This window comes from Eublepharis macularius, chromosome 2, assembly GCF_028583425.1.
Source record: "Eublepharis macularius isolate TG4126 chromosome 2, MPM_Emac_v1.0, whole genome shotgun sequence".
In the NCBI taxonomy this organism is placed as follows: domain Eukaryota; kingdom Metazoa; phylum Chordata; class Lepidosauria; order Squamata; family Eublepharidae; genus Eublepharis; species Eublepharis macularius.
The window spans coordinates 8096234-8240412 of NC_072791.1; the positions used below are offsets into that span (position 1 = coordinate 8096234).

The 144179-nt window shown below is 47.4% G+C and overlaps 2 protein-coding genes across 2 annotated transcripts; one reads left to right on the plus strand and one right to left on the minus strand.

The window, feature by feature from the left end:
* Positions 1 to 6078: 6078 nt before the first annotated feature.
* Positions 6079 to 21873, plus strand: RTRAF (RNA transcription, translation and transport factor). Its single transcript, XM_054971077.1, has 8 exons — positions 6079 to 6241; positions 8787 to 8914; positions 10706 to 10805; positions 12948 to 13034; positions 13135 to 13223; positions 16178 to 16246; positions 19326 to 19374; positions 21529 to 21873. Exons 1-8 carry the CDS (start codon positions 6181 to 6183, stop codon positions 21681 to 21683), a joined length of 738 nt encoding a protein of 245 aa, XP_054827052.1. The 5' UTR covers positions 6079 to 6180; the 3' UTR covers positions 21684 to 21873.
* An 836-nt stretch (positions 21874 to 22709) lies between these two features.
* On the minus strand, positions 22710 to 96224 carry NID2 (nidogen 2). Its single transcript, XM_054971929.1, has 21 exons — positions 95871 to 96224; positions 93594 to 93899; positions 82969 to 83195; positions 76942 to 77678; positions 68155 to 68304; positions 64996 to 65241; positions 63362 to 63562; positions 62358 to 62588; positions 58566 to 58709; positions 56505 to 56633; positions 46879 to 47016; positions 43749 to 43868; positions 41270 to 41500; positions 37195 to 37416; positions 35381 to 35550; positions 31827 to 31956; positions 30690 to 30861; positions 29270 to 29427; positions 26926 to 27049; positions 25972 to 26084; positions 22710 to 23073 (listed from the first exon to the last, which is right to left on the minus strand). Exons 1-21 carry the CDS (start codon positions 96222 to 96224, stop codon positions 23063 to 23065), a joined length of 4314 nt encoding a protein of 1437 aa, XP_054827904.1. The 3' UTR covers positions 22710 to 23062.
* Positions 96225 to 144179: the final 47955 nt, after the last annotated feature.

A 144179-nucleotide genomic window follows, 5' to 3' on the forward strand; every position in this document is an offset into this window, starting at 1 on the left:
ATAATAATCTGTCTTGCAATGAAATGGCTTGTGCTATAAAGAATCGCAAAGCTTTCCCTTCTGCAAAGCCCTCTGCAGGACAACTTGCGAAAACTCAACTGCAACAACTGCTGGCGAGAGCATCCAAAGATTGTTTCTTTGACCATTTCGATTGATATTCCCTGTTTTTCCAGTTAAGATTTCCTTTCCCCCCCCCCACCTTTATTAACTAACCAAAACAAATTATACAAAACATACACAACTGTAATACATATAATGTCAAAAAAACTTAAAAGGTTAAAATTAAAAACTTAATTATAGGGTAACGGGAAATAACTGAATTTTAAGTTCGATTAATTCAGAAACATGTCATAATCCTTCCTATTCGGGATATTATTATTACACTTGAGATATTCTATCACCATATTCCACCCCTCTTCATGACTAGCTTTTCACATATTTATGACATTTTCCTCAAAAAAATAATTATTTGTTATTCTACACATTACATACATCTCCCCCAAATTAAGATTTCCAAAGCAGCTAACGGCGCCTTTTCAAATGGAACACAGTAGTATTGTCTATGGCCCTTATCTCTTCAGCAAAGCATCTATATGAACCATTTCCTTACAGCACAGCCCTCTTGTGTAGAAAAGCTGTCCTGAATTCAGTTTTGCATAGTTTGCAGAAAGCCAAGCACTCAGGGACTCTTTCCTGACCTCTTCAGGCAGGCCGTTTCATAAGGTGGAGGCTGCCTCGGAGAATGCGCGATTGCTTGCTTTTTGTTTCACCATTTTTCAGCTTTGTGTCAGATTTCTGCTTGTTCTCAAATTCTTGCACTCTGAGCCTTGTCTTGTTTATTTATTTATTATTACATTTCTAGATCGCCCTCCCCGTCGGACGGGCTCAGGGCGGTGTAACAACATACAATTTATAACATACAGTTTAAAACAATAAAAACATTATAAATAAACTTTTAACAATATTATCCATGTGCAATAAAATTTCTCAGACGGCGGATATGTGTCACACTTTATGAGCTCTGGCATGGGTGGCAGACGGTCTTCAGTGGTATGGCCGGCAAGAGGACAGGGTGTTATATTTGCCATGACTGGAGCTCTGGCAACCACTCGTGCAGCTGCATTCTGAACCAGCTGCAGTTTCCGGATCAAGCCCAAGGGAAGCCCCGCGTAGAGCGAGTTACAGTAGTCTAATCTGGAGGTGGCCTGGATCACTGTCATAAGGTTATGGGTCGACAAGTAAGGGACAAGTTGCTGAGCCTGGATCAAACAACCACTGCGACCTGTGATGCCATAGACAGGGAAGCATCCAGGACCACCCCCAGGCTCCTAACTCTCGACACCCAGGTAAGCGGTGCTCCATCGAGAACAGGGAGCTGGAGTCCCGTACCCATGGACCCCAGACCCACATGCAGGACCTCTGTCTTCATGGGATTCAATCTCAGCTGGCTCTGCTTCAACCACCCAGTCACAGCTTCGAAGGCTGAAATGTCCTGGCCATTGATCGTATTGACTTGCACTGTGGACAGGGCCGGATCTACGGGGGGGCAGGGGGGGTAGTCTGCCCCCGGCGCCGCCAGGGAGAGGGTGCCGGGAGCAGCTCCCAGCTGCTGGAGTGCGCAGGCGGCAGTACGGGCAGCCTCGCAACCCCCACACTGCCTTTTGCCTGCCCTGCAGGGCAGGGGGTGCGTGGCAAGCCGGCCACTCCCTGTCCTGTGGGCCAGGCGAAAGCAGCGCGGGGGGCTGCGAGGCCGCCCGCGCCATTCGCCTGCAGGGAGGCGAATGGGGCGGGCGGCTTCTCAGCCCCACACGCTGCCTCCGTCCGCCCTGCGTGATGACTTCACCAAAGTGACGTCATCACGCAGTGCGGGGAGCGCGCGCGAGGCAGTAAGCCGAGGGTTGCCCCGGGCGTGGGCAACCCTGGATCCGGCACTGACTGTGGAATCCACCTTGAGTCTCAGAGAGAAAGGCAGACTATAAATTATGTAAATAAGTAAATCAATCAACTAATATGGGAGTTCAGGGAATGGAGTAAAGGAACCCATTGGGCCAGACGAGATGCAAAACCCTTCATAAAAAGCCAAGTTTTAGTGCCCTTCTTAAAACAGGCAGCAATCAAGAGGATTTCCCCTTGGTGGGCATCCTATAATCATGCACGTGCCACTACCAAGAAGACCCTGTCATTCATCCCAAACTGCCATGCTGTGAAATGGCGCAGAGGTGCACAGTGGAGTGCGAATGTTGAAGGGAGAGACCAGGTAAGTGTGTATGGAATAGCTAGTCCTTCAGGTATCACGCTGATGTAACTTAGTGTTTATTTCCTCTATACTGGTGTTTCCCAACCTATGTGTTGGGACCCAAAAGTGGATCATGAAACGTGTGAAACTGGGCCACTGGCTAGACCTCCATAATGGCTGCCCCTGTCTTTTGCACTGCTCTCTTTCACTCCTTTCTTGCTACCAATCTCTTCACTGTCCCCAAGCATACCTCCTTTAACTTCCGCTCTGGCTGGGTGAAGGGAGGGATAAGAATGGAGAATTCGGAATTAGAACAGGCACTTTTACAAGAGGATAAAAAGGAAATCTCTAAGGTATATAAAGTGCTGCTGAAATGGTATACTGAAGATGAAACAGTTAAAGTGCAAATGGTGAAGTGGGCTATAAACTTTAATAAGGAAATAACAATGGAGGCGTGGGAATACTTGTGGAAGAATACAGTGAAGATCACGACATGCACCAATATTAAAGAGAATGTCTACAAAATGATTTATCGTTGGTATATGACACCAAAGAAAATTGCGCTAGGGAATTTGAACACGTCTAATAAATGCTGGAAATGTAAAAAGCATGAGGGATCTTTGTATCATATGTGGTGGACTTGTGAGGTAGCTAGGCAGTACTGGGGGGAAATAATAAGAGTAATAAGCGAGATTTTACAATTTCAAATTAATAAGAACCCAGAACTCCTGCTACTGAACTTGGGAATGGAGGATATTCCAGCACAATATAGGACATTGCTATTTTACATGACAGCAGCGGCTAGACTTTTGTACGCGCAAAAGTGGAAAGTGCAAGAAGTGCCAACTATTGAGGACTGGATATATAAATTGCTGTACATGGCGGAAATGGACAAAATGACAAGGAAACTGAGAGACCTTGATCCAGGACAGTTCAACACGGATTGGGAGAAGCTGAAACAATATTTAGTGAAGAAATGGGAGGTGGGAGGAGAACTGTGGCAGTTTGAAAATTACTGAAATACAATAAAAGCAGAGGGAGGTGACTTTACCGGGGGGTGGAGAGGTAAATGAGAATTTCTAAGCAACTATCTTATTAGACTATTATATATAGCATTAAGTATTATAGGTGTTATTACAAGAATTATAATGATAGAAATTAACTAATTATAAGGACAGAAACTAATTAATTTCATTTCTGGCAATAATTGTATAATGGAGATAATTTTATAATTGCAATGAAGGAATTTAAGTAAGGTGGGAAAATATATATTAATGTATAGATCATGTATTAAATTGATTGAATTGGTTTGGAGGTATATATGGGTCAAATTGGTTGACTATTTTTTGGTGGATAGTTGCATAATGAAAGAATAATATAATTATATAATTAAAACAGTATGAAGATAAGATATGTAGAAAAAGTAATATAGAGAGTATAAGTTAAATTGGTTGACTTATATTGAATCTACTGTTTATAGAAGTATCTAAAATTATGCTAAATGAGGGATAAATTGTTTGTCCCATATTGAAGATGAGATTATAAAATAGAGTATAGAGTACCAAAATTAGCTAAATGATTATTATCAAAAGAAAATATGCCAAGAATGTATTATTTAGTTATGTATTATTTAGTTGTTAAAGTAAGTAGGAAGACAGAAGGAGCACTGTGTTATATAGATAAGCTTAGAAGAAAGTGAAAGTTTACGTTTGACAGATAGAATAAATTTAAAATGAGTAGGGGAAAAGGGACAAGGGGTTGGAAAACTGTTGGAAGTCAACAAAAGGGGGGGAAAGGGAGGGGGTTAGAATTGGAAAATTAAAGGAAACTGATTGTAATGTACAATTTAATGACATCTAATCCAATAAAAAAATTTAAAAAAATAAAAAGCCAAGTTTTAGTGCCCTTCTTAAAACAGGCAGCAATCAAGAGGATTTCCCCTTGGTGGGCATCCTATAATCATGCATGTGCCACTACCAAGAAGACCCTGTCATTCATCCCAAACTGCCATGCTGTGAAATGGCGCAGAGGTGCACTGTGGAGTGCGAATGTTGAAGGGAGAGACCAGGTAAGTGTGTATGGAATAGCTAGTCCTTCAGGTATCACGCTGATGTAACTTAGTGTTTATTTCCTCTATACTGGTGTTTCCCAACCTATGTGTTGGGACCCAAAAGTGGATCATGAAACGTGTGAAACTGGGCCACTGGCTAGACCTCCATAATGGCTGCCCCTGTCTTTTGCACTGCTCTCTTTCACTCCTTTCTTGCTACCAATCTCTTCACTGTCCCCAAGCATACCTCCTTTAACTTCCGCTCTGGCTGGGTGGGCAGAGGAGGTGGAGGAGATGACAGAGGTCCCCGGTCTCAGGAAGTTGACCTCAGGAGTTTCATGAATTCTCCACTCTGAAGAAGATAATACTCTTTTGTTCTAATCATGTCTCCCTCTAGGGCTGCCAGCTCCAGGTTGGGAAATTCCTGGAGATTTGGGGGGGTGGAGCTTGGAGACGGTGGGGTTTGGGGAGGGGAGGGACCACAACAGGGTAGAATGCCATACCATCCACCTTTGGAAGCAGCCATTTTCTCCTGGGGAACTGATCCCTGTGGCCTGGAGATCAGTACTAATTCCGGGAGCTCTCCAGACACCACCTGGAGACTGTCAGCCCTATCTCTCCCTATCTGTGACAGGTTTTATGGATGGACTTGATTGCTATAATGAAGACCTCTCAATTTCCCTACTCGGTCAGTCAAGTGTGGTTTAATCTTTCCTCTTAGCACAAGGCAAGCACCCTGCTAAGCCACTCTGAAGGTGGTTAAAGGTGATATAAAGCTCAGTGTTAAGCAGGTTCGAGCAAACAGCTGGTTGGTATCAACCCTCCCATACTGTGGTTCTTAACTAGGTGATAAAGAACCATGTCTGCTTTCTAAATTTAGATGCATGCAAACTAGGGGTGCTTTCATAGATTGCAGCAACGCCCCTTGCCGTGTACTGAGGCTGAAATCTAGCATTGATATTTCTGCTTTGTAGAGAAAAATCACTGCTGTGCTGTGTGAAGAATGCAACCAATTGTGCCATCTCAGCAAGCATGATGCGACATTTGACTACACATGATAGGTATACACGTTTTCCTGTTCAGAACAGTATGTCTGTAGGAAAATCATCATGTGTTAAAAAGCAACTTCAGCGCTTAATTTGAGGCAAGGCCTTGACCTTCAGTTTGGAAACCAAGATCTGACCCTGGAAACGGTCTCTCATTGCTCACTGGCATTTTCTTCACTGCCTATGCATGCTGGTTGCTAAAGAAATAAGTAAAATGTGTCCTGACAACCTTTAGGGTTGCCAGCTCCAGGTTAGGAAATTCCTGGAGATTTGGGGTTTGGAGTCCACAGAGGGCAAAGACCTCAGCGGGGGTATAACGCCCTCCAAACCTGTCATTTTCTCCCAGGGGAACTGAGCTCTGTAGACTGGAGATCAGTTGTGATTCCGGGAGAACTCCAGGCCCCACCGGGAAGTTGGTTACTAAACAGCGGGCTGCACACTTCCACCGCTCCTGCCCCACACATGGCGGATTCCACCAACTCCCATAGAGAACCGGAAGTTACTAGAGAACCATGAAGACCGTATCCCCTCGACTCATCTCCACGAAGCCCCGCCTTTTCAGGTCTTTATTCGCGAGGTGGACTGTCAGTTAACTGCATCGCTGATTTCACCCTCCTATAGCCAAAAGGCCACGCCCCTTCGTTCCTACTGGCTCCACCGCCGACCGCCCATCCAGCTCCTGATTGGCTCTTTGTGGCCGACGCGATGATGGGAGGGCGGGGCTTCTTTAGCTTCCCGGCCACCGTCGCTGGTGCGCAGGCGCGCTCTGCCAGTCTCCTCCGAGGCGAGAGGCTGACAGAAGCGCGTCGGAGTCGCTGCCGAGCGGGGTCTCGCCGAGACGCGGCGCCATGTTCCGGCGGAAGCTGTCGGCGCTGGACTACCACAACCCGGCCGGGTTCAACTGCCGAGGTGAGCGGAGGCGACGAGGCCACGCGGGCACGGATCCTGCCCCTCCCCCTGCCCCGAGCGTAGCTGCTCTCGCTGGCGCGCATGCGCCGCCGTTGGCCCCGCCCACCGCGGTCTCCGCTCCGTTCGACGCCCCCTCCCCAGATTGCCACGCGCGAATTCTGAGCCACGCCCCTTCATTCATTCTCTCTTGCCCCCCAAAATTGCTCCAAAGGAAGCCCGCGAGGTCCTTTTGCTGGTCGCGCCCGCAGTGCGTTTTTTGTGCGCTTTTTATTGCAGTATGCTATTGTGTGTGTTATTTCTAAGTAATAGACTATACAACCTAAATGAGATGCAGGACATCAAATAACGCATGGAAGCGTCTTTTGGCTACTAATTTTGGCGTGGGAAGCGCCAGTCGTGGCTGGTCCCATCCACCACATTGTGGTCTTTTCTCCTCCCCACCTCCACAGAATCTCTGGCCCAGCATGGAAGGTCGAGCAGGGAAACTGCGATTCTGAATTAAAACTGGAAGCCGACGGCTATCTGTTAATCTGCCATCGCTGCCTCTCTAGTAGGCTTGCCAGTCTCCAGGTGAAGCCTGGAGTTCTCTAGCAGTTACATCATTGATCACAAAGATCATTTTCCCAGGAGGAAATGGCACCTTCAGATGTCTTTGCGTTCCTGCTGAGCTCTCTTCGCTCTCCAAGCTCTGCCCTCTGCTAAGCTCCTCCCCCAAATCTCCAGGAATTTCCCTTTCTGGAGTTGGCAACCCTGCTCTGTTTTTGTTCCCAGGCTTCATTCGAACCAGGACTGGGCAGTGATAGCTGGGTCTGTAGGTGGCTCGTTTGGGTCCACAGTAGATTTGGCTGCAATTTTGCATCGCAGCGGTAATTGCGGTTGAGTCATAGAACAATCTGGTGAGGTGCAGTGTTGGAGCTGGGCAGAAGCTCCATAAACTGGGGTGAGACTTCCCGCATCCCAAACTTAAAACAGCATGATTCTGCTTGTATTTACTTGGAAATAAGCTGAGTTCAGTGGGACATTTCTGAGCACCTGTGTGTCGATTGCAGCCTTAATCCACTGCAACAGCTTCCTGTAGATCTCATTGATTGGGACCACATGGCGGGTGGAGTTCTGGGCACAATTGTAAGGCCATAAAATGGCGATCATGATGGGAAACAGTGGTTGGAAGGAGGTGATAGAAAAGATTTACAGGAGGACTATGGTTGGTGGGGGAGATGTTAAGCAACTGTTTGCTTCTCTTCTTTGTCTCATCCCCTAGCAGAGACATGAGACTTCCAGTAAACCATAGCACTTCCAGTCAGATATGCCTTTGTAGCAGACATGCTGTTAGAGGAAACAAGTCTTTTGTTTGCCTAAGAGAAGACGTTCTTTGCATCTTTATTGTAGCATAAGCTTTCGAGAACCACAGCTCTCTTCGTCAGATGCATACCCTCCATGCATCTGACGAAGAGAGCTGTGGTTCTCGAAAGTTTATGCTACAATAAAGTTGGTTCATCTTAAAGGTGCTGCCGTTCTCCTTATTGTTTTGCAACTATAGGCTAATACGGCTAACTCCTCTGGATTTATGTTCTGTTGATACTGCTGCTAAACTATGGCCGCTTCTTTTGATGGAAGGAAAGAGAATTAGCTTTATATTATTTATTTGGGACATATATATGCTGTCTACCCATCAACCTCCTTGAGGCTGCTAACAATAAAAATAATGCAACGCTAAACATAAAACAAGATAATAATACTCTTAGTATTTTGTATCTGACAAAGAGAGCTGTGGTTCTCGAAAGCTTATGCTACAATAAAGTTGGTTAGTCTTAAAGGTGCTACTGGACTCTTTACAATTTTGCGACTACAGACTAACATGGCTAACTCCTCTGGATCTCTGCTCTTTGCATAGCATTGAACAGGAAATCCTGAAGTATCTTTTTAAAAAATTAACAGGCATTACTGCAACTTACAAGAATCACTAGTACGAAATGTGGTGCTGCCTGCTAGTTTAGGTAGCTTTAAAGGGTGATTCTATAGATATGGAAGGAAACAATGCCCACCACCCCATAAGAGGCCAGAATTATCTAGGCGACCTCACTTGGTAGCAAAATGCTGATCTAAACGGATTTTGGTCTGATATAGCAGGGCTTCTCTTACATTCTTAAATGAAGTGCCCAAAACATTGTCCCAAAGCAGTGTTCTGTTAGTTTCTCAGCCCTTGACACTGCTACAATTTATTATTTCTTTGGTGGGGAAACGGGTGGTGGTAGTGGTGAGAATTGTAATTGGCTGGCATCTTTGCTCTGGGGAGTACTGCTTGCAGCTAATGATGGTGGTGCTTTTTGGAGGAAAAAAATGGTATACTCTTGCACAAATGAGGCTTAAGGCGCTTGGTCACATCCCTCACTATGGGTTCTGGTTCTTCCAAGGGTCGCTGTTTCTTGTCAGCCAGGCAGCAATGGATCTGACCTCCTGGATTGAGGGTCTTGGACTTGACAGCCCATTGCTCCAATCTGGCATTCATTTTCTTGGGGTAACTGCAATTTATTGATCTTCACAGATGAAACTGAATTTCGAAACTTTATTGTATGGCTGGAAGACCAGAAGATCCGACACTACAAAATAGAAGACAGAGGAAATTTAAGGAACATCCACAACGCTGCAGAATGGACAAACTCCTTCGAAAAGGTAGTATAGCCAGAAACCTTGACTATGATTTTGTGTCACAACTCCAGATTGGTGGATGTCAAATGAAAGGATGTTGCAGGCTTGGTGAAGATATAGGAAAAGGCAGTTGAAATTTAATCAGGCACAACTTTTCTATAGACAATGTCTAAAGAGATCCGGGTTTATTGATTAGTTTGCAAGGGGGTGTGTGGTGCTTGCGTGTGCATGCACAAAGATGTGGGAGGATTATAAAATTATGACAGAGTGGGAGGAGAGTGGCTGGGGGAAATGTCAGTTTGCTTACGATACTAGGACAGTTCTGGCCAAACAAGGTGGTTCTTCAGATAATGCATAATTAACTTGTGGAATTCACTTGACACAAAATAAATTGAGAGTGACTAGCTTAGGTAGTTTCAAAAATGGAGTATTCTGATTCGTGGAGGATAGGTCCACCAACGTGTGTATGTTACGTAGCTAAGAATGGAGTTTTCCACATTCTGTAGGAATTCTATGACCCTTATTCATAGATCCTGAGGACAGAGAAGGAATGGCTGTCCCTGTCTCGTGTTACGTTTGTACTTCCTGGACCGACCACTGTATGGATGTAGATCTAGCAAAAAAAAGGTGTTAAGCTGGCAAAATGTTCTTTCTAAACTCTTGGGTGTTGAGGACCCCTTCGTACTGGAGGAGTGCAGGCTTCACCCCCAGCCATCATGTTTGAAAGGCTGGAGTTAGTGGTGTAGGAAAATATAGCAGAGTTTGTGCAAAGATTGCGCATTGGAAGTAATGAGAATAGACTCACCGTCCAGTGTAGCTCTGTAAAATTACTTTAGTAAAGGATAAAAATAGGGTTACATTTGGAGAAAATAATAAATTGCTAAGCTGACTACATCTTGCTAGAAAAGTAATTTAGAGAAGACTAGAAGACAAAGTGAACAAAGAGCAATAAAACTTCAGTCCATAGCATCAATTAATTGCCCCAATAAACAAACTGCCCAGTAGAAGACCCTAATCATTATGCTTAGTGACTCCCCTTTCTATGGAGGGAATCTTATTCGAAGCTCTAATGGTTACATTCAAAGTAAGTTTACTAATTAAGTAGGAACACAAACAGTTGAACTCTTTCATGAGTGAAATGAAAACACTTGTTAAATCCCAACAACTGGAGCTTTTCAAGGAGGTCTTTCCCAACCTGATTTCCCCCTTCCTTCTTGGCCAAGCCATGTGGTTGGCCCCACCTGTGCACTCCAGGCCAGTGTATGAAAGCAAGTTTGAGTCTTTCCCCAAAAGAGTAAGGAGTTAATTCAAACACTAACGGACCTTCAGTTTGCTCCCTACTTTCTTCTGGAGATAAAAAACTGAACAAAAACGCTCTGCTCCTTTGCATTCTCTATTGCGTTGGCTGTCTTCAGACCCTCTTCTGTATGTAGCACGTATTGAAGTCTTTAAGGAATGATAAATATTGGGTGTGCTTCGGCATGAAATCACTGAAATGCATTAAATTGTCTGTGGCATTTCCTTCCTGGTGTTTTTTGCATCTACTGCCTTCTTCGTCAAATGCCAGTTCTTGGTAAAACCAGTTCTTCCCATGATAAAAAGAAGAAAATCTGCAACTTGTTAATTTTGTATTAGCTACAATAGATGTTTGTTTATCATTCTGACGAAGAGAACTGTGATTCTCGAAAGCTTATGCTACAGTAAAGCTGGTTAGTCTTAAAGGTGCTACTGGACTCTTTTCTATTTTGCTACTACAGACTAACACGGCTAACTCCTCTGGATCTATTGTTTACCATTAATGTTGTTTTTTCACAGTACCTTAAAGATGTGAATTGCCCCTTCTCTGTACAAGAGCGACAAGAAACCATTGATTGGCTGCTGGGATTGGCGGTGAGGCTGGAGTATGGGGACAATGGTATGTTTTTTGTTTTTCCTAACCTCGAATCTGAAAAGAGGCAAGAGGAATTTGTGTGAATGATTTTCTTTAATCACAAGCAGGAATTGGCCTTTTTCAAACCCGAGGCAGAGAAAAACCAAGAACTGCATTAATGAGTACAGTTACTGCCAGTTCGCGGCTTTCATTTGTATGGTGCTTAAAACATTAGAGAAACTAGTCAAGAGGCCTGTGGCACCCTGAAGACTAACAGGTCCTGTTCAGAGTTACCCTCTCTGCTTGCATGGGATTGCCCTGTATGACTGCGCTGGAATGAGCTTTCAGATGCATGAATACTGAAGCTATTGGATGGTCGTAATATATCTTGAGAAGCCAGGAGGGTTTATGCAACGCAAGCGCGAATGATGGAGCGTGCCCTGAAAGCATAGAGAGCAAACACGATTTGGACCCTGTGTAGTTCATAAAATGCCCTTGCAAGGCACCAGCAGGCCTGCCCTGCTTAAGCAGACCCTCTTTTTGAAGGGCACAGTAAATCAGCATATGTTCTGGTTTTGCTACAAGCAGATAAACAGAGCTGCTTAATCTGGAATTACGTGCATAAGAGGGTTGCGTTTGGCTGCGGTGATGGAAGAAAGTTTTAGACTTCTAGCTCTAGAACTTCATGGTGGCTGGGAAAACAAAAAGCCTGGGACTGTAATACAGAGCTTTCCAGATTGTTGAAGGCTGAGATCTTAGGCAGGGAGCTCAAGCAGCCCGTTACTTGCGTGCTCCATCCAGCACCTCCTCCTTTGCTCAAAGAAGAGGCAGACATTCCACAAAGCCCTGCATCTTGGAAACTGGCTTTCTGTCGAAGCTGCTACTCTCCCCTGCAGTTGCTTTTCTTCTCTCTAGGGTTGAGTTCTGGGCACGTGATTGCTGGATCAAGGGGAAAAGCAACTTGGGGCAAGAGGTTTTAGGGGAAAGTGTGAAATGGGGAGGGGTTAAGCATCTTCCCCTATTAGCTGCTTCTGCGCTTCAGGTTGCTGTCTTTCCCTGGCTCTCTGCAACTGTTTCGCAGAGAGAGATACCGCTCCGAGCTCCAGGGAAGAAGAGCAAGATAAAAATGTAATAACGCCAGTGTAATGATTTCAAGAAATGGGTGCATGCGTCTTTAAATGTTTGGTGAGATAGGTGAAGAGTGGGGGGGTGAAAGAGAGAGAAGAGTGAGTGATGTGATTGGGTGATGACAGAGTGGGCGGAGTGAAGGCGGTTTTCAGTTACTGAGGGAGAGGAAAAGGTTCAGTCAGGGCCAGAGAGGCGAGCTGTGGGCAGCCTGAGGGTGTCCATGTATTTGGGAGGGAAAGGCAACCTGAGGGGAAGCCTGAACTGAGTGTGTCTGGGAGACTATATATTCACTCTCTTTGAAGCAGGCAAACTGTGTGTGCGCCTGAGAGAGAAAGAATTGAGAGTGAAAAGAAAACAGGCTGGCTGTGTGCTGTCTGAGGAGGTCTCTGTGAGGGAAATATAGAGCCTAGAGAAAGAGGCTAACTGTGTGTGAAGCCTTACAAGGGATCTGTGTGGATGAGTTTGGATGAAGCAACTAGAAGAACTAAGAACTACTTTTATGAGACCAATACGCTTCTTAAAAAAATAAACTTTTGTTTTGTTATATCCCAGAGTTATCTCCCATTCCTATCCTCAGGGCCACATAGAACCACGAAGGAGCCTGACGCTCAAACACGTTACCAAAGGGAAAACTTAAATAAAAATATTGGAATTTAATATTCCTGGTGGCAGCAAACTACCCAGAGGGTGTAAGGGGGAGATTTAAAGCAAAATCCACCCTAAAGAAAGTGAAGATCATAACAGCCAGGAATATCCCGCCTTTGTTTTCTTGGAATTTAGATGGGTCAGCTGTACTTCTGTGGAAGTGTATTATTCCCCTCTCCCTCAGCAATCAAGACTGTGTTCTTTCACAAAAGAGAACATCAGCTGCCACGTAAACGGTGATCGACAAGAATCCTAAATGAAGCCTGTGGACAACTTTGACAGCTGCTGACATTCTGTGCACAAGCTGTTCCGGAACAGGATAATTGTTTAACGCCTGTTCCCTTTGGGCGTTCGTTGTTGGCGCTCTCCTTGGTTCTCAAACCCGTTGTAATTAGTGGATTTTTGCTTCAACAGCTGACAAGTATAAAGACGCCACACCCGATGGGGCAAAAAATGCCGATAACGCAGCCAAAAATGCAGAACCCCTGATAAACCTAGACGGTAAGTGGAGGCTCGGCCTTTTCTTGCTCGGAGAGGTGGCCCCTGGAATAAGCAAAGGAAGGGTTTGTTTTTGGAACCAACCAGTGTCTGTCTTTCGCAGTGAACAATCCCGACTTCAAAGCTGGCGTGATGGCTTTGGCAAACCTCCTTCAAATACAACGCCATGACGACTATCTGGTGATGCTCAAGGTTAGTTTAAGAACGGTGGGAGGTTGTTAGAAAACCCGTCCTGTATTAAGTTGTGGGTGTTTCTCTCCCCTTCTTTCCCTGAAAGTCCATAAATGTGCTAGATTTCTTTCATTTTAATTCAGGGACCGTGAAAGATTGGGGAGGAAGGAGAAGAGGACTGTTACTGTCCAGTCTCTGTTCTGGGTGAAAACAGTCTCTTTCCAAAATATCCTGCCTGTCCACCTTCAGAAACTTCTGCCTTCTCATACAAGGTTATTCCTCTTCTGAGCTGCATTTAACTCTTGAAAGGTGTTCCTATTTGAGCTCCCCTCCGTTTTTTTTTAAATATAAATTTTATTAAAACTAAAACGGTAAAACACAATTGTAAACTACAAAACTAAACACACAAAAGTTTACAAACATAAGTCAATGCTAGTAACAAACACAAATTTACAAACACGCAAGAAGTTAATACTAATAACAAACAAAATTCAGCTTATTACAGTATAAGGGATTATATCTGATCAAATACTGGGAGAGAGTACTTATAAAGTTTGTCATACATACTGTGGAACTTACGTATGTCTTATACGTTTGCATATATATGAAAACATTTTAGGCAAAGTAAAAGAGCTGTTACTTTCAAGGTATTCAAAAAAGGGAAACCGTTTCTCTATAAAGTTGGTTGTTCCAGGGAAGTGTTCTACTTAATATTTTTCCAATATAAAACGGTCCCAAATTTTGGTATGCCAGTTGTCAATCCTCTACCTGAGTGCCATGAATTATTGCTTGATTAGAAGAGCAATTTAGTAGAAGGAGCAGGCTTTGTGAAACGGTCCAGAAGGAAGGAGCACGAACTGAAACACGTTTACTTGGAAGTAGGCCGCACTTGTTTGAGTTCAGCCTGGTGCCGTACAGCAGCCTGCCGGTCATGGAAGCTCCCAACTTCTGCTTCAGCCAATGTTAGGATTGCTTTGGGAGGTCAGAACTGTCAGCATTTGTGTAATGGCTTGGAGGGAACGTCAGAGATTTTATTTATTTATTTATTTATTTATTTATTTATTTATTTATTTATTTATTTATTTATTTATTTATTTGATTTATGCCCCGCCCTCCCCACAAATGGGCCCAGGGCAGCTAACAACATGCATAAAACACAGTGAATTCATCACAAAACTATAAAATCAATAATAATCTTTTAAAAGTCATTAAAATAGTCCAGGAGCAGGCTATTTAGACAAATATTGGGAGTCCGTATACGGGCATAGCAGATGGCCGAGGGCAGCCCCAGAAAAAGTGGTGGTCTTTGATGGAAGAAGGGGGACACACGGTGGCTGGCACTCAGCTGAAGGCCCAGTGGAACATCTCCGTTTTACAGGCCCTGCGGAACTGTAACAGGTCCCGCAGGGACCAGATCTCCAGCGGGAGAGCGTTCCACCAGGCCGGGGCCAGGGCAGAAAAAGCCCTGGCCCTGGTCGAGGCCGGACAGATGTCCTTCGGGCCGGGGACCACCAGGAGTTGCTTGTCTGCAGAGCGCAACGCCCTGCATCTTGTGATGAAAACCCCCAGAGTAGCCTTGGAAACCACTTTCTACTGCGGTAGCAGTCTGTTTCCCTGCAGTGTTCCTTGCCGGCTTGCTTTCTGCGGAAGGAAAGTTGTCTGGCTTGCAACTCCAGGTCCAGAGTACAAAAACACGTGGAGGCCTCCCCACATCTGGCACCAAAAGTTTAACCGCCCACCTTTGTTACAACCCCAGACCTCGAAATGTGGCGGTGTTTGTGCAGGATATTTCAGTAAACAAAACATTCAGAGGATACGTCGATGCCTTGCGGGTGTGGAGGTTTAGGCCTTTTGGATTAGCCCTCCAGCCCAAGTCATTCCATCGGATATCCAGAGGCTATGCATGTTCTGGAGCAGATTTGTTGTCACAGGGTAGCCGGAAAAGGTTGTGCTTTAAATCAATTGGTACCTTGTCAGTTCAGCCTCCCCCCCCCCCCAATTTGCCTTTTCCAAGGAAGTAGGAACAAAAATCCATTTAGCCCGTCAGTCTGGCGCAGAAGCATCCAGTGCCGCCTCCTCTCCTGTCCTTGCCAGGGAAGCTAGCCTTTTACAGACATCATCCAAACCCTCATATCCAAACCACGTGGTACACAATTGCAAAATACGTCAAGACAAATGGCCAGAGGCCCTGAAGTACTTAAATCCCCAAGGTAGCAGGTCTGGGAAAGGATCGCCTAGAATGGAGAAGCCCCAGAGTGGTGGTTGGGTGTGGGTTTTTCCTGCCTCCCCCCCGCCCCAGTCACTCATTTCCTCAAAGAGATGCCAGGTGCCCATTTGTACGGGGGCCGGGGCAGGACATTCAGAGCAGAAAAGCAGCAAGCGGGGAACGCTTCGACACCATCACGGCTCCTGCCACTACTACTTGGGATCCCCTTTCCAAGAAGCTGCTTTTCTGCCTGCAGGATTTACAACCATACTTTTGGGTGTAACTTCTAGCAAGGTTACGAGAATCTTTGGCAGCTCAGTGCTGTAGGCTGGTTAGTCTTAAAACACTGATCTTGTTCCCAGTTTTGAGGGGCCAGCCAAAAAACATAAGTGTCCAGGAACAATCATTTAAAAAAAAAAACTTAAGAGGAGTAGTATATTAGCAAGGGCCAGTGAACTCATCTTCTTTTTGTGAGTATGTTGAAATAATGGATCGGGTGCCAGAAAGGCTGTGGTATAAAATGAAGTGGTACCTGCTCACGTTTGCTATGGCTTCTGATGTACCTCCCTCTCTTCCTTCTATCTATTGGCTTCCACTCTGGCAACATTTTGCGTATAGGCTCCTTGGGGCAGAGAACCTTTCTTTCTTTCGCTTACGATACTTGCTGTGAAGTGTCCTGTAGCTTGTGGTGGCGTAGAGAATAATTTGCCACTGTATGTTAAAAGTGACATTCTTCAAGGCTAAACCTGGGCCGCCTTTTCCTTCCCAGGCAATTCGCATTTTGGTTCAAGAGCGCCTGACGCAGGATGCTGTAGCGAAGGCAAGCCAGTCAAAAGAGGTAAGCCGCTGGACCACCTGTGGTTCATTCATCAGACGCTGGGCCTTTGCCGAGGGCTTCATTAAATATGCTTAAGATGTTTAAATCGAGTGATTGTAACTTGGACTCTCTTTGCATGGGTAAAACTGGGGAACCTTTGTTTCTTTTTAAAAACAAAAATAGAGCATTGATAGAACCCAGAGAAAAGATCATATTTCAGAAGAAACCACACCACCAATCAGTCGCTTAAATGAAAAGCTCCTCTTTTCAGAGTGGGAGCCTAACAGAGGTTCTTTAGTATCATATGTTTGGAGAAACTGTGAACTGGCCCACTCAGTGCAAGAGCTTCTCTGTTTGCTAGCCCTCCACAGCTTTCCTTCTCTAAAGGCTTAGACAGTCTTTGAAGCTTTTTCTGTAGCTGCAGAAAAAGACAGAAAAACTATCCAACGAAATGGCCGGTTCTGTCTTTGTATTGTATTTACTCCTCTCTTCCAAAGAAAGCTCAGAGTAGGTTGTAAAATAAATTTAAAATCGTTACAGTTTAATATGAACACAGTAAAGAAAGAAATTAAAATATCCTGTAAGAAGAGAAAAAAGATTCCGCCCCCCTCCAAAGACCGACTTCTGCCATTTACAAGTTTTACCACTCAATAAGCAAAATCTGTTTCCCTTCAGCCTTGAGTTGCTATAAGCAGAAGACCCTCAGGACAGAGCAGAGGCCCAAACCAGGCATTATGTCTGATGTTTGCTCAGCTTGCCAGGAACCAGTTTGGCTCAGGACTGTGGGGAGGGAGGAGGGAGGAATTGTGTCAGCTGTTCTCCCGACACAGTTTTCCATATTTGAAAAAGCTGGGCAATTTGGTTGCTGCAGGGCTCCATGTGCAGTATTCTGGAGAGCCCGTTTGGTGTAGTGGTTAAGAGCGGCAGGACTCTAATCTGGAGAGCCAGGTTTGGTTCCCCACTCCTCCACTTGAAGCCAGCCGGGCGACCTTGGGTCAGTCACAGCTCTCTCAGAGCTCTCTCAGCCCCACCCACCTCACAGGGTGATTGTCATGAGGATAATAACAACACACTTTGTAAACGTCTCTGAGTGGGTGTTAAGTTGCCTTGAAGGGCAGTATATAAATCAAATGTTGTTGTAATTCAGAACCTCGATTGGACTCGTGGCTAAACATAACACCTAGTTTGGAATTAAGCTTCAGAGGCCCCTTCCGACAGTGGTCTGGACTGCTCTGTAATTGAGGGACGGGGAGCAGCTACAGAAAAAGCTTTTGTTCTTGCACCAACCCATCCCCACGTCTCTGGATCTTGTTGAGAGCAGCTAGCGGCAGAGTGGAGGGTCGGCTGACAGGACGCATCCCAACTCCCTTCGAGGCAAACCAGTGCCCTAGAAGTTGCCCGATGCACGGCGGCTTGTGCTCAGAGACCCCGTGCTGGCTAATACCGTCTGCCAGGGTCCCTTGTAGCAGCTTGTGACTGTGCAAAAATAACTGGATGCCCTGGGAGGCCTGAAACCTCAGTTGTAACCTTCCCCTGGCAGACTGAAGCTTGATTTAAATGTGACGCTGGCTGAGTCAAAACCCCATCCCAGCGGGACTCGGGAACTGCAGATCATCTCCTTGGAGCTGGGCTGCTACTCGTGCCAAGCCGTCATGTGGCACTCTTTGCATGGGCAGCAAGTCACTTTGAACAAGCTGCTGTGCCAGTGCCAGGGGGCATGCTTCCCCCCCAGCCAGCATCTTTTTTTCCAATTGGGACTTGGAGCTTTAATTAGTAAGTGGGGTCAGCTTCCCAAGCTGTCTTGGGTTTGGGGTGGGACTGTACTTACAACATGCCCCTTGGAACAAGGAGTGTAATTTCTATTTATCAGCTCCTAATTTACCTCCCACCGACCTGTACCTTAAAAGCACCTATCCTGAAGCTTCAGGAATATGGCTGCTTGTTATGGAGAGGCGCTATACCTTGGTGACCAGATGTGCTTTGCACGCAGGCCCATTCCCAGGCAGTTCCAGTCGAACGGCTCACAGGTCACATGGCTATAACAGACCTCTTTCTGTGGCTTTTGTGAACTGCTGCACATCGGAGAAGGCGGCATTGGGCTGGGTGGACCAAAGGTCTGTCCCAGTATAAGGCCCTGTTACGACCTTTACTTTCCCTGGGGTAGATTTTTCTTCTAATCTTCCCCTTACACCCTCTGGGTAGTTGGCTGCCACCAGGAATATATTATTCCAAAATATTTTATTCAAATTTCCCCTTTGGTAACGTGTTTAAGCATCAGGCTCCTTCGTGGTTCTATGTGGCCCTGAGGATAGGAATGGGACATAGCAATGACAGCTACACTGGGATATAACAAAACAAAATAAATGTTTATTTTTCAAGAAGCGTATCGGTTTCATAAAAGTAGTTCTTAAAGTTACTTCCTTTAAACTCATTCACACAGATCTCTTGTAAGGCTTCACACACAGTTAGCCTCCTTCACTAGACTCAATAGTTCTCTCACAAATACTTCAAATATAGGCAGCACACAGCTGGCCTCTCTTTCCCTGACTGAGTGTCCTTTCACAAACATGCTCAGTTCAGGTTCCACACAGGTTATATTTCTGTCATAAATACTTCAGTATACTCAGGCAGCACACAGCTAGCCTGCCTTCCTCTGACTGAAACCTTTCTCCCTGCACTCTCAGTCTAAACTGCATTCACTCCGCCCACACTCAGTCATCAACCATTCACATCACTCACTCTTCCCTCTCTTTCACCCCCACTCTTCACCTAGCTCAAACCAAGCATTTAAAGACACAGGCACCCATTTACTTGGCATCATTACAGGCCGCTTCATATTTAGATGTTAAATCTGTTCATTGAAAGATGGATGATTTGGGAAGTCAAAGTGGGGAGGGGGGGGGGGGTCTTGCAGAGAATATGTTAATTGTCGCTGTTCAGAAAGTGCATTAATGTTCAAACTTGTTTTCTGCTGGAATTTACCAGGGCTTGATGTGGACAAACTTAATTCGGTTACTTAATATTAATTCAGTATGTAACAAGCACAGTTGTTTTACAATGATGTTTCCTTTGTTCTCTCTCCCTGCCTTTATTGTTTAAGGGTTTGCCTGTTACCTTAGACAAGCACATTCTTGGCTTTGACACAGGAGGTAAGATGGTCTTTTCATGTTACTGCCTCCAGGGCCGCTGTCTTCCACAGTAAACGGCCATTTGTTCTCCTTTGTCACGCACAGCCCCTGCACCCTTTCTCTTATGGTTATTTGACTGCTAAAGGAGCATGGTGCTTTCAGCCTGGTGGGGGAAAATCCACATTTCCTCCCATGCGGTGCTTGTTTTCCTATAGCATGTATCTAGTGCTCGAGTTGCTCATCATGAACTCCCCTTTTGCTTCTACCATGTGATGAATCTTCTTCATTTCTCCTTGAATTTGGAGGTGTGCACTCGCCCACTGCGCTGCTCCAGTGTTAATGTGCATAGCTGCTGCAGCAAAATGAAATCCCTGCAAGTGATCTTTTTCAGGGCTTTTTTTGGTTTTGTTTCTTCGGCGGATGTAGATTAACCTGCCAACTCCACAGGAGTTGTTTAGAGTTGGTATAGGCTAGCTTCTTCTACATCACTCTGTGCTCAATAGAGAAATGGTGGTTTCTAGCCCCAGGAAGACTGCACAAGATATCTTACACGGGAATGCTCAAGTGTAGGGAGAGAGGATGTTAGCCAGGAAGCGTAGTTTAAATGACAGAGCCAGCGGATACCACTTCTCAGAGCTAAGCTACAAGAGACAAGTTACACGAGGAGGAGCACATGAAGAGTGTCGCAATGTTAGCCGGGAAGCTGAGATTTAAGAGTGATCAGAAGGCTTCGGCAGTTTCCCCTTTCTACAGAGCTAGGGAGATCCGCTACTCAGAGGTTTTGTTAATTTCCTCTTCACCTCCAGAGGGCTCTGTCAGTTTCACCTCCCCTTCTAAGAGGCGAAGAGGAAATAAACCAGGGGAGCAGAGATCTCCCTGGCTCTGTAGAGAGGCGAAATTGACAAAGCCTTCCGATCTTTTTTTAAAACTCAGCTTCCCGGGCAACATTGCAACTCCCTTCACCTGCTTGTCCTCCTCTTGTAGCTTAGCTCTCAGAGGGTTTGTTTTCTGCTTCGCCTACTGGAAGGTGAAATTGACAGCCTTCCTGGAGGCGAAGATGAAATTAACAAACTTTCTGAGGAGCAGTCTCCACCAGCTCTGTCTTTTTAAACTACGGGTCCTGGCTAACCTGGCGTCTCCCTACACTTGAGCATCCCAGCGTAAGATGTCTCACATAGCGAGACTCTTAGCCAAGCAGGGTGGTAGGGTGCAACTCGGTTGTCACCCAAGTTCGTTTATATTACCAGAATAAAAAAATGAGTTTTGGTCTCCCCTCCCCCTCCCCCAATTCCACAAGGGGCTGGAGCACAGAGAAAGGCGTTTGAGAGATCAGTTGCAGGATCCATGGAAGGTCGGTAGCGCAGTTAAGGCACAAAACTGTAGATCATTTACTAAAGTCAGGATTGCAAGTGTTCCAGCTCTTCTGTCCGGTGGCGTTTGCTTAACGGGCGTTCTAAAGCTACGGGGTGGGGTCTGGGTGTGTGACAAGACACCTGAATGAGGGTGTTCACAAGCCTTCCTCTCTACACCAAGCCGAGCCTGTGCGGGTTTGTCTCCCTTGTAGCTCTGCATTGGCTTTGAGTGGGTTTCTTTGTCAGCCCAACCTCCGCAGGGGAAGCAGCCCCAGCGCAGCTACTGCTTTGCTATAATGGCAGTTCCTTGAATATGGCTTTAGGAGGGGCTTGGAAAGTTCCTCGTCAGTTTAGCCCCCCAGTCCATTTCCCTTGAAACAGCTGGTTGCCCAGACCCCACACATGAGAATCCTTGCAGTTGATGTCGGGAAACTTAAGACTGGAGCTGTATGCTTGTAACCTAGGAGTTGGTTGGCGGCAGACCGTATTCTTACTGCCCCCGGGACTCGGGTGTCGGGCTTCTTGTAGTCTGATTATGTTAACAGGACCCAGTGCTTTTCACCTAGGGAACAAAGACCTCCAGGCTCCCCCTCCTGTTATATTCCAGTAAGGATATCCTGCCCTCAAACCATTGCTTCACCCTCCCCTCCTTTCCTTTGCGGCCTTTAGCCCAGGCTGTGTAGCTGCTCCAGGAGATAAAGCTACTGCTGTGTAATCCCCTGAACCAAATTCTTAGGCTCTCCCCCCCCCCCCCCCCGATTCAAAGAGACTGCCAAACTAAACACGAGCCCTGCCTTTGTTCCTCTTTTTCGGATCCCGTCAGATGCCGTTCTCAACGAAGCTGCTCAGATCCTCCGCCTGCTGCATATAGAAGAACTCCGTGAGCTGCAGACGAAAATTAACGAAGCGATTGTAGCCGTTCAGGCAATTATTGCCGATCCAAAAACTGACCACAGACTGGGCAAAGTGGGGAGATGAACACCCCCTGAAGACTTCGGGCTCTCGTGTTCTTAGCACGCGGGTAGGGGGTAGGGGGCTCCTACAAACCCTTAGCATGCATTTCATAATGGATACCGCTCCTGCGTTTGGAAAGAAAATGGGGGACCTGCCAGAGATTCCACTAAATACCCGTTTTCTTTACATCAATAAAATCTTGGGTTTAAAGAGAGAGACAGAGCCTCTTATCCTTTTAGCTGGGGGATTGCCAAACACAGCAGTGACCCCCCCAGCTCTCCAATGGTTAGTGTGTGCAAAGGGCATGTTGCAGGCATACGAAGTCAGATATTCCAAGTTTTTTTATAAATATAAATTTTTGTAAAGCTAGCTTGTGATCTTCAGTCATAATCCTAAGTATCGTTTGCTTGGGGGAGTATCCGTGCCCCAGGAAAAGTGCCCGGGGAGAACACTGCTGTCCAAGACAAGGTGAATGTGGCCTAAAAAAATTAAAACCAAAAAAAGTTTATTTAATTTTTGGAGTATCCTAGAGAACATGAGCCAGTTACACTCAAGTATTTGCACACATGCGCGCATTCGAACGTGAGCCCCTCCCATTCTAGCATATTCTCATATAAATACTAAGAAAACAGGTCAAAAAGAGTCCAGTAGCACCTTTAAGACTAACCAATTTTATTTTATTGTAGCATAAGCTTTCGAGAATCAAGTTCTCTTCATCAGATGCCTGATCCGAACTGATGAAGAGAACTTGATTCTCGAAAGCTTATGCTACAATAAAATAAAATTGGTTAGTCTTAAAGGTGCTACTGGACTCTTTTTGATTTTGCTACTACAGACTAACACGGCTAACTCCTCTGGATCTAAGAAAACAGGTGTGGGGCAGAAGCACCAAACAGGAATTGCGGTGAGTTTTCCAAATGACACATGCCCAACCTGCCGATACGAAGTTTCCCCACAAGGTCCTGGGCCAGAAGTTTGCCATTGGAGCTAAAAGCACCCCCCCCCCACTCCCATTTTAAAATAAGTGTCTCTTGTGTTTTGCCACTAAAATAAACAATGGAGTAAGGATATGTTTATATGGTCTCTTTTTGAACAAAGTAACTCTCATTAGCAAAAGAGTATTACCAGCTCCATCGCTCCTAGCACCATTTCTTCTTCGCAATACATAAAAACATTTTTGTTTTGTAAAAAAAAAAAAATACAGTAGCAAAAATGTGAGGTATAACTTAAAAATAATGGGTAATTTTGCTCTAAATTAAACGGCTTAATTCCCTTCCGTGCGTGTCACTGGCTGCCCTGCTGTAGAGAGAGGGAACTTTTACATTATGTACAAGGTTAGCAAGGGCTGTGACTGTCCTTCCGCTGGTCACAAGGGGACGTTCTTCCCTCCACACGCCAGTAGCTTATTTCCTTCCTGCAATAAAGAAAGATTGGTATCATCTTAGATAATCGTTTCAGGTAGGTAGCCATGTTGTAAAGAATTTTTATTGGATGGGTCAATATATATAAATCACCATACATATGTATTGTCGAAGGCTTTCACGGCTGGGGAACGATGGTGGTTGTGGGTTTTCCGGGCTGTATCGCCGTGGTCTTGGCATTGTAGTTCCTGACGTTTCGCCAGCAGCTGTGGCTGGCATCTTCAGAGGTGTAGCACCAAAAGACAGAGATCTCTCAGTGTCACAGTGTGGAAAAGGATGACTCGGCCCAACCCCACCTTCCTGAGTAGATACAAATGACCTGCCAACATCTTTTCCACACTGTGACACTGCGAGATCTCTGTCTTTTGGTGCTACACCTCTGGAGATGCCAGCCACAGCTGCTGGCGAAACGTCAGGAACTACAATGCCAAGACCACGGCAACACAGCCCGGAAAACCCACAACGATCACCATACATACTTTCTAACAACCATCACATTATATTCCACCCATCCCCCCCTTTTCAGTTGACTTCCAACAGTTTTCCATTCCCTTCATTTATACTAAATCACTATCTCCTACTATATGAACTCAAAATATTTCTACATTATAATATATACTATATAATATAACATAACCTAACCTCTATTATAATATAACCATAATATACTCCTCTCTATCATATTCCAGATATATCTCTTAATATTTATTTCAGTATTACTATATTCTTAACATATACTATCATATTTCCATCACTAATTGCAAACCAGGAAAGATCTATTCTCCCCTTCTAGCAATTATCCGAAGACCACATTCTTCCTTTCATGTCCCACCAGGTGGGTCGCCATGTTGGTCTGCAGTAGAAGAACAAGATTCGGGTCCAGTAGCACCTTAAAAGACCAACTAGATGGGAGCTTTGAGTCTCGAAAGCTCAACTCTGCACCCAATTCTTGCTCATCTTAGAGGACACTCTGGTAACATGGGCCTTCCTGAGATGTTAATGCCCCCTCGCTGTCTCTGGCAGCTAACCAGGTCTTCCCAGCTTGCCCCACCCACTTCTGGCCGTCCCAGGTGCCACCATCTTGAGGGTTTGCTGCTTCCTGAGCTGCTCAAGGACCCTCCGTTGGGCTTGTGCCTCCCAGCTCTTTCCTAGGCAGAGATCTTTCAGATAGTGACTCCCTAGAGGAAGGGGAAGGCGGCTGTAGAGAAAAAAGCTGCACCATTGGTCAGCGGCACATCCATTCAACAAGTCCGTGGCTTCTGCGTTGTCGTATTTCATTTGCGAGCTCAGGATGCGTGCACACACAGCCGGGAGGGGCTGGCATTATTTATATAGCTTCCTTGGGGGACCGTGGTCCGATGAACTCAAGATGTTTTTATGGCCTGAGATGTGATCCTTCTCTAGTCGTGGGATGTATGCGCGTGTGCATGCGCGCAAAAGCATCTGCTGTTCTTGGGCCCTGCCCCATGAGCCTCATTGTTTGGGTTGCTGGAGGATTTGGGACTGTTTGAGGCTCAGAAAGAATGTGCAGCCCCCAGGTCCTGTTTCCACCAAACACCTCGTAGCAACTGGCCAAGTCGCTCTCCTTGTTGTCCCCCTCTTTTAATGAGGGTGGTAAGGGGCGCGTTCTTTACGGCAGTGCTCTGGAGAACTGACCGTCTTGTGAGGATCTGGCAAGCAGAGAGGTGGCCTCTCTGCCAGCCCTCTCACATGGGTAGAAGGAATAGGGAACGCATCCCTGTTGCTCAAAGAACTAGACTGGTGCGCCCACTTCAAGTAGTAACAGCAGGAGTGGCCAGGCAGGCAGGCAGGCCAACTGTTCCAAGCCAAGCCACGTATAACAGGGACTCCGTTTCAGAGACTGATCTCCTGCTCTTCCCCGATTTAGGTGTTCCAGGTGGGTTGGACAGTGGTCTTCAGCCCTGGTTTTGGGACCCTTGGGTGGGTCAGGGAGCTCCAACTGCCAGGTAGCAGCCCCCTTTTGCACACACTGCTCAGAAGAGCTACAGGTTGGTGACATCGTTCAGCAGTGGACTGAGTGACCCTTGGCTTGCTCCTCACAGTGATACACAGCCGTACGCTCATTTTGCCTTTCCCGAGCAGGACTCGGGCTGCTGCTCACAGCTCTTGCTGAGATCATATCTTCTTGTATGGCTGATGTCACATTCTCCCCTTGCCATGTGCTTGGAGCTGAGTGAAGGCCAGGGGCAGTAGCTCCTGAATTTGGAAAGGCTGAAGAGCAAAACCTCTAGAGTAGAACCCTTACAGGCACTACCCTGGTCCTCTTCCACTGATGACGGACATGGTTTTCTCCATCAATCAGGTCTAGCATCTGCATATCCTGAGGTGGGGCAGCTGCCGAGGTCCTGTGGGGCCCACAGCTGCTGCAACTCCCTGCCAACCTCCACTGCTGACCCGATTCCTCGTAACCCATCCTGCCACTCCCAGCACTACCACGGGAAGAGCATACAAGCCCTAGAGGTGTTAGCAAGCGAGCGATTGGATGGGGGGGGGGAGATCATGCAGGGGGGCAAGGAGGGTGCAAGCAGCTAGAGGAAGGAGAGGGGCAGTGTCTGACCAGTGCCCACCTAAACCTGGAACCAGTCCTGCCCTCAACAGTCATGGCAGGCAAAGAGCAAGCCCTTCTTTAAAACTCCCACCTCAAAATTGGCAAGCAGAACAGATAACATCTGGCGTAGACAAGCGGAGCTACTCTGGCCACCCATTTCTACCCCACAGATAGCTTCCACTGCCTCTTCAAACAGCTTCCCCGGCAACACCCTGAGAAGTGTAAATAATTTTGCAGCATCCCTGAGATGACAAAGGAGGAGGAACGTTCACAGGGACCAAAAGTGTTCATGAAAAGCACCCCCACACCCCTTGTTTTTTACCTCCCGGGCAGTATGGGTGGACTGCTGTTATCCCATAGAGGTGCGTCCGCTGTTCAGGAAGATATTCACCCGTAAAAGCACTGTTGTCTTTGTTCACAGCTATAACGCCATCCCTGTGTGGAAAACAAGTGCAAAGCTGTTTTATCTAGGATAACACCCCCTCCTTGGTGAACATTTTCCACCAGGTATACTGAAAACCGTGTAAGAATCAAGTCCAATCTTATTTTCTCCTGTTCAAAGATGTGTGTTGGAACAGAGGGAAACAGCCAGGGAAAATGGACAGCCTCTATTAGAACCGTCATCTTTTGCCCTCTTTCACCTAACAGGCAAAGCTCTTTATAGACAGTAGAAATTATTTTCAAGGGTGAGGCTTCAATTATATACTGAAGAGTTTTTCATGAGCGTCCCCCAGAGTTCCCCCAAATTTTGCTACTTTCCACTTCAGGCTCTTCGCTCCTCTCATGTGCCAGCCGAGACGGAGAGCATCCACGAGTAATGTGCAGCCTGGCTAAGACATGACATGTCTTGACTGGGTGCGGCAGGGCAGGGGTAGAAAGTCGGGGTTCTGCAGGATGCCGTGATAAATTACAGAGATGCCGCAGGCAAAAAAAGAGGCCAAGCAACTCTTTTCCAAGGGCATTTTACTATGTAACTACCTATGGGATAATTCACCGGATAACGGCATATACAAAGCGGTCACTGCATTCACAGTGAGCCAGTTCAAGGTTAGCCATGTTTGTCTGCAGTAGTGGAAAAGAGCAAGAGTCCAGTAGCACCTAGAAGACTACCAAAATTAGTGGCAGGGTATGAGCATTCGTGAGACGCTCTTTTCCGCTGCTACAGTGAGCCAGTGTTAGCCCAAACCTGCAGCCGCTTCAAGCTGGGCAAATGTCTCCTAAGAGAAATGTCTTTTCTCGTGTGCAATCAGGTCCCAGGGCTTTGGAGGGAACCCACCTTCTCCAATCCGTGTGGTAGAAGTGATTGGCATAGCCAACAAGGCTGAAGGGGTAGTTGAGGTTATCCTGAATGACGCGCCTTCCTGTTCCGTCGGGTAGGGCACACTCCAGTTTCTTGGTTCCTGTTCAAAGAAGAGAATTCATCAGGGAACAGACCCCATTTGCCCCTACTCTGGAGCTGGCACAGTCAAGAACAAGCCAGCTACAAATTTACAAGCTGCCTACAGACACGCCGTACTCAGCTTCAGCCCCTCCCCAACAAAACAGGCCCACCTCAGAGGGCTGTTGTAAAAGTTACAAGGTCAGGTATGTACAGTGCTATGAACACCAAAAATGCTATAGAAAATCCTAGTATTACTGTTATAACAACTCTGTGTATTCCAACCACTAGGTAATACTATTTGGCTTTGTTCATTTTTGGAGAGAAGTAACAAGCCCTATACAGTAGCAAAGCTTCCAGCCATCGGAAATCTTACTCGGCCACTTCTCTGACTTGAGTCACCAGTACCCCTGGTCTTTCAAACGTGAGAGCTAGAAACTTTGCTTCTTTTTACAGAAGTATATGTGGGGAAATACCTAACATTTTATAACTTTGCAAAAAAATGTATAGGCCACAGGGCAAGGCCAGTCGAATGGAGCATTTAATGAGCACGACACCTTGGTTCAAATCCGCACTAACCAGGTGTGACATTATCTTCATGTACAGAGACCTGTGTTATGCCTGTCTGAGCAAGCACATCTTCACATCATTTGCCCCATTTCCTCTCTGCTCTTACAGTCCTGTCAGTATATTTGTGTTCTCACATGTGTGACCTTTGCAGAATTTAATCTCACCAAGATTGCTGCTAAATGCATCAACCACCGGTTAGATTTCCACTGGATGATCTAAGTTTCTATCCACCCTGCTTACATTTCAGAAGGCGCACCACAGGGAGGAGCCATGGGCCAGTATTTTTCTATTTCAGCTCTTATGGAAGTGGGTAAGATAGACATTATCCATTTTGGTTTTGACATGGGGTAATGGATGTGCACAGGGCTTTTTTTCAGCGTGAACGCAGTGGAACGGAGTTCCGGCACCTCTTGAAAATGGTCACATGGCCGGTGGCCCCACCCCCTGATCTCCAGACAGAGGAGAGTTTAGATTGCCCTCCGCGCCACTAGAGCAGTGCGGAGGGCAATGGGGCGGGGCCACCAGCCATGTGACCATTTTCGTCCAGGGTGATTTAAACTGTAAAAAACTCCCCCTTGTTCCAGCTGACCCAAAGTGACGTCATTGTGCGGTCCTGAGTTCCACCGCAGAGTTCCACCACCTCTTTTCCCAGAACAAAAGCCCTGGATGTGCACATGTGAATATGAGAATGCATAGCTGTTTATTTGGAGGGTTCTACTAGATCAAGTCAAGCCTGAATTCTCTCTAGAAGCTAAAATGACAAAACTGAGCCTATCGTACTTTGGTCACATCATGAGAAGACAAGATTCTCTGGAAAAGCCAATAATGCTAGGAAACGTGGAAGGCAGTAGGAAAAGAGGAAGACCTAAAACGAGATGGTTTGGCTGAATAAAAGAAGCCACGTCCTCCAGTTTGCAAGCTCTGAGCAAGTCTGTTAATGATAGGATGTTTTGGAGGTCTCATGCATAGGGTCACAATAGGTCAGAGGCGACTTGACGGCACATAACACATACACATAAATGCTTAGGTTACAAAAAAATCAAACTTGGCAACGTACAATGCCATTCAGACACACCACCGAACATTATTTGGGAGGTGGTAAAGCGCATGCTTAAAGCTGCAAGGAATCCTGGGACAGTAACCAGTATCCATATGCCATGGTTGCAGAGAAGACACAGTAGCAAAGAAGTACAAGGATAACTGCTAATGTGGTTGGAACCACCTCTCTCTGACATGTGGCTCAAGGGAGTGTTAGCTAACATCTGGATAATGTCGCATCTAGTTGTATCTGAGGAGGACCTAAGCTTGAATCTTGGGTAGCCTTTATCCCTCAGCCTAACCAACCTCACAGAGTTGTTGTGAGAGAGAAGGTACAACCACACAAGCCCAGCTTGAACTCTGTGGGAAAAGGGTAAAATTAAAATGCAGGTAAATAATTAAAGGCTCTGCAACTATTCACTGTGGTCAAGAAGGGGTGAGAGTGCCTTCACTCTGTTAAAAAATTGGAAACTTAAAGCATTTGTTTATAAGTAAGGTTTCGAGTGACCTTCGTTTTGGTTCTAAATAATAAACAGAAGGCAACGAATACGGAGCTAGGGGTTTTCTTTAACACAATAGTATTTGATGTGTTTGTGTGCGCGCACACCATTCCTTTGCAACCAATCGATGTTACCTGCATCCGCCCAACAGATCAATTTGGAAAAGGGGTCAAAGGTTAAGCCGTTGGGCAGCCCGATGTCTTTGTTGATCAAAATCCGTCTGTGTTCTCCGGTCACAGTGGACGTCTCGATTTTGGGGGCTTCGCGATTCCAGTCCGTCCAGTAAAGATTGCTGCAGCAGGGCATCCAATCAGCAAAATGAAGGAAGACCAAAAAGTCATCGTAAAGCCTGGCTGTACCGCAAGGCAGTCGTACAGACAAGACAAAACTCAACCAGGGGCACAGCATCCGATTAGGGAACGCCCCGGATTGTATGAGGTTCCTCCAGGTCTCAGATCATTGAATGGAACCTTCCTTAGCTGAACCAGAGCTTGGCACACAGAAGGGTCTTTTCAAAGGTGGCACCCTTGTGAAAAGCCCCACAGAGATCCACCCCACTGACTTCCTTTTGGCCTTCAGAAAAAGAGAGAAAAGGTCTTGGTTTGAAGATTACATTTTTAACTTTCTGATGGGGTGTGTTCGTGCCTTTTTGGTGTAGTGGTTAAGAGCGGCAGGACTCTAATCTGGAGAGCCGGGTTTGATTCCCCACTCCTCCACTTGAAGCCAGCTGGGTGACCTTGGGTCAGTCACAGCTCTCTCAGAGCTCTCTCAGCCCACCCACCTCACAGGGTGTTTTGTTGTGGGGATAATAATGACATACTTTGTAAACCGCTCTGAGTGGGCATTAAGTTGTCCTGATAGACAGTATATAAATCAAACGTTACTATTATTGGGTTCCTCTGGCCTCACAGCCCGCCGGCATGAGAAATGCAATCTGCAACCCACTTTTGCGTCCCAGCCCGCATTTTGAGAGCCCCTTTTTTATTTTTGGAAATATTTTAGCTGCTGCTTCTTTGGAATCACATGAAGTGACTTAATTGACAAAATTCTTTGGCAAAACAGAGTATTCATACTCAAGATTACTTTTCTCCCCATCTTATAAGTAATAACAGAACTCAAGGTCAATGAAGCTGACCTGCTCTGAGTTCAGGCTGGACTAAAATAAATTTCTCGACATGAGACATAATTAACTTGTGAAGCCTGCCTTAGGCTACCTCTAGGCACTAACCAAGGCATAATCTAATGACCATCCCCAGTTCCCCCCTTACCTCCAACTCAGAATTCAGAGGTTTACTGCCTCTGAACTTAGCTATGATGGCTGTTTGCCAGGGGACTTCTCAATTTTTCTATTTTTTAAGCCATCGAGCTCATTACCTGCACAGCATGAGGCAGTGAAAACACGAAGATGCCCCCCAGAGAAGATGCTCTGCGGATGCAAACGGGCCGCTCCAGGGAAGAGAAGTCTCCAAAGTCAGGCCTAAACTGCAAAGGCCACAAACCCCCAAACAGCAAGCGCATCCTTTTCAGAAGCCAAAATCAGCTCCGACGGCTTACCCACGGATGGGGTCCACGGCAATGGCACGAGGGTTGACGAGGTCAGTGGCAAAGAGAACGCGGCGCTCCGAGCCATCCAGTCTGGCGCTCTCAATCTTGTCCAAGCCACTGTCCGTCCAAAACATGGTTCTTCGGAGGTGGTCAATAGTGAGGCCTTCTGGACTGATCAGCCCTGGGGAAGAAAACCAAAGCAAGAATCGTCACTGCAGGAAAGACACAGGCTGGTGATTCTTTGTGCGTCTTTAGATAGGCTGTTTTGGGTGCAGTCTGCTAACCGAAAAGACTCTAAACTCAAAGAAGAGTCGAGTAGCACCTTTAAGACTAGCCAACTTTATTGTAACAAGCTTTTGAGAGCCACGGATCTCTTTGTCAGATGCATCTGACGAAGAGAGCTGTGGCTCTCAAAAGCTTATGCTACAATAAAGTTGGTTAGTCTTAAAGGTGCTACTCGACTCTTTACTATTTTGCAACTACAGACTAACACGGCTAACTCCTCTGGATCTATGACCAAAGAAAAGAAAAGATACCATCTGATCTGTCACCATCCAGTGCTCTTCTTCCAGATTTTTTCATAGGAAAATCTGTACCTTGTTGGAAAATGGGATGGAGGAGAACAAGATCTTAAAACAGGACTTTTGCAGTCAAGGACAGCAAGCTGCTTTAGTTGGAGTCTAGGCAGGGACTCTTCCGGCCCAGCACGGCGTGCTCTCCAAGGCCACAGGCAGAAAGGTCTTTTCCAGCAATGCTTCGCAAGGTTTTGTTTTGATTTTATTTTTCGTAATGGAGATACCAAAGACTGAATCTACAACCTTCTATATGCAAAGTTTGTGCTGTACCAGTGAGATAACGTTGCCTTTGAGCAGGAAAGAATTCTCTGTGGGCCAAACTACAAGTGACGAATGACACAGCTTGGACACTTGTCAGCTTCCCTCAAGTTTTGGCGGGAAATGTAGGCAGCTTGGCGGAATGTTGGACAAGTGACAGTTGAAAAGTCCATTGGACAGCAGTCGGAGAGCCAAGCTGCAAGACCAGGACGCCTACATTTCCCATCAAAACTTGAGGGAAGCTGACAAGTGTCCAATCTGTGCCTTTTGTCACTTGTAGCTTGGCCCTCTGTCTTGCAATTCAGTTGCTCACCAGTGTTGATCACAGCTTCTGGCTCCGCTCCCTGCTCGAGGCTCGCCCGGCTGATTGTTCTCCCTGCGACGTCTGTCCAGTACAGCATTTTCTCCCTGCAGTCAAAGTCAATCCCCACCACAATCGAGCCCTAGAGAGAGACCCAGGCATTACCAAACACAGGCAGAGAAGAGCGTCTCATTTTGCTCCCTCTGACAAAGGACTCCCGAAGAAGTACAATGCCAAACACTGGATCATCTAACGCAGGGGTGGCCAAACTTGCTTAATGTCAGAGCCACATAGAATAAACATCAGATGTTTGAGAGCCGCAAGACATGATGCATTGAAGTGACTTCAGAGGAAGAGGTGGGTTTGGGGGAGTGTCCTGAAAGTGACATCACCGGAAGGGGTGGGGTTTTGGTGCACTATGCTGGAAGTGACATCACAAAAATGATGTCACATCCTTGCTAGGCTTCACCCCCAAAGTCCCCAGGTATTTTCTGAGTTAGACCTGGCAATTCCAATATTTTTATTGAAAATATGAAAGTCGTGGAAAGAAAGAAGGAAGGAAAGAAAAGAGAAAAGGGAGGGAAAGACATAGAAAGAAAGAAGGAAAGGGTGGGAGGGAGGGAAAGGCATGGAAAGAAAGAAGGGAGGGAAATAAACTAAAAATAAAATGTATGGCCACGGCAATACTCAGAGACCTCTGGGAGCCACATAATATCTCTAGAAGAGCCACGTGCAGTTTGGCCACCCCTGATCTAACGGTTCAACAGATAACCCACCAATCGCAAATGTTTCCAGAGGGTAACAGTATGCTAAATCCGCCTACATATTTATTAACCAGCCACAGAAATAAAATCAGTACTTTAAACTTTGGCCATATTTCCGACCAGGGGCGAACTGCTTTGCTCGCTGGGGGCCAAACCAGAAAAGCAGGGAGAATTCCATGTTCTGAACTCCCAGCAATTTTTTAAAAATTCATTCTCCGATAGAAAAGAGTCCAGTAGCACCTTGAAGACTAACCAACTTTACTGTAGCATAAGCTTTTGAGAACCACAGCTCTCTTCGTCAGATGCAGAGAGCTGTGGTTCTCGAAAGCTTATGCTACAGTAAAGTTGGTTAGTCTCCAAGGTGCTACTGGACTCTTTTCTATTTTGCTACTACAGACTAACACGGCTAACTCTTCTGGATCCATTCTCAGATAGGCAGGGACCAGTTCAGATCGGTGTTTCCCAGCATTGCTACATAACAACAACTAGAAATACCAGAGATTGAACCTACAACTTCCTACCAGCAAAGCACTGTGCAATAGCAATAGCAAATGACCTACATCTTTTCCACACTGTGACACTGAGAGATCTCTGTCTTTTGGTGCTACACCTCTGAAGATGCCAGCCACAGCTGCTGGCGAAACGTCAGGAACTACAATGCCAAGACCACGGCAATACAGCCCGGAAAACCCACAACCAAAGCACTGTGCCTTTCTACAGGCAACGTGGGGGCTGCATGTGGCCAGCCAACTTTTTGGGAATGTTCGGAGTCTTGTTAGTGCAACAAGTTGTCAAATAGCAAAGAGTCCAGTAGCACCTTTAAGACTAACCAACTTTACTGTAGCACATGTGTGGCACCGATAAGACTAACAATAAAGTTGGTTAGTCTTAAAGGTGGTACTGGACTGTTTTCTATTTTGCAACTACAGACTAACATGGCTAACTCCTCCGGATCTAAGTTGTCAAATGTAAACGACAGCCTGAATACGCTTTCTTTGCTTTCTGTTTGGGCCAGCTGTACTGGCGGAGGTGGCTCCCTCAAGCAGATGGCTTGGTGCCATTCAAAGGTGGGAGATTTGACTTCTTTATGCCGTTGAGTGGGTACAGAGAAGGGCTTGAGTGGCAAAACGTCTTGGACTAATCCCATAAAGAGCTTCAGAAATGTTAGCCTTTTCCCAGACCAATTCCTTCTTTATCCTCTCCGGCCTTTTCACTGACTTTTCATCAAGGCATAGCAAAATGAGGGCACGACCTTCAAACAGCTGCATCTCAGGGGGGAAACTGTGCACAACGTGTTATATCTGTTCCCCCCAGAACTCTGAGAGGCCATGCGGTGTGTGCCTGAATTTTGTGTGAATCCACTCAGATCCCCAGGGTTCAGGGGGGAGGGGTTGTACATGAATAAGCGGTGTGGGGGGGGGGACATCTGCCTTCCTTTAAAAACAAATTTCTGGATTTGTTGGAAGCTTCCTCTGCAAACATGTTGTTGGCCTGAAGCTTAGAAAAATCTGGGCAAAAATAATTAATGCTTTGAGATGGGAGGAGATCTTTGGAAGGACAATTGCTGTTATTCAGATTTAACATCACAGGAAGATCTGGGGAGGAACGGGGGACAGCGTCCAGTTTATAATGCATTTCGCAATTCTCGCTGTTTCCCAGGTTCAGGGTCCAAAACAGGACTGTCATTTTTTTTCCCAGTCACACTGACCCCATGACATATGCGAGCACATGATGCGTGTCTGCCATGTACGGACACCACGGCTGCATGTGTACAGACTGTACACCACTTGGTTCCGTCCCTGCTGCTTTCTGAATGTTCACAACCAGGGCTTTTTTTCTGGGAAAAGAGGTGGTGGAACTCAGTGGGTGGCCCTCGGAGAAAATGGTCACATGGCTGGTGGCCCCGCCCCCTGATCTCCAGACAGAGGGGAGTTGAGAGTGCCCTCTGTCTGGAGATCAGGGGGCGGGGCCACCAGCCATGTGACCATTTTCAAGAGGTGCCGGAACTCCGTTCCACCGTGTTCCAGCTGAAAAAAAGCCCTGTTCACAACCATGGGGACAGATCCTACACAAGCAATTTGTATATATGTAGGCACAGTTCAGACAAAGATACATACGCAAGGCTAGCGTACTTGGGAAAAGTGGGCATGTTTATTCCCGCCACACGCATTTGCCCTATATTCACATATGCCACATGTACAGAGCTAACGAGAAAGGTTAGCCAGTGTGTTTCCAGAAGATCTGAATTTGTACCATTTTCTATTCTCGGATAATCTTCTGAAATTCACCAAGAAGTTTTGGGCAAGCTTTCCTTGCAAATGTCTTGAAACTACTGTCTCCCAATTTGAAACCCAAAACGGTTTTTAAAAGCTAAAGCCCAGGAGTATTGGGTTTAGCAAATTAATACTTCATCCTTTACGTGCTATCGTTTTTGCACAAAGTTTCTCTCAAAACAGAATTTTAATAACGCAAACATGTGCTCAAAGAAAACTTCAGATTAGAATATTTTTAAGCACTTTGTGGTTTGTGTCTCACTGCTTTGCACGGCTTGCATCGAAGGAAGGTTCCTTGCGCCACAGTGTCACAGTAAACTGAGCAGAGCCATAGGATACAAGACTGTGCGCATAAGTCAATCTCAGCTCTGAGGTTCAACAGAGGAACGCAAGATCTATCTAATAATTTGGCAATGCAGCAGCCAGAGATCAAAGTACTGAAGTAACAAACTTGGCTAATGCTCCCCTTTATTAAAAACAAGACCCCGCCCCCCAGAAGGCTGTCCCCCTATGTAGGAAAATACTTTACATGCAGAGAGAGAAGAGTTTTCGCTGCTTCCTCATTAAGCTTGGTCCCGTTCAAGGGCAAATAGCCAATTTGCTGTCCCTGAGCATACAGCAGGAACGTCCCAGCAGCAGGAGGAACAACATCCGGTCGCGGAGACGGACGGACAGTTGGAGGGGCGATACTTGGGAGGCCTGTCAGAAACAAGAGAGAAACGTTACAGTTTGAGCAGCAACACGCCACTATTGTGGCTCAGAGGTGAAGAGACCGAGCGGCGAGCTAGGACACCCCTGGTTGAATGCTCACCACTTCGGCTGTGGTCTTTGACAGATCTCTCACCCTTCACTATTCCTCTTGTGCCTATCTTTTCAAGATAGCAAAAATAACGAATTGCTCGCTCTCCCTGGGCAAACTCAGAATTCTCAACAGGCACCCATATGATTTACACACAGCTACTGCCCATATTTATTTAGGATATTTCTATGCCGCCTCTTCCAAGTCCTGTTTGAGGCAGCTAACAATTAAAACATTGCAATATAAAAAGTTTCAGGTAGGTAACCATATTGGCTTGGAGCAGAACAGCAGGATTTGAGTTCAGGGCATCTTAGAGACCCGCAAGATTTTCCAAGGGTATAAAGCTTTCAAGACTCAAAGCTCCCAAAATCGTATCTGAAGAAGGGAGCGTTGCCTCTCAAAAGCTTACACTCTTGGAAAATCTTGTGGGTCTCTAAGGTGCCACTGGACTCATATCCGACAATATAAAGAGCAGCCATTAAAAATGATGAGCGGGTGGGGTAAGGGGAGCTTGCTGCAATGGGAACTCTAATTTTAGTGTTGCTATTCGTCCCAAAGCATTATGACAGTGGGAGGATACCATAAGGTAAAGACTAGGGTGTGTTTCACAGAGCGAGAGCAAAGATCACAGCTGGGGCCCATGCTTAAAAAGCAAAGATAAACTTTTGGGCCACCACTCCTCTTGTAAAGTTCTCCACTTATCAATCTCCCCAGACTGTCTCCTCTTTCAACCTCATACCAGCTCATCAACGGCCAGACCCCGTTGTCTCCTCCACCCCATCTCGGGGGTCTCCGACACCATCCAGAAACAGCCAAATGCCACTTTAAATTGAGTCAGAACACTGCTCTGTCTTGCACAATATTACACACAGGAACATATGAGCCTGCCCGATACCGAATCAGACCCTCGGTCGGTCGAGAGTCTACTCAAACGGGCAGCGGCTTCCCAGTCTCAGGCCTTTCACATCACCTCCTGTCTGATCCTTTTAACCTGGGCTTTTTTTCTGGGAAAAGAGGTGGTGGAACTCCGTGAGTTGCCCTCGGAGAAAATGGTCACATGGCTGGTGGCCCCGCCCCCTGAGCTCCAGACAGAGGGGAGTTGAGATTGCCCTCCGCGCCGCTCGGCGACGCAGAGGGCAATCAAAACTCCCCTCTGTCTGGAGATCAGGGGGCGGGGCCACCAGCCATGTGACCGTTTTCAAGAGGTTCCAGAACTCCGTTCTGCCGCGTTCCCCCTGAAAAAAAGCCCTGCTTTTAACTGGGTTGAACCTGGAACCTTCTGCATGCCAACAAGGTGGACTACCACCGAGTCACGGCCCCTTCCCATGACTGGCTTAACAGGCAGCAACCTTCCAGGGTCTCAGGCAAAGAAAGCTCTTCCGTCTGGAGACGGTAGGACTAGAACCTGGGAGTTTCCCATACACAGCTCTGCTGCTGAGCTGATGTCCCGCCCCCTGCAAACCCTGTCTCTGTGTCAAGCGGCTTCCGCCTTGACCTTTAAGCCCCTCCCGTGCTCACTTCTTCATTCATTGCTTCTTTCTTACATGGAGGGGGGGCACCGGGCTCTGATCTCGTGCCTTGAACCTCGCGGCCTTTGTCGTCCACGCACCAGCAGTAGCCACTGTTCCCGTGGCACTGGAGTGGGTTAAAGTTGCCCAGAGCGTCACACTGGGGCACGTACTGGTCGTCGCGCGGGCTGCCGCCGTAGTGCTCCAGGAGGCTCTGCCGCCAGCGTTCGCACATGGTCTGCGGCCTCTGTGTTGGCTCTGCACGAAAGCAACAGATAAAAGAGATGCCGTCAGGTGAGTTTTGCATTACAACGCTGAATCTGTAAAACGAGAGGGATCCCCGAAGCTCAGAACACAAGACTCCCATCCCAGAGAAGCCCCGAGAAGCCCCGGCTCCTTCTTCACTTGGTGGACCAGCAGTGGCCACGTGGGCAGTTTCGGGAGATTCCCAGGGCCTCGATGAAAAAACAGAGAAAAAAAACATACAGAGAATCAGAGCTTTCTTTTTTTAGCTCTACCATGTACTAGAAGAGCCCGCCTGTGGATCGTGGAACAGGCTTTCCGAGAAGTCAAGAATATGCGATTCAGAAAAAACGAACCGTTCGCTCTTGGGGTGTGCAAGGCCCTCTGACGTGGCAACAATTTCACAAAATGGCTGGCCGAGGCTCTTACGGAACTGATGAATCTCCAGAACCACCGCCCATTCCAACGTTTCTATTGGGGTATGATTATGACTTCCTGGTGCTGTCCCCCTTTGCCTTACCATATTGGGAGAGGCTGATGTTGGAACCCTATGGATCTCAAAGAGAGAAGTCAAGAATCAACCGAGAAAAATGTCTGCCCTGCATCAAAAAGCTCCTATTTGTAGGAAGGCCCTGTAGCCCTCAGAGGCACATCCCCTACTCGCATCAACATCCAGAAGAAAGGTACTTTGAGGACAAAGTGACATGCAAACAGAAGTAACACCTTTAGAGTTTGGGGTGCGATCTGATCGGCACACTGCAAGAGAAAGGTGGGAGCAGGATAGAGAATGCTTCTTGTGTATGAGCAGGTCTGTGGGCACATTTTGATTCTGCCGGAGAGCCAGAAACCCACAGAACATTTCCGTCTGCAGAATTTAGTTTCCTCGTCATTTCAGCTGTCACCTTTTTTTTAAAAAAAAAGAAGCACATTTTTCCCACCCTGCAGTTTTGAAGACGTGCTCGTAAGCCAGCTGGCAATGCCTTGGTGACTTTTCAAAGACTAACGAATAAGGACACAGATTTCCAGCAGTGGGGAAGAGAATTTCAGTGCGCTTTGCAATCCAAGGAGAAAAAATATACAGAACAATTAAAATGCAGAACAAACTATTCAAAGCGCAATAAAACACAGGTTAAACCCATGCAGAGAGGGAGTAAGAGCTGGGACGGGGGCTCTCGAACCCAGGAATGCATCTGGAAGTAGCTTAGCAGAGATGATCTCGCAATCCATGGCCCCAACACAGCCTCCTGTGTGGCCCTGTCAAGTTTCAGGGGTCACTGATTCCATCAGAGATTGGCACCAACTTGCCTCGCCCATGAGTCTTGAGACAAAAAATAGAGGAGGATTGCAGTAAATCTACAATACAAAGGAACCCCCCACTGCAATAAGACCAGGGCTTTTTTTCAGCGGGAATGCAGTGGAACGGAGTTCCGGCATCTCTCATGACCAGTGGCCCTGACCCTGATCTCCAGGCAGAGAGATTTGTAAGACGGCCGTTTTGTAAGTGTGTTCCTCCCTCATTTCCCTCTTGAGAGTTCTTTTCCCAGAAAAAAGCCCTGAATAAGACTGATATCAAATAACAATGTAATGTACTTTATAAGTGCTAGGTGCAAACTTTACAGTACATTAATGGTTATAACAGAAATAAACATGTCATTCTATCCATTTTCGAAATAACAACACAGCACAAAATATTTCTTTCCACCACACTGTTTCCAGTTCCACAGCCTCAATCCAATGATTACATGTCGGTAAACTCATTACAGTCCATAGATCATTGTAATGTGGTCCTGTAACTTGTTTCTTATCAGACTGTTAGAATGGTTCAGAAAGACACCTGCAAGGGCCAGTCGATAGCACAAACCAAGTTGTGAAAGCCGTGCCGCTCAACAAAGTGCTGGCTTGAACTTTGTTTTGTCCTCTTCCGCAAGAGATGCAGTCAGCTTCACTCGTTCCATAAAGTCTGTTCGTTCTTTTATTCTCATCCAAGTGTTGCAGTAATGTGGATTAAAGCACATAGCACTAAGCATACGGTTGTATTCTGTGTGAACTTTTGCACTTTGCGTGAACTGTCCATGTGTTTTTTTCAGAGTGTTAGGTAACCAAAACAGGTGTGCTTTCATCTTTGACAACTAATTAAAAATAGTGGGCACTATCTAGATTAATGTTCCTCTATCAGAATGAACCAATAGCGAGCTACCATCTTAACTCCTTCTGCCCTCTCTCACAGATTTATAGTTTTGTTTTGTAAGTTGGCTATAACGTCCCTTTTTGGCTAACTAAGAGGTTATATAATAGGAATGAAGAATATTCAATGAAGCATTAAACCAATCATCGTTTGTTTATGCTATTACGTGAAAAGATCTTAGATATTTGTATAAGATAACCTATAAAACATGCAAATTCAGATACTGTGTTAGCGTTCTGATTGAAAGATACCTCATGAGGATTTAGGTGAGAAATTCATCTTTGCATTGTAATGAAGTTCATAGAAACTCTGATTGTTTTAAACTTAAGAGTTTAATTAGGAAATGTTAAGCAAACTTAATTCTTATTGCCTTTCTGTGTTCTGTTTTTGTAGAAGTTATATTAATAACCGTATATATTTTGATAACTTGCTTCATTAAAAAACGAGGGTGTATTTCAATAAAAGGAAATAATAAACTCTAGAAAGGTGTCTGTGTACTTTTGATGAGAAGGGGCAAGGCAAATAAGAACCCCATATAAATAAATGTACTGATAAGCAGACTGTTCAAAGAGCAATTCTGTTTGACAGGTCTTGAACTAACTGCTGAAAGCTATCCAAGAGAAAAGCTATATCTTTCTTCTGGAATTGCAGAAGCTCAGAGTGATTCCGCGCACGTTGGATAATGCACTTCCAATCCTCTTTATAGATCATTTGGAACGGCTTTTTTTGTGTGCGGAACAAAAAATCCACCTCAAACGACTGATAAAGTGCATTGAAAGTGCATTATCCAACGTGTGCGGAATCAGCCATAGTTAAGACATGAGGATTGTAATTTTTAGATTTAATTATAAAAGTGCGAAAGTGCAGTGCAAAAATGCAATACTAGTGAAATAATAGATACATGAATAAACGTTCAAATGCAAAAGGTGAGTCCGTACATTACAAAATACAATAAATATAATCAACAAGTCACAGTCCGGAATTACTGGAGTAGAATACAGTGTGCCAGGCAAGGTGGAAAAGCGCTGCTTGGTGGAGAGCCAACCGAGTGTCTTCTCATGGAAAGTCACAGTCCAAAAATAAACACGTTATGGTGCCATAGTGCCATAACGTGTTTATTTTTGGACCGTGTTTATTTTTGGACTGTGAATTTCCATGAGAAGACACTCGGTTGGCTTTCCACCAAGCAGCGCTTTTCCACCTTGCCTGGCACACTGTATTCTACTCCAGTAATTCCGGACTGTGACTTGTTGATTATATTTATTGTATTTTGTAATGTACGGACTCACCTTTTGCATTTGAACGTTTATTCATGTATCTATTATTTCACTAGTATTGCATTTTTGCACTGCACTTTCACACTTTTATAATTAAATCTAAAAATTACAATCCTGGTTTTTGTAATTTTAACCTTTTGGTCCACCGGACTTGCCCGTTTTTTGGTAGCAAGTAGTTAAGACATGGACAGGAAGTCCGTTACACAAGAAACAATGCATTAAAACCAATGACATGTTTCTTTCTGTTATAACCATTGGTATACGGTGAATTTTGCACTTAGCACTTTCAGTAAGCACTTATAAAGTACGTTACATTGTTATTTGACGTCAGTCTTATTGTGGTGGGGTTTCCCTTTGTATTGCCCATGACTCTTGACAACGATGTACGAGGGTGGAGACTACGCACCTGGAGCCCTGCAGGATGGCGAGGAGGTGCCTGGTGGTGTCCGGCTCCCAGCAACTTCCCGACCATCTACGTCAACACACCAGCACTCCCCAGTACTACTGTGGCACTGAAGTGGCCTGTAGTTCCCTTGGTCATCGCACTGAGGTACATGGGGGCCTCCGGGAATGGGGGGACCACGCTGGCTTGAATAAAGTCGCTCGTGTTCACAGCGGGTCATTCTCTGTACATTCACTGCCAAGCCAGGTGATGTCCCCAGAAAAGAGAGATGCCATTAGATTGATTATGTCACAGCAGACCTTTTAAAAAACTAGTTCAGAGAACGCTGCATGAATGCAGAGGGACTTTGGGGAGCTAGTGTAGTATAATAATAACTGATAATAACAACTGTGCTATATACCACTCTTCTAGACATATTAGTGCCCCACCCAGAGTGATGAATGAAGTCAGTTTTGTGTTATTATCCCCACAATCCAGCTGGGGAGCTGGGCTGAGAGGAGTGGCTGACCCAAGGCCCCCTGCTGAGTTCATGGCAGTAGTGGGATTCGAACCAGCGGAGTGCTGACTCACAACCCAACCACTTAACCACTATGATACAGCAACATATGAAAAGTCACTGTTATTATTCCTGTAATCCAGCTGGGGAGCTGGGCTGAGAGGAATGGCTTACCCAAGGCCCCCTGCTGAGTTCATGGCAGTAGTGGGAGTCGAACCAGCAGAGTGCTGACTCACAACCCAACCACTTAACCACTATGATACAGCAGCATATGAAAAGTCACTGTTATTATTCCTGTAATCCAGCTGGGGAGCTGGGCTGAGAGGAATGGCTTACCCAAGGCCCCCTGCTGAGTTCATGGCAGTAGTGGAAGTCGAACCAGCAGAGTGTTGACTCACAACCCAACCATTTAATCATTATGCTTCAGCAGAGGACTTGATTGAAAGGACCTGTATTCAAATCCACCCTGTGGTTTTGTATGTCCAGCGCACCAAACCAGATGTGCGCTGGGTTTACAAAATCCCTTTTCATAATCACAAAACACCTGCAAAGGAGGTTGGGTGGAGTGAAAAAGATTGCTCGTCATGTATGCTTCAATCTGAAGGCCAGTTCAGACATGCAGTAGCAGTTCCGTGTTTGGAGCTCCCAACAGTTTTTTAAAATTCAATTTCCTGGCATGTAGAGCCCAATTTGCATCAGCCCAGTGTCAGAGAGGGCTTAAGTTTCCCCCTGTGCTGTAGGGTGCTCTCAATTTAAATTGGGCTCTCGCACATTATTTGTTTTCGTTTTTTAAATGGCTGGGAACAACGCATCTAATTTTGCCCGTCAGATGAAGCATAAGGATAATCTTTGAATTTACTGGTCCAGACCACACAATGACGTCACTTTGAGTCAGCTGGAACATGGGGGAGTTTTTTAAAGTTTAAATCACCCTCGGTGAAAATGGTCACATGGCTGGTGGCCCCGCCCCCTGATCTCCAGACAGAGGGGAGTTTAGATTGCCACTGGCAACAATAACAGTAACAATATCATAAATATTTCATACATGACATTTCATAAAGTGGTAGTTAGATATACAACTAGCAGCAATATAGTTCATCCAATGACTGAACGGGCAATAGTCCAACCGGTGAAGAATCAATATAATGACAATGGAAAATGGCCTGTAGCTGGGACTCTTGATTCGAGAACTGCCAAACTTCGGTCAGATGGAAGCGACCTAGAGCTGAATCTCACTCCAAGACAGCCCTACGGGTCTAAGCCAGCAATTTTCCAATCCCCGTTTCGTACTGGGACTGCCTCATGGGCAATGCTTGTAATAGTCTTTAGTCAACCGCTCATGTTCGCATCACACAGTTGGTGGGAGCCGACGGAACATTTGATACAATTCATACCTTTGGAATTAGTACCCCCGAGTTGTTTTGGGTTTACACAGGTTGTTACCGGAGGTCCCCTAGTTGCTTTGCTACACTCTAATTAACTGGCAATCTAATTGTCTCAAGTGACTCTTTCATTTTAAAAGGTGTAAGCTGATGGGTTATATAGCTCTCACAAACTAAAGGAAACTGGTTGCGAAATGTTCAAAAGGCCAGTGCAACACTCCCTTGGGTTCCAGCTGCCCCAGCCAGAAGACTCAGAGCACCAAAGGCAGCTGCCCCAGACCCCACACTGGGGGGCCTCAACCCCCCATGGCCCCACCCTCCTCCCAATGGAAGGGAACGAAGAAAAAAACCAGGCTCCGCTCCCACTTGCACCCACTCTCCGGGACTCCGGCAGCCAGCTCCACGGCTGCACTTCCTTGTGCCTGTCCCACTTCTAGCAGTGACTCCTGGCTATCCCGAACAGGGGGAGGGCCGGCCCTTGCTTGACCCTGGCAGAGAGTCGGGGGGGGGCAGTGATTCTGTGGACGCAACCTGGACTTTGTCCAGGGCCCCAGAATCACTAAAACTGCCCCCTGCAGTGAGACGTCCAACCCTGAAGCCATACCTGGCGAGCACAAGAAGCCATCCCCTTCGTAGCCAGCCCGGCAGCGGCAGGAGAAGGAGCCCGGAGAATTGGAGCAGTCGGCTGCTTGGTGACACCTCCCTTCCGCGCATTCGTCCACGTCTGCAATGAGAGGAGAGAAACCCAGAGCATCCAAGAAACACCAGAAGGCATACGTGGCGCGATTTCTTCCGTGTTTAAGATCTGCTTCCACTAATGCAGCTTCTCGAACTTCTTTATCAAGGAGAATGGTGTGGGAAGGGGAGGGACTTTAACCCTTTCCTCCCTTGCCATTTTCGAAACGGAAATAAAGCTACCCCTGAATTTTGCTCCCACTGGGGAAAAATTACAGATGCCCCAATTTTTCCCCAGTAAGGGGTAAAAGGAGCTCAGGGACGGGTTAAAGCCCCCCTCTCCCCCTTCCTCCAATAAAGCAATTCTGGAGGTTTCACCTGCAAAAGAAAAAAATGTTTAAAGTAATGACCCAGAGAGATGGCCACAGACGTTTTGGTGCCATACGGGGCAAAATATCCAAAAGGTGCCAAAATGTAATAAGAGCTGAACTGAGAGCAGATCGAGAGCCTAGGCAACAGGTCAGGAAGTCCTGGGTTTGAATCTCTCCTCTGCTATGGGCTCAGTAGGTGGCCTTGGACAAGGCAGTCCCTCTAAGTACTGACCTCCCATCTGCAACATGGGGATATACAGCCTACCTTACAAGGTTACTGTGATTGCAAATAAGGTATTGCATGTAAAGTTCCCTCAACACTCAAAAGCATTATATAAATGCAGAATATTATTAAATTACAGTGTTCCAATCCAGATGGAGCCTCCTCTTTTCTCCAAAGTGCCTTGTCTACTTTTGGATCATAATTGGGGCGGGGCGGGGGGGACTGTACAGCACCTTGTTCTTTTAACAAAATCGAAAAGAGTCCAGTAGCACCTTTAAGACTAACCAACTTTACTGTAGCATAAACTTTCGAGAATCACAGCTCTGTTCGTCAGATGCATGGTAGACTAACTCAAACTTTGCTATTTAAAAAAATCCCCCTGCATACCTCCAAATTCTCACCTGTCCCTCCATTTGTCTCACTGAGAGATCTGACAAAGTCTAGGCCTGCTCAGATCACTTGAGAGCAGCTACAAAGCCGATCTAGCCATTTAATTTGTTTCTTTCCTATTGTATGTATTCACTTAAACTTTGCTTTTCTCCCGGTGGAGAGCCAAAGCAGCTTACATCATTCTCCTCTCCTCCATTTTATCCGCACAACAATCCTGTGAGGTGGGTTAGGCTGAGAACGTGTGATGGACCAAAGGTCACCCAGCAAGCTTCCGTGGCAGAGTGGGGATTCGAACCTGGGTCTCCTAGATTCTAGTCTAACACTCCAGCCACTATGCAATGCTGGCTTTCTCCTCAAGGAGCACAGAGTCACGTATAGCTTTCTCCCTTCCCCTGTTTTGTCCCTACAACTCTGTGACGTGCATCAGGCTATGAAAGTGTAAATGGCCCAAAGTTACCTACTGGGCTCCATGGATAAATATGTGTTTGAATCTGGGCCTTCAGGTCCTAGTCTGACACTCTAACCACAATGCCATACAGTATTAGGTCCCCTGGGTATTCACAGTGCAGTCCACGGCAGCCACTTCCATAAAAATTTCTCATTCGGGACTAGAGATGGGCACAAACCACAAAAATAAACGAACCATGAGGTTTGTGGTTCGTGGGTTTTCACGAACCAGGAACCACAAACTGGGGCAAGTTTACGAACCAGTTCATGGTTCATGGGGTTTAAATGCCACTTTCCGGCTGCTTAGCAGCGGCAGAAAAAGGGGCCTTTGACAGTTTAAAGGGCCCTTGCTAGCCAGCTGATAGTTTAAAGGGACCTGCGCTTGCAGCCCCAAATTGGCTTCCATGAACTGCAGTTCGTGGAAGTTCATGGAAACGAGCTTTTGCGAACCATGAACTGGCCTGGTTCGTGCATTTTTGGGGGTCCTAATTCGATTCGTGGCCATCTCTATTCAGGAGAACTAGGAAATCCGTATTCTTTCATGCATACAGAGGGTGATTCACCAATGGCTACTATCAATTCATAATTGCAGGGAGGACTATAGAAAATCTGGTGGGCAGGGGGAACTGTCCATCCCCTATCCCTAGATATGAGATCACTGTTTTGGCGAAAGCAGGGACTGGTACATCCCTTCTGGGTAGCCAGCATCTGAAGCCGCAGAGGAAAAAAATGTCTTAAACCCTTAAAATCTCCCGAGCTGGGCAACGCCAAGGCCAAGCGGTTCTGGAAATGGTCTCCCGTGGCAGAAAGCATCTTAGGAGGAAACTGCCTCAGTTTTCCACGTGATGAGGAAGCCACATAAAAAGGGCTGTCAAACAAGTAATCCTTTTGAATCATACGCTGAGCTTCCGGCTGGCTAATTGGCTGGTTGCATTTCAATAAATCACTCTGGAGGGGACAGAGCCTCTCACAGCCCTCTGCTGTCTCCCCTTCCAGAGCCTTTGCCCTGCTGAGGCTCGGTTAATTCGAAGTTTTAAGCAGTGAGGGCAGCAGGGTAAAAGCTCCGGATGGGGAGACAGTCCAGCGGAGGGCTGTGAGAGAATCCATCCCCTCAGGATTGATCTCTGCCGGTTCTGTCTTTCAAAACTATGCTTCCCGGCTAACATTGCGTCTCCCGACACTTGAGGAACATGCACCCAGGCATTTTGTGTAGAGAGAATCAGAGAAGCAACCCGAGAGTAAACCCTCCCCTCTGCATCCTTCAAACCTGCCCCAAAGTTCTTTCCAATGGGTGACCCTGGACAAATCAGTCTCTCTGAGGCTAAAGTACCTTACAGGGATGTTGTGAGGATAAATGGAGGGTGGAGAGAACTGTGTGCTCCGCCATGAGCTCCTCAGTGCAGAAAAGGCAGGATAAAATTCTACTGATCAACAGATATTTAACATCACATGGGGCTTATCCCTAAGATAATTTGCAAGAATATTTTGGAGACATTCCTTTGAAATCACAGATGCCCCCTAATTCAAGGAATCAACTCCAATTTCAAACACGGGTTCCCCCTTTATTCTCACACACACACACACACACACACACACACACACACACACACCCTTTATCTCCCACTTACCTGTGCAGTTGTGTCCATTGCCAGCATACCCAGTAAGGCACGTGCAACTGAATGAGCTGCCCCCGTGATACACGCACCGTGCCCGATCTGCCGAGGCGCAGGTATGAGTGCCTTCCTCACAAGGATTGGATGGCGGGGCTATGATTGAAAAAAGAAGGGTCAGGGGTGTGGCTGTGAGAATCGCACAAGAAGCAAGCCGCCATGCACCATGTCAGTGTCTCCACCTTGCAAGGCCAGCCTGACCTCCTCTGATGGGCACAGTATCTCCCGGATCTCAGCCAGAGGTTGTTCAGGTCACCTACTACCAGATAATGCCCCCCTCCCAACACACACACCAGGGAATTCCAGCAGGGGATGGAGCTCTACTACCTCCCAAGATTTAAGCCCATGTCTGGGACTGCAGGGTGCAGGTGACATCAGAGTAAAGGAAGGTTGTGTAGACAGTAGGCACTAGACCCTCTCTTCCTTCCTTCCTTCCTTCCTTCCTTCCTTCCTTCCTTCCTTCCTTCCTTCCTTCCTTCCTTCCTTCCTCCTTCCTTCCTTCCTTTGCTTTTCTTCTTGTGGGAAGAATAACTGTCTAAAATTAGTTTTAGGTAGGGAGCCCTGTTGGTCTCCAGTAGAACTGCAGGATTTTAATCCGTTGGCACCTCAAAAACCAACAAGAATTCCAGGGTATAAGCTTTTGAGATTCCAAGCAACCTTCTTTGGTTATCTTATACCTGCAAATCTTGTTGGTTTTTAAGGTGCCACTGGGCTCAGCTCCTGCTATTCTGAGATTAGGTGGATAGTAACCCTGGAGAAAGCCTTCTCGGTTGTGGCACCACAACTCTGGAACTCGCAGAGAGGTTCGCCTCTCCCCTTCCGTTGCTTGGTGAGGACTTTTTTGTTTCGCTTGGCGTTTCCTCAGAGATCCCTCCTTCCTTCCCAGCGTTTTTTAACTGCTGTTTTTATCTTTTGTATTTAATTTTAAGCTCTGGATTTAAATTGTTTTAATGATGTATTTGTTTTAATAGTTTTAAAGATTGGTTCTTTTGCATATCCAAATCCATATGCAAAAGAACCTCCTCAGGATACAGTGAAGCCTCCCGCCATTAGCATTCCACACCCTGGGAAACTCTTACAGGATGACTCAGCCCAACCCCACCTTCCCGAGAAGATATAAATGACCTGCCAACATCTTCTCCACACTGTGACACTGAGAGTTCACTGTCTTTTGGTGCCACACCTCTGAAGATGCCAGTCACAGCCGCTGGCGAAATGTCAGGAACTACAATGCCAAGACCACGGCTATACAGCCCGGAAAATCCACAACAACCAACTTAATTCTTGTTACCTTTATTTGTTCCATCTTTGTACGTTATATATTAATATGCATTTATATTGTGATATCTTGATTCATTAAATAGAGTTTAATTTTAATAAAATAAATCATTCAGCTCTTAAGAGGATTCTTTGTGTCTTGGCGGGGAAAATATTGCAAGAAGAACGCTATAAATTATTTTGAACTGACAAACAGTTTCTCTAAAGGAGTGAAAGTGTTACCAGAATTGGTCTCCTTGCAAGTAAGAGAATTTGTGGAGGGGATTAGTAAGCAAGGAAGACAGCTGTACGAAAGGCTGGTAACTACGGGATCTTTTTCACCAATGTCTACGGGGTCCCTTCCAAAATAGAAAACGAGGCTGGTGCTAAAGTTCAAATAACAATACTTGATTGCTCTACAGGCATTCAGAATTTGGAAGCCTATCAAAAAAAATTTCCAAGCATATCGAATAAAAATGTTTTTAAAAAAAATTCCAAACAATAGGTTTTCCTATTGTGCCATTTTTGCAGGAAAAAGATATTGTTTCTTCTAACACTCATTGTCAAGAACTATTGAATTTCTAGATGTATGGAACTCCTTAGGAATTGTTATATTTTGGGTTTTGTATGATTATGTTTATGTGGAATGGGTTTTGTATGGTTAGGTTTTAAGTTAATGTGGAATAAATTTATTATAATAAAAAAAATAATATTAACAATACTTTATTAGAAGGGAGAATGCATGCACATACACAGAGAGATGCGGAGGAGAATGATTACACACACAGAGAGTCCTAGGAAGCTAGCCAGAAGTTGGGATAGAGAAAAGGGGAATAAATATATCTACCTATCCTGAACAGTAGTCCAGTCTGCGGGAGAAGAGAGCAGCTTCAAATGCCAGCATTCTCAGCCAGGACAGCAAGAGGCATGGGGCAAACCTCAAGGGAACAGCACTTTGGATCCGGTAAGCATGTACAGAGAGGATCCGGTAAGCATGTACGGAGAGAGAGAGGCTTAGTGAAGTGACCCTAAGGGAACAGCCAGGAAGCATGCACAATTTGAATGGGCCAAGGCACTACTCTTATAGAGTAAAACATGCCGAGGTGGGATGGCCCACCTAGCCCACCTAGCTGTTGGAACAGTTCCTGGGATTAACAAAAGGTTTGATTACCTTGATTGGGAGCTGCTGGGGCGTGTAAAAGAGAATGCAAAATTGGTTCTAGCACTGCACAAAAGGGCAGTTTGTTAGTGAGGTCCACCAGAGCTAAGTTGATGAATTTCGTTGGGGAACATACCTTCCTAGGAATGAACTGTAAATACTTATGAATGTCATTTGATTAGCCCCTCAACCAAGGACAGGAGATCTCATCACGGGAGGAGGGAAAGGAATGTGTTAAGTGGGGATGACTCTGAGAGACCTTTGTTGCGCTGGATTCTTTAGGGGCTGGAGAGACTGCAAATCTAACCACTACTGATCACTCCGTATTCCTATGCGGCATTCCATTCATGCCTGTGTTTCCTAGGTGGACCTCCCCCTGGCTGCAATTCAAACTGCCATTTTGAATCCAGGGGCCTTGTGATTTTATATTACGAGTAGCCATGTTAAACGGCTATTAAGGATGGCGGAGGACAGTCGGACTGCTTACAATAGCTGTTTTCAGGTCTCACTTCAAAGCACGAAGCTGCTCAGAATTTAAGATAAAATCTTTGGTCTGACCAGTTAGAAGATTTAATGAGATGCAGACAAGCAGTCTGTTATGCTACGAAGGCTCTGCTGCTTTTGAGCGACAGCCCAACGAAGACGACAGGCAATAGATTTAGGACGAACAATAGGAAATACATCTTTACTCACCGAGTGATCAAAATGGGGAATTTTCTGCCAGGGGAAGTAGCTATGGCCATAAGCATAGATTGCTGTAAAGGGTAGGGGGTGTGGACAGATTTGCAGAGGAGAGATCCATTGATGGCTACTAGCTGTGTGGACTAAAGGGAACCTCCACATTCAGAGGCAGTCAACCTCTGAATGCCAGATCTAGCAAGTGACATCCAGGAAAGACCTCAGGCTCTATGCCCTGTTTGTTTGCCTCTCCAGTGCCACTGTGCGAGAAACAGAATGTTGGACTAGAAGGATCGTTGGCCTTATCCCCCATTTGCAGGGACAGAGGATTATAAATTGAATCAATCAATCAACAGCGCTCTTCATATGCTCTTGTGTTCTATTCCGCACGCAGCACCATCAATGCACCTGATGCTTCACAGTGTACAGGAAGACAGGCCCCTGCCCGAAGGAGCTTACAGTCTCAAATCAGACACAGGGGAGGCAGCGCAGGGAGGGGAAGGAGGCAGGGAAGAACCAGGGAATGTAAGAGGTCGGCCCGGCCTCCGCCATTTTAACAGCCATTTTCATATGGTTGCTTGTGACATTAAAAATATCACCAGGCCTCTGGATTTAAAATGGCTGCCGTATTGCCACCAGAGAGCCTCCAACAGTTGCGGAGTCCCACCCGGGAGAACACGGCATGCACGGAATGCTGCACAGGAGTGCGGAGTGATTAAGAGGTGATTGGATTTGCAGTCCCACCAGCCCCATAGGTGCCCAGCGCAACAAAGAATCATCCTCACTTAACACATTCCTTTCCCTTCTTCCGTGATGAGATCTCCTGTCCTTGATTGAGGAGCTACAGTTGTTCCTGGGAAAGTACAGTCCCCACCTAAAAACCATCAGCTCCGGTGGAATTCACTAACAAACTATCCCTTCAGATTCCTAAAGTCAGGGAGCGCTGGAGCTGTAACTCCTGGCGAGCTGCCACTCTGGGGAGCCACTGGGGGACAGAAGCAAGCCGAGATGAGCCCCAGATGGGCTGACAGTGTGACGGGCAGGGGATGCTCAGCTCAGATGTGCTCAAAAGAGACCACAACATCCTCACTTCGGGCCAAGTCCAAGCCCAGTAGTCCCAATGGTGCTGCCAGCACCACTACGTTCAGCAGCTCCTGGGCCTTTGGAAGTGCCCAAACCCTCCCCAGATGTGCTCCTCCAGCCACCTAAGGCCAACCGAGACTCTCCATCCACCCACCCCCCGCAAAGCGTCTTCTTTTTCCCCTCCCTCCTGCCCCTCCATGCCTGTCTCTGCTGCTTAAAGCAGCTGAAAACAAAACAGTTAATTAATACCATGCTGGAAAAAAATCTAAGGCCAAACCTTGATGTCATTTGAAGGGAAGCTGCAAATCTCCCCGACTTCAGCAGAAGCCTGGGAAAAAGAGAAGAGCCAAGGCTTTGGGGGCCATCTTGGCCATTCCAGCGGAAATTCTTGTTTAAAACTTCACATGAAGGCCATGCAGGTGGGCAACACATTAGAGAAGATCAGGGTATGAGTATTCCACAGGAGTATTAAAAAGTAGCAGGATACAAATACTGTGTTAAGGATTCTTGAGAATTTCAGCTCTCATTAGAAATAAGGGGCTTCCTGCTATTGTGGCCCCAAAGATAACGTTCAAAACATGTATGAGTGTGCAACTGGTGTGAGTATGCACTGAGTTACAGTGACTACTGTCACTCTACACAGGGCTACCCTTGAAACTGACCCGGAAATTACAACGGGTTCAGAATCACAGAGTTGGAAGGGGCCATACAGACCTTCTAGTCCATCCCCTGCCCAATGCAGGATGAGCCTAAAGCATCCCTGACCAATATTCATCCAGCCTCTTCTTGAAAACTGCCAGGGAAGGGGAGCTCACTACCTCCCTAGGCAGCTGGTTCCACCTTTGAACTACTCTGACCGTGAAAAAGTTCTTCCTAATATCCAGCCGGTACCTTTCTGCATGTCATTTAAGCCCGTTGCTTCGGGTCCTACCCTCTGCTGCCAACTGGAACAGCTCCTTGTCCTCCTCCAAATGACAGCCTTTCAAATACTTAAAGAGAGCAATCATATCCCCCCTCAACCTCCTCTTCTCCAAACTAAACAAGGCCCTCAGCCTTTCCTCATAGGGCTCAGTCTCCAGACCCCTGATCATCTTTGTCACTCTCCTTTGCACCCTCTCGATTTTGTCCACATCCTTTTTGAAGTGAGGCCTCCAGAACTGCACACAATACTCCAGGTGCGGCCTGACCAAGGCAGTATAGAGAGGGGCTATATGACCTCCTGCGATTTCGATGCAATGGCTGTGGCCGTGCGTGTCCTCAGAGGAACCCCGTTTAGGACACATAGTCGACCTGTACTGCACCCGCTTCCGGTTGAATTCAGGGTCAAGTTCAAGGTGTCGGTGTTAACAGTCCTTAACGGACTGGGATCTGCATATCTTCGAGACTGTTTCTTCATGTATGTTCCCCGGAGGGTGTTACGCTCTGCAGATCAACATCTGCTGGTGGTCTCTGGCCCGAAGGCTGTTCGCTTGGCCTCAACCAAGGGCAGAGCCTTTTCAGCTCTGGCTCTGGCCTAGTGGAACGCTCTCCCAGGTGAGACTCAGGCCCGCGGGACCTATTACGGTTCTGCCGGGCCTGTAAAATGGAGACATTCCACCAGGCCTACGAGAGAGGTTGAGGAGCTGGCGAACTATCCTGCCGGTCCCTTGCCTTTGTTCCACTCCACTTTTTAATGAGATCCGTGGATTTTATTCTTATGATTTTAACAGTTATTTATTCTATTTTAAACTGTGGTTTTTATGATGTCGTGACCCGCTCTGAGCCTGCTTGAAGGGAGGGTGGGATATAAATCCAACAAAAACAAACAAATGCCTGCTTGAGTCTCAGAAACTGCAGAGGGCAGGGCTTTGACAGATCTCCCCCGGACCATCAGAACCAGAATAAATTATGCACACAAACACACACACGGAACACAAAATTATCAAAAGCAAGCGGATTCGCTCGATCTGCATCATTTATGCAGGTTACAGAATACAGCACGCATCGATAGGCATGATTTAAGTCACGCAAATAGAACAGAAGGGGAGATAATTTGTCCTTCAAGGGAAATTCGAGACGGAGCAAATGACAAGTGATGCAGTGAGGCACACCCGGTGCAATGCAAGCCAACAGAACACAAGAACAAACTAAAGCAACCTGCAGTGCAGCCATGGGGGTCAGCAGACAAAAGAGGACACCAGCAGACAGGACTGGCTGAAGACAAGACTCCCAGTGGCAAAACACACACCCCACTAACCAACATGGGTCCCGTCAAATTTTTCCTTCTCGGCTGGCCTTTAACAGCGCCCAAAGGAAACAAGGAAAAGAGGTCCCTTGTGCAGGGAATGAGATAGCAAAGCAGTGCCAGTTCTCAGAGGCTGCGTGGGGCACCACAATCGGGCGCAGCGCTACAGCATGGCTTGCTGCTAGCACTGGCGGTATAGGAGAAAGCCCCCCACCTCCACGGCACCCCTGCCCAGTCCCAAGGCAAGCTCCAAAAAGTCTGCCAGTCAGCAGCAGCATGGGAGGAGGCCACAGGTGTGGTTTGCGCATCTTCTTGCCTCTCAGGCACCGCCCGGATCTGAGCTGAGCCCGAAGCTCCGATCAGCTGGAAAACATCTACTGGTGGCCCCTGGCCCCAGGGAGGCTCGGTTGGCCTCAACCAGGGCCAGGGCCTTTTCGGTCCTGGCCCCAACCTGGTGGAACTCTCTGTCTGAGGACACCCGGGCCTGTAAGGATCTTCTATCATTTCGGCGGGCCTGTAAGACGGAGATGTTCCACCGGGCGTATGGTTGAAGACAGCATGAGATCCTCACTGAGCCTCCCACCAGCCCCCCACTAAGTGTGGGGTTATGCAGTGTCCACCAGCCAGCTGCCCAATGTATGGGTACAGCGTGGGGCTATGTAGTGCCCATTCATTTGCTGACTCACGTATGGGTTGCAGTACATTATCTGTCCGCTTCCCTCTCCCTGTATGCTGATGGGCAGGAATCTGGAAATGACCCCATCTTGGGACAGTTATTATCTCTTTGTTGATTTTACGATGAACTGTTTTATGAATTGTTTAAATATTGTATTATATTTTTATAACTGCTATACCTCGCCCTGAGCCCACTTGCAGGAAGGGCGAGTTAATAACAATAACAGTAGTAATAGTAGTAGTAGTAGTAGTAGTAGTAGTAGTAGTAGTAATAATAAATAATAATAATAAGGCACTGGCAGCATTGGCTTGTTCCTGCCACAGGCAGTTCACCTTCGTGGGGTGGAGGAAGAGTTTGAGTCAGCCCTGCACTAAGGAGACATCCTAACAATCCTCCTAATCAGGGCTTTTTTGGGGAGGAAAGGGGTGGTGGAACTCAGTGGGTTGCCCTTGGCGAAAATGGTCACATGGCTGGTGGCCCCTCCCCCTGATCTCCAGACAGAGGGGAGTTGAGAGTGCCCTCCGTGCTGCTTGGCGGCGCAGAGGGCAATCTCAACTCCCCTCTGTCTGGAGATCAGGGGGAGGGGCCACCAGCCATGTGACCATTTTCAAGAGGTTCTGGAACTCCATTCCACCACGTTCCAGCTGAAAAAAAGCCCTGCTCCTAAGTATAAAGAGGATTCTCTATCAGGAGTAAGTGCACCTCTTTTATCAAGGGCCAGGACTGCTTGAAGCCGTTTCTTGGGGTGATTCATGCCAGGCACCCCCTTGGAGTCCCCTACTCAAAATGTGCCAAGAAATTACTTTGCGTCCACTTGTGGAGATTCCTCCCCATTTCTTCAATGGGACCCCAATTCTGCCCCCAGAGGGAACTGCCCTTCGCCTTGATTCAGAGCAGGCCAACTGAGGCTGGACTGGGGACACCCCGAGAAAGGGCCTTCTCGGTCATGGCACCAAAACTTTGGAACTCCTTTCCCAGGGAGAGTCATCTCTCCCCCTCTATTGCTGTTTTCCACAAGCAGGTGTAGGCTTTTTTGTTTTGTCTGACAAACCCTCAACAACTATTATTGTTCTTTGGGTTGTGTTTCTTGATTTTTTAAAAACTATTTTATATGTTGTTTTAAATTTCATTTTGAATTATTTTAAAATGTTGTCTGAAATTGTTAAATGTTTTCATTTTTCACCACCTTGGCGGGACTCTGTTTTCGGTAAACAGCTGGCATACAAACGTTTCAAATAAATAAATTCGGCTGGCCAAGAATCCCAAAGTTGGAATGCTGAACGGTGTGTCATTTTGCATTGTGCTTTTTAAGCACATCTTTTAAGTCTTGAGTTATTTATATTAATTGGAAGTTACTTTTAATATTTTTGCAAGTATAATATATTTGTATGCTATATTAGTATTAGTATCGCACCAAATTTAATAAACAATATTTTTTCTTTCCCCCTCCCCTTTCTTTCTAGCGTAATTCCAACTTGGTCCTATATTGAGTATTTTTATTAATTATTACCATATTATTGCATCATCCGGAGTTACTGTGTCATAACTATATTTGGCCACTGAAGAAGGCCACATGGCCAAAATGTGTTTAGTCAGGGGTCGCCTAAGGTTCTTGTTTAAGTTCTTTAGTAATTTTAATCTGAATTGAGGCTATGTTTGGGCCTGTAATAGTTTTACATTATCCTGTAATGAATATTTTATTTTACTTGTTTATTTTATTCGATTTATATTTCGCCCTCCCTGCATCAGCAGGCTCAGGGCAGATTACAATTTGTACAATAATACAGAATACATGTACCTTTAAAAACCAATAAAATTCCTTAAATATTTAAAAACACACAACAAAGCAATACAGCAGCAGATTTTAAAAACATATAGCAGCAAGCTTCTCCAGCGACCACCACCCAACTACCTCCAGAGATATTTGGCAAAGGCTGGGTGGAAGATACCCTTTGTAGGGGCACAGCTATCTCTAGGTGGCCAGCAGGGAGGCCCAGGGAGTCAACCATATGCCTGGTGGAACAGCTCTGTCTTACAGGCCTGGCGGAAGGATAGCAAGTCCAGCCGGGCCCTGATCTCTTCAGACAGAGTGTTCCATCAGGTTGGAGCCAGGACCGAAAAGGCCCTGGCTCTGGTCAATGCTAGGTGGGCCTCTCTGGAGCCAGGGACCAGTAACAGCTATTTGTCACTGGATCAAAGCGTATTTTTGTATATTGATATATATTTATGTTATATATTTAATCATTTTAATACTTGCCCTTTGATTTGGATTCCTTTAACTTTTTGCACAGTATCCCATGTCTGCTACTGTGAGTTCCTTGGAGACTGGGAAGGATTCGAGTGTATGTGTGTGAGAGAGAGAGAGGCCACACGTGCGGCCAACGCCCACTCCCTTTCCTTGCCCCGTTTCCTTGCCCCGTTTCCTTACCCAGGCCACGGCACCTTCCACCCAAACTGTGAAACTGCATCCCTGCAGCCTGGAGCCTCACGGGAGACGAGCTGCTTACCTAGGCAACTGACTCGGTCGGCTGCAAGCTGGAATCCGTTGGGGCACTCACACCGATAGCTGCCTACGGTATTCACACACACCGACTCTCGGCTGCATCTGCTGCTGCCCTCGGCACATTCGTTGATGTCTAAGGTGAGGAGATTAACAGGGCAAAGGAATGCTTGTTTCTAGGCCCAAAAGACAGAAGAGTGTCTGCACTAGGGTTGCCAGCTCCAAGTTGGGAAATTCCTGGAGATCTGGGGGGAGAAACCTGGAGAAAGTGGGGTTTGGGGAAGGAAAGGACCTTGGCATGGCATAATTCCATAGAGTCCACCCCCCAAAGTAGCCATTTTCTCCAGGTGAACTGATCTCTGTGGCCTGGAGACCAGTTGTAACTCTGGGAGATCTCCAGCCACTACCTGGAGGCTGGCAACTCTAGTCTGCACTGATAAATACAGAAAACTGTAGCAAATTTCTAGTTATCAGTTGTGCGAGGGCTGGGCTCCCCAACACCCCCCCCCCCATTCATCTGGCCTGTTCCGAACAAGGCGTTTAGCCCCTTCCAGCTATGAAAACACAACTGGAGCCAAACGATTCCAGATGTTTTCAGGGGAAAACAAAGTTCCAAGACTGAAGCTTCCAAATGTGTTGAAAAGCACACAGTTTGGCTTTGGACAATGGGAGCTCTCCTCCTGCCCCACAGAAATCCTTCAAAGTAACAAAGTTCCGAACAAACACGCACTTCAGACAACTTCAGTAACTGCAGCTTGAATTCAGTCTATTCTTGCTAAAAATCTGGCTGCCGCCTGTAAAGTCATTTTAGCCTCTGCCTGATGTGCTTGTGATACGTCACAGAACGTTCATAAATAGTCTGTCTACAGAAGGCAAAGAGGCAAAATTTGTCGCAACAGTAGGAAGCACCATATGTAATACTTTGCAGATACTAGCAAAGTAAACGTACATATGAAGCCTGAGGGAGTTCTCACACATGAGGCTGAAAGCAATTCCCACACGGGAGACCCGGGTTCAGGAGAAAGCCAGATACACCATCCTGAACTGCTCAAAGGAATAGTGGAGCAAAAATGGATGACCCGAAATCCCTTTCTTCCAGTGAAGCTGTGTGTTCTCCAAGCTCAGCTGCATTCTGGTCCACAAAAGAACTAAGGCAGTTCTGCAGTTGTCCAACATTACTAGCCCATGTTAGTTGCCTATGTTAGTTGCTTGTGGCATTCTGATGGCCTGAAATTTTAAAAACTTTATAAAACTTTTTTCTTTTTATCTGATCGCCTGGAAGCAACTTTTAGCTCACCACAGGTGACCAGGCAAATGATTGTTCGCAAGCCTAGACTGAAGGGTGACCCTTCAACCTGTTGTTGCAGAAGAGTTGCTTGCTGCCACCTGCAGTGCTAAAAACTGCAAGGCTAGATCACAATTGAGGTTTATTACTACTGGGGTTCACCTTCCTCTCTGAAGCAATACGGCTCCTAGAAAAGTTCAGCCCAGAAGTAACAAACTCGAGCAGGGCTCCGAAGCTGGGTTTTGTGAAAAGGACGCAGGACCAACAAGACAAACCTTCTGTACTTTTGGAAGTTGTGTTGACACTAGAGGTGGGCACGAACCAGGAAAATAGTGGCTCGTTGCAGTTCGTGGTTCATCACATTTCACGAACCACGAACCAGCCTGGTTCGTGACGAACTTTGGTTCGCATTTCGGTTCGTGTCCATCTCTAGTTGACACATCTCCCATGTACTTACTCAGTTTTTTGTATCTTATTTGCTGACTTTCAGCCCAAAAAGGTGCCCCAAGGCAATAATTACAGAACAATAACATTACAATTACAGCCGTTTAAAACAATTTATGCATAAAAATATTAGGCAATGTGTATCCCAAGCAGGCACTGGTCCACAAGCGCTTCAGCACCAAGGCCTTCTGAAACAGAAACATCTTCAAATTTAGGGTTCAAATGGAAGCTCGTGCATCTATTTTCACCCATCAAGTGTCAACTGCAGGCTTATGCAGCCAAGAGGAGGCACCTTGATCTGTGCCTGGAAAAAAACCCTGCAGCCATGAAAAACCTTACCTGTACAATCTTTGCCATCACCCCAGTAACCAGTTGTGCACTCGCAGGTATAATCCAGACCAGAGCCTGCCTGGCAGCGTGCCGTTGTGTCGCACGAGTGGGTGCCATCATAGCATGGGTTCACCGTGGTCGGGACAGAATCATCTAGATAGGCAAGGAATGCAGAGAATTTAGGAGAAGAGAAGCTGTGGGGCGGGGGCCTCCTCCCCTGCACTTTGGGAGGGAGGAAGAGGTAGTGACAGATTTACTGAGGGCCAAGCTACACATGACGAATGACACTTGAATGGCAAGTGTATTTCTCCCTGTTCACTTGCCCTCCACTCAATCCACTTGCCATTCAAGTGTCATTCGTCATATGCAGCTTGGCCCTCAGTGCACCTGCATGCCTTCCTTTCTCTAAGGGCCGAACTAGATGGGAGAGCAGAGGACTTGCATTCACATCTTCACACCATGATATAATAGTGGGGATGTCCGACTAGGATTCGGGAGACCCTGGTTCGGATATGTAATATTTAGATAATTTATTCGGTCTCTACACGGAGCTGCTCAAATAACTTGCTGGTAAAAACAATACCATAAAAAAAAATATAAATTATCAACATTAAAAACAATACCATAAAAACAACAAATTACCAACATTGAAAACAATACGGTAGAACAACATAAATTATCAACATTAAAAAGCAATACTATAAAAACAACAACAAATTATCAACATTAAAACCAATATATAAAAACAACATAAATTATCAACATTAAAACTATACCATAAAAACAACAACATAAATTATCAACATTAAAAACAATACCATAAACGCAACAACATACATTATCAAGATTAAAAACAATACCATAAAAACAACAAATTATCAACATTGAAAACAATACCGTAGATCAACATAAATTATCAACATTAAAAACAATACCATAAAACAACATAAATTATCAAGATTAAAAACAATACCATAAACACAACAACATACATTATCAAGATTAAAAACAATACCATAAAAACAACAACAAATTATCAACATTAAAAACAAGCCAGGGACATAAAAATGGCATAAAGCAATCACTAAGCACCCTAAAAATAACCATAAAACAGGCTACAAGCAAACTAAAAAAAGATCAAACACTTTAGTTAAATGTTTGGATTTGGCCAGGTGCCAAAAAGATGGTAAAGCAGGCGCCCCAGGCAAGTCCGGAAGCCATTCCAAAATCTGCGTTCTGCCACGAAACATGTTGACTATCTTTGGGCCAGTCACTCTTTCTCAGCCTGACGAAACACAGGCTTGTCGCGAGAATAAAATGCTGCCTCATTTGGAGCAGACTGGCGGAGGAAGAGAGGAAAGGCCGGTTGGTGCAACCCGTGCTTTGCAATCTGATGAACCTGGGATCGATCCCCCGGGATCGCCTTTGAACGGGGCCTTCAGCAGTTGCCCCTGGTAAGACTCGGAGTTGGCCGTGCCACCCAAGGTATCTGAATGTCTGAACCTGCTTCCTCCTTTGAAGCAGTTCTAACCACTACACCGCAGGATCAATATTTTTACTTGTTTTTTTCCTGCTTGTCTCTATGCTGCAGAGAGAATAGTTGTTCAAGCGAATAAGCAGCCAGCCCCCTCATCAAAAGTTCCTCCAGCTACGGGAATGCTTAGACGATAGTGCGGAAGGGGAAGACCTGTTCAACCTGGAGAGGTTCCACTAATGTCCAGCACCTACTACACACGAGAGTCTAAAAGTAGTCAATGCAGCCTGCATCTCCTTCCGGAGACTTCTGCAATTGGGTCTCAGGTTTCAAGCTGTCCAGCTGCTCTGCCGTTGTCCTTCTAGGGCAATAATTACGATCTGTTATAAACTGCCTGTATTCCTTTACCCGAGATCTGGAACTCATTTGTGGGCTCAGAAAAGAAGAATGGGAGCGGGGAGGGGAACTAATTGCATCTTCTGTTGTCGAAGCCCTGAGCAGACCACCCCAGCTTCTCCGCACGCATCCTCCGAGCTCCCACCCCACACACATCAAAATCACTTTATCACTGGAAGGGGGAAGAGTTATGACCCTTTCTGGATCGCTCCACCGCAGAGAAATTCACACAGGTTTTGCTCAGTGAAATCAGAGAAAGAAGAAGGGGTGAAGAGGTCAGCAGGCAAGAGCCCGTGAAAACGCCAGATTTTTCCCATCAAGGGATCTTTCCTGCAACATAACGGTGCAAATGTGCTTTGGGGGGATGGTATGAGAAAAAGGAACTTCATCGTTGGGAAGGGGGGACTCTTGATTTCAGGAAATCGCCGTGCCTGAGAATGTTCCCATTTCGCTCTGTCATTCCTAAAATACATCTTCGCATAAATTATTGCCCCCGATGGGAAGCGTATAGTCTGTGAATGTGTCTTCGCTTCTATTTATTTTCCTTGTTTATGTTCTGCCTTTCTCGCTGAGACTCAAAGCAGATTATACAACGTCAGTCAATGCAATCGACAGGATGAGACATCTCATAAGCAATGCCACGGGAACAGGATTCCAGATGGTTACGAACGATTGGCTCTTCCTTGCACAGCGACACAGCAGAGTCCCTCCTGGACATTTTGTGTTTTTAGCACTGCCTGCATGGAGAAAGCTAGCACATCAGGGAAGAGCGTTCGAGTCTGGACGTCTCTCTGCTGTGCTACTTCCTTCTTGCGGGGAATCTTGAACCCTATCAAGTGAAAGTGCTGAACAAAATGATTGCCTCTTACCAGATCATATATATTTTCCTTGAGTTGCTGCTGCCTTCTCTAGCACAAGTGAGGGACATTTCTGATCAGACTGCAGGACAAAAATGTGCTGCTCCAAAAACAAGTGAGTCCCAAGCCAGAACTGGAGGCATGTCCACCAGGGCCAGATCGATGGGGAGGGGCAGGGGGGTAGCCTGCCCCCGGCACTGCCAAAGAGGGGCTGGCCCCCCCCGGCTGGCTGCGCTGTGCCTCTGAGCCGGTGAGCCACGCTTTGGCCCCACTGCAGGCAGGAAGGAATGGGGAGGGGAGAGTGTGTCAGAATCCAGCCAGACGTGCAAGGGAGCTGGAGCAGGAGGCACGCAGTGCTGCCCCCACCGCCTGCCTAGCTGGCAAACCAAGCAGCCCAAGTGAGCGAGAGAGCAAGCAGGCGGGCGGCGGCCTCTCCAGGGAGTAAGAGGCGGGAGTGGGCAGAGGAAGAGGCGGGACGCGCGCTGGCGTTTGGACGGCCCTGCAGAAGCAGAGAAAGGGAAATTCAGCTGCGGAGGAGGGGGAGGCCTTGGGCTTGCCGGCGCTGCGCTCTCCCGTCGGACTCCGACAGCGCAAGCCTGGGCGCATCTGCTTCGAGGGCGCTCACTCCGTTACGTGTGCTCTTTAAGCCGTCTAGAGCAAAGCACCCTCCCTCTCGCGCGGGGAGCCCCACAGGACTGGGAGCGTGCGGCAAGCTGGCCGCCCCGTCAGCGGGGCAGGCAAACGGCGTGGGCAGCCTCTGAGCCCTACGCTCAGCCGCCTGTGCTGCCGCCACCAGCTCCACGGCGCACCATGCACTGGGGTGGCCGGCTTGTGGCACGGGCGGCACGCCTCCGGGGCCCCTGCGTGATGACGTCACGGAAGTGGGGGGGGAGAATACCAGACTTGGGTTGCCCTGGGCGCTGGCAACCCTGGATCCGGCCCTGATGTCCACCTCTCCTTTTGTCCCTGTGGTGCCACCGTTTTGGGTGCAGATGTCCCATCGAGGGACAAAGAAAGCCCCCAAAGAGTTTGAATTGCGTAAGGACTTCCCTCCCCTCCCTGTTCAGGGCTCACCTGCTAGAGATCCAATCTGGTTGGTGACAGCGTAGCGCAGCGCCCTCTCCTCCTCATTATACAAAGCAAAAATCCGGTCCACTGTCAGCTGCTGAGAGGCAGAGACTGTCCTGTGGTGGTGTGCATGTGGGCAGCTCTGGTATGTTATATTCTGAAACAGGCGGTAGGAAAAGGTTTGATTGACGCTCCCAGAAATGAGGGAATACTCCCGGTAAGATGTGGATGTCACAACTATGGGGGGAAAAGTTAAGTGGCATGTTAGAGAATCACCATATTCGCTAAATACATCCAAAAAGTTTGACTAAGTAGCCAACAGCATGTCATAGATTAGTCTGTAGTAGCAAAATCAAAAAGAGTCCAGTAGCACCTTTAAGACTAACCAACTTTATTGTGGCATAAGCTTTCGAGAACCACAGCTCTCTTCGTCAGATGCATCTTCAGAGAGCTGTGGTTCTTGAAAGCTTATGCTACAGATGCATCTGACGAAGAGAGCTGTGGTTCTTGAAAGCTTATGCTACAATAAAGTTGGCTAGTCTTAAAAGTGCTACTGGACTCAACACCATGTCAGACAGTGTGAAAAAACGTGTAAACCACTAGGCCTCCAAAAGTTTACAGTCTAATGCTGAATTCCCCTTTTCCAGGACTTCTGCTGCTTCACCGGGTATTGCTACCTATCTTAAGGAACCCGGCTGACATCTCAGCTTCCAGGATCTGGCCCAACTGCATTTCAGCCAGGAATGTTCATGAACATTCCAACTGCTCCGCTTAGAATAGCTGAAGATGTGATCTGGCCACCCTCGTTGCAACCGAATAGCCCACAATTTGGCTGAAAATGGTGGGTTTTCTTCTTGGGGTTTTGGACCGTTTGTAATATGGAATTCCACACTCAAGGAGACAGAATTCTACAACAAGGCATTGTGGTGCACACTAAAACTGCAGAGCTCCTGATAGACAAATTATCACCTGCAGAATATGAGCAGAGGTCAAGAGAATCTCGTCCATACCGGAATCTGAGTAGTGGTAGATCTCCTTGTAAGGTGCAATATGGACTGTAAAATCCTCTGGAATAGAAGGCACCTGCCCTTGAATGTCAGTCTTAACGCTGAGGTAGTTTTCTGCATCCAGACCATCAGCTGTTTGCTGGACAAAAACCTTTTCCTCTCCCGGGTAGAAAGTGGCTTCAAAGCTGTGAGTGAATTGAGCACCTGTTTGGAAGAGGGTGAGGGATATAACATTATAGCAGCATAGCAGCAAAACGCATACAATCTTTTTTTTAAAAAACCAGCCAGGGCTTTTCCATTTAAAAACTACCAACAAGGGCCTCAACACCACGTTATACCCCAATGCTCCCCTAATGGCCTTTTCGAAAGGCAAAAAGCAGCTTGGGGAGAGGTGCTTACAGGGCTGGATCTACGGTTGCCAGCACCCAGAGTAACCGAAGACTGGCCATGCGTGCATGCACGCACACTCCTGGCGCTGTGTGATAATGTCGCTTCCGTGACATCATCATGCAGGGCTGCACATGCCGCCCCATGGCAAGCCGGCTGTCCCGGCGTGCTGCGGAGCTGGCAGCAGCAGCGCGAGTGGCTGGGAGGCTGCCCGCGCCATTTGGGAGGCTTGCTGCGTGCCCCCTGTCCTGTGGGGCAGGCGAATGGCATGGGCAGCCTACCAGCCACCCATGCTGCCTTTCGCCTGCCCCGCAGGACAGGGGGCGTGTGGCAAGTGCACCCCCTGTCCTGCCGCCCCCACGCTCCCAGGGCTGGCAGCTGCACTCGGCGCCCCCTCTTTGGCGGCGCCGAGCGCAGACTACCCCCCCTTCCCCCCTGTTAATCTGGCCCTGGGTGCTTAATCCTTCCCCTGGCACCTTGAACCAGCTATGCGCACAAGCTGTTCCCTGCCTCACACGTTCGGTTCCAGGGAATGCATTTACCCTTCCAGTCTCACATCTGAAACCCAAAATGGGGGAAAGAAGCTTGGTGGAGCAAAAGGTGGCCAGCTGGGAAGGAGTTAATGTGTGCACATATGCATACACACGCACACACACCCTGCTTCTCCTCTGATATGGGCCCATACACCAAAGTGGCGTTTCTTTACAAACGCAAGCACTGAAGAAATATGAAAAGCAACGCATCACAAGAACTTACGAAGGTGCCTTGTACCGTATCAGACTCAACATCCATTAATTACTTCTACTGACGAACAGGGAGGTATGGCTTAGAATCGTAGAATCATACTGTTGGAAGGTACCTCTAGGGTCATCTAGTCTAACCCCCGGCACAATGCAGGAAATGCATAGTTACCTCCCGCCCCCACCCATGCACCCAGTGACCCTTACTGCATGCCCAGAAGATGGCAAAACACCGCCAGGATTCCCGTTCAAACTGGCCTGGGGAAAATTGCTTCCTGACTCCAAAGTGGCGACTGGCTTTACCCTGGGAGTCCTGCCGCTCTTAACCACTACACCAAACTGGCTCTATAGCTCACTAACCCCTCTCCCATATATGCTTGCTTAATTTGAATAATGTATTCCTGTTGCAGAATAGACCTTTCCTTAGCACAGAATTGTATCCATGTGTAGATAAAAAGCACAGCATTTGCATGTCCTCTTATGTCCCCACCTGGGCTGCATTCCACTCACCAGTGATACTGAAGCCGTTTTCATAGTCAGGTTTCTCCAGAGCGAAAAGCCAGCCAAAGAGGCCCCCGATTGGCGCCAAGGGCATCAGCGACCGGGCAGCCAGCTGCGGAATGTGGCTGATGGCGGTGTAGGCTCGCCCGTCGTTTCCCACAATGTAGGCGTGCAGGTCGACATTGCTGAACTTCACGGGCGTCTGTCCCACCAGGAGATTCCCACTTACTTTACCGTTGAGACGATGAGCGGCGCCTGCGGAATCGGGAGAAACCCTGCTCACAAAATGCGAGTGTTTGTGAAGCGTTTGGCACATTGCACACAGATAGGATCCCTTAAAAATCTCATTTTTGGAAAGAGATATATATTATATATACACATCTTTCAATTTGATCAGTGTAAGATAATTAGTAGAATATAATATATTATAGATAGTACAGAAATATTGTTAAGAAGTCAGTACTGAAATATTGGTAAGAAATATATAAGTATAAGGCAGTGATAAGATACGATAAGGGTAATAATGAGGGGTTTTTTTTTCTCTATTTTCCTAAGATGAGGAGTGGAAGTAAATTTGAATTCTGTACGTGTTGTTTATTTGAAAATATATAGCTCTTTTGAGCTATATCATCCCAACATTCTCAAATGTTATCAGATTTTTGTACTCCGATAATCCTTGTAACACATAGTTATGTGTTCTTATTTTTTCCTTCTTTTTCCATTTTTGTCCCTTTTCTTTTCCGTTCCACATTTTCCATTTTAAAAATAAAAATAATTGTTTTTAAAAAAATCTCATTTTTTAAAAAAAAATTAAATCTCAATACATACGAAAAAGTATTTTGCCGGACCACTGATCCACCTGCCCAGGGCTTTTTTTCTGGGAATGGTGGAACTCAGTGGGTTGCCCTCAGAGAAAATGGTCACATGGCTGGTGGCTCCGCCCCCTGATCTCCAGACAGAGGGGAGTTTAGATTGCCCTCCGTGACGCCGAATAGCGCGGAAGGCAATCTAAACTCCCCTCTGTTTGGAGATCAGGGGGCGGGGCCACCAGCCATGTGACCATTTTCAAGAGGTTCCGGAACTCCGTTCCCCCACGTTCCCCCACGTTCCCCCTGAAAAAAAGCCCTGCACCTGCCTCAGTATTATTCTAGCCCGACTGGCAGCAACTCTCATAGAATCATAGAGTTGGAAGGGGCCATACAGATCATCTAGTCTAACCCCCTGCCCAGTGTAACTCTCTAGGGTCTTGTGAAGAGAAAAGGTGAAGCTGCGTCATATTGAATCAGGCTCTTGGTCCATCAAGGTCAGAATTGTCTACTCAGACTGGCAACAGCTCTCCAGGGCTTCAGGCAGACATCTTTCACTTCACCTGCCACGTGGTCCTTTTAGATGGGGATGCCGCAGATTGAACTTGGGACCTTCTGCATGCCAAGCAGCAGCTCTTCCATTGAGCCACAGCCCCGCCATGCCTCCCCATGTCTTTCCCTGACCCTGCTACCAGCTATCCCTTAACTCAGGGATAGGCTAATGCTGGCTCTTTCCGTTTCCAGTGCGGCCAAGCAGCCTCCTCTCTTGGGAGAAGGCTCTTTGTGCCTGAGGAAGACACTGCCATTAGCTGAGCAGACTGGTAGGGCACAAACCGCAACATTTTTCTGGAAGCCAATTTTTATTGGCCTTCTAAATGTATTTGCCCCCACCAAACACACACCATTGTTCCAATCAGACATACTTAATAGTCATTTTCCTCATTGTAGCCCACTTGTAATTCTAACTGTTCTGCATAGAAGAAGCAGCTGTGTATATTCTAACAAACACAGTGTTCTAGTTTACTAATTAAGGTTCGGGGTGGGAAAAGTTAAGCATTATGTTATTTCAGGTTCAGCTCCAGGAAGTATTACGGCTTACAAGTACCTGAGTGGGGTATATACCTGCAAGGTATAGAGAGCTGTTTAAATAACATGATCAAGTGATTTACGTTTAACTGTAATTCTCCTTTTTTGTTTAGTGCATAACATTTGATTAGAAAATCTAGCCATTTGTATCTCTCTTTGTAGGGGTAGGGGTTGGGGGAGGTCAGGGAGGGAAGGTTTGTTAAGGAAGGAGGGAGGGTGGGCAATTTCAGCAGGAGGGATGGTAGATAACTGTTTACGTAAATGTTAAGGCATGTTGGTAAATTTTCCAAATTATTATTTTCATAGCTCTAACTATAATCGCTTTTAGATGTAGAATCCTTGCAATAATGTGACGCTAAAAATCTTTGTACAATATCTTATTTTGCTATTGAATATCTTCCCTTTTGTTGTTAATGAAAAAGTTTAAAATAATTTAAAAAAAAACATCATTGCTTCACCAGCATAAATTTCTTCTGTATTAGTGATGCTGCTAATATAAAGATTTCGAGGGAGGGAATCTCCATTTTCATTCATTCATTCATTCATTCATTCATTCATTCATTCATTCATTCATTTTATTTATAATCCGTTCTCCCCGCAAGCAGGCTCAGAGCGGATTAACAACATATAAGTACATATAAAAAACTAATATAAAACACTGGTAGCAATCAAATAAATACAATAATAAAAAATATACTAAGACCGCCCACATTGCATAGGGATTTATCTCCGGCTTTTCAATTCTTTACAAATTCTCAGAACAGACCATCTATTTTATAAAATGCAAACTGCAGGCTTGTGCAGCCTCAACGTGCCTTGGGGCCGTGCCGAGAAGGGAGAGGCTGTTTAACCCTTCAACCTCCACTCACTTTCATTAATCCAAGCCAGGCTCCCTTCATTATTATTTGAACTTTTACATCATATTGTTTATCTTCAAATGCTAAAAAACAATGTAGCAAGCCCAGTTTCAAGGAACAAGGATTTAACCCTTTAGCAGAGGGAGGTTAAAGGGTTAAATCTCTTCTCCCTTCCATGGCAAACTGAAGCTATTTCTTTTTTTCAGATGAACAGTACAGTGATATTCATCCCGGTGTATTTCTGCAAACTGGAGCTCCATTCGACTGTGAGAATATATGCACACACACCCTTCCCCTTGGAGGGATGCCAGCACACCAGAAAATGACCCAAGCCAGGCTCACCAGCCCCCAGGAAGAGCAGTTCTAGCACGAGTGTTTCCCGTCGGCTGCAAGGCATTTGAAACATAGGCTTCACGTACCTTCTGGTAAGCAATGCTTGCCATTCCCGTAGAACTTGGCCTGGCAGTGGCAGCAGAACCCAGTGCTGTAGTCCGTGCAGAAGGCATGCTGGGAGCACTGGACGTGGTGACGCTCGCAAGTTTCCACGTTGGCAGCGCTGTAGGTGAACACTAAAAGCAAAATACAGGCTGTTAAACTGGAGGCTGCCTCAACAGCATCGGCCCAGCTTACCAAACATAATGCAAAACTTGTCCAACATTCCCTACCCGAAGCAAGCAGCCGAAGTTCATATGAAACTGCCTTTCTCCATTGGTCTGTTTCAAATCTCTACGTGAAACCATCTTTCCCAGTTTTCCTACGGGAGATCTTTCGACCGCAGATGCTAAGAATCGAACATGGAACCTTCTGCACCACTAAGCGACGGCCCTTCCTCAAAGCAAGCAATCCTTGACCAAGAAACATCTTTCCACAAGCATCAAGCTGACTAATGTGGGAAACGGGGTGCTGAACCAGACGGACCATTTGGCCTCACAAGTTTCTTCTTAAGACATAACGTACTGCAGGGGCAGAGGACCGCTGGGAGAAGACAGCCATCTCTAGCCAAAGACGAAGCAAAAACATCTTGCATTGCACCTTTCGAGATACTATGGCCATTTCCACACACGTTGAGTAATGCGCTTTCAATGCACTTCAGCAATCCTTTGGAAGTGGATTTTTTGTTCCACCCATGGAAAAGCAGTTCCAAATGTTCACTAAAGAGTATTGAAAGTGGATTATCCAACGTGTGTGGAAGCAGCCTACTGCTATTCCACCCTTCCTCCAGGCAGCCTGGGTGGCTCTCCCTGCCTCCATTTGCCCCTCAAAATAATCCTGTTAGGTAGGCCAGGCTGAGCAAGAGTGGACGATCAAAAGTCACCCAGTGGAGATTTGAAGCGGAGTCTCCCAGATCCTAGCGGAACACTCTAACCACTACACAACACTGCCTTACACTGCCACACCTTTTTGTTACTCTTCCTTGCAGAGCATTCCCCAAGGCCAGGCCCTGACCCACCTGGGTCCCACTTAGCTTTAATAATGCAGCAGCACAGACGTACCCTTGGACCACTCACGGGCAGCTTAATTTACACAGGTCGCAGAATTCAGCTCTTCTTGACGTAGAACAGAAATGCTTTCAAAGCACAGCACACACAGAGCACAGTATGACTTATATATTAACAGGAAGCTGCTGCTGCATCGTGGATAAGTGGTTGGGCTGCAACGTCAGCCCCGGAAATGACGTTGTCGCGCTTGCCGCAGGAGCGCTCCTGCGCTTTGTTTGGGGCTGAATCAGCCCCGCAAAGAGTGCAGGAGCGCTCCTGTGGCGAGTGCGACAACGTCACTTCCGGAGGTGATGTCATTGCACAGGCGCCGGAGTGCGCACATAAAGAGGAGCACACTGCCTGCACGATGTGCCAGGTCCCCTGTCCCGCTGGGATGGTATAGGGACCTGGCAACCCGATCTATTACTCTAACCACAACACCACACTAAATCAGGCCTCAGTTTTACGTTCCACGTGTAGGAAGGAGAGGAAGGGTGTGAGTACGAGTGTAAGATGTGAAAGTTGGACAACGAAGACAGCTGACGGGAAGAAATTTGGACTCGTTTGAAATGTGGTGCTAGAGGAGAGTTTTCCAGATACCATGAACAGCCAAAAAGACATAAGTGGGTTCTAGATCAATCAAGACTGAATTCTCCCTAGAAACTAAGATGACAAGATTTTCTATTCCTTGGCTCAATCGTCAACTGAAAGGGAGACTGCAACCAAGAAATCAGAAGAAGATTGAGACTTGGAAGAGCAGCTGCCAGGGAACTAGAAAAGATCCTTAAAGATAAAGATGTCTTTCTGGGGACCAAGATAATCCAAACTATGGTATTCCCCATTACGATGTATAGATGTGAAAGTTGGACAGTGAAAAAAGGTGACAAGAAGGAAATTGGTTCATTTGAAACGTGGTGCTGGAGGAGAGTTTTGCAGATACCACGGACGGCCAAAAAGACAAATAAGTGGGCACTAGATCAAATCAAGCCTGAATTCTCCCTAGAAGCAAAAATGACAAAACTGCGGCTATTGTACTTTGGTCACATCACGAGAAGACAAGATTCTCTGGAAAAGTCAATAATGCTGGAAAAAGCGGAAGGCAATAGGAAAAGAGGAAGGCCTAAAACGAGATGGCTGGACTCAATAAAAGAAGCCACGACCTCCCGTTTGCAGGATCTGAGCAAGTCTGTTATTGATAGGATGTTTTGGAGGTCTCTCATTCATAGGTTCGCCATAGGTCGGAGGCGACTTGACAGCACATCACACACACACATGAGTATAAGAGAGAGACGAAGTGCAATTCCTTGCAGAGTTACGCCCTTCTAAGCTTACTGAAGTCAATGGACTTAGAAGGGCGCAACTCCACTCCACTGTGAACATGTTAAGCTTCTCTCTGAAAATGGAAACATCTGACCCACCTCAGCACCAGAGCCAATATAACTGGCGTAGGGATCCTTTGGGGCCTGTGTATCAGAACCCCTATAACATTGAGAAAAGGGGGAAAGAGTAGAAGGGCGACCAAGCACAAAGGGAACAGACACAGCTCCCAGCTGGGCTTCATTTCTGGATGAAGAACTGGCCGCAAGTCCAGAGGTCTGGCTTGCCACTGTTTGGGACAGGTGCCCAGGTTGTTAAACCCCCAGACACAGCCAGGGTTGCTTCTTTTCAATGCCCTTACGTTTTCCCCACCCTCCATTTCTATCTGCCTCATCTTCTCTGCTGTTAAGCATTCTCTTTCTTTTACGTCAATCATTTACACAGTCATTGAGCAAAGAACACTGGAAACTGTTTACACTTGCATGGGAGAAATCCAGCACAAAGCAACAGAAAATGGTGCCAGACAAAAGCCACTCAGTTTCGTTTCTCAGCAAAGCTCAAAACCGAACCCACTAGCTTACAAAATCCCACGTCATCTTGGTCCAACCCCCCATGTGTAGGTCTGGAGGAGACAGATCTGCTCTGGGCTGGTGGAGGCAAAGCTCTGCGCTGCTCCCTTCCCCTGCAGTAATCACTGGGAAAGAGTAATGTATTTGCACAAGCCGGAGCTGCAGACGAATGCAGGGGCGACACTCTTGGTCTGCCACCATTTGAGATAATGCCCTCCCCGCTCCAGGTACACAAACTGAGAGTGTCTCTACACGAGACATCTCGGTGCGTGTTAGTCAAGCGCAGGGAGACACAATGTTAGCCGGGAAGCGTAGTCTAAAAAGAAAGAACCAGCGGAGATCACTCCTCTGAGGGTTTGTTAATTTCATCTTCGCCTCCCCAAAGACTCTGTCAATTTCACTTCTCCAGTCTAAAACTGTGTGGGGAATGGAAATGGGCCAGAGCTGCCTTTCAGAGCCGGGCTTGGACCTGGAGAGGTTAGAATGGACTGAAGTTTCCTTTCTGGCATTTCACAGCCCCTTCACACAGCTCCAGTGTATAGCAAAGCCTTTGCCCTGCGAGGGGCTGTGTCTTTTTAAACTACCCTTCCTGGCTAACATTGCATCTACCGACACGTGTTCTTCACGTGTCAGATGTCTCATGTAGAGAGACTCTGGGATGAAGTTTGAAGAAGGGAGTTCTGACTATCTCCCTGAAAATCTTGTTGGGCTCTAAGGTGCCACTGGACTCAAATCCCACTGTTTTATTGCAGACCAACACGGCTAGCCACCTAAAACTGGGATGAAACTTGAGAACCATTCTACATCTCCTTCCCCCAACCCCTATTCAATTTAACATAATTTAAGGCAACTTGGCCAAAGGATGCCAGTATGCACAACTAAAGGGGTAAACTTCCCCATTACAAAGACTTTTATGAAAATCATTTTAATTTTTTTTTTAAATTACAGTTTTAAAGTGACAGTGCTAAAAGTTCTCAAAGTGTAAATGTCTACAATTCCCATTTCAATACAGTAAATGAGATACAAAAAATATCAGAGTACAATAATTATCACTAAGAAATCTTTTCCTCAGATCCCAAATACAAATCAAACGTTAATTAGTCCAAGGTAAGTACAACCAAGTTCATATAATCCGTTAGTCCGTGCCGGACCAAGAGGTAGCGGTTTGTCGTGACTTCCTATGCATGCAGCTTTTTTGCCAGTCGTTTCCCCCCACCCATTTCCTCCCGATCAAACTCAGGTCCAACAAACTTTCCTGATGCAGTCACTCGCTTATGCACGCACGCCATCCAGCCATCAGCAACTCCCAGCTGCAAGATATCCCCTTTCAGGCTCGGAAGAGGCTGTGACCTGCGAGTCTGTTTTCCTCTCCGCATTAAGGGCTCCTTAATCCTTTTCACAGTAAAGCTTGAGAATCCACATTCCCAACAGCCACAAGTCGGTCTGGCACATGTCCCACTGGCCGCTGCTGTTGCCAGCTGTCACGGCCTCCCCAGAGGTTGGCAAGCCCCTTAAGCTAACCAATAACTCTCCCTCACTCCCATACTCAAGACTCTGCCTATAAGCATCTTTCTCTCTCTCTCTCACACACACACACACACACACACACACGCACAATTCTACAATCCCCTCCCTTAATTCAGATCTATAGAAGCTACTGCTGTTCCCAACCACAATTCCTTTAAAGATCTGGTTAGACCTCACCTAGAGTATTGCATTCAGTTTTGGGCACCACAATTCAGAAGGATATAGAAAAACTGGAACGTGCCCAGAGGAGGGCAACGAAGATGGTGAGGGGTCTGGAGACCAAGTCCTCTGAGGAAAGGTTGAAGGAGCTCGGTATGTTTAGCCTGGAGAGGAGATGACTGAGAGGGGATAGGATAACAATCTTCAAGCAGTGGCATAGCTTGGCTTGGCGGCACCCAGGGCAACTCTGGCAGAAGGTGACGCCCCTGGCACCACACATGGGACTGCATGATGATGTCACTTCCAGGAAGTTACATCATGGCACAGGGCACAGCCACTCCCCCCCCCCAGGAGTGGTCCTACAATTTGGGCTGCTAGCCTCCCCACCCCTTACCAGGCAGCCCTCAGTGGCAGCTGCCCACAGTGCTGTCGCAAGCTTGGCGTGCTCCTCGGCTGCATGGCAGCCAGCTCAGCGCCCAGTGGGCCAGCTGCTCTGTCAGTGTGGCAGGCGGCCAGGACGCAACGGGCAGCCTCCTGCGGACAGAGCACAGGCTCTCCTTGGCACGGTGCCCCCTAAAAATTATGCACCTGGGGCGACCGCCCCTCTTGCCCCCCCCCCATGCTACGCCACTGTCAAGTACTTGAAGGGCTGTCATATAGAGGATGGCAAAGAGTTGTTTTCCATTGCTCCAGAAGGTCGGACCAGAACCAACTGGTTGAAATTAAAACAAAAGAGTTTTCAGCTAAACATTAGGAAGAACTTCCAGACAGTTTGAGTTAGAGCGGTCCCTCAGTGGAACAGGCTTCCTCGGGAGGTGGTGGGCTCTCCTTCTTTGGAGGGTTTTAAGCAGAGGCTAGATGGCCATATGACAGCAATGCCGATTCTGTGAACCTGGGCAGGTCATGAGAGGGAGGGCAGGAAGGGCTACATCAGGGCTTAGTTCTCGTGGCCCCTTCCTACACGCTCAGGGTAATGCCAATCACCACCTTGGGGTCACGAAAGAATTTTCCCCAGGCCAGTTTGGCCAAGGATCCTGACAGTTTTGTCATCTTCTGGACATGGAGCAAGGGTCATTGGCAGTGTGTGTGTGTATGGGGTGGGGGAGGTAGTTGTGAATTTCCTGCACTGTGCAGGGGGTTGGACTAGATGACCCTGGGGACCCTTCCAACTTGATGATTCTATGATTTCAAGGGAGGAAAACTGGTGGGAAAACAGCCAAGCCAAGTCTTAACACCTTTGGCTTCTTGGGAGGACACAGTACACCTAAAGGAGTACAAAATACCTTTTCACCTTCTCCAGCATCTTATCGTTCTGAACGGGTTAGACCTACACTACATATTCCATTGGAAGGATGGAACCTACCAGCCTCCCTACTCCCAGTTCTGAAGAAGAGAGCTTTGCCTCTCTAAAACTCATACCCTGAAAAATCCTGTTGGTCCCTAAGGTGCCACTGGACCCAAATCCTACTATTCTATGGCAAATGAACGCAGCTACCTGCCTAAAACCCCTTCCCACTGCAGCACACCGAACCCCCAAAACACTGCTCCTGTGGGATAGGCGCCCCAGACAAGACATGAAGGGGGGCTGCAGCAGAACGGGGGAATCAATGGAAACTGCCAGCTCAGCTGGACCCAGTCGGGTATCAAGATGAGTCATGAAATCTTTAAGAATGTAAGAACAGATTAATTGTTAAGCACACCGGTCAAGTCGCCATCTTTTCTGGAAAAACAGCCCTGCTGGAAACACACGAAACCCAGGTATCTAGATTCCAACACTGGCCAGTCAAATATCTTTGAGAAGTCCCAAAGCAGGACATTTTTAAGTCACTGCCCCAAGGTTGTGTAATTCAACAGAAGTAAAAAAAAAAAAAGCTGTAGAAGGTGGTGCTTTCCACAAAATTAATCTTCCGAAAAAACTGAGCTTTCGTTTTATAAAGGAAAACAATCTTCTGGCCGTTACGGTTAACAACTATGTGGCTGGAAGGGTACAGGCAATCTCTCCGGAAATCTCAAAAGCCACTTCACGGAACCGTTTCAGTCTCTGGGGGGCAAAGAAGGAGGCAGGCAAAGGCATAATGTGGGGCTTGTGTAGAGTGGCCAGGCCCCCTCAACCTCCCGGCGGGGGATAGGGGCCTGGCACTTACCTTGGGGGAGAGAGGGAGGTGCGCACGCGCGCCCCCACAAGCACGATGACATCACGTCAGGATTGAGGTCATCGCGCGGCCCCTGGGAGCGCATCCAGGCTCCGCAGGGGCTCAAAAGGGGCCCGATCCATGCCCAAACAGGCCTGTTTTGAGGCGCTGCAGAGCTCAGGAGCGCTTCTACACTCTCCGTAGCTCCCCAAAACGGGCTCATTTTATTGCGGATCGGGCCCGTTTTGAGGTGTTGTGGAGAGTAGGAGTGCTCCTGCGCTCCACAGCGCCTCAAAACAGGCCCATTTTGCTGCGCCCCCTTTTGAGGCGCTGCGGAGCACAGGAGCACTCCTGCGCTCTGCAGCGCCACAAAAGGGGCCTGTTTTGTCACGGATCGGGCCCCTTTTCAGGCGCTGCGGAGCACAGGAGCACTCCTGCGCTCTGCAGCACCTCAAAACAGGCCCGTTTTGCTGCAGATTGGGCCCCTTTTGAGGTGCTGTGGAGCACAGGAGTGCTCCTGCGCTCTGCCGCGCCTCAAAAGGGGCCCGATCCACAGCAAAACGGGCCTGAAACGAGCCCAATTTTGGCCGAAACATGTCCGTTTTGTGGTGCTACAGAGCACAGCAGCACTCCGCACTCCACAGCGGCCCCAATCCAAGCCCAAACGGGCCCAGTCTCGGCAGCTATAGCATACAGGAGCATGCAGCACCGCAGGGGAAAGTGCACAGAAGGTACGCCCCCCCCCCGCTGGTTAGGTAAGTGAGGGCAGGGTGTGGGGAGCAACGGCAGAAGATCCCCTGCCCCCACCGGAGGTCTGGCATCCCTAGGCTTGTCCAATGTAGCCAGACAGGGCCAGCCAACTTTTCCTTATCAAGGTGTGGAATACGCACAGTATTTCTGATGGAAAGGCCTTATGCAGAGAGGAGGGTGGCTGTTGCATCTCTGCATGGCCCCACTGCTTTAGCTTTACCTCTTTCCACTCAGCCTCTGCCAAATCTCTGCATGGAGTGTGATTAGATCACACACATCCTCCTGACACAGAGGGCCAAATGACACATTTGTGTTTTTAAAGCATCCATAGAATACTCCACGGGGGGCAGGAAAAACAGGGAAATAATTCCCCCCTGGCGCTGATTCCATGTGGAGAAACAGCTCGGAAGGGGATAGGAGGAGCCCTTCTTCCCCACATGTTTGGGCTCTCCTCTTTTTTTTAAAAAAAAGCCATTCTGCACAACTGCTGTATTGTTCTAGGGAACGGGGATCCAACTTGTTAAAAACCCAAATGTGCTGTTTGGTTCAGAGAAGAAAGACAGTGGCATCTCTGCATGAGAGCACACATGCTCGGAACAGTGCCTCGTGCATAATTCAGAGGCAAAATGCCTCTGGAGTTTGGGAAATATACAATTAATTTAAGATCCTAAGCATTTCGAACTATTCAGAAAACGAGGTCTACTACGCTAGGAACAGAGATGCTCACAGCCCTGCTTTTTTGTCTCGGAATTCTCTCTTTTGTTTATGCTTCTCCCACATGCGAACTGAACCCACAAGTCTTTATTTTCAGGGCATTTTCCGTTCCCTCATGCCAAATGCTTCCCGCTAAATATATACAATTTTTCATGTTGTTTTTGCATCCTCGACGTAAAAAATGGATGCAAAAACAACATGAAACAGTTTGGAAACTCCAGTGAACAGCAAAATCGAAAAGAGTCCAGTAGCACCTTTAAGACTAACCAGCTTTACTGCAGCATAAGCTTTCAAGAATCACAGTTCTCCTCGTCAGATGCGCATCTGACGAAGAGAACTGTGATTCTCGAAAGCTTATGCTGCAGTAAAGTTGGTTAGTCTTAAAGGTGCTACTGGACTCTTTTTGATTTTGCTACTACAGACTAACACAGCTAACTCCTCTGGATCCAGTGAACAGGAAAGCTCAAATTGAAAATGCTCGTAACAACAGATGAAAAGAAAAGGAAACAGGAAAGGATCACATAGATACTTCACTAGTAAGAATCACTTTAAGTGCGTACCGTCAGGGTTAAAACTGACGTCTTCATCCACACCTACAACCCGTCTCCTGTCGCTAAAAGGTGGGATGTTTTCCAGGAAGCTTTCGAGGATAACCTCCCTATCTGGGTAGACGGGAAGGCTTGGCGTTTCCGATGAGATGCCGCATTCTACTTCTGGCAGGGATGGCGTATCCTGACGGTCAGGCTGAAACAGCAGGACGGCAGTGACTGCCTCAATCAGGGTCTCGTTAACTACCGGCAAGGACGGGGTTCTAGTTTTTCCTTCTGATGCAGAAGATGCCGTGGGTGGCAATGCAGGGTACAATGTAACGGAATCCAGTTCCGGATATGTAGGGAGGCGGCTGGGTGCTGGATCTAGCAACGAGGACTCCAGTTCCAAATCCAGCCTAGCCCCAGAATGCCTTGGTTCGTTATAATCAAGTTGGTCATCGAGGTTTAACAGATCGCCGGATCTTGTTTCCGGGTCTGCCGCTGGTTCGGTGGGCTCAACAGGAAAGTACTCAAAGTCGTCTTCGTTTCCGTTGTAGAAGGACTCGGCGTAATCGATGTTTGCATCGGAATACTCCGCCTCCAAGATGTTTTGGTCGACAACGCTGCTTTCTGGGGGTCTTGATAAATGCCCTTCAAAAGACGAAGACGGTGGTTTCTGGCCAGCTGTTGCTGGAATCACATTCCTCAGTTGGGAGCTACTGCCGATATGGAAGACCCACACACCGGGGATTCCTGAGTTGCCCATCCTAAATTCAAAAGGGAGAACCGTTAAAACAGACTGGCAACCACTTGTTTAAAAATAATAATAAATTAAAGCATGCAAGGAATCGAACATGCCTGCAACAAAGCCACAAATCATTGTTGCTAATAGTACAGCATCATTAATGCACGTAACACTTTGCCAAATAGCATAAGACTGTGCGGTACAATGGTTAGTGGGTTGAACTAGGCTCCAAGAGAGTTGAAATCCCCATTCTGCGATGAAGCTCGTTGGCCGATTTCTGGCCGAGATTGTTTAAATGTTTAGGGGGCAGCCATTGCGCTTCGCTTTCTCACAGTCCTCTCTCCCATTTTATAGTCAGCTACAAGCTGCAGAACATCTGGCATTTGATAACAAGAGGGATATGCGTACGGCAGCTGTCATTTTACAATCTCAGCTCCGCTGGCTGGTCAGATTTCAGTGAAATTCCCCAAACCCCCGCCCAGTTTAAAATTCTCTAATGCCAGCAAAAGCCTTTCTGTACAAGTCCACTGTGAAAGGCTCTATTTCAGCAATGAGAAAAAGAAATGTTTCCAGGTGGGTGGGTGTGTCATATATTGGCTTACGAATAGAGCTGCCAACCTTCAGGTGTGGCCTGAAGATCTCTTGGAATTACAACTGGTGTCCAGCCAATAGAGATCAGCTCCCCTGGAGGAAATAGACACTTCAGAGCATAGACTAAGGTGGAATCCTTCTCCTTCACATCTAAATTTCTACATGCAGGGAATTCCTTTCTCCAGGGTTCCCATCTATTGAAAGAATTAGTTTTAACATTCATAATAATTGCACTTATATACTGCCCTTCTAGACAAATCAGTGCCCCACTCAGAGCAACAAACAAAGTCAGTGTTATTATAATCCCCAAAATGCAGCTGAGGAGCTGGGGCTGAGAGGAGTGGCTTACCCAAGGCCAGCTGCTGAGCTCATGGCAGGAATGGAAGTCGAACCAGCAGACTGCTGGTTTGCAACCTGACCACTTAACCACTATGCTACAGCAGCTCATGGGAATTTTAAATCACACGGGCGGGCTAACTAAATGGTCTATAAAAAAGTTTGGCTGAGGCCACATGAGGCGCGCAAGAGAACCAACTGCCGCCGCACTTTACCAGTGGAAACACGCTATAACTCTATTAAGGGTTTATGGCTTAGGAATATTACAAGGTGAATGTACATGTAAGTGCCTGAACTATTTGTAAGTGATTTTGTTGAGGTTTCAGAGTTTGGTTTGGTTTGTATAAAGGTTTGTTTATTTTCAGGTGGAAAGGACGCACACCATTAAAAGTAAAACATAACGGAGACTGACGCCCCTGACGAGGCGTTGAACGAAATCTGTGCTTCAGCCGGCCCCAGATTGGGCGTGTCTCTTTCACTTGAACAAGTGACTTCTGCATGGAGTGGAACTTACGGAGGGATATTTTTGCCCCCGCTTGAACCGTGTAGACACAGGAAGATACTGTATGGACACTGGTTACTTTACTTTGAAGGTTTATTCTGTATAAATTGCTATGTGATTGATGTAAGCAGGTTTGATGAACATTTGAATACACAAACTGTTGATTAAATATTCAAATTGTGGGTTAAATATTGTATATAGTAGTGACTACAACCCCCGTGGGTTTTTCCTTTCATATTGCACTTTGAACGGGGGCAGCCGTTTTGATTGTTAGTCCTCCCGCTATGGCAGGATCCTCCTGCCAGCAGCCCTCCTTGCCTGCTGCCACTCCGACCAGCAGCACTTTCAGCAATATCAGTAGCATCTGCACCATGACGTCATTTCCAAGGAAAACCCAGAAGTGACGTCAGGCAGCTCTAGGAATCGCTGGACACTCTATGGTAAAAGCCCCACCCACTCCCCCGCAAGCTGTATGGGGAGGAGCTCGGAAATGGAGGCTCCTCCTGCCTTCTTGCTTTGATGGCTTTCCACAGTTACAGGCACCCTCAGTATCCTCCAAACCAGGCAGCCTATCCAGCGAGCCGGCACCGCGCTACGACAGCAGGACTGGGCCAAACAGAGGAAATCAGCAGTGACACTAGCAAGTACTTCACTGTCCGGGTTTTCAACAACAACATCCCACCCCCAACCAAGGAAGATATTTTTGCAGGTTTTCCACACAGCGTTGGCCTCTCTCTGATCAGGAATGTGTGTGTGTTTTAAAAAGACCACATTTCCCATTGTGCGCGACCTTATCTAATCAAGCAGGACCAGTATGCAAACAAAGTCTGATTCCGCATGTGAAATTGTCTTCGGTGCCCCGTTTCGGATGAGGCGGTTGCTTTGTGTTAAGACAACAAAGGGGTCGCATTAACGATTTGATTAAACAGATGTCATCAACAGAGGGTATGTGCGCCGAGAGCTAGCGTGATGGAGTGTTTGAGTGTTCCTTTAGGATCTGGAAAACCCGGGTTCAGTTCCCCGTTCTGCCACGGAAACAGGCTGGGTGACTTTGGGCCAGTTTCAGCTTACCTTACTTCACAGGTTTGCTGTGAGGATAAAATGGAAGAGAGACGAATGCTTTGGGTTCCCATTGGGGAGAAAGATGGCGTATAAACGGTGCAAATGAAATGAAGGAAGCAAAGGAAGGGTGTAACCCATTCAAACCTAACGTGTTTGCAAATGATGATGTCGCATATTTGACAATCACTGATTGATAGGGTGGGGAGATTTGCCAGGTTGGGGCGGGGGGGGGGACCAGCAATGTATTGACATCACTCCTCGTGTGCCCAGAAGTGGCATCAGTACCTTTTGCATTACCCTTTGCAAACACTATCTACAAATGCTGCAGTGGATCCTCCATCCTCCAAGAAGCCTTCCTCAAGCCTAACAACAACAAATTTATATACCTCTCTTCAGGACAACTTCATGCCCACTCAGAGCGGTTTAATAAGTATGTTATTATTATCCCCACAACAATCAGCTGGGGCTGAGAGAGCTCCGAGAGAGCTGTGACTGACCCAAGGTCACCCAGCTGGCTTCAAGCGGAGGAGTGGGGAATCAAACCTGGCTCTCCAGATGAGAGTCCTGCTGCTCTTAACCGCTACACCAAACTGGCTCTCTAATCCCCCACTTACATCACTTCCAGGTACACAGGGGCTGATGTCATCACATCAGATCTCCCAGAGTTTCCCACTCGTTTTTTCCCCACTAGCTAGCTGAACAGCAGTCGGAGATGCCCACTGGTAGTATGGGATCCCCGCCCTCACAAGTGGGATGGCAACACTGCTGAATGCTAATGTAACCCCTGTGAGGTTAATTGGTTTAGCCAGGGCTTTTTTTCTGGGAAAAGAGGTGGTGGAACTCAGTGGGTTGCCCTCGGAGAAAATGGTCACATGGCTGGTGGCCCCGCCCCCTGATCGCCAGACAGAGGGGAGTTTGGATTGCCCTCCATACCGCTCGGCAGCATGGATGGCAATCTAAACTCCCCTCTGTCTGGAGATCAGGGGGCGGGGCCACCAGCCATGTGACCATTTTCAAGAGGTTCCAGAACTCCGTTCCACCACGTTCTCACTGAAAAAAAGCCCTGGGTTTAGCCCAGTGGGGTGAAGTCAGAAGCTAGAGGCAGGCTGCTCAAATGGATGATGCGAGATCCAGATAGGATGTCCACCAAAATGGAGTCGTTCTTGGTAAAATGCCAATAAGTTGTGATTTTGGCTTTAAGAAAGAGATAGGAATCTACTTTATGCCCATGACAATATTGTAAATGAGCACTTATTAAATGTATGGGAGAACTTATTAAATGTACGAGATTAATTAAGTTGTACACTTTCAGTCCTCTCTAGGAATCACCAAAACCTCTATGGTTTTACCACAGAGTTTCTGGCAATTCCTAGAGAGGCAGGATATCACTTCTGGGTTTTCCCTAAAAGTGATGTCATGACATCACTGACAGCATGCCCTCCCATGTCCCTGTCCACCCAGATTTCTACCAGTTGACAGGCCGCACCAGAGTTTATTCTCCTTAATTAGATCATTTCCATGCCGTAAGACAAACAATTGTCTCTATTTCATGAGGATTACACAGTGTGAGATTAGTTCTGTCAGTATTAAGGACATTTCCATAAGCAATGCCATAGGGTAAATAGATACAATTTCACAAAGACATAGCATTAGCAAGAACCCAATACAGAGTTGAAGAAATGCTGAAACAGAACATAAGCAATTCTAGGACTGACTGTAGACAACGTGAAGCACAGGTAGCTCACAGGAGCATATGTTTAAAGCAATAGATAGTACATAAGGCAACATAGCAGTGAAGTCTATGATCCCCAACTCATTAGCGAAGCATCTGAGAGCCCCTCCCTACAATACAAATGCCTTTTTGAATAATTCGGTTTTGCATCGTTTGTGGAAAGCCCAGAGATTAGGGGCTCTCCTGACCTCCTCGGGTAGGCCATTCCACAGGGTAGGGGCCACCAGAGAAAGCCCGTGTATGCAAGTTAGGGTTCCAAGACTGGCAACCGGTGGGAGGGTTTTGGCTGGGGACATGGGGGGGCAGTGTTGTAAGTGTGACGTCACTTCCAGGGAAAACCCAGAAGTGACAGCGGATAGCTCTATTCCTACAGCTACCTACCATCCTTGAATTCTTAGAACTACCTGCCATCTCTTCCGTATTTTCCCTGTAAAATCATCTCATTTGCGATGCTACCAGGTTTATTTTACCTGGGATCTCAGGGCAGGGAATCCCTCACCCACCTCAGAGGCTTGGCAGGCCTACGTGGAGTGGGTTATAGAAGCCATTCCAGATGCCCACTCAGAGCGGTTTAACAAGTATGTTATTATTATCCCCACAACAATCAGCTGGGGCTGAGAGAGCTCCGAGAGAGCTGTGACTGACCCAAGGTCACCCAGCTGGCTTCAAACGGAGGAGTGGGGAATCCAACCTGGCTCTCCAGATAAGAGTCCTGCCGCTCTTAACCACTACACCAAACTGGCTCTCTAATCCCTCAGTGGCACACTTGCATCACTTCCAGGTGCACAGGGGCTGATGTCATCACATCAGATCTCCCAGAGTTTCCCACTCGTTTTTTCCCACTAGCTAGCTGAACAGCAGTTGGAGATGCCCACTGGCAGTATGGGATCCCTGCCCTCACCTCTTCTGACATAGGTTCATTCTCACCTTTGTCAACAATTTCTGGACAGAATGCTTATTTCCTTCGTTCCCTTGCCACCACTACAACATTCAGAACACACCTGCAACCATGACATGCACAAAACCAAATCCAGGGTGCCATCAAAGAAATGGAGTGGATTGCGTCCACACAGCACGGCAGTTACTTACTGGTAGAGGTTTTTGACGGATTGCTCGCTACTGGTTACGCTGTAGTAGGGGCCTTCCCGCTTCTGAAAATCCCCTCTGCTGAAGCCCACTCGGGCCGGGAGTTCTAAGTTGACGTTGTACGATTCTTTCGGTCGCGTTCCAACAAACTGGATCCCGTCATCGGGATAAAGGAAGAGGGCGTAGGCTTCCAAATCGGTGTAGGCTAAGATTGCCTGGAAGGTGTTGCACTGCAAAAGTAATGACGAAAGAAAAATGGGTAGACCCAGAATTTCTCAGCATTTCTCGATTACTAATGGTATCAATGAAAAGATAATATATATTAGGGGGAAAATGTTGTTGCTAAAAATTAATATGTCTCTAAGGTCTCAGATCCTGCTTTCTCCTGCAGACCAACACGGCTACCCACCTAAAGTGTCCAAAACTGCTCTTCATCAAGGCAGATGTCGACGACTCCTCCTTCTAGGTCTCTAGGCTGCAAGATGTTTATTTATCCATCTTCATTTATACCCCAGCTTTCTCCTCAACAGGGATCCAAGGTAGCTTACATAATTCTCCTCTCCCCCATTTTTTCCTCTTAATAAACCCTGTGAGGTAGGCTGTATTGAGAGCGTGGGACTGGCCCAAAGTCACCCAGAGAGCTTCCATGGCAAACCGAGGATTCGAACCCACGTTGCCCACATCCCAGTCTGTCACTCCAACCACTACACCACACTGACATCTCATCTAGGAGATGTTGGATTACTGACCCAGCCCACACGCCCAAACTCCCTTAATTATGTGCAGGGGGTTTTTTTCAGGGGGAACACCGGGGAACGGAGTTCCGGCACCTCTTGAAAACACTCGGCAATAGGGCTTGAAAATAATATGATTTCAAAGAATCCCGTGTGTTTCTTCCTCATTTTCCTCTTGAGAGTTCCGCCACCTCTTTTCCCAGAAAAAAAAACCCTGATTACGTGTACCCGGGAACAGACAAGCAGACATGATAGCTGGGCAAAGTAGCAAGGAAGTGGACTTCTTCGGAGAGCTTCTAGAGTCAAGCCAGCGGCCCATCTAGCCTAGTCTTGTCTGCTCCAGCAGAAGAGATCCTGCCCCTGAAACTGGCAGAGATGGAACCTGGCACCTCCTGCAGCCAAAACAGAGGCTCCACCTCTTTGGCTGTCCAGGCTCTGCCTTCAATGTTTCCATGTAAGTTTTCCACCAGGCAGCCCCAACCTGCCTCCCACCTCCACCACTGGCCACCTCCAAGCTCTGCTAGCCCAGCCCTCCCCACCCTCTGGGTTACCACTCACTGCAGTATGGAAACCGTTGAGGAGCGACGCTCTGTGTTGCCGCTTGGGATGAGGACGGCTGCCCCTCTGGGTCCCAGGCCTTCTACCGAAGGAGCATCACCTACCTCCGCCCCGGTATCATGGCAGCAGCCCCCACACCTGCAAGCATTCAGTGTTCTCCCATGTACGGAAGGCACGGAAGCTTCCAAGCCCACCGCATTTTTTCCAAGATTGGTTTGAGTTTATTTTTGTTTTGGAAAGACAGATGCATCGTATTGAAAGCGCTCCCAGTGGAAACATTTGGGAATCAGGAGTGTGGAATGCAAGATCTCCACCGCCGCCCTGCAAGGAGACCAGGGCAACAAACCCAGCCCCTTGCCCCCGTGCTACCCAAAGAGGGCGGGCTCAGGGTGAAAGGCTGGCCCCCAAGTCACTCTCGCAAGCTTCCATGGAAGAAATGAGATTGGAACGCAGATCTGCCTCAACTGTAGTCTGGTACTCTAACCACTAGACATCATATGAACTCAAACTGACTTTTTACGGAGATAAAATGTACTAACATCCCTGTATATTTGTAAGTTGTTTATGTATAGTTTGGTGTAGTGGTTAAGAGTGTGGGACTCTCATCTGGAGAGTCGAGTTTGATTACCCACTCCTCTGCTTGAAGCCAGCTGGGGGACCTTGGGTCAGTCACAGCTCTCTCGGGGCTCTCTCAGCCCCACCCACCTCACAGGGTGGGTTGTTGTGGGGATAATAATAACATACTTTGTAAACCACTCTGAGTGGGTGTTAAGTCATCCTGAAGGGTGGTATATAAATCAAATATTATTATTATTATTATTATATGTGGAGCCACACAGTTGCTGTTTTTAAATCATACTTTTGCACTTTGTTTAAATTATATACTGTTTTTATGCATTTGTATTACATGTGTGGTTATATTTAATTCATTTTTTTCTGTTCCAGCCTCTCTGGTTACCCTTCTTCTGCACAGTTGCAGTCTTTTTCTCCCCCCCTTTTTTGTTGTCCTTAATCTAACCACTAGACCTCATATGAAATCAAATTGACTTCCGTCAAGAACGTTTTTATCCTGACTTTCTTCCAAAGATGTCCCGAGCAACCAGCCTGTGACGCAGGCTAGGCTTGGAAAGAGAGACTGGCCCAAGGTCCCCCAGCAAGCAGAGCGGGGATAGATACCCTATTCCACCACTCTGACCACTACACCACACTGTCTCCTGTCCTTGCAACTAGTGCAATGTTATCTGCTCCGAGTGTAGATGGCTTCTTCGGGCAGAGGCGGTTTCCTGGTGCCAGCTGAGATTCCTTTTCTTGGTGGGGGTGCCATACCCTGAGCCTCGGAACTTCTAGATGCAGGGCAAGTTCTCTGCCAGTGAATTCTCCCCGCACCAAATTCTAGGAAAGCATCCAGTATCCGTCTGTCTGAAGAACGGAGCTCTGACTCTCAAAAGCTTACACTCTGAAAATCTTGTTGGTCTCTAAGGTGCCACTGGACTCAACTCCCGCTGTTCCCCTGCAGGCCAACACGGCTAGCCACCTAAAATTATCCCATTGATGCCCCTTCGCCACGCATGAACAGGATATATCTCATCACGGAAAAGCCCGGGGGAGCTCTCGCTTCAGAGTTTCCGAGCGCTTTCGGATGGCATGTACTCGCCATTCCTGCCAGATATAAAGGCGAGCTTGTTGTCAACATGACAGGCGCACGCAGGGCCAGGCCCCAGAGACGCCCGCCCCGAGTTGTGTCAACAAAGCCAATTTGGTCTGGGGTTGGGATGATCGGAAAACCGACGTCAAACTTCAGCAAACAGAGGGAGGAGGGGGAGGGGGAGGATTTGGCATGCAGCCGGATAAAGTTAAGGTTTCAGGTTTAGGTATTTTTTTTTTTAAATCACCATACATTTTAGGGCAGAACCCACCAGGACAGCCTTCTTGCACGATGCGTATTGAGACACAGAACAGCACAAAGGCCTTTTCATGATCTCCATTTGTATGAACTGGGTTCATGGACAACTGGTTTCCTGGTGGATCGTGCCCTTAGTAAACGAACAAACCGAGAATTCTTTTTTTAAGAACAGGATTAAGCCTCGTATTTACATGGAGATTTTCAGTGGGAAACAAATAAAAGCCCAGGGGGAGGTAAGGGTCGAAGGGCAACGGCAAAGGGCAGATGGATGGTTGTTTCTAAGCCGCTCTCTGACAGTGTGTAACACTTGTTAAGAGAGCCACAAAGGGCAAATTCCACCACCAAGTAGTTGCGGTTTCTAAGCAGCTTTGAGTGCTTGCAACCAGTGCTGGGAAGAGCACGCTCACTTGATGTCTGCCCCTCAAGTTGGTTTCCTAAGGGTGCACAGAGCCTGTGAAAGAAGTCCAGTAGCACCCTTAAGACTAACGAACTTTATTGAGGCATAAGCTTTCGAGAACCACAGCTCTCTTCGTCAGATGCATCTGATGAAGAGAGCTGTGGCTCTCGAAAGCTTATGCCTCAATAAAGTTGGTTAGTCTTAAAGGTGCTACTGGACTTTTACTCTTTTGCAACTACAGACTAACACGGCTAACTCCTCTGGATATGTGAAAAGAAGGACAGCAGCCCCAAAAATGACCGAGGAACAACGCTGCAAATGGTAAGCACCAATTAGTAGTGGCAAGAAAAGGCAGAGACTTGGGGCCTACACTGCCAGACAGTGACCCAGAGAATGCCCAAGTAGCTTTAAACTTGCCAGTGAAGCAGACCATTAGCTGGAGGGGCACTGTCTCTGGCCCATTCTCCGCCCCCCCCCCCATATTTTTACAGTCCTTCTCAGCAAGACTCCACATTTGCCCTTCAGAGGCACTGCAGGAGCCAAGCCAAAGAAACCAAGCAGGAGAAGAGGGAAGGAGACAGTTTCAGCCAAGCCCCCCCTTCCTCTAAAATTCAGCTTTATGAGCGTGCCCCAACACTCAAGGATGGACTTGTGTGGGAGAGGTGAAACTGTGGCAGGACCGAGCCCCAGAGAGACGCTGTGTCAACAAGCGCGCATGACCCTCGCCACTTTCCATGCGCTTTACTGGAAAAGTGCATGACTCCCATCACATGCCATGTTTATCACACTGGTGACCCCCCACCCTTGCCAGCACTGCATAAAGAACTCGGCTGCAATATTGCACAGCCAGATTTCTTCGACATCAGCTTTCGAGGTGGTAGAAGGTCGGAGGGGAGGGTCGCTGGCACAGCCACCTTGCAGACCTGGGGGCTGGTCAGGGCCGTGGTGAAAGACCTCCAACTTCCACAACAGCAGAAAAGCAGGACAGCATCGTAACCGATGCGCTGATGTGGGAGAGGTGAAAGAGGCAAAGTATGTGGAGCTGCTACAGACACCATTTTGCACACTGAAGGTCCCAAATCCAGCCCCCGGCAGCTTTTTTTTTTTAATTTTATTTTTATTTTATCGTATTTGTATTCCGCCCTCCCCACGAGCAGGCTCAGGGTGGATAACAGCATTAATAACATTTAAAACATTCCATATAAAACATTTAAAACAGTTGAAATGCATCATGGCTGGGAAAGGAAGATCAGAGAATCAGAGAATCATAGGACTGGAAGGGACCTCTAGGGTCATCTAGTCTTACCCCCTGCACAATGCAGGAAATTCACAACTATCTCCCCCCTCACACACACACACACACACAGTGGCCCCTGCTCCATGCCCAGAAGATGGCAAAACACCATCTGGATCCCTAGCCAAACTGGCCTGGGGAAAATTGCTTCCTGACTCCAAAATGGCGATCGGCCTTACCCTGGGCGTGTAAGAAGGAGCCGCAAGAACTAAGCACTGATGTAGCCCTTCCTGCCCTCCCTCTCATGATCTGCCCAGGTTCACAGAATCAGCATTGCTGTCAGGTGGCCATCTAGCCTCTGCTTAAAAACCTCCAAAGAAGGAGAGCCCACAGGGCATGATATAGCCTGATTTCGGAAGCTAAGCAGGATGGGCAGCCACCAAGGAAAACTCTGCAGAGGAAGGCAATGGCAAGCCACCTCTGCTCCTCACTCGCCTTGAAAAGCCCCTTGCTGGGATCGCCATAAATCGATTGCGCCTTGAGGGCACATTTACACGGATGGGAAAGGCCTCTCTCTCTGTTCGGCCTCGGACAGCTGCTACCAAGGAAAGGCAAACGGGATAGCTGACCTAACAGCAGCCTGATTAGAACGCATCCGTAGGCAAACAGACCCTACCTGCGCTTATCTAAGAACAAGCCCAACTGAGCTTAGAAAATGTGCTTTTAAATTCTGGTTGTAATCTGCCCTGAGCCTGCTGATGTGGGGAGGGCGGAATATAAATTGAATATAAATAAATAAATGATTGATTAATTAAATGCCTCTCTCAGGATGAGATTCTGGGGAGCCGGTCCAAACAGACCACGCTGAGCAAGCTGACCCTGTATAAAGAACCTTCCGATGTTCATGTGACGGGACCACCTTGGACAGCTGGAGAAGAACTCCAAGCTTTCCCCACCACACACACACACACACACACACATCTTTAAAAAAGATAAACGGCACACCAGGGAGCCAGCTACAATGGAATCCTTTTTTACTAGGCATGCTTCGGCCTGGCCCTTTTACCCTACAAGGATGGGCCAATTTAACAAAAACATGCATACCCAGCCCCATTATGAGACTTCCTTTAGAAGTTCTTTTCCAAGAGAGTGGAAAAACTGAAACATCCCCCTTCCCTATTGGCATGCCGATGAGTCATTTGCTGGGGCAGGGAAATCCCGTCCACAGACCCAAGATAAAAAGTCCAGGTTCAAACGGTTAACCAAACAAGCAAAGTTTCCAAAAACTGCAACTTATCCATCGCTCGCGGCCCACCTCCGGAGCAAGGCCAGGGCAGGGCTCTGGGCTCCAGAACCCACAAGCAATTCTGTACCACTGAACTCAGCAAGACGCAGCGTCTCTCATCAAATCAATGTAGGACACACATTACACCTACTTTGCAGTAGCTTCACTGGCTCCCAGTAGAATTCCGGATCCGGTCCCAGGTGTTGGTTTTGACCTATAAAGCCCTAAACGGACTGGGACCTAAGGGACCGTCTCTCCCTGTATGTGCCCCAGAGAGCACTTCGTTCATCAGGAAAACATCTACTGGTGGTCCCTGGCCCTAGGAAGGCTCAGCTGGCCTCGACCAGGGCCAGGGCCTTTTCAGTCCTGGCCCCAACCTGGTGGAATTCTCTGTCTGAGGACACTCGGGCTCGCCAGGATCTTGCATCATTTAGGCGGGCCTGTAAGACGGAGATGTTCTGCCAGGCGTATGATGGAGGCTAATTTTAGCCCATCAGTGCTGAGCCTTCCACCGGTCTCCCTCTGCAAGGGGTATGGAGAGTCCACTCACGCTGGCTGCCCCGAAAGGGGTTCAGTATTTTATCTGTTGCTGGTTTTATGATCGATTTTAAGTTGTATTTTAATCAATGTTGTACCTCGCCCTGAGCCCACTTGCGGGGAGGGCAGGTTAAAAATAAAATAAATAAACAAAAATAAATAAAGATCTTGCTTCAACAGCCATTCCCCAAAGGCAGACGAACCTGCTCAGGGGCTGTACGTGGCAGCCACGAGAAGGCAATGCAGCCACCAGCTGCACTGCAGAACCAAGGGCACGGCTGTGCATGTTCCAAACATCCAAGTCAAGTCCTCATCTAGCAGGAACTAAAAAAGCTGAATGTTGAAACTTGCATAGTATATGTGGTGGTAGAGAGTGCCCTCAAGTCATAGGTGACTTATGGTGACCCCTGGTGGGGTTTTCATGGCAAGAGACTAACAGAGGTGGTTTGCCATTGCCTGCCTCTGCAGCCCTGGTCTTCGTTGGAGGTCTACCATCCAATTACTAACCAAGGCCCACCCTGCTTAGCTTCTGAGATCTGACAAGATCCAGGTCAGGGCACGCAGTTTATGTAATTTTTTTAAATTATGTCCATACCTGGATGGCCCAAGCGAACCTGATCTCACTAGCTCTCACAAACTAAGCAGCCTTAACCCCGGTTAGTACGTGGATGGGAGACCACCAAGGAATAACAGGGTTATCAGGCAGAGGCAAGCAATGGCAAACCACCTCTGTTTGGCTCTTGCCTTGAAAATTCTACTGCACCATGGTAAGTTGGCTACAACTCGACAGTACTTTACACACACATAGAAATCACGAATGGCAGAGGAAAAAGTAGAACAAAGCACTAAAAACTCATCTTCCCCGGTTCTCGGATGTTAACTGGCATCGCTCACATACTTTCAAACCTCTCTCTCCATCCAGTAAAGACAAGAATTTTCTTGACCAAAAAGAACTTGAGATTGAGAGCTAAAATACAAGAGACAAATTACTCAAGAATGTGTATGTGGAAGGAGTCGCAAGGTTAGCCGGGAAGCTGAGTTTTAAAAGAGATCGGAAGGTTTTGTCAGTTTCCCCTCTCTACAGAGCAACCAAAGATCACTCCTCAGAGGGTTTGTCAATTTCCTCTTTGCCTCCCCAAGGCTCTGTCAGGTTCACCTCCCCTTCTAGGAGGCAAAGAGGAAATTAGCAAACCCTCTGAGCAGCATCTCCCTGGCTTTGTAGAGAGGGGGAATTGACAAAACCTTCCGATCTCTTTTAAAACTCAGCTTCCCACCTAACATTGCAACTCCTTTCATGTACTCTTCCTCATGTAATTCATCTCTTGTAGCTTGGCTCTCAGGCTCCTTTACACACTTGTGCAGAACCACATGGAATGCGTACAGCCATGTGGTCATCCTTCCAGGCAAAACTCCAAGGGCAGTTTTTGATCTCCTAACCGTTGTGTGATGAAGAGAGAAGCTCTTTCCTTGCATCCCACTACCGCCATCTGTTGATGGACCACCTCTAAATGTCAGATCTGGCACACAGCTGAATGCTGGAGAACATGCTGTGAATACAGAGGGTCCAAGGTTCAACTGATGGAAACAGAGCTGGAAGGTCCTCTTAAGGGTCATCTAGTACAACCCATCACAATTCAGGAAATTCATAGCTACCCCACCCCTACTCCCCCAGTGACCTCTGCTTTATGCCCAGAGGAAGACAAAAAACCTCCAGGATCCCTGGCCAAACTGGCCTGGGGGAAATTGCTTCCTGACCCCAAAGTGGCGATCGGCATTACCCTGGGCATGTAAGAAGGGGCCACGAGAACCAAGCACTGATGCAGCCCTTCCTGCCCTCCCTCTCATGATCTGCCCAGGTTCACAGAATCAGCATTGCTGTCAGGTGGCCGTCTAGCCTCTGCTTCAAAACCGCCAAATGAGGAGAGCCCACCACCTCCTGAGGAAGCCTGTTCCGCCGAGGGACCGCTCTCACTGTAGGGAAGCTCTTCCTAACGTTTAGCCAAAAACTCTTTTGATTTAGTTTTAACCTGCTGGTTCTGACCCGACCCTCTAGGGCAGCAGAAAACAACTCCACTCCATCCCTCTGTGTGACAGCCCTTCAAATACTTGACGAAGGCTATTATTCATGGCAATTCATAGCATCTCCACTTCAAAAAAAGAGAGAGAGAGATCAGGTTGCAGAGCTAGATCTCCGCCTGAGATCTGGGACAGCTGCTGGCAGTTGATCCGCAAACAGCTGCTGGCCATTGTTCCACAGACAGAACCAGTTTCATATACTGAGATGAGACCTAAAAATGTCCACATGGAAGACGTTCTAGTCAGCACCTTCACATTTCTGTTGGGGATACTTTCTGGCGTTTGTAATTTCTGGCACATCCTTTACCCAGATCTATCAGATCAACCACAACTGGAAGCAGAAAAGACTGCCTAAATTAATAGCTTTGGGGGGTGGGGGTAGCCACATTAGTCTGCAGAACAAAAGTCCAGCGGTGACCAGATTACTGAGTTGCGTCACAAGAAGTAACTCAGAGAGATGTCTTCGTAGAGATAGGAACTATACGCTACACTGTTGGGTACTGTCTGCTGATGTAGACATGCACCAACTAGGGAGTTTCCACATTGTTAAACATGCCATGTAAATTAGTTATGCTTAGCTTCAGGAAGATTTCATCTCTGGGCTCAGCTTTAGGCTTGCTTTTCAAATTTCCGCTATGGTTATCTCTTTCATTGAATGTCCAACAGTTGTACATTACTGTACTTTGCTCAGTGAATGTCCTAGTGGTTTAGCATAGTGGTTAAGAGCGCAGGACTCTAATCTGGAGAACCAGGTTTGATTCCCCACTCCTCAGCTTGTAGCCAGCTGGGTGACCTTGGGTCAGTCACAGCTCTCTCAGAGCTCTCTCAGCCCCACCCACCTCACAGGGTGTTTGTTGTTGTGGGGATAATGATAACATATTTTGTAAATCGCTCTGAGTGGGTGTTAAGTCATCCTGAAGGCCGGTATATAAATTGAATGTTATTATTAAAATGCTGTTATTGATTATATTATATTATGTTCCACTTGCACTGTGTAATTCACCTTGGATCTCAGTGAGAAAGAGGGAATATAAATAAATTATTATTATTACAAAGACGGACAACATTTCCCAAGGTATAAGCTTATAAACTTATATTACTCGGTGAGCATTGTTTCACGGATCACTCCCTCGAAAATTTTGTTGGTCTTTTAGGTATGACTGGACTCGAATTTTGTTCAGCCTAAGTTGAATGCCACTTGTTTTGCTGCCGTTAAAGATATTCCATTCAGCTCCCCCGCCCTTGGCCTTCCAATATGGGAGATGGTCAGGGTCCTATTTCAGCAGCCCTTTGCCCCTCAGTTACTCTCATGAGTACAAAGACAGTCCTGTTCCTAGTCCCTTTGCAAAGCTTGATTGTTTACTTCATTTATGCCTCACCCTTACCCTCAGTGGCTTACATTATTCTCTTCTCCTTCATGTAACCCCACAACAACCCTGTGAGGTAGGTTAGGTGGAGAGCATGTGACTGCCCGGTTCCATGGCAGAGAACAGAAATAAACCTGGTTCTCCCAGATCGTGGTCTGGCACTGTAGCCGCTGCACAACATTGCCTCTAAATAATCTAAACTGATTTTCCCTTTCCTTCCCAATTGCACCCCTGGCTGTCCATATTCAATGACCAACCCTTCCCCCTCATTTTTTGCAAAAAAAATATTCCATGACATCCCAGCAGTTCGGAGCACAAGAGCAGTGGATCCAGCCACAAACAGAAATCATGGCTGATTTGGACACTGGCTGATTCCGCACACGTCGGATAATGCACTTCCAATGCACTTTATCAATCATTTGAGGTGGATTTTTTGTTCCGCACACAAAAAAATCCGTGCCAAATGATCTATAAAGAGGATTGGAAGTGCATTATCCAACGTGTGTGGAATCACTCACTGTCTCATGCTTATCTCACCTGTCTGGAAGGCTCTGCGTTCCGGGTGACCTCTTCATAAGCCCCCACATTCTCCCAGGTAGCCACAAAAGCATGGCGGGGGACGAAGCCGGCAGCACTAGGAAACCCAGCCTCGATCAGCCGAGCGGCCTGATCCAGCACCTCCCGGGACTCATCTTGGCGGTAGTAGATTTTGCCTTTCCCACCACTGGTGTCAATGTCAGCCAAGAACGGCGCGATGGCGGGGAAGTCCGTCGGGAAATCATCATCTACATACTGGGTCTCCCTGGGGAAGTCCTGGGTGGAAATGATCCCGTTGGTCCCAACCTGTAAAGGAGATGGTCAAAAGCTCCATGAACAAAAGACATCCAGTGGCAAGGGTCAAAGCTAAAGATGTTAACAACGGGCAACTCGCTGGCAAGGTGGTTATCGCTTCTCACTTAGGATAGAAGTCGAAGAGACTTCAGACAATCGAATCCAAAAGCATTCAAGCTGAGAACAGCAATTTTCAAGCCACGCTTTGAAGCTCCTTAGAAACTTAAATGACAAAACGGAGGCTTAAAGACGAAACTGAGGCTATCGTACTTTGGCCACATCATGAGAACTCTCTGAAAACTCTTACATATATTTAAAGTGCAAAAGTGCTCAAAATGTACAGAAATATATATAATCAATCACAATCAATATCAATGAACAATACATAAGCAATACATGTAATCGATGCTCAGGAATGACACTGGTCAATGCTAGAAATCACTCAGAGTCCTAATTAAATGTATGCAGTTATATTTCTGTACATTTTGAGCACTTTTGCACTTTAAATATATATAAGAGTTTTCAGAGAGTGGTTTTGCATAACCTGTACTGGGAGTCCTTTTGTTCTAGTCTTTGCTATACTCTCACGTTTCACCCTTTGTTATAGTCACGTCATGAGAAGACAAGATTCTCTGGAAAAGTCAATAATGCTAGGAAAAGTGGAAGGCAGTAGGAAAAGAGGAAGACCTAAAATGAGATGGCTGGAGTCAATAAAAGAAGCCACGTCCTCCAGTTTGCAGGATCTGAGCAGGTCTGTTAATGATGGGACGTTATAGAGGTCTTTCCTACATAGGTCAGAGGCGACTTGAGGCCATAGGTCAGAGATGACTTAATGGCACATAACAGAGAGAGAGAGAGAGAGAAGCTTAAATGGAGTTCCCTTAAGGAAGAAGTTAGCAATGACAGACAAGCTTCCCCCAGAGGACTTCTGGTCCACTGCTCCATCCGTTGCCTCTCTAGGACATTAGTCACCCTATTCTTCCTCCATACGCTCAGGGCAGCTTCCACGGTTCTCCCTTTCCCATTTGATCGTCCCAACCGCCCTGCGAAGGCGACAACAAGCAGACAGCCCAAGCTTCGGGGCACAGTAGGGATTCGAACTCAGATCTCCCAAATACTTGCCCAACATGTTAACCCCTGCATCACGCTGCTCATAACCAGAGGGACACAGTGGCAGGACAGCATCGAGCGTTTCAGGACACGGCTCTTTGCTGGAGAGCCAAGAGCGTAACAGCTTGCGTCAGACAGAGTTGACCATACACATAGTGTTACCACTTGTCCATTTAAGCCTGAATGGGGAGGGCCAGAGGAAGAGCGCTGGTCAGATGCCCCAGAACGCCACCCAAGCCTGAATATTCTTTTGGAAGTGTCCGCCAGGGGTTGTTAAGCTAGCGCACAAACCTTTAATTCATTTTAGTGTACAGAATTTTATATTGCAGGAGAACAGGAAGACTGGAGTCCAGTGGAAGCTCAGAGACCAAAGAGAAGCTTTGGAGAGACAAAGTGTCTGACGAAGGGAGCTCTGACCAGCCAAAGCTTCTGTCCTGAAAATCTTGTTGGCCTCTAAGGCGCACTGGAGTCAAACCCTGCTGTCCTGCCGCAAACCAACACAGCGACCCACCTGCAACTATATTGCAAGAGGCAGGTCTTGCGATTCTAATAACCATTTTAAGGATTTGTGCACTTGGGCTAATCGTTGATAACGTCTGTGAGCGTGCAAAGTCCATTCTGCGGCCTCTGTTAGGCCGTGCAGTGGCAGGGAGTTCCAAAGGCCAAGGGGCTTCATTGGAAGGCACGGCAGATTAGAAAAGCTGTTTTGGGACGTGGGGCGGTTTGAGTCAAAAATGATCTCTCCTAACGCGCATCCAAACGGGCCTCCCCAAGGGGAAGGCGTAAAGCGCGGAGGGAGAGCGGAGTTTGGCCGAGCCTGCGGGGGTCCGGCGAGCGCTGGGCTGGAGGGGGCGGCCCGGGCGCGGCACTTACGTAGAGCTGGCCGAAGCGGCTCTCGTAGAAGGGCAGCGGGGCGGCCAGGGCCAGCGCGCCCGCGGTCTCGTCGTCGCCGTCGGGCAGCGGCCGGTCCCCGCGGAGCGGCCCGAAGGGCGCCAGCTGCGAGCGCGGCAGGGCGGCGGCGGCGTGCAGCAGGCAGAGCAGCGCGCCCAGCAGCGCCATGCTTCGCCCGGGCCCGGCCAGGGACGCGCTGGGGGCCCCTCCGCGCTCGGCAGGGGCGCGACGACCAACCTCCCCCCGCGCCCGGGGCGGGGCCAAGCGGGCCTGCCCGGGGCCGCCATTGGCCGGCCGCTGACCAATCCCGCCCGGCCGCCCCCCCCCGTCCAACATCTGGTTCTCGTTAGCGGCGCCTCTGGCGCAGCTGCAGCAGCCCGGGCGGGAGGGGCCGCCGCCTCTTCTTCCTCCTCCTCCTCCTCCTCCTCTTCCTCTCGCTCAGCAGGATCCGGAGGGGGTGCCTGGCCAGCCCCCCTCGAACAGCCCGGTGCCACCTCTCCCGGGGGCACAGCTGGAGGGCGCGGGAAGGGCTCAAAGGGCAACTTTGGTTGATGCCAGGCGGTGCCCCCTAGCCAGGGGAGCGCAGTATATGCCCTCCCCAGTAGTGACACCTCCCTCTCTCATACACCCCTGGCAAAATACTCTGGCGATGGCTAAATAGGGGGTCATCTGGATTATGTGCCGCTGTGTTTACATACATACATACACATATATATGTGTCATAGATCCAGAGGAGTTAACCGTGTTAGTCTGTAGTAGCAAAATCAAAAAGAATCCCGTCGCACCTTTAAGACTAAGCTAACCAACTTTATTGTAGCATAAACTTTCGAGAATCACAGTTCTCTTCGTCAGAGAACTGATGAAGAGAACTGTGATTCTCGAAAGCTTATGCTACAATAAAGTTGGTTAGTCTTAAAGGTGCGACGGGACTCTTTTTGATATATATGTGTGTGTGTGTGAATATGTTTATATGTATTTTAATCTATGTATTAGGATGTTTTATGATTTTAAATTGTACATACGATGAAATATGTTTTTAAACTTGGTTGTGATCCGCCCTGAGGCTGCTGATGTGGGGAGGGTGGAATATAAATTAAACATAAATAAATAAATAAACTGGGTGCCACACAAGAGACAGGGGACTGGATTTCTTGCCACAGATGAGTCCGAGGGAGTTGTCTGGAAACGCCCCCTCATAAGCTGCCAGACCTAAGCCCGACTCTGTCCTTACTCAGAGCCAAACTACAAGTGATGTCTTACACAGGTTGGACACTTGTCAGCTTCCCTCAAGTTTTGATGGGAAATGTAGGCATCCTGGTCTTGCAGCTGTAATGGAGAGCCAAGCTGCAAGACCAGGATGCCTACATTTCCCATCAAAACTTGAGGGAAGCTGACAAGTGTCCAACCTGTGTAAGGTGTCACTTGTAGTTTGGCTCTCAGTTGGGACTGAGTTTCTCCAGGCCAGTTTGGCCAGGAATCCTGGAGGTTTTTTGCTATCTTCTGGGCATGGAGCAGGGGGTCACTGAGGGTGTGGGGGGGGAGGTAGTTGTGCATTTGCTGCTTTGTGCAGGGGGTTGGACTAGATGACCCTGGGGGGTCCCTTCCAACTATGATCCCAGAAGGGCACTCGGCAACAAGTAACTCCATGTAGATGAATTTACAGCCACCTTTCAAGTGCCAGCGTGGTGACGGCGTTCCTGAGCGGGATCAGGGCTGCGAGGTCCCGTTGTCATGCTCCAAGCAGGGCCTGGAGATCCCCCAGGATTGCAACTGCTCTCCACACTACAGAGAGCAGCTCTCCTGGAGGACGTGGCAGCATTGGAGGACGGATTCAATGGCCTCCCAAGGCACTGCCGTCCCAAGGCACTCCCCCCAAATATCTAGCAATTTCCCAAGCAGGAGCGGGCAACCCTTTTTAAGTCAGCTGGGTGACCTTGGCTCTGCCTCCCTTTCTCAGCCTCCCTTGCTTCACAGGGAGGAAGAACTATATACAGAGTTCCTTAGGAGAAGGGCAAAAGGAATAGCCTGAGGGTGGCTTATTCCCATGGCCGCTAAATGGTACCTCCAGGTTCAAAGACAGTATACCTCCGACAGACAAACGAATAGGGAAGGTTGCTGCTTTCATTCCTCGACTGCAGAATGCCTCATCTGGCTGGCCGCTGTGGCCAAGGATGCCGAAGAGGTCCACTTCCTATATCATAATAATAACTGTAACAACAGTGCGCTTAACTGATTAGTGCCCCTCTCAGAGTGGTGAACATAGTCAATGTTGTTATTATTCTAAATGCAGCTTTTCAGCGACTTGCTTGCAGAGACAAAGAAATCTATTATAATAACCAGTGCAAAGAAATAGAAGAGAACAATTAAAAAGAACAAGAGATCTGTTCTTTTGAATGGGGCCGTTTCCACACTGCTTGCCACGCAACATCACGCCAAGCTCCTGGAACGACAGCGTCTTCCTGGTGTGATTTTGCACGAGAACGGCAGTTCTCATGCAAAATTGCACCAGGAAGACACTGTCGTTTCAGGAGCTTGGTGCGATGTTCCGTGGCTGGTAAGCAGTGTGGAAATGGCCATTATGTGCCACTGTGCCTATAGAGCTGACTCTCACAGACAGCTGGCGCTTGTTCCATGTTGGTACAGAATCTGGGTGATGCCTCTGGGAGTGATGGATTTGACCCGGGAGGGAGGGAGCTAACTCACTGGGACAGTTGAGCAAATGGAATGTGTGACAGGCGATAAGTTTACATGAGGCAACCATGGGGATTCACTCTGGCAGCTGTGTGGGCTTCATTCCTGGAGCGTCTATGCAATCATGTAAACGGTGCGACCCTTTTCTATGCGAACTGGGTCGCCCTTGAGAGCCGCTTCATGCTTTTCTTGCATGATGAACCTTTTTTGTATGGGAAACAGCCCTGAGATTTTGACAACTGGCGAAGAGAAGAAACTGTGATCTTGGAAGTTCTTGGTTCAAACCTTGCCTCTGCCATTAACTCACCAGGCAAGCTGCTCTGGTGGATCCTCCTGCAAGAAGGACATCATAATCCTGGCCTACCTTACAGGGGTGTTGTAACAGTGACAACAAGAGGAAAAGTGCTTTGAAAACTGAAAGTGCTACACCAATACGGAACATTAGTGATAATAAGAATAATAGTAACTGCACTTACATACCACTCTTCTAGACGGAGTAGTGCCTCACCCAGAGCAGTGAACAAATTATTATTATTATTAATTACTATTAATAATATTATTATTATCCCCATAACACGACTGGGGAGCCAGGGCTGAGAGGAGTGGCTTAGCCAAGGCCACCTGCTGTGCTCATGGCAGTAGTGGGATTCGAACCAGTAGAGTGCCACTTAACCGGCTGTGCTAGTGGTGGTGGAGAGTGTCCTCAAGTCATAGCTGACTTATGGCGACCCCTGGTGGGGTTTTCAAGGCAAGAGAACAACAGAGGTGATTTGCCATTGCCCATTTCTGCAACCCCGGTCTTCTTTGGAGGTCTCCCATCCAATTACTAACCAAGGCTGACCCTGCTTAGCTTTCGAGATCTGACGAGATCGGGCTTGCCTGGACTATCCAGGTCAGGGCATAATAGTAGTAATAGGTCACTACTATTAGTGATGGTGATGGAGGAGGAAGAATGGATAATAAACTTAATAAAACAAGTGATGGTTATGTTGCTTAAACTCAGTGCCTCTCCTTGTCAAGCTCAAGCCCCTCTCTTGTACACGAAGCTGAAGCTGGTTCCCAGTTCCTTATTCGCAGTTCCCAGTTCCTTATTCACAGTTCCCAGTTCCTTATTCGCAGCTCCCAGTTCCTTATTCACAGAGAAAAACACAAATATTGGGGGGAATTGAAAAGCTTTGTACCCCAAAATAAAGACTGTAGGAGCACATATCATATGCCTCTGGATTTGGGGGTACAGAGGTTTTCAGTTTCCCCCAATATTTGTGTTTTGCTCTGCGAATAAGGAGCCGGGAACTGGGAACCAACTTCATCTTCGTCCTTTGTTCTCTTCCTAAAAGTGGATCTAGAAAAACTGCTTCCATCCCACTTTGATGAGTTCCAGCTCTGCAGCTTTTTGTACCAATGGCCCTTTGAATTCTAGAAACTTGTCCATGTGTGTGTTTAAAGACAGCTAAACCTAGTTCCTTAACGTGTCTTTGTGTCCAGTTATAACTGGATGCAAGACTATTCCCAGCTGTTTCCCAGTGATACAAAGAACATCCTTTTGTAATTACCCAAAAAAGGAACGTTGTTCTGCCGTTTGACATCAGTTTAAAATGCCTTGGGGAGAATTGGAACATTTCCTGTCCCTTTACTTTAGCCCAACCATCTAATTAATTCTTTTAGAGTGCAAAGGCCAGGGGCGCAGGCAGAGGGGATCGACACAGCGCTGAGAGTGCTGGAGATTTTTAAAAAACTGAGTTCTATATCAAAGAAAGCATATATTAGTCTGTGTGTAATTTAAGTTGCTTCCTTTATAAGGAAGCATATGGCAGTGAAGAGAGGAGAATACGTGTCCATGGCCTCAAAGTCCAGCAATACCCACATGAGCAAACTAGAACCTCCGTATTCAGAGACAGTCTACCTGTGAATATGAAATGCTGGAGGAAACAACGGGGGTTATGTCACCTTTATGGTGTGTTTGGGGGGCTTTGTGGAAGCATTTAGCAAACTTGCTAGCCATTTTTGAGAAACAGGATATCACAGAATCACAGAGTCGGAAGGGGCCATACAGGCCTTCTATTCCAACCCCCTGCCCAGTGCAGGATGAGCCTAAAGCATCCCTGACAAAGATTCATCCAGCCTCTTCTTGAAAACTGCCAGTGAAGGGGAGCTCACCACCTCCCTAGGCAGCTGATCCCACCTTTGAACTACTCTGACCATGAAAAAGGTTCTTCCTAATATCCAGCCGGTACCTTTGTGCATGTAATTTAAGCCCATTGTTTCGGGTCCTACCCTGCTGCCAACTGGAACAGCTCCTTGCCCTCCTCCAAATGACAGCCTTTCAAATATTTAAAGAGAGCAATCCTGTCCCCCCTTAGTCTCCTCCAAACTAAACATTCCCAAGGCCCTCGGCCTTTCCTCGTAGGGCTCAGTCCGGTGGACTTCTGGTCTGATTAACCAGAATGGTCAAAGGAAGGCTAGAACCAGAAATCAGAGTTGACTTTATTGCTGGATATCAAATTGAAGTTGACTTTATTGCTGGATCCGCCCTGAGCCTGTTGGTGTGGGGACGGCGGAATAGAAACCAAATAAATAAAAACCCAAGCCACTAAATGCTGCTTGCGTTTGGACAATATCCAGTTCAAACCAGGCTGCACATGCCACAAATCCAGAGTCCTCCAGTTCATGGGTGTCAGGTGATCCTGGAGAGCCAATCCAATCCCTCCCCTCCCCTATGTAACTCCAAACTCACGATTCCCGAAGATGGGATTGCGCGTCATATGTCACACCAGGATGCTTTTTCCGACATTTTCCCCACAGCAGGGAGGTGTGGTGCTGTGATTTAAAGGGAAATTCTAGCATGAGGGGGTGTAGCGGGTGATTATTTGGGGTCTTTATTCGCATTACTTTTCCTCTTCCGCCACATATGCACATTTTGTAATATGGCTGCTTTTTAAAAAAATGAATGCAGAGATCTCCTATCTGTGCAATCTGTCATAAGACGATTTTTGGCGGGGATGGACCGGCCCTTGAAATTCCTGTAAAAGTTCCCAGGCAGACGCTGCCCTGAAGAGCCACTGGTCGGGCCAGCGGTGAGTCTAGCCAAGGTCCAAGAGTGCTGGCAGTGCTACGGTGGCTGCTTGGCTTGGACTCAGCAGTGGCAGCCACTGGGCGCTGACCTGTTCTCTCCTGCCTCGATTAGAAGGACCCCTGGAGAGCTGCTGGCATCGCGGGGGCCACTTGGTTCAGCTTTCTCCTGGGCCCTTTGAATGCCTGCCCCACCCCAATCTCGGGTTATGCCAGAAGCCTTTCTCAGCTTTTCCACAGCACTTGCTGGTAGCTAATAAAATCGCACTGACTTTTGCAAGCTGGTGGCTACTGCATGCAGCTGGAATACATGTCACGCTTTGCTTGTCCAGGAAGAGGCTGAAAGAAGCAGGAGGGGCCCCCTAACTTGGCTGTGGACAGAATAAGGGGTGGGGGCAACTTTTGCTAGGCCATTCGCTGGTAGCAACTGACACCAGAGTTTGGGTTGTTTATTTGAGAATGAATGAATGAATGAATGAATGAATGAATGAATGAATGCCAGTTTGGTGTAGTGGTTAAGAGCACAGGACTCTAATTCGGAGAGCCGGCTTTGATTCCCCACTCCTCCGCTTGAAGCCAGCTGGGGGACCTTGGCTCAGTCACACCTCTCTGGAGCTCTCTCAGCCCCACCCACCTCACAGGGTGATTGTTGTGGGGATAAAAATAACATACTCTGTTAACCGCTCTGAGTGGACATTAAGTTGTCCTGAAGGGCGGTATATAAATCGAATGTTGTTGTTGTTGTTGTTGTTAATGATTGAAAACTTACATCTTTGATTCCTTTCTTTAAATGAATGCAAAAAAGAAGGAATAAGTATTACAATTAATTACAATTGTTACAAACCATAACAGATGTTCGGTTACAGATTACTACTATACTTACTGTTTTTCTTTCTGTGTGTGTTTATACTCCCTTTTCTCCTTTTGTGGGGGTGGTCTGGCTCCACCTCCCATAGCAACTTTTATGTGCTCAGCTCTGCTTCTTATGGCAGCCATTTTGTCATAGCGCTCATCAAACTTCCAGCCTGCAAGCTCAGAACCGTTAGGGGGGCCTGGCCTTAGCCATCACCCTTTGGCTGCTGCTTGAATAATCACGAGTGGTTGGAAACATCCAGGGAAAGGGCTGCTGCCCTATTTGCCCTGTGCTGGCCCCTTGTGCTTCTGCCTGCACTCCCAAATTAATTTACCAAGATGGGAAATTGGTATTGTTGGAGCCAAAAAACTAGTCAGTAGATGACAAAAGCCTAATTTTAAGATTAGCACATCAAGCCCCAATCCATATGCAAAAGAACCTCCTCAGGATACAGTGAAGCCTCCCGCCATTAGGATTCCACACCCGGGGAAACTCTTACAGGATGACTCAGCTCAACCCCACCCCTCCTGAGTAGATATAAATGACCTGCCAACATCTTTTCCACACTGTGACACTGAGAGATCTCTGTCTTTCGGGTGCCACACCTCTGAAGATGCCAGCCACAGCTGCTGGCGAAACGTCAGGAACTACAATGCCAAGACCACGGCAATGCAGCCCGGAAAACCCACGACAACCATCGTTCTCCGGCCGTGAAAGCCTTCGACAATACTGCCTAATTTTAAATTTAAAAAGCAGTTTCTTATCTCCTACCAGGTCAGGTGATTTTATCTCTGGAAACCAAAAGAGAGACATGGCAAAATTTGGACCTTTTACAATTCCATTTTAGAGTGATTTGCATTACAATCCAAAATCATCACCAACTGAGCAAAATCAACAACTGCCTGCACATACCCAGTCTTTGTGGGGGGTCCCCACCTTGAGTGACCTGCCTGGAGAGGTATGTGTGTGTGTGTGGGTTTCCGCTGTCCTGGCTTTCTGCAAACTGCGCAAAAGCATATTAGTCAAGAGGCCTTTCTTACACTGCTATCAGCACTGTGCTGTAAGGAAATCGTTCAAAAGAGAGGCATGGGTAAAAGGACAGGGACTGTAGTCTATACTGCTGAGTGCGGTCTGTTGCTGATGGTGTGCTCCTAAAGGATATTTTTGCATTGTTTTATATGTCATAGCAATCCGCTTATGATTTGTTTCAGCATTGTTTTCAGCTCTATATCACATTTTCTGCTTGTTTTCTAATTTCTGCTATTCTCCCTCTGCTGTATTGCTTGCTAAACTTCCCAGCTGTTGACTGTATTGACTTGTAGTGTGTGATCCGCCTGGAGTCTCGGTGAGAAAGGCAGACTATAAATAATGTAAATGGAAAAAGGAAAAATTCTAAGCAGAGTCATACCCTTCTAAACCTACTAATGTCAGTCAACCTAAAATGACGCAACTCTTTCTTATTTGGCTTCCAAGTTCACAAAAAAAGCCATTAAAAATGACCCTGTAACAACATTCCATTACCATTGAAATGTCACAAAAATATGGAGTGAGAGGCAAATAGGTTTTTTTTAACCATGTTTTATCTTTACCATTATTACTGTTGAATAAAAGAACAGACATAACAAGAGAAAGAATATTTATTATATAACTTTCCATCCACTTCTATTATTACTTAAAATAGAAAACAAAGACACATGGAATCAAAAGAAATGAGCTTTTATTATTATTAAATGATGATGATATTGATCTTTGGATGGAAGCAATGTGGAGCTCTAAAACAAAATTTCATTTTAAATCTCCACCTCCTTTCCATTCCGGGGGCCTTTGCAATCCGGCCATTGTAGTCCATGGACATAATTCTGTGATGTCTTCTTTGCCAGCGCAGAAGCCCTGAGTCTAGAACAAAATTGCTCTGAGGAAGGCAAAAAAACCCCCGTGGGACAAGAGCCAATCAGCCCTCCGGGGGGGAAAAAATTCCTTCCTGGTCCCGTCAACCAGCGACCAGCATTTGCCCAGAGCAGTTGTTCATAATTCCCTGCACTAACCTGAAAAAGAAAACCTAAGTACAGAAAACCTTGCAGTTAGTAAGAGAGATTGAGCAAGAAGAGTCAAATAAATACACATGGATGGTAAACAGGCAGCGTAGATACTTCCAGCCGAGCTCCCTTTTGGGGTTGGCGGGGGGAGGGAGAAACTGAGCTGCCACCGGGCAAGCTCCCTTTGCGGTGGGGAGATAGAGAAACTCACATGCCACCATATGAACCCCTTTTTGTTGGGGGAGAGAGAAACCTACCCGCCAACTCATGAGCTCCCATTTGGGAGTAGAGAGAGAAACTGAGAGCCAAAACAGACGTGACGAATTTCACGTGTCGTACACGCGATTGCACTTACACGTGTCTCCCGCGGGTTTTGCTGTTCACGTGCTGCCCGTGTGTTTTGGCACCCCCCCTACACGCGTTCGCGGTCGATCGTCCACGGGTTCTCGGCTGCGCTGGTCGTCAGGAGGGGCACGTGCAGACGCGGACACACAATCACAGGTCCGGTGCGGGCAGGACACGTGCTGAAATTCTGAAACGGCCACGGGCGGGCCGAAACAGACGGGAGCGCGGACACGTGCGCAACCACGTGTAATTCTTAACGTGTGTTTCGGCTCTGTGCTGCCACTCCCTTTTGGGTGGGGAGAAAGAGAAACACCTGCCACCAGATGAACTCCCTTTTAGTGGGGGAGAAAATTACCTGCCACCAGGTGAGCGCCCTTCTGGGAGCAAAGAGAAAAAACAAGCTGTCATAGGGCAAGCTCCCTTTCAGCAGGGAAGACAGAGAGAAACCTACTTGCCACCGCATGAGCTCCATTTGAGGAGCAGAGAGAAAAAATGAGCTGCCACTGGGCAAGCTCCCATTTGGTGGGGAGAGAGAGAAACGTACCTGCCACCGAATGAACTCCCTTTTGGAGGAGGAGGGAGAAAAAAACCTACCTGCCACCCAGTGAGCTCTGTTTGGGGAGTAGTGAGAGAAAAGGAGCTGCCACTGGGCAAGCTCCCTTTTGCTGGGGAAGAGAGAAACTTACCTGTCCCCAGGTGAGCTCCCCTTTGGGAGGACAGAAAAAAAATGAGCTGCCACTGGGCAAGCTCCCTTTTGCTGGGGAAGAGAGAAACTTACCTGTCCCCAGGTGAGCTCCCCTTTGGGAGGACAGAAAAAAATGAGCTGCCACTGGGCAAGCTCCCTTTTGCTGGGGAAGAGAGAAACTTACCTGTCCCCAGGTGAGCTCCCCTTTGGGAGCACAGAGAAAAAATGAGCTGCCACTGGGCAAGCTCCCTTTTGCTGGGGAAGAGAGAAACTTACCTGTCCCCAGGTGAGCTCCCCTTTGGGAGCACAGAGAAAAAATGAGCTGCCACTGGGCAAGCTCCCTTTTGCTGGGGAAGAGCGAAACTTACCTGCCCCCAGGTGAGCTCCCTTTGGGAGCACAGAGAAAAAATGAGCTGCCACTGGGCAAGCTCCCTTTTGCTGGGGACGAGAGAAACTTACCTGCCCCCACGTGAGCTCCCCTTTGGGAGCACAGAGAAAAAATGAGCTGCCACTGGGCAAGCTCCCTTTGGCTGGGGAAGAGAGAAACTTACCTGCCCCCAGGTGAGCTCCCCTTTGGGAGCACAGAGAAAAAATGAGCTGCCACTGGGCAAGCTCCCTTTGGCTGGGGAAGAGAGAAACTTACCTGCCCCCAGGTGAGCTCCCTTTGGGAGCACAGAGAAAAAATGAGCTGCCACTGGGCAAGCTCCCTTTTGCTGGGGAAGAGAGAAACTTACCTGCCCCCAGGTGAGCTCCCCTTTGGGAGCACAGAGAAAAAATGAGCTGCCACTGGGCAAGCTCCCTTTGGCTGGGGAAGAGAGAAACTTACCTGCCCCCTGGTGAGCTCCCCTTTGGGAGCACAGAGAAAAAATGAGCTGCCACTGGGCAAGCTCCCTTTTGCTGGGGAAGAGAGAAACTTACCTGCCCCCAGGTGAGCTCCCCTTTGGGAGCACAGAGAAAAAATGAGCTGCCACTGGGCAAGCTCCCTTTTGCTGGGGAAGAGAGAAACTTACCTGCCCCCAGGTGAGCTCCCCTTTGGGAGCACAGAGAAAAAATGAGCTGCCACTGGGCAAGCTCCCTTTTGCTGGGGAAGAGAGAAACTTACCTGCCCCCAGGTGAGCTCCCCTTTGGGAGCACAGAGAAAAAATGAGCTGCCACTGGGCAAGCTCCCTTTTGCTGGGGAAGAGAGAAACTTACCTGCCCCCAGGTGAGCTCCCCTTTGGGAGCACAGAGAAAAAATGAGCTGCCACTGGGCAAGCTCCCTTTTGCTGGGGAAGAGAGAAACTTACCTGCCCCCAGGTGAGCTCCCCTTTGGGAGCACAGAGAAAAAATGAGCTGCCACTGGGCAAGCTCCCTTTTGCTGGGGAAGAGAGAAACTTACCTGCCCCCAGGTGAGCTCCCCTTTGGGAGCACAGAGAAAAAATGAGCTGCCACTGGGCAAGCTCCCTTTTGCTGGGGAAGAGAGAAACTTACCTGCCCCCAGGTGAGCTCCCCTTTGGGAGCACAGAGAAAAAATGAGCTGCCACTGGGCAAGCTCCCTTTTGCTGGGGAAGAGAGAAACTTACCTGCCCCCAGGTGAGCTCCCTTTGGGAGCACAGAGAAAAAATGAGCTGCCACTGGGCAAGCTCCCTTTTGCTGGGGAAGAGAGAAACTTACCTGCCCCCAGGTGAGCTCCCTTTGGGAGCACAGAGAAAAAATGAGCTGCCACTGGGCAAGCTCCCTTTTGCTGGGGAAGAGAGAAACTTACTTGCCCCCAGGTGAGCTCCCCTTTGGGAGCACAGAGGAAAAAATGAGCTGCCACTGGGCAAGCTCCCTTTGGCTGGGGAAGAGAGAAACTTACCTGCCCCCAGGTGAGCTCCCCTTTGGGAGCACAGAGAAAAAATGAGCTGCCACTGGGCAAGCTCCCTTTTGCTGGGGAAGAGAGAAACTTACCTGCCCCCAGGTGAGCTCCCCTTTGGGAGCACAGAGAAAAAATGAGCTGCCACTGGGCAAGCTCCCTTTTGCTGGGGAAGAGAGAAACTTACCTGCCCCCAGGTGAGCTCCCCTTTGGGAGCACAGAGAAAAAATGAGCTGCCACTGGGCAAGCTCCCTTTGGCTGGGGAAGAGAGAAGCTTACCTGCCCCCAGGTGAGCTCCCCTTTGGGAGCACAGAGAAAAAATGAGCTGCCACTGGGCAAGCTCCCTTTGGCTGGGGAAGAGAGAAGCTTACCTGCCCCCAGGTGAGCTCCCCTTTGGGAGCACAGAGAAAAAATGAGCTGCCACTGGGCAAGCTCCCTTTGGCTGGGGAAGAGAGAAGCTTACCTGCCCCCAGGTGAGCTCCCCTTTGGGAGCACAGAGAAAAAATGAGCTGCCACTGGGCAAGCTCCCTTTGGCTGGGGAAGAGAGAAGCTTACCTGCCCCCAGGTGAGCTCCCCTTTGGGAGCACAGAGAAAAAATGAGCTGCCACTGGGCAAGCTCCCTTTGGCTGGGGAAGAGAGAAGCTTACCTGCCCCCAGGTGAGCTCCCCTTTGGGAGCACAGAGAAAAAATGAGCTGCCACTGGGCAAGCTCCCTTTGGCTGGGGAAGAGAGAAACTTACCTACCCCCAGGTGAGCTCCCCTTTGGGAGCACAGAGAAAAAATGAGCTGCCACTGGGCAAGCTCCCTTTGGCTGGGGAAGAGAGAAACTTACCTGCCCCCAGGTGAGCTCCCCTTTGGGAGCACAGAGAAAAAATGAGCTGCCACTGGGCAAGCTCCCTTTGGCTGGGGAAGAGAGAAACTTACCTGCCCCCAGGTGAGCTCCCCTTTGGGAGCACAGAGAAAAAATGAGCTGCCACTGGGCAAGCTCCCTTTGGCTGGGGAAGAGAGAAACTTACCTGCCCCCTGGTGAGCTCCCCTTTGGGAGCACAGAGAAAAAATGAGCTGCCACTGGGCAAGCTCCCTTTGGCTGGGGAAGAGAGAAACTTACCTGCCCCCTGGTGAGCTCCCTTTGGGAGCACAGAGAAAAAATGAGCTGCCACTGGGCAAGCTCCCTTTTGCTGGGGAAGAGAGAAACTTACCTGCCCCCAGGTGAGCTCCCCTTTGGGAGCACAGAGAAAAAATGAGCTGCCACTGGGCAAGCTCCCTTTTGCTGGGGAAGAGAGAAACTTACCTGCCCCCAGGTGAGCTCCCTTTTTGTTGGGAGAAGAACCTGCCTACCACCACATGAAATCCATTTTGGAAGCAGAAAGAGAAAATGAGCTCCCACTGGGCAAGCTCCCTGTGTGGGGGGAGAGAGAGAAACCTGCCCCCCAATGAGTTTCCTTTGGGTGGGGGAAGATACCTCCTTCCTATTACCAAGCTTTCTGGGCGGGGTGGGGGGGAAGATAGTTGTAGAAATTCAGCTGCCATCAGGTGTGCTCCCTTGGGGTGTGATTAGATGCACCTGGGAAAATTCATATTCTATAGAACTGATATCTTTGATCTCTTCTTTGTATATTTTTTGTTGGGCGCTCCCATACCTAAAAAGGAAAGGGAAGAATCAGGAATGTGAAAAATATTCGAACACGAACCTCTCCAGATAGTCCCTTTCCCCCTTTTCTTGTCATCTCTAAGAACGTGTCATCTCTGTCCCCTTCTTGCCTTTTAAAATCACACATCTGGACTTTTTTATTGGTTTCCAGCGTGCTGGTTTATTTATTGAGATTATTCCCTTTTTAATAGGTGATTCTCAAAGCGACTGAGAAAAAAATGATTTCAAAGAACTATACAAGGACAATTTAAAATCCATCAGCATCAAATCCCTTTCAGCAGAAACCTCTGAGGGTTGTTCAGGGGGCTTCCCTGAGTCTTTACTGACCATCCGAGGAGCCAAGAGGGCAAAGCCTCCCCGACCTTTATCTGTCAGCCTCAACGGATTAAGGAGGCTCATTCCACATTTCCATTTCCCATTTCAGATCCCCACCCCCAATTCATATAATAATTAAAAGTTAACCGGCTAACCAACTGGGACTCACAGGGCACAAATAGCAAAGCCTGTCCACTGACAGGACTCTGGCTGAGCCCAACTGTCAGAAGAAACTCAGCTCAACTGTCAAGACCCTTCCCAGGGTTCTGGATTATGATGCGTAGGAATGACAGGGAACTTTATGAGGTCACGTAGTACATGGCAATGGAGGCGTCTCGCTATTTTCTGCCTTTATTATTAAGTCCATCTCTGACCGCAGATGGGTAATACGGTGGCACGCCACTTCCTGTAGCCCCAGAGGACTTGCTGATACAGTTCCTGGGCCAACCAGAAGTGACTTGGGCCAATCGGAAAGTTAATAAAGGAAGGGATATAATTTTGCAGTTCCTGACAGCTGTGACATAGCAGCTGCTGCCCTCAGGTCCCTTAAAGGGGCAAAGAAAGGGCACAAATGGCCAGTGATGATATAAGCACGCACTGTGCATTGGAAGCGGAGCTTGGGCACTCAGCAGGTTTACAGCCCATCACTACGACTGCACCCCCTCTGGCCAAGATGTTCGATTTGACTGGCCTCACTGCCGAAGAGGTGCCCCCACCGGTTGAAAAACTGTACCACTTGGACTAGGAAAAATCCCAATTTGGATGGATCCCCATCGAAGGTGGCTTCCAGCTTCACCCAACCCATCGGGAGTTCCTGTCTCGGAGCAGGCGCTGGGTAAAAGTCCATCGGCAGTCTTAGTTGCGCCTGAGGAACAGGAGGAGGTAACTGGAGTCTCGGTCGGGGCAATGGTGCCTGCTGTACGGGTGGCGGTTGAACTTGCGGTGCCGGCTGGGGTTGGGCTGGTTGTGCGGGCGGAGGTTGCCGTGGTTGCTGTGTCGGGGTTGGTCTTGGTTGGGCCGGAGGCTGTAGTGGCAGGCGAGCAGGAGGCGGCAGTCTCGGTCTGGCCGGTAACACGGGAGGCGTTAGTGGCAGCTGTCGAGGTGGAGGAGGTTGGTGTGGGAGAGTGTATATCAGGTCCAGTGTATATCTAAACTGTACTGACTCCATTTTCTAATGCTTCTAGTGTTTGAGTATTCTCTTCCCAGGTGCACCAGTTCCCAGGCAGCATTCCCACCGGAGGAGACTGTTTTGTCTAACACCGTTCCACCAAGCATTGGCCTTGAAGGAGAGCAGCTTCCCAGGACTGAGAGATGTTGTTTTGAGAACTGTGGGGGGAGGCTGATCCAGATGGGTATTGTTACTCTGTATCTTATGCTTGCTCTTCATTGGTAACAATGATCATGTACCATCCTGATTCTCCTATTCAGGACAGTGGACTATAATGGACCTTTTCTGCAGTAAAGTTTCCTTTTCCAAACAATGGACTTGTGTTTGCTTCTAAAGGGAACCCTGTAGTGAGTGCCTTATTTAGCCACAGTCTGACATTTTGTTACCAATCATGTCTGAGTCGGGCCCAGCGGAATCCAAGGTTGTCCCGGACAGGGATCCTTTGTTTGATCCGTATGCGTCTCCCGACAATCAACCTGAGCAACCCGTGCAAGCCCAAGACTCCCAGGAGCTGGGAGCAGCCGGGAACGGAACCGGAGCCTCCACTTCCACCCCGCCTCTCATCGACCTCAGTACTCGGGCCGAGACCGAAGCCAACCTCGGGGCAAGGCCGAAAGCGACTGCTCTCCCTTTGATTTCGGTACCCACCCCGTCGGAGTGGGGAGCCAGACCCCGAGAAACCAGAGAGCGTCGGGCAGGTGGACTTCATCCACTAGTTTCGATGGAAGGGCGCCGAAGCCTAGGAACCGTCCCGGAGCTAGACAGCAGCCAACCATGGCGATATTGGAACAGGACGTCCGAACAGGCGGAGGGGGACACGTCTCGCCGCGGCGCCCTGAGTTGGGATTACTCCGAACTTGTTTCGTGGAAAGAGCCAACGGAGGTCCCTGAACAAAGTTGGGAGCAGATACAAGGTCGCACCTATGCGGTGGATACCAGCATCTCGGCCGTGACGGGTATGGCCAAGGGAATCCTAGCTGCGAGATCGAGAGTCGTCCAAGGGGACCCTCCTCCTTGGGGCCCCTTGTCCCCGGTGAGTGCAACGAATGAAGCTTCCATAAGCGAGCAACCGGGGGCAAGTCGAATGCAACAGCTAGAAGCTAAACTGATGGATATGGAAGAAAGTTTGGCCCATGCCATCCATTTAATTTCGGCAATGGGAGCAGGGGAAAGACTGTCCGCTGAAGAGATGGCGGTGCAGATAGCTACCCTTCAAAGTGTTATCTCCTATCCGATGGAGAATGTCCAGCAGCGGCCGTTACCTACCGGCGAAGGGGACACCCATCCGGGAGAGACGGGAGAGCAACCCAAGGAACTTCCCGCACAGCAGGAAATTCCACCGGGCAAGGGAGACCCGGTTGAGCCACCCGGAGAGACCCCCACCGAACTTCCTAACCAGGCAGGAGATGTGCCGCCAGACGGGACTCCCGCTGAGAGGCCTACGGAAGGGGAAGAAAAGCCCAGTGATACACCGGTGAGACCCCCTCTTACTTCTTCTATAACGGTCCGGCCGGACCAAGAGGGAGCACACGCGGCTCCCTCTGAGGAGGGAGCCCCTCGTCAACCGCGAGACATTGTCCCCGCCGGGCAACCTACGGGGGACGGTCTAACAGCGCCAAGAGGCCAGCCGCTGCTTCCCAGATTAACAACACCCGGAGGGGCAAGCCCGCGCGGCCTTCCACCGGTTCAACCCTCGCCGCTGCGGCCTCTCTCACCTCGACCGCAGCTCATATTATTGCAGCAGCCCCAGGACCAGCCCGTTTTACCACCCCCGAACCAACCGGGACGGCCTGCACCACTACGACACCTTCAACCCCCTCCTCAGCGGCCGATTTCCACTCTCCCACACCAACCTCCTCCACCTCGACAGCTGCCACTAACGCCTCCCGTGTTACCGGCCAGACCGAGACTGCCGCCTCCTGCTCGCCTGCCACTACAGCCTCCGGCCCAACCAAGACCAACCCCGACACAGCAACCACGGCAACCTCCGCCCGCACAACCAGCCCAACCCCAGCCGGCACCGCAAGTTCAACCGCCACCCGTACAGCAGGCACCATTGCCCCGACCGAGACTCCAGTTACCTCCTCCTGTTCCTCAGGCGCAACTAAGACTGCCGATGGACTTTTACCCAGCGCCTGCTCCGAGACAGGAACTCCCGATGGGTTGGGTGAAGCTGGAAGCCACCTTCGATGGGGATCCATCCAAATTGGGATTTTTCCTAGTCCAAGTGGTACAGTTTTTCAACCGGTGGGGGCACCTCTTCGGCAGTGAGGCCAGTCAAATCGAACATCTTGGATCTCGTTTACAGGGCAAAGCAGCAGACTGGTATGTAGGACTATACAATGTTGGGGCCCCAGAACTCGATACTCTTCAGGGGTTAGTGGATGCTATCCGAGCGCAGTATGAAGACCCCTTAGAAGAAACCCGGGCCCGAACAGAGTTGCAAGCCATCAAACAAGGCAGCATGTCAGCCAGAGACTATGTCACAAAATTCCGGCAATTAGCAGCCAAGTGCCCTAGGTGTGAGGAGTCCACCAAAATTATTCTGTTCAAACAAGGCCTTAACCCGAGACTTTTGGACAGAGCCCTCATGCAAGACAATCCCCCCACGCTGTTAGGGTGGATCCAACTTGTTTGCGAAGTAGAAAATCGCATGTTGGAAGTCCGTTTGGTTGAACAACAACAACAAACGGGACAAAGAAGGCCATTGACCTTACAAAGGGGAACACGGGGAGCTAGTTACACCACCCGTGGAGCGAGAGATGCTAGATGGCAACAAGGGCTGTGTTTGCAATGCGGACAGGCTGGTCACTTTGCAGCACAATGCCCTTACCGGCCTGTGCAAAGACCTCCGCTCCAATTACGGCGTCCAACCCTTGCTCCGTTTCCTACGCTCCAACGCCCGACTCCAGCACCCCGAGCAAATAGAGGCCGCGGCGCTTCCCAAAGGCCAGCCTCGGAGAGAGGGCTGGAAGCGGAAGAAGTCATGGAATACGATCCCGCTTCCCCAACCGCAGAAGCTAATCCAGAAAGTCCCCAGTCGGGAAACGAAATGGATCTGTCGTGAAAGGACCCAAACGACAGATCCGTCCTAAGCCCGTCCCTGCACGGAACCGGCCGCCTGGGTCCATCTTATTCATGCCAGTGACTCTAATCAACCCAGAGAGGAAGATGCATATTCGGGTGCAAGCTCTTATTGACTCGGGCTGCTCAAGAGACATCATTGCCCCTGCTCTAGTCAATGGACTAGTCCTACCTACCCGGGATCTACAAAACCCAGTAATCTTTGAGCAAATGGATGGTACCAACATGAATCCTGTAACAACTGAAACCATCCCAGTGATCACAGGCATGGGACAACATTGGGAGAAGAGGTCCTTTGTCATCAGCTCGACTGCCAAGTACCCGTTAATTTTAGGCAGCAAATGGCTGTGTGATCACAATCCCTACATAGACTGGGCACAAGGATGTATTACCTTCAGTCATACCAACTGCAAAAATCACCGTTGGAATCAAAACTGGGGCGAAGATCCGACTCATAAAGAAAAGGCCCTTCTCACCCAAGAAGAAGTCAACCAAATACCCGAACCGTACTGGCCTTTTCTAAATGCTTTCTCTGAAGAGGAAGCAGATACTCTACCCCCGCACCGACGAACGGACTGTGCGGTAGAAATTTTACCCGGAGCCTCACTGCCCAAAGGACGACTTTATCCCATGAGTCTCCATGAACGCGAAGAGCTCCGGAAATTCATCGACACCAACCTCCAACGAGGGTTCATCCGCCCAGCCGCTAGCCCCCACGCCGCGCCAGTCCTCTTCGTGAAAAAGAAGGACGGGGGACTTCGACTGTGCACAGATTTCCGAGGCTTGAATGCAGTGTCCACCAACAACGCCTATCCTATACCGCTCATCCGAGACCTTCTCAACGTCGTGGCCCAAGGTAAGATCTTTACGAAATTAGATCTAAAAGATGCTTACTTCCACGTTCGTATCAAGGCAGGGGATGAGTGGAAAACCGCTTTCAATACGCCCCTCGGACAATATGAATACTTAGTTATGCCTTTTGGTTTGACGGGAGCCCCGTCCGTATTCATGTCCATGATAAACGAAGTTCTACACGAATTTCTGTACAAAGGGGTGGTAGTGTACCTTGATGATGTGTTAATTTACTCAGACACCGAGGAAGAACATGTTCAAACGGTACAAAAGGTTTTAGCCACCCTGATGAAGAATAAGCTGCCCATCAAACTGTCCAAATGTGAATTCCATAAAACCGAACTCACTTACCTCGGGTATTGTATCTCCCAAGAAGGCCTGAAAATGGATCCAGCCAAAATACAGGCGATCCAGGACTGGCAGAAACCCACCACCCGTAAAGAACTGCAATCCTTCCTGGGTTTTGCCAACTTCTATAGAGACTTCATAGCAAATTTCGCCCAAATCACGCTCCCTTTAACAGACTTGCTGAAAACCAAAGATAAAGGGGACCAAGCTAAAAAACCCTCTGCCAAACTGCAATGGACCCCCGATTGCCAAACGGCCTTCGATTGTCTAAAAAAGCAATTTGTAACGGAACCCATCCTCTCCCACCCAAACGAACATTCCCCTTTCATAGTACAGGTTGACGCCAGCGATACGGCGATAGGGGGGGTTTTACTGCAGAAGGGGGAGGATGGCAGGCTGCGGCCGTGTGCTTTCTTGTCTAGAAAATTTTCGGAGGCGGAAAGGAATTGGAATGTGTGGGAGAAGGAGGCCTTTGCCGTAAAAGCGGCCCTTACTAACTGGAGACATTGGCTGGAGGGGGCGCGATACCCTTTCGAGGTCTGGACGGATCATAAAAATCTGGAGGCCCTCCGAAGCCCACGCAGACTGAATGCCAAGCAATTGCGATGGGCGGAATTCTTTTCCAAATTCAACTTCACTCTAAATTATCTCCCAGGCAAAACTAACTTTTTGGCAGACGCCCTATCGCGCATGCCCCAACATAAGAGCAAACGGGAGGAGACTGTCGACACTGTCTTCTCGCCTACGCAACTTGGGGGCGTGGTGACTACTCGCAGCCGTGCCAAGCAGCCCCTCCCGGCCAACCAAGAGTGGAAATCGAAACTTAAAACTGAGGTGGAGAAGGAGGGGGATAAGGCTCCGCGAAGCAAACTAACCCAAGCCCCACAAGGGGATTGGCTAGCCGGAAGCAAATTTTATGTCCCAGACAGCCTCAGACTGGAAGTTTTGCAGCGCTGTCATGACGCTCCCACTGCTGGACATTATGGGTATCTGAAAACTTTGCACCTAATCCAAAGACAATTCTGGTGGCCGGGCATGCGCAAAGACATTTCCCAATACGTTAGTTCCTGTCCTATTTGCCTCAGCGCCAAAACCAGAAAAGGGAAGCCTCCGGGTCTCCTGCAACCATTGGAAACGCCAAACAGACCCTGGGAAATAATATCTATGGACTTTATCACTGATCTACCTATCTCAAAAGGACATAATTGCATTTTAGTGGTGGTAGATCTGTTCTCCAAACAAGCTCATTTTATCCCCTGTACTACTATACCCTCCGCTCGAAAACTAGCAGATTTGTTTCTAAAACACATCGTAAAATTACATTCTTTTCCGTCCAAGGTGATTTCGGATCGCGGCGGACAGTTCGTTGCCAACTTCTGGCGGGAGCTTTTGAAAATGTTGAATATTGAACAAGGCATCAGTTCAAGCCACCACCCACAAACCGACGGGCAATCCGAAAAAACAAACCAAATTTTAGAACAGTTTCTTCGTTGCTACATTAATTTTCAACAAGATAATTGGGTGGACCTTCTCCCTCTGGCCGAGTTCTCTTATAACAACAGTGTACACGCTTCAACGGGGGAGGCCCCCTTCAAAATTGTCTACGGGACTCACTTCAATCCCTTCCCGTTGGATGCCCCCCCTCTCCATTCCTCTAAATCGCCAGATGTATCTTCGTGGTGGGGGGAGGCGGCGCAGCAATGGGATCTTATTAAGAAGCACCTTGACAAAGCCAAACTGGATTACAAAAAATACGCAGACCGCCATCGTGCGGCCGAATGGGAATTACAACCCGGAGATCATGTGTATATTTCCACAAAAAATCTAAGACTTGCTCAGACCAGCCGCAAACTCGCTCTGAAATTCCTAGGACCTTTTCCTGTGCGCAAGATAATAAATAAAGTGACTGTAGCTGTAACTCTGCCCAAGAACCTGCGCCATGTGCATGATACGTTCCATGTCAGTCTTCTAAAAAGAGCTCCCACCGACAACAAATGGCACGTCAGAGCTCCACCCATTCCCACGTTGATTGACGACCAAACACACTATGAAGTACAACAAATCTTGGACTCTAAACTTAAACGAAATCAGCTTTTTTACCTCATTAGGTGGAAGGACTTTGATTCTGGTTACGATGAATGGGTGAACTCTGCACATGTTCATGCTCCTAGATTAACCAAAGCTTTTCATACTCGCTATCCATATAAGCCAGGGGGGGATTTGTTTTAAGGGGGGCAGAATGTCAGGTCCAGTGTATATCTAAACTGTACTGACTCCATTTTCTAATGCTTCTAGTGTTTGAGTATTCTCTTCCCAGGTGCACCAGTTCCCAGGCAGCATTCCCACCGGAGGAGACTGTTTTGTCTAACACCGTTCCACCAAGCATTGGCCTTGAAGGAGAGCAGCTTCCCAGGACTGAGAGATGTTGTTTTGAGAACTGTGGGGGGAGGCTGATCCAGATGGGTATTGTTACTCTGTATCTTATGCTTGCTCTTCATTGGTAACAATGATCATGTACCATCCTGATTCTCCTATTCAGGACAGTGGACTATAATGGACCTTTTCTGCAGTAAAGTTTCCTTTTCCAAACAATGGACTTGTGTTTGCTTCTAAAGGGAACCCTGTAGTGAGTGCCTTATTTAGCCACAGTCTGACATCTAGTGCCCTGGCAATAAGGACAGGTTTTGGTTGGGATACTTAGTACAATTTCATCAGTTTGAATAAAGTAAAGCCATCAGACCATTGGGAGGGGGGAGTCAGATTGACCAGAGCAAGGTAATTTGGCCAGTTAACTAGATGGCCATACTCACAAGTAGCTGGCAAATTGTGGGTTAGCAGAAGACAGTTGGGCATGCATGATGCAGCTAAGGGACGGACAGAAGGTTAGCAAAATTAGTGATTCCCAGTGAGGTGCCAGTGGGTGCCATGGTGCCCATTGGTGTGTTTCCTGGTGACTACTTGCTTTTCCTCCCAAAACAACTCTCCACATGCTTCTGACGACCCCAGAAGGCATTGCCTTTGTGTCTGGAAGTAGCACCATTGCCCATATCGTGGGAGGATGCTTGGCTTGGGACCTGCCGGCATTTTGTCATTGCCTTCCCAGCAGCAGTTTTGTAGTTGATCTTGCCTCCCGCGGCAGCCATTTTGCAATGGCACTCACTGCCATGTTGCAAAATTTGAAAAGTGGCTTCAGGCTCATCAAGGCCAAGGACCCCTTATCCAAATCAGCCTAAGGCTCACCAAAGAGAGTGGGCCTGAGGCCTTGCAGCTTTGCTAGGCCCATTGCTCCAGGACAGACAGAATATAGTGCTAGCCCCGCTTCTTGGAAAGGCAACATATTCATGTCTTAAGGCTTGAGGGGGGGGGGTGTCACCCAAACCAGAAAGACAAGAGGTGGTGGCGGCTTCAGAACGCCTCATCAGGTAACCTTCACTGCAGGTTGGGAGATAGAAAAGCTAATTGGGGAGATTGTTGCAGATCAGTTAATTAATAAACTCATGGCCTTAGTTTACCTCCCATCATTGACTTGGGTCTTTTGGTGAGTGTCTTCGATTTCCTGGCTGATTATCTCAGAATGAGACTGCCAGTGCCAACGTTACTACTCAGTCAGTAACAGAGGGCCCTGAAACTGTTATACACGCATACCTTATAAAATCACATCTCTACTTTTGCCAGTCCTGGAGCAAGAGGGGCTATTCTGTGTAAATCCCCCCTTTGACATTATGCTATTTACATTACCAGAAAGAGTAAGCATCTAGTTGGACCTTTAGACTTGCCTCTCAGGCTTTTCTGTGCCTCTAGACAAGCTGAGTTCCGCATTCAGGATCCAGTTCAATTAAGCTCCTCTGCATCCCTGTGCTGTGGTCACCTGTTATACGAACAGTAAACTCAACGTTGTTTGTGGGAAGGACTGGGCAAGGGAATGGGGGGGGGGAGGGATCCAGCCCAAGTCTGAAGAATTTGCAATCCACATGAATACACAGGAAGCTGCATCACACTCTCTACACAAGACCTCTTCCACGTCTTAGTATCAAGAAGAAAGAAAACCCACAGGCTGGACCTCCAAAAAAGTCCATAAAATACAACAATAAAAGTGTATTATATACAGCACAGTTTTACTTATATAATATCTGCATATACATACATAGGAAAGAAATGTAACAACACTGAGTCTTATATGTGGCAAAAATGTATCTACCCTAAACAACTTAGCATGTCTACTTCTTTAACAAAATCAAAAAGAGTCCAGTAGCACCTTTAAGACTAACCAATTTTATTGTAGCATAAGCTTTTGAGAATCAAGTTCTCTTCGTCAGATGCCTGACGAAGAGAACTTGATTCTCGAAAGCTTATGCTACAATAAAATTGGTTAGTCTTAAAGGTGCTACTGGACTCTTTTTGATTTTGCTACTACAGACTAACACGGCTAACTCCTCTACTTCTTTAACAAATATATAGGCGCAAATACAACCACTAAATCTTGTTGGTCTCTAAGGTGCCACTGGACTCAAATACAACTACTTGTTTAACAAATATGCAGGAACAACTTCACAAGGTAATATGAACATTTTAGTCACTGTGATCCCCTTTTAGCTACGACAACATCCATCTTATACACAATAAGCTTCTGCTATATTGCCTCTACAATTGAAAATCAAGGCTTCCTCTTGGACTATGCACAATAACTGGAAGGAGAAGCAGCATTTAATCCAGGCAGAAATAAATTGGGGGAAGGGACACAGCGGGGTATAATGTCCAGCCTCCAAAGCAACTACTTTCTCCAGGAGAACTGATCTCCATAGTTTGGGAGAACTCCTGGACTCCCACTTGGAGGTTGGCAACCTGAAACAGTCAGCTGCAGCTGCTCCAACCCTCCAGTGAAAAAGGCACAGAAGAACCATCTATTTCCCAGGCTTTTAGTTGTTCAGTTATTTGATTCTTCCCCTTTTTGTATATAGTTCTGCAGATTTTTTAAAAAATGGGCACCTTATTTGTTTATTTATAGGCTGCCTTTCTTACTGAAACTCAGGGTAGATTACATAGTGCTAGATTAATACAGTCAGTATCAAGGATATTTCAATAAACAATGCCATAGGATAAATAAATGCAAGTTTACAAAGACATCGCATTAGCAAGAATCCAATACAGAGTTTAAGAAATATTGAAACAGAGCATAAGCAATTCTAGGACTAACATAAGACAACATAGAACTACCCAGTGGAGTCATACTTAAATAACTTGTCTCAGGAGAAAGGTGGACAATAAATAGTTGATAACACCTGTAAACTTTTTGTATATATGTATTTATTGAGTGGGTTGTATTGCTTGCTTTCTTGCTGTTGCTGGATTATGTAGTTTTATGATTTTCACAGTACTCTGTTGTTTTATTGAGTGTAAACTGGTTTTCTTGATGTTTGTAAACTGCTTAGAGAACTTTTTAAGCTGAAGAGTAGGGCTAAATTTATAAAGTGATGGGCTGAAGAGATCATTCCAGATGGACAGCTATGCTACTTTGCTGAAGCAAAGCAAAACATTATAGTGGAAGTATTATAATATATGTTTTCAGTCTTTAAGGTGCCACTGAACTCCTATTTTACTATGCTGAGAAGATCTGCATCCTCCACAGTCTTGTTCCCTCAGGTGCAGAGGAGTTAGCCGTGTTAGTCTGTGGTAGCAAAATCAAAAAGAGTCCAGTAGCACCTTTAAGACTAACCAATTTTATTGTAGCAGAAGCTTTCGAGAATCAAGTTCTCTTTGTCAGATGCATGATACAGAGACTGGTCAAATATAGAAGAGGAGGGGAGGAGAGAGAAGATGCAATTAGGGGGGGAGAGAGGGAGGGTGCAACCAAAACATTCCTTTGCTAGTAAATGTAAACATCTCCTTTTTGTGTGGGGATCAGTTGGCTTGTGTGAGGCTTCAAAGGAGTTTGCCGTGTTAGTTTGTGGCAGCAAAACAGCTAGACCATCCAATTCCAATGCAGTATAAGCCTTCGATAACCACAGCTCTCCCCGTCAGATGCATCAGACAAAGAGAACTGTGGTCCCTGAAAGTCCACGCCAGGTGCCACTGGGCTCCCCCAGACCCCGCCTCCGTAAAGGAAATCTGTTACCTGTGATAATGTGATAACCATTCATAGTCCCTATTTAGTCCCAGCTTGACAGAGTCAAATTTGCATATGAATTCCAATTCAGCAGCCTCCCGTTAGATTTTGTTTTTGAAAGGTTTCTGTTGAACTACAGCGACCTTTAAGTCTTTGATGGAGTGTCCTGGTAGACGTTTATTTGACCAGTTTCTGTACCATGCATCTGACGAAGAGAACTTGATTCTCGAAAGCTTATGCTACAATAAAATTGGTTAGTCTTAAAGGTGCTACTGGACTCTTTTTGATTTTGATCCAAAAGGCACTGTAAGGTAAGCTCGTTGTTCAATCCATGAGGCTGCAGAGCATTCAGTGTATAAATCCATTTTGCTTCCCTTCTCCACAATTCTCTAGTAATATGTTGAGAGGAGCCCTTCTGTGCTACAAAAAAGGTTGTAACCTTAAGCGCAGAGGCGTCCTGTTTTAATTCAGAAAAATGCTGAGTCAAGGGAGCGTCTGCCACGTTGTTTCTGATTCTTGATGTATGCTCCAGGGCTCTGAACAACGAGCTTGCATTACAGTGCAATTTTTGCAAAATGGAGCTCTCCCTGTCCCAGGATGCCCCTAGAGTTTTCCGTTGCTGGAGAAAGTGGAAAGCTGCTAACAAGGATGAAACAGAGGCCAGAGTTAACAAAATCTTACTGAGGTGGTCAGAAGCATGAGGCATTCTCTGGAAAAGGAACCAGAACTCAGACAGCACTTCTTATCCTTGTGGCAGGGTACGGACAACGGCTCATCCTGTTATTTGACCCCTGTAACAATACCCAAGGGGCAGGGTATCCGTCCCCAATCTGCCGTGATGTCAGCCCAGAAGGAGTGCAAAGAAAAGCATACCAGAGACAAAAATGGATCCAAATTCCAAGGAGATTAAGATACCAACCACTGCCGCCGCCGCCCCACCCGCCCCTGCACGGTGACTTAACCCTAGGCCTTTCTACCAGGCCCCGGTGGATTAAACAGGAGATGTCAAAAAGGGTCTGGTGGTCTCAGAGTCCGAGAAGTGCATCATGCAGCTGCGTGGGAGGGTTGCGGGAGAGATAGCACAGGCAGGCCTGGAGCAGAGAGAGAGGAAGTGCTAAAGACATTTGGTGGGCAATCCCTCGGGCTCCTCTCGGAGCATTAGTAATCTCTTGGCTTGCAAGGTAGTCCCTTACAGCTGCTCGATCGTCAGCTTACGCCAATGGTCTTGGTTTATCTTCCCAGCGTCCTCATAAATCCTCCATAAGCACAGACTGTGAAGTTCCTCTTGTGCAAGAGCCATGTGCCGATTTCTCATTCCCCCAATCAGAAGGATGCTATGGGGGGGCATCCGATTGCAGGATCAGTTTCCGTGCAAATTAAAGAACTCCAAATGTAGCTATTTGGAAATATACACGCGTTCTCATTTCTCCCCAGCTGGCACTCAATCGATTTAGACAGGGCTTTTTTTCTGGGAAAAGAGGAGGTGGAATTCAGTGGGTTGCCCTCGGAGAAAATGGTCACATGGCTGGTGGCCCCGCCTCCTGATCTCCAGACAGAGGGCAATCTCAACTCCCCTCTGTCTGGAGATCAGGGGGCGGGGCCACCAGCCATGTGACCATTTTCAAGAGGTTCCAGAACTCAGTTCCACCGTGTTCCCGCTGAAAAAAAGTCCTGGATTTAGAACATTGTTCTCCCCTCCATTTTCTCATAACAACGACCCTGTGAGGTAGGACTGACAGAGTTTGTGATGGGCCCATGATCACCCAGCAAGATTCATGCTAGAAGTGGGGTTTCGAATCCAGTTCTCCCAGGGTTCTAGTCAGACACACTCTCTATCACACCATGCCATCTCTCAAGTCATGCACGGCAGAGAAGCAAACATTGGACTAGCTTTTAAAGCAGCATTTGTCCCCTCAAAAGACAGCTGTGGGCCCCTGGGCAACTCTTTGGGCTCCTTGTCAATTCCAGAGGGGGCACCTTAAAAGCTATCAACATTTATTCCAGTATGGGCTTTCATGAGACAGAGATCAGTTCCTCAGATACAACGGAAACAGAGCGAACCATTTACTTAATAATAATAACAACAACATTCGATTTATATACCGCCCTTCAGGACAACTTAATGCACGCTCAGAGCGGTTTACAAAGCATGTTATCATTATCCCCACAACAAAACACCCTGTGAGGTGGGTGGGGCTGAGAGAGCTCCGAGAGAGCTGTGACTGACCCAAGGTCACCCAGCTGGCTTCAAGTGGAGGAGTGGGGAATCAAACTCGGCTCTCCACTACACCAAACTGGCTTAAAACTTCATTTTAAGAAAGTTGCCGACTCATCAGCTGGCAAAACTTCTTGCAAGACTCCAGTTCTGGTCATCAAACTATTTCTCCCCCACCCCCACCCCATCCCCTCCAAATAGATAGGGTGTGTCTAGCTAGAAGCCACCAGCCATCATTGCTTATCTACTTCTAACCAGCAGTGCCCATTACAGAAGTATCTTTAGCTATTCATTAAAACCATTGAACTCACCTTGGGTCTTGAAATGCTTAAGAGAAAGGCAGATAGATAAATATTCTGCAGCCAGAACCTAAAGAAAGGGCCTCATCTTGACAGTCCAAAATAATCCCCCCAAACCAAAGCTGCCATTGCCAGAACTATCCCAACCCTAGTCACTTACGGATGCAGTTTTTAAGGGAATGACAATAGAACCATCCGCTATTGAGCCTGGCCTGCTGCAGCCACAAAGAATTCAGTGCCGTGTGAAGCTGCCATGGCTCATCAAGGTCAGAGCGATCTACTCTGCTTCCCAGCGGCTCTCTGGGGTCTCAGTTCTTTCACATCACTTATTACTTGATCCTTTTAAAGGGGAAGTGCAGGCAAGGCTTTTTTTCAGCTGGAACGCAGGGGAACGGAGTTCTGGAACCTCTTGAAAATGGTCACATGGCTGGTGGCCCCGCCCCTGATCTCCAGACAGAGGGGAGTTTAGATTGCCCTCTGTGCCACTGTCAACCCTGTGAGAGGAAGGGACAATGCCAGAGACAGAGATTTCAGAGGCAAAGGTCTATAAAGGTAATAGCTGGGAGTTCAGATGGCTTTAAAAGGTGATTGGACAAATTCATGGGGGAGGAGAAAGGATCGGCCAAATCTATCGTTTACTGGCCACACTGGCTAAATGGAACCTCCATGTTCAGAGGCAGTGTACCTCTAAGCAACAGTTTCTGGGGGGGACAACAGGAGAGGCCCCAGCCTTCATGACATGCTTGAAGACCCTTTGGGGGCATTTGGTTGGCCATCGTAGGAAAGACGATGCTGGACTAGCTGCTACGGTAGAGCTCTGCTTATGAAGCAGATAATTGTGAGTTGCCAGGGAATGCTCATGGGACTCTGGGAAAGCATTTTTACCAATATTCATCACATCTTACAGGATGGAGCAGGCGTAAGGGGAGCTCTGAAGAAAGATACCATTCATCATTGTATAAAGGCATGCTGTATCGGAAACGGCTCCCTCTTGGTTCTTATTCACAGATCTTTCCTGAAAATGCACAGGAAAATGCATCGGGGCGGGGGGAGGGAAGGAGAAAGCCAATCTCCCGCAGCGCCTTAAAGACGAACACATTTATTGTGGGACAGACCTATGTGATGTCTCTCAGATGCATGAAGTGTGCTAAAAAGTTGGCAGATATGAACAGGGCAAAGAACAAGCCAATTTCATACATCAGGACCATAAAGCAAAGGCTACAGGAAGCGTACCCATTCTAATGCGGAACACGCATGAATTCAAGATTTATTCTGAGCACGTGCAGCTCACACTCACAACAGCCAGAAGATTTGGAAGCATCTAACGTTCTAGAGAATTGCTCAAAAACCAACGCCGATTGTTCAAAGCCCAACAGGCGTGGGATTGACTATGAGGTGCAAAATTCAGCCTCGTAAGACTCTCACCTTTCATTTCCGTTTTATTTATTTTATTTTATTTATGTCATTTATAGTCCACCTTTCTTACTGAGACTCAAGGCGGATGACACAGTGTGAGATTAGTACAGTCAATATCAAGGCCTTTTCTTAAACAATGCTGTAGGGTAAATAAATGTAGGTTTACAAAGACATAGCTTTAGTAACAACTAGAGGTGGGAACAAACCAAAATATGAACCAAAGTTTGTTACGAACCAGGCTAGTTTTTGGTTTGTGAATAGACATGGGCATGAACAGAGGGGAAAAAACGAACATGATGTTCATTGTTCGTTGCCATCCATGAACAATGAACAACGAACATTGACGAACATGATCCTGTTCACAAACATGTTCGTTGTTCGTGGGGGCCAGCAGGCTCTCCTCCAGCCATCAAGATCCCTACCGCACCACTCCCAGAAACCCTACCTGAGCAGGCAGCAGGAAAGGTACCAGTAATAAATAATAGCTTGACCCAGAGCCTGGCAGCAGCCCTGGAACCTGAAGGGGTAGATCCCTATCCCACCACACACAAAGAAAATTCAAGCTCCAATGCACTCACCCTGTCTCTCTAACAGCAGCTGTCTCTCCCTGAATGCCAGAGCTGGTGAGCCCCCCTCCCCCTGGTCTTTTCCTCTTGTAACAAATTTGGAGCTCCAGTCCACACTTGGAAGGAAGACCTGCCTATCCAGCTAAATTGGGCTTAGATTGGGGTTTCCAGGGCAACAGCAGGAGTTCAGACAGAGTTCAGACAATCCCTGCCTGTGTTGCCATGGGAATTGATTGCAGGTGCCAGACTGTCTGGCTTGATGAACAGCAACAAAGGAGGCTTACAACAACCACCTGTTCATTTAGAATGGGGTCTCAGGAACAGCTTGTTCGTGAACAGCAGATTGGGCTGTGCGTGGGTTTTTTAGTTCGTATTGCTGTTCGTGCTCATCTCTATTCGTGAGCCAGCAATTTTTCGGAGGGCATTTCTGACAAATTGTGATGAACCACAATGAGTTTTAGGCCAGTTCATCACTGCAGACAGCCTGGTGCCGATCAATCAGTTTCCAAGGCAACTGGGGGGATGGGTTTTCTGCAGACCTTTTTCTGCCCCGGAAGTGACATATTCACAAACCAAACAAACCGATTACCGGGCAATTTCATGCCAGTTCATGGTTCGTGAAACGTGACACACCACAAACCTCAATGAACAGCCATTTTCCCGGTTCATGCCCATCTCTAGTAACAACCCAATACAGAGCTGAAGAAATGCTGAAATAGGACATAAGAAATTCAAGGGCTGACATTGGACAGCATGAAGCACAGGTAGTTCATATTTAAGACAACAGGTAGTACGTAAAGCAACATAGCGGTGAAGTCTATGGTCCCTAACTCATTAGCGAAGCATCTGAGACCCCCTCCCTACAAGTAAGGCGTCTACCCTCATGGATTCCAAGGTAGGCTTGAAATAATGTGGTGGGATCTCAGCATTTTTGGGGACTAAACAGGATTCCTGGCATCTGATCCCCTGACAGTCCTGTCCCACTATACTATAAGCCCATCTGCTTAGTTTTTATCATTTATACAGTCCCATAATCCAGACTTTATTGGTCCAGAAGTTGATTTACTTTGCTCCGGAATGATTACTATTTTTTTAAGCTCTGGTAGGAAAAGAGGGGGTTATCTCTGCCTGTTCTCGACCCCAATTCTCCGGGAGAGAAAGCTCTGAGCAACGCACACGGAGATTCTCAGAAGCGAATTAATTTCCCACTCCGGCAAATAACGGTGATTAGGAGAATTAAGCTGCAGCATGCAAGCGGCTAAGCATCCTCTCTCAATGAGAGCTATTATCAAGCAGCAAGAGCCACCCCGCCCAGCCTTCCGACGGGAACGAGAATTCCTCCCCATCCTACTCATTTTCCATGCTATTATGGCAGGGGGCATGAGAACGGCGGGGGGGGGGGAGTGCTTCTCCCAAAATTAGCTGTCCTCGTTGTTGTCCCTGGGCTCTGGTGAATGAAATCAAAGATTTGGAACGCTTTGCCACGTTCCATGTCTGTTCAAACGAAACAAAAGACCGGGTGCGCAGTCGTCGCTTTTGCTTGATCAGCCATGCTGTTCGTTTGTTAATTATGCCAGATTTCCCTAAAATATTCATACAGATGATCCTTTTTTAAATCACAGGACAAATGCTTCCCTGTCTCAAAAGCTGTGCTGCAGTTTGTGACATCTAATTTTAAATTGCCTCTTGAGCCACAATCTTGGGCTTGGCTCAGGACGGCTTTCCCGCCGAGCCGCTCCAGTGACTGCCCAGGGAGGCCTGGTGGAAGAGGGAGTGACCACAGCGGTTCAGCTTACCGTCATCGGCACAGGAGGTGAAAGGCATGGGGAGGCATCGTCTCCTAGGCTCCCATGTTCTACATCAATGTTCTTAATAAAATGTTTATTGAAATGTGGTGCTGGAGGAGAGTTATGGGGATACATGAATGGCCAAAAAGACAAATAAGTGGATTCCAGATCAAATCAAGCCTGAATTCTCCCTAGAAGCTAAAATGACAAAACTGAGGCTATCGTACTTTGGTCACATCATGAGAAGACAAGATTCTCTGGAAAAGTCACGAATGCGAGGAAAAGTGGAAGGCAGTAGAAAAAGAGGAAGACCCAAAATGAGATGGCTGGACTCAATAAAAGAAGTCATGTTCTCCAGTTCGCAGGATCTGAGCAAGTCTGTTAATGATAGGACGTTTTGGAGGTCTTTCATTCATAGGGTCACCATAGGTCAGAGGTGCCTTGACAGCACATAACACACACACAATTGAATACATATTCTGCTACCACCTGGGTTCAATTCAAGTCCCAGCAGGTTTGTCACAGGGAGCTGGTTTGGACCTGAGGGACTTTAGTGAAAAATAAGCCCAGGAGTTGATGGGGGGGGGGACCTTGCTTGGGGCAACAAAATACCTTCAATGGGCCATGGCTCAGTTCACACACTTAGAGAGATACCATTTATGGAGGGTGTGTGTGAGAGCAATTGTTCCTCCCCCATGTTTCACACTCCATGGCCATGATCTCCACACTAAGCACTATAGTACAGCGCCACTGTAGTACGTGTCCTGGCAACGTCTAGGTTAGACTACTGCAGTGCACTCTATGTGGGGCTGCCCTTGAGGACTGCCCAGAACCTACAGTTGATACAGAATGCTGCTGTCAGAAAGCTGACTGGAATGGGTCATAGGGACCATAGCGTTACAGTCTTGTTCCATCTACACTGGCTCCCAGTTTTCTTTGAGGCCCCATTCAAGGTGTTGGTATTATCCTTTAAAGCCCTATATGACTTGGAGCCAACATACCTTAAGGATCACTTTCTCCCATGTGAACCTGCACTGTGCAGGTGGTTGGACTAGATGAACTTTGGGTTCCCTTCTACCGGTATGCTTTTGTATCTGACGTAGAGAGCTTTGACTCATGAAAGCTTACACTCTAGAAAATTGTGTTGGTCTGTAAGGTGCTCCTGGTCTTGAATTTTCTGCTACTACAGACTAACACGGTTACCCCACCTGAAGCTATGTCAGGCTGCTGCCCATGTAGTGTTATTTTACACAGGAGTAACGGGGGTTGCCCTACCTGGAAGGGGGGGGGGAAGTCCTGTTGCTTTTAATAAAGGAGAAAAGTTTTAATTTCCTACATATTAAACCTCTATTAACAGGAACAGGACTTTTTACTCCAGGCCTGTTGGCAACCTTAGGAGAAATTACATGTCGAGGCAATTCACTCCCTCTGCATGTGACCATCAAGATAGATGCGATGGTTTATAAGTGGATAAAAAACAAACATAATGACTTGAATGTAATAAACATATGAAGACATCATTGTAATGTGTTACTAATAATCACAGTTAAATGATTGCTGAAATGGTAAGATGAAAATGTGTAGATAAGTAGAATTCTAACTCAAGCAGATTATATGATGTGTACTCTATACCTTACCCCCGTTTCCCCTACCCTTATATGAGAGAAGTAATAAAATAAAAAATAATTTTAAAAAAGATAGCTGTGATGGTAGGATGATCCATGCACACGTACTTTCTTCAAGCTTCAAGTTGTATTTCAACCTCCTGCATCTCCAGTTAAAAGGATCGGGTAGGATTTTGATATGAAAGACCTCCACGTGAGAGCCTGAAGAATTGCTGCCCGTCTGAGTAGACAATACCAGCTTTGATGCACGGATGCAACATTTTATCACCTGTGGTGGACATGCAAGGAAGCACGAAGATATTGGGAAAAAATATATGAAAAGATGCAGAAAGATTTTCAAGCTCAGGTTTGAGCTGAACTCGAAAAACATGCTATTAAATATTTTACCGAATAATGTTACAAAAGAACAGGGAGACCTTTTCTGGGATACGGTGACAGCTGCGAGAGTATTATATGCAGCAAAATGGAAAACGGATTCGTGCCCTGATATGTCAGAGTAGATAGACAAGGGAAATACAAAGAATGAGTCGAAAGGACAAAATATATTCACTTTACTAGAAGCACAAAGGCTGTTCCGGTTATTACTGTATATCAATCAAATTAACAAGTCATATAAACAATATTACATACAAATAGTTTCAGAGGGAGGTGTTTTCGGGACAGCACCTCCCTCAGTGTAATTTGCACACTGTTCTTTTAAGAAAGGAAGTACAGTGAATATACACACTGAATACTTTGAAACGCAACCGTCTGAACAATGAATTCGATCGATCATGTTTTTAATGAAGTTTTAATGGCGATTCTTGTATTTATTGTAAGTCTCCTTTAAATTTTTCTGCTTTGTCATACCTGTCACCTTTAAATGTCTGCTGCGTATCCACGCTCTCTGTGTGAGGACACCGTGTTTGACTTGTTTGTCTCTTTTGACTGATTGATGCTATATGCTCTTAATTGCATTATATTTGGTAAGTCTGATTTTTAATTGCCCATATGATATTAACTCGCATTCATCAACTTGTACTTTAGATATTTATTATATTTATTGTACAAATTTGTGTGAGGGTGTATTTTTCTAGCCTGGTGGATCTTTTCTTCGCCCCTGAAGAGGTTACTTTATGAAACATCAGGTCTCAAGCCGGCACTGCATGTCGGGCAATGCGGGCTTTTGTCTTCTCGTTCCAACACTTCCAACTTCCACCTATAACAAAGTGAAATGTTTAATTATTAATAAGGATTTGGACTGCACTTACCTATACTTACCTATGTACAGGGGTCATTTCGTAGAAAAGAGCTGGAGGAACTCATTAGCATAACTCATTAGCATATGCCACACCCCTTGCCATCACTGGAAGTGTGTCATTGGCCTAACTGATTTGTGTATGCCACACCCCCTGACATCCCCTATCCTGGCTGTTTTGGACCCAATCCTGGCCATTCAGGGCCGAAATTGGGTCCAAAATGGCAAAAAGGGGCTGAAAATGGCCGAAAAGGGGCCCAAAACAGTCAGGATCGGGCCACTGCTGAGTGGGAGAGTGAGCCACCACCTGTAAGAGGCCTGATCCGGGCCGTTTCGGCCCCAATCCAGGCTGAAATGGGCCCAAAATGGCCAAGAGTCAGGTGGGCAGGGCCACCTGACATGTGACCTCTTTGGGAAACTGCCAGAACTGTGTTCCTGTGCGTTCCCCCTCGAAATGAGCCCTGCCTATATATGAGATATCTTGGGAACTTACCTGTTGGACTTTTCCTTGAATGGAATTGGTTCACACCAACCATAGGGTTTATTTACCTGTTGGTCACCTTTCTGTTTGAAACTATTCCTATGTAATATTGTTTATATGACTTGTTAATTTGTTTGATATACTATAACTGGAAAAGCCTTTGTGCTTCTTGTAAAGTGAATATATTTATTATTCATTTTGTACTTTTGACTCATTCTTTGTATTTCCCAACTCTTGTGCTTTCGTACCCAGTTTTTTGCATGTTTAGAGTGGGTGCCCCTTTTCTTTGGCGTGACTGGATAGACAGGCTGTATGAATAAGCATCAATGGCTAAACTAACTTCCTATGTGCACAATAGACCAATATAGGAATTTTGGGGAAAAATAGAAAGATTTCTTTGATTAATTAGGTTGAAACTAAGATAAATTAAGGCAATCGTATTATAGAGACAAAATACAGAAGCGATGACTGATTAAAATTACTGACATTAAAGCTTGGGTATAAGCAATTAAAGAGAGAGGAAAAGAACTATTAAAGAATCTAGTTGCGCTGTTATATTTTGAATATATTTTTCTGTTGTGTCTTAAATGTAACTCAGATGTAGTGCTTTGTATTTTATATAAGTTTCTATGCACTTTCTACTGTCATTTCTATCTTCTTTTTAAATAAAACATTTACATAATTTAAGAAAACATCAAACAGAACTGGCCTTGATGGACCAAGACTCTCATTCAGTAGAAACCAGCTTCACGTGTGTTCATGCGTGCAGGGATCACTTCGTAGAAAAAGAGCTGGAGGAACTCATTAGCATAAATCCTTAGCATAGGCCACGCCCCTTGCCATCACCAGAAGTGTGTCATTAGCATAACTGATTTGCATATGCCACACCCCTGACATCACCTATCCTGGCTGTTTTGGACCCAATCCTGGCCATTCAGGGCCAAAATTGGGCCCAAAATGGCAAAAAGGGGCTGAAAATGGCCGAAAAGGGCCTCAAAATGGTCAGGATTGGGCTGCTGATGAGCGGGAGAGTGATCCGCCACCTGTAAGAGGCCTGATCCAGGCCATTCTGGCCACAATCCAGGCCGAAACGGGCCCCAAATGGCTGAGAGTCAGGTGGGTGGAGCCACCTGTCATGTGACCTCTTTGGGGAACTGCCGGAACTGCATTCCTGTGCGTTCCCCCTCAAAATGAGACCTGCATGTGTGTTAGGGTTGCTAGGCCCCCTCGATCTCCCAGCGGGAGATTGAGACCTGGCTCTTACCTGGAGGGGGGGTGCGCGCTCACAGAGCGTGTGCGTGCACTCCTGCAAGCGTGATGACGTCACTGCTGGAAAGTGACATCACCACGCAGTCTGTTTGGGTGCAGATCGGGGCCGTTCTGGGGGCACGCAGCACCGCAGGGGGGCACACATGGAAGGTGTGCGCCCCCCTCCCTCTGGCCAGGTAGGGAGGGGCGGGGGTGGCAGTGTGGGGGCAGGGGATCCCCCGCCCCCGCCGGGGGTCTGGCAGCCCTAATGTGTGTCCACTTTTAATTCCAGAAAAGTACAGTTTGAAGTTTGAGGAGCACTGAGCTGAGTTTTCAGCTGAACGCCTCTGCTGCCGCTGTCGAGACGCAAGCCCCTTCGTTTCCCACCCTTCCCCATCACTCCCACACACTTCCGAGGTCCCAAATGCAAGTGCGACGCTCTTTAGCAACAACAGCGAAGAGGTGACTTAATTTTTCTCAACCCTTATTTCCTCGTGTCAACTGGGGACGTTTCCTGTTTTGGCAGCTTGACATTTATTCCGTTGTCTGCCAGAATCCAATATTGTCAAGACTCCTCTGTGGGAATTTCAACTATTGCTAACCACATGGAAGGAAAAAAAAACATTGGTATGAATGCAGAATGGAGGACGGCAGCTCACGTGGGCGCTCCGTGATGATTGCCAGCTCTGGGTTGGGAAATTCCTGGAGAGTTGGGAACAGAGCCTGGGGTGGGTGGAGTTTAGGGAAGAAAGGGAGTTTATTAGAGATGTGATGCCATAGAGTCTACCCTCCAACGCTGCTGTTTTTCTCTGGGGGAGATGATTTCTGTACTTTGGAGACCAGTTGCAATTCCAGGAGAATGTTTTTACCTTGAAAATCCTGTTTGACTTCAATGTGCTACCAGACTCGAATCTAGCACCGGAAAGTTTTTTCCAGGTATAGAGAAAGCATCCTTCTTTCTTCCCTTTCAAGACTGATTCTGCCAAAGAAGGAACAAGCCAGTTTTGATGAGTGTAACTTTGCAGGACTGGGAGGGTTAAACACCTACTCGCTCTGCACCAGGAAAAAAAAGCACCACTATAATTTCCCGGAGTAAACTGGACTTTTGGTCTGCAGCAGCCGAAGAGTCCTACAGAGCATGGAAGACTCTTCAATGTATTGTCGAAGGCTTTCACGGCCGGAGAACGATGGTTGTTGTGGGTTTTCCCGGCTGTATTGCCGTGGTCTTGGCATTGTAGTTCCTGACGTTTTGCCAGCAGCTGTGGCTGGCATCTTCAGAGGTGTAGCACCAAAAGACAGAGTGGGAAAGATGTTGGCAGGTCATTTATATCTACTCAGGAGGGGTGGGGTTGAGCTGAGTCATCCTGTAAGAGTTTCCCAGGGTGTGGAATGCTAATGGCGGGAGGCTTCACTGTATCCTGAGGAGGTTCTTTTGCATATGGATTGGGGCTTGATGTGCTAATCTTCTCTGCAGGGCTATTGTCGGGTGTGGAGTGTTTTGTTAGCCTGGTGTTTTTCAGAACTGGAAACCATGCTCTGTTCATTCTTAAGGTTTCTTCTTTCCTGTTGAAGTTTTGCTTATGCTTGTGAATTTCAATGGCTTCCCTGTGCAGTCTGACAAAGTAGTTGGAAGTGTTGTCCAGTATTTTGGTGTCCTGGAATAAGATACTGTGCCCTGTTTGAGTTAGGCTATGTTCAGCCACTGCTGATTTTTCAGGTTGTCCAAGTCTGCAGTGTCTTTCATGTTCTTTTATTCTTGTCTGGATGCTACGCTTTGTGGTCCCGATGTAAACTTGTCCACAGCTGCAGGGTATACGGTATACTCCTGCAGAGGTGAGGGGGTCTCTACTGTCTTTTGCTGATCGTAGCATCTGTTGTATTTTTCGGGTGGGTCTGAATACTGCTTGGAGGTTATTGATCCAAATCGAACCTATTGATCCAATTGATCCAAATCGAACCTTTAAAACACTTAACAGACGGGGATCGGCATACCTACGGGTCTGCCTCTCACCACACATTCCCCAGAGGGCACTTCGCTCCGCAGAAAAACATCTACTGGTGTTTCCAGCCCCAAGGACGTTCGCCTTGCCTCAACCAAAGCCAGGGCCTTTTCGGCACTGGCACCAATCTGGTGGAACTCTTTGTCTGTCGAAACTTGGGCCCTGCAAGACTTAGTATCTTTTCACCAGGTCTGTAAGACAGAGATGTTCCGCCAGGCATATGGTGGTTGAAGTGGGTGGGCCATCCAATTGCCTTCCTGCTATAGGGGGGGGAATGCTGCCCCAGGTTTGTGATATATCTGGCAGCTGCCCCCGCCCCCGCCCTATGGGATATTGATGTTGGATGATCTGGGCAATATGAGCGCTGCCGTCTTTTATTGAATTTGCACTGTTGTAGGTTTTATTGTTATTCTACCTCTTTTTATCGTTTATATTGTGTTTTATTGATGTTATCCCCTCTGAGCCTGCTTGCAGGAAGAATGGACTATAAATATAATAAATAAGATTTCTCCTTGGTATTTTCACTAGACCTTGGTGATAGTTTAATGGAAAAAGTATTTCTTCGCGGCCACTCATCAGCCAACCAGCCACAGCAGGACTGTTCAGGTTCAGTCCAGCTTGCTTCTGGCCACCTGAAGCCCCCCCCCCACCAGAGCATGGTGGTCAGTTAAAAAGGCAATCCATCTCTGCGTGCACATATCTCCCCAAAGACAGAGCAGCACATGAAGTTACCAAGCATCACTAGGGTACTTTTCTCTTGTTTTCGTTTTTAGATCTTTTATTTTCTCCCCTTTATATCTGTTTCTGAGCCCTGGCCTGGTGAGGATTAGAAGTCTCTGGACTAGACATGGGCATGAACTGCATTACGAACCAAAAAAAACCCCCTTAAACCGCCTGATCGTCTGTTCGCAAACCGGCGGTTCATGAGGGTCCATGGCCAACGAACCAGCATTCATTGGAAGCCTGGTTCATTGCGTTCACCCACTTTCGTGAAGCCAGACAGTCAGGCACCATCAATTAATTCCCTTGGAAATGGAGCTGAGGGAATGCCTGAACTCTGCCTGCACTCCTTCTGTTGCCCTGGAAACCCGAATCGAAGCCCAGCTTACCTTGATCGGCAGATCTTCCTTCCAACCATGGAGCTGCAAATTGGTTACAATTGGTTACACGGGAGAAGACACCCGGGGGGAGGGAGGGGGGAGGGGGGTGTTCTGTAGCCATGGGCACTCCAATCTCATCCCTGCAAACCCTGATAGGCAGTTCTGACGGCCAACCCCTTGTACACTGGGCCAACATCAACTGGTGGCTCTAATTGTATCGAATGGGAGTTTCCTGGGGGCCTCGGATTGGAGAGGGTATAACTCCAAGATCCCTATTGCAATCTTGACCAAACTTGGATGCTGGCTGGAGGAGAGCCTGCTAAACACTCCAGGGGAATATTGGCTCTCTAAGTCCAACGGGGCAGATCTGATGCCCATGAACCAGGAACCTCGAACTGGTTCGTCAGCGGGAAATGTTCATTGTGGTTCGTTAGTTCGGGTTCATCAGCAGCACCGAACCACGAACCACTGGTTCATTAAATTTTTTTGGTTCGTGCCCATGTCTACTCTGGACCTCCTCCTGGAATAAGGTGTGATATTATCCAGCCCACACGACCTGCAGAGCTCTCTCTAAGCTCTTTCTCCAAAAGGATACCAATTGCTTTTTCATCCCACCCTTCCTCAAGGGAGAGCAGGGTGATATACATAGTTCTGTTTTCATAGCACCCTTATGGTTGCCAGCTCCAGGCTGGGATATTCCTGGAGATTTGGGTAGTGGAGCCTGGAGAGGGTGGGGTTTGGAGAAGGGTATACCTCATTAGGGTATAATGTCACAGACCCTACCCTCCAAAGCAGCCGTTTTCTCCAGGGGAACTGATCTCTATGGCCTGGAGATCAGTTGTCATTCCAGGAGGCTGGCAACTCTACATGTGAGCTAGATTAAGCTCAGAAAGAGCGATAAGCCACCCAACAAGCTTCATGGCCAAGTGGAGATTCGAACTCAGGTCTTACTCTGACACTCTGCCCACTACATTACACTGATGTAGGCACAGCCTGTTGTTCATGTCTGCATTATGGCAGCCATGGCAGTTCCTAGGCGGGCCTCTGTCGCTCAGGCTGCTCCTGTGGTGTCTCTTTCTTCCAAGCTAACTGCTTCATCCCCCCCTCCCGCCATATTTCTGCTTTCCCACCCCCATCATTCTGTCCATTAACAAAAAGGGTCACTCCTTACACCAAAAGGCTTGCGTTTCCAATGGCGCATTTATTCTACATGCGCGCATCGCCCCTCCTCTCCAATTCATTCTTGCTCTGAAAGGCTTTGGCAGAGGCCTCCTCGGCATGTGGCCTCATATTTGACCCGCCCTTTTGGCCCCCCGTGAGCGAACCCAGCCATTCTTTGCATTTTATGCAGATATTCGCAGTGCATGAGAACTGCTGAGCGGCAGAAAAGGAGGACGTCATTAACAGGACTGGCGGAGATGGCGAGCGTCTCTCTTTTGTCTGTGACACAGAACCAAAGAGGAGCTCTGCTAGGTTGGATATACAGAATAGAATCATAGAGCTGGAAGGGACCCCCAAAAGTCATCTAGTCCAGCCCCCTGTACTATGCAGGAAAATCACCCCACCACACCACTGTGACCGCTGCTCTATGCCCAGAGGAAGAAGAAAAAATGCAGGATCCTCAGCCAATCTGGCCTGGAGGAAAATTCCTTCCTGAGTCCGAAGTGGCTGTGTCACACAAGAAAGGGCCATGAGAGCCGAGCACCGGATGGTCCCTTCCTGCCCTCCCTATCACAATCATAGAGGCAGGGCTCATTTCGAGGGGGAATGCGCAGGAACGCAGTTCCGGCAGTTCCCCAAAGAGGTCACATGTCAGGTGGCCCTGCCCACCTGACTCTCAGCCATTTGGGGCCAGTTTCGGCCTGGATTAGGGCTGAAACAGCCTGGATCGGGCCTCTGATGGGTGGTGGATCACTCTCCCGCTCAGCAGCAGCCTGATCCTGACCCCTTTTTGGCCATTTTCAGCCCCTTTTTGCCATTTTGGGCCCAACTTTGGCCCTGAATGGCCAGGATTGGGTCCAAAACAGCAGGGTAGGTGATGCCAGGGGGTGTGGCATATGTGAATCAGTTATGCTAATGACACACTTCCGGTGATGGCAAGGGGTATGGCATATGCTAATGATTATGCTAATGAGTTCCTCCAGCTCTTTTTCTATGAAATGACCGCTGCATAGAGGCAAAGAATAATCATTGTTGTCAGATGGCCATCTAGCCTCTGCTTAAAAACCTCCAAAAGAGGAGAGCCCACCACCTCCCGAGGAAGCCTGTTCCACTCTAACTGCCAGGAAGTTCTTCCTAAGGTTTAGACAAAAAAGGTTTTTTGGTTTAATTTTAACCTGTTGGTTCTGACCTGCCCCTTTAGAGTAACAGGAAACAACTCCGCTCCATCCTCTACGTGACAGTCCTTCGAATAATTGAAGATGGATTGAGGGCCCATTGAACCCTGCATCCTGTTTCCGGCAGTGCATAGCCAAATGCTTTCGAAAGCCTCCTAATAGGGAAGCAACTGGAATACAGAGGTATACTGCTGATCAACATGGAGGTTCAATTTCACTATGATGGCCAAAAACAAGATTGTAAGACTTTTCTTCTAGGATCAGTCTTCCAGGGTCAGTCCGGTATCCCAGAAAGATCACAAGCCAAAAGGCAATAGAAAAGAGAAAGAGTCCAGTAGCACCTATAAGACTAACAAAACTTGTGGTAGGGCTTTTGTGAGCCGCAAATTTTGTTGAGTCTTGTCGGTGCTACTGGACTCTTGCTCTTTTCTACTGCTACAGACAGACCAACACAGCTACGCATCTTGATCTATAAAGGCAATAGTTCCCTTCCTCGGGATGCCTCCAGCTGTTGGTAAGCACAGATATCCTGATAGGGTTGCCAGCTGCCAGAAGTTCTCCTGGAATTGCAATTGACGCCCAGACTATAGAGATCAGTTGCCTTGGAGAAAATGGCTGCTTTAAAGGGTGAACTATTGCCTTATATATTGATGAATCACAGAATTATAGAATCACAGGATTGGAACAGATCTCCAGAGAGCCAGTTTGGTGTAGTGGTTAAGAGCGTGGGACTCTAATCTGGAGAACCGGGTTTGATTCCCCACTCCTCCGCTTGAAGCCGGCTGGGTGACCTTGAGCTAGTCACAGCTTCTCAGAGCTCTCTCAGCCCCACCCACCTCACAGGGTGATTGTTGTCGTGGGGATAATAATAGCATAATTTGTAAACCGCTCTGAGTGGGTGTTAAGTCATCCCGAAGGGCAGTATATAAATTGAATGTTGTTGTTGTTGTTATCTAGTCCAAACCCCATGTGCAATGCAGGAAATTCACAACTACCTCCCCCATCACACACACTCCCAGTGACCCCTGCTCCATGAGCAGAAGATCTCTAGCCAAACTGGCCTGGGGAAAATTGCTTCCTGACCCTAAAATGGTGATCAGCATTACCCTGGGCATGTAAGAAGGGGCCACGAGAACTAAGCACTGATGTACCCCTTCTTGTCCTCCCTCTCATGATCTGCCCAGGTTCACAGAATCAGCATTGCCGTCAGATGGCCATCTGGCCTCTGCTTAAAAACCTCCAAAGAAGGAGAGCCCACCACCTCCCGAGGAAGCCTGTGCCACTGAGGGACTGCTCTAACTGGCAAGAAGTTCTTCCTAATGATGAGATTCCCTTCCCTCCCCAACCCCTGACTTCCCCAGGCTCCACCCCCAAATCTCCAGCAATTTTCAAGCTGGAGTTGGCAACCCTGCCCTTCAATGCGATTAGCTATCACGGTTCATAGCCACTGAGAGGCAATAAATTGGTGAGAAACTGTGAAAAGCCATTTGCTGTGTAAGCTTCTGGCCTTCGCCACATCGTGTGCCAATAAACTCCAGAAGTTGCGCGAAGAAATTCTTTATTCGGGTCTGCCTCAAATCTGCACTCCATCCATTTCGTCGGGCCGATTTCCAGCTTCAGTTCTAGGAGAAAGGCAGGGGAATACATTTCCATCCGGTCTTTCCACACCACCCACAACTGAGTACATCTCTGTTTTATAGACCCTCTTTCAGCAGCCTTTTTAAAAAATAAAAAACACTAAGTGCTTCAGTGCAGAAGAGCGGCGGGGGTGAGGGCAACTCAAATTGCCAGCTCTCTTTCCAAATAGGATTCTTGTGTTCTGAACAGCCCCAGGGCAGCCAGCTGGAATTTTTTAAAAATTCAAACTTTTGGTTATGTTACTCTTGTTGAATGCGGCAGCACAGTAACAATCAGGGTCTCTTGTAGAAGAAAATAGATCCAGAGGAGTTAGCCGTGTTAGTCTGTAGTAGCAAAATCAAAAAGAGTCCAGTAGCACCTTTAAGACTAACCAATTTTATTATAGCATAAGCTTTCGAGAATCAAGTTCTCTTCGTCAGATGCCTGATCAAAACTGTTTTGATCAGGCATCTGACGAAGAGAACTTGATTCTCGAAAGCTTATGCTATAATAAAATTGGTTAGTCTTAAAGGTGCTACTGGACTCTTTTTGATTTTGTAGAAGAAAACGCCTCCCTGTACGTCCTATAAGCAAGTTTTGTGACCCCTCCCTAGCACATCCTGGAAAGAGGACAGTTTGCAAAGACAATTACGCCCTCTGTTGCACAAGGAAGTGCAAAACATCTTTTCTTTTTTCTTTTCAAGGCAATAAGATTGCGGATACCATGGACTGCCAAAACAACAAGTAAGTGGATTCTAGATCAAATCAAGCCTGAATTCTTCCTAAAAGCTAAAATGACAAAACTGAGGCTATCGTACTTTGGTCACATCATGAGAAGGCAAGATTCTCTGGAAAAGTCAGTAATGCTAGGAAAAGCGGAAGGCGGCAGGAAAAGAGGAAGACCTAAAATGAGATGGCTTGACTCAATAAAGGAAGCCAGTTTGCAGGATCTGAGCAAGTCTGTTAATTATGATGATGATGATGATGATTTATTATAGCCGACCCTCCCCACCAGCGGGCTCTGGGCGGGTTACAACAGAAGATAAAATATACAAGATAAAATCACAATAAATTAGCACAGCTTTCTAATAAAACACCTGCTCACTGTATAAAAACCATATAACATCCGATGGAGGTTTTGGAGCTCATGATAGGATGTTTTGGAGATCTTTCATTCATAGGGTCGCCATAGGTCGGAGGTGACTTGATGGCACATAACACAGGATTGTTACGCCTGGGTGTGGCTGCCAATAATGTGTTCCCAAATCCAGGGATATGCCCCATGTAAATTCACTGGTGGGGAGATAATATATTAAAAGTCTATGTGGCGACATTGCTGTTTTTATATCTCTTGTGTGCATTTTAGTTCTGCTTTTGGTTTAACTATGTGTTGTTCTCTTGGGTTGGTTTTAATGTTTTTAAAACGGGATTTTATTGTGTACGTTTTAATTTGTTAGCAGGCAAGATATAAATTTTGTAAAAGAAAATAAAAATCCTGGGTGAACGAAGAATTGTGCATTGCAAAGCTGTAACCAGGGCAAGTCAGTGGGTGGACCACTGGATCATTTTTACCCATCTCCCCCCCACACCCCAATGGCTTTTCATTTATGACACAGAGATTTCCAACCAAAGATTGCAGTTTGTTTATAGAGTATTCTGTTTAAAAAGAGTCCCCTTGTAGCCACGTATCACTGTGAACACAGCAAAAAGGAAAGGGGTTACTTAAAAGCAGGGAGGGGCAACGTCTTCAATCAGGGGTCTGGATCTTGTCCGTTCATAACATCACCACTTCCCCTCCTCCTACGGCCCCATGGGATGTTAGAACCCCATTGAGAAGGCTGGTTGTATCCCCAGTGCCTTTCTTTACAGGGAAAATACTCAAGTTCCTTCTTCAGCGATGTTTCAGGTGGGTAGCCATATTGGTCTGTGGTAGAAGACAAAGGGAGCTTTGACTCTCAAAGGCTGACACCCTGGAAATCCAGTTGGTCTCTAAGGTGCTACTGGACTCGAATCTTGCTCTTTATCAGCTAAGTTGTTCTTTCCCACTCCTTCTTTAGTGCTACAACATCTTTTTTGAGACTAGGGTTTAATTAAGATTATTATAGCTAGGATGATCACTGGTACAATGGCCACAATAGTTAGTTAGGGCCCATCAACCCAGGATCTGAAACCTCGATTTCTTTCTTTCTTTCGATCGTTCGTTCATTGTCCACCGTTCTCACTGAGACTCAAGGCGGATTACACAGTGTGAAATTAGTACATTCAGTATCAAGAACACTTCCATAAACAATGCCATAGGGTAAATAGATACAAGTTTACAAAGATATAGCATTAGCCGGAATCCAATACAACACAGAGGTGAGGTCTATGGTTCCTAACTCATTAGCAGATCATCTGAGATCCCCTCCTTACACTACAGCTCTCCTATCTGAGTAAAAAGCCTTTTTGAACAATTTGGTTCTGCGTCATTTGCAAAAAGCTAGGAGAGTGGGGGTTCCCCTGATCTCCTCAGGCAGGCCATTCCACAGGGTAGGGGCCACCACAGAGAAAGCTTGTCTACAGGCTGCTGTTGATTTCACCCTGTTTGGAAGACCGAAGCTGCCGTGGAGGAGCACAGGGAGGAAGGCAATCCAATAGGTATGCCGGACCAAAGCCGTGAAGAGCTTTGTATGTAATAACTAATACCTTGAATTGAGCACAGTAAATGATGGGTAGCCAATGGAGTGACTGTAGGATGGGAGTGACGTTCATGCTCCTGCTCGCTCCTGATAACAGTTGAGCTGCAGCATTTTGCACCAATTGGAGCCTCCTAGTTAACTTAGATGGGAGACCAATGAATAGTGCATTACAATAGTCAAATCTTGATGTTACCATAGCATGGATCCAGGAGGCCAGGTCGACCAGGTCGAGATAAAAAGCCGTTTTCCAGGCTAGGGAGAAGTCGCAGAAAGCAATTTTTGAGGCTGACTTAACTTGTTTTTTCTAGTAATAGCGCCGGATCCAGTATAACCCCATGGCTCTTATCCGAGTCTGCAAGGGTCAGACGAACTCCATCGAAAGTGGGGAGTACAACGTCCTTCAAGATCTCTGCCTTCCCAACAAGCATCACTTCTGTCTTGTCTGGGTTCAATTTCAATTTGTTCATTTTCTGCCATTTCACCACAGCTGTCAGGCAGTGATCCAAGATTTCTACTGCATCCTGTGGGGACCTGGATAGCGAGATATAGAGTTGGGTGTCATCTGCATATTGATAACATTCCGCTCCATAGCTGCAAATGAGTTCTCCTAAAGGTTTTACGTAAAGGTTGAATAACACGGGAGATAAGATTGTGCCTTGAGGAACCCCGCAAGATAGTTCCCATTCTGGAGACAGCTGGTCTCCGACAGCAACCCTTTGAGTCCGTTCGATGAGAAAAGATTTAAATCAGCCCATGGCACATCCTTTGATGCCCGCTTCTGTTTCTAGATGCCTCAACAGGATGGCATGGTCTACTGTGTCATGGGCTACACCGCCAAGTTGGTATCTTTATGGTTTTAACGGGTTGGTTGCGAGAGCTTGGAATATATGAAAAATTAGTTGAGGAGATGAAACAGTGTCTAGTTCGTACTGCGCATCGACCGTAGGACAGTACGGAGAGTCAGTCCTAGCACATCTGTTCTCCGTTCTTCACTTCCTCATAAACACAGGTTTCTTGGGAATCCGTTCAGTGGAGAAACAGTGCTGGGTATGATGGGAGACAGAAGACACAGCCAAGGAATGCTGTTAATTCAATGAAGCAACCAAAGCCATCAGCATCACAGAACGCCATGGGACTTCGGTATCTGTGGATTTCCCCCCCGATATAACAAACAGAGCTTCTGTAGTCCTTACAGATTTCGAACAGGTGGCAAGCCCATGCCACAGGGCTATCAGAACACATCCCCTGGCTCTATAAGGTAGCAGCTAAATGGGACTGACATATTTCCCACCTATGAGCCACGAGCTAGCCACAAAATGGGGCCAGCTACAGCTAAGATGTGAGGGTCTGCAATTCCAGGGGCAGAAACATCTTGTCAAGCAGGCCTGCGACCTGCCCGCCATACTCAGTGACGTCTTTTGCTTTGGCGGATGGGGGGGGGAAATAGTTCGTTTGTAGTCCTGCTGTTCGCTTGCTATTTTCTCTGCTATTGCTACCCTGCACTCAGCTGTCTTATCCATAGGTGTGGTGGTGGATGGAGATCGAGGCACATGAGAACCGGCCGCATGATCTTGGGGGCTTGGTGCTTGCATCTCTTCCCCCTTCCAGCTTTTCCCGCAAGAAAATGCACACCAAGACTAACGGACTTCTGCTCGAAAAAGGGGGAGGAGAGAGGAGGGTAGAACTAGCCCATTGTGGCTTGCCCTGGTATTCCTGGCAATTGCTTTGTACTGTAACAACAACAACAACAACAACATTCGATTTATATACCCCCCTTCAGGACAACTTGATGCCCACTCAGAGCCGTTTACAAAGTGGCAGTCTCTTAATAAAGACCTTTAACTCTTCCAGCCTAGCCTGATGAAGTGAAGTGTGGCAGAGCTGGACACATCTGACTTGAGCTGTGCAGATGTCACCCCTCCAAAATCCCCAGATTTTGCGTATCCTCCCCCAAATAGTGCATCATCTGCTAAATAACATCCAACGGAACCTCTAAAAGGTCATACCATCTTTCTCCAGCTGGCAATCCTATTACACCCATATTATATCTAGGTTTTTTTTCCACCTTCAGCACCCAATAGGAGCTGGAGAATGCTGTTTCAATCGAGGAAAGGGTTACCTCCATATTCCCTGACTATTTTTAATGTGAATGAAAACATTGGTGTAAAACATGCAGCTTTACCAGGGCTTTTTTTCAGCTGGAACGCAGTGGAACAGAGTTCTGGCACCTCTTGAAAATGGTCACATGGCCGGTGGCCCCGCCCCCTGATCTCCAGACAGAGCGGAGTTTATTGCCCTCCGCGCCAGTGCGGAGAGCAATCTAAACTCCCCTCTGTCTGGAGATCAGGGGGCGGGACCACCAGCCATGTGACCATTTTCTCCGAGGGCAACCCACTGAGTTCCACCACCTCTTTCCCCAGAAAAAAAGCCCTGGGCTTTACCATCTGTTCTGTGCTCAGGGTTATCACTGAGCAATTTTGCATTACCATCATTGCCCAGTAGATGGGGCAATGCCTCCTGAAATGCCTCTTGGCATCTTTTGGGGAAGGAGTCTCCCATTCATTCTTCCTGGCTGAAAAGGCACCAATTTGTGGATACTCAGGTTTTAAAGCAGGTATGAACATAGATGTGAACGCCAAGTCAAGCTTTGTGC

Bases quoted from the DNA above. Each gene is read 5' to 3' on its own strand.
- RTRAF (XM_054971077.1), top strand. From the start codon at position 6,181: ATGTTCCGGCGGAAGCTGTCGGCGCTGGACTACCACAACCCGGCCGGG. The intron at 10,806-12,947 runs GTATGTTTTTTG...TTGCTTCAACAG, and splicing joins GCTGGAGTATGGGGACAATG to CTGACAAGTATAAAGACGCC. The intron at 13,035-13,134 runs GTAAGTGGAGGC...TGTCTTTCGCAG, and splicing joins ACCCCTGATAAACCTAGACG to TGAACAATCCCGACTTCAAA.
- NID2 (XM_054971929.1), bottom strand. From the start codon at position 96,224: ATGTTGGACGGGGGGGGGCGGCCGGGCGGGATTGGTCAGCGGCCGGCC. The intron at 93,900-95,870 runs GTAAGTGCCGCG...TCTCCTTTACAG, and splicing joins GCCGCTTCGGCCAGCTCTAC to GTTGGGACCAACGGGATCAT. The intron at 43,869-46,878 runs GTAAGTGGGAGA...CTCTCATTGCAG, and splicing joins CAATGGACACAACTGCACAG to ACGTGGACGAATGCGCGGAA.